Below are 136,957 nucleotides of genomic sequence, written 5' to 3' on the forward strand. Positions count from 1 at the left end.
TATGCCAGGTGGCGTCAGTCTGTTTAGGTCCTGCTTTCATAAGTTTTGGAAAAGACACTGGCTGTGTGTGAAACCACTCCCTGATCACTACATGTGGTCTACATAGAGTCTGTATAGAGCCTCCGCCATGTTGTGGTGCTGTCTGAATTCTTAGTGAGAAATTATAGACCCCCCATAGGGCCCTCAATGTATCCCACAATGCATCATGAGAAGTAGTGTCCATCCGATGGTCACTACTTTCAGTGATATGTCCCATCATGCATTGCACAGACCGGCTAAAAGAACATGAAGTGAAGTCACCTGACATAAATATAGTGATAGTTTAAAGAATGCAGCATGAGCGGCTGTGTTTGCTTATTAATGTTTAATAAAACCTTTATTGGGCTGTAACGGAACAAATTATAACTGCTAACAACAGAGTCTGTTTAGCCGGCAGAGACCGGCTCGATAATTGGCGACAGCAATGACGTCATTAACAAATTTGTAAAGTAAATGCTTGTGATGCTCACGGTTTTTAAATTGTTTGTCTGAAGGCTTCGGTTTGGACACAGGAAGCAGTTGTTCGGAGGGTGCAACCCCCATTAAAATACATGGGATCTGCCCTGAGAGGAATGAAAGGAGCACCTACAGTGGCTGGCAAAAGTATTCATAGCCCTTGAACTTTTCCACATCTTCTCACATTATGACCACAAATATAAATATATTTTATTGGAATGTTATGTGAAAGACCAACACAAAGTGGCGACAGCAATGACGTCATTAACAGCGACACAAAGGGAAGAGTGAAAGGTAAAACGTAAAGTAAAGGCAGGAGCAAGCAGGGAAGCGTCTGCACTCTTTTACTGTATAATACTAATTCCTATACAGGATTTGTGCTGTGCATAATTTAAAAAAATAATGTACAAGCTTTGACCAGCACTTGCGGTTCTCTTTGACATGTAACTAGTTCCACATGCTGTCAGCTACAGAAACCGTTCAAACATCATTCTGTTCAGCTCTTCAAGGGCTGTTAAACTTGTATTCGGATTTGTTTAAATATGTTTAATTTTTAAAATATTAATAAAAATTCAAAAGCCATTTAACATTGAAGTCTATTCTAGTTTTTGCTTTGCCGTGACGTTTTTCCACTATAAGTGTGATTTTTAGTTTTGGACTGTTTAATTTTTGCCCTCCTGAATTTAATTTGCTGAAACATGGTTAAGAATTTAAAAAGATGAAGCTTTTATTTTGAAAAGAAGAAAATGTTGAAAAGAACAGTGAATAGGAGAGAAATAAAAAAGAACAGTGTGAACTCTGGCTCATTGTTGATTGGTGAGTAAACAATTACCTGAACAACAGAAGATTAGAGCTTAGAGTTATGAAGTATCTACCTGCCATATCAACAATGATCCTACTCATATTTACCAGGACTAATCAAAGATTAAACGATCCTTTTAACTGTTCGTTGTTTTTTCTGCTGCTTTCTTCTTATCAGTTTTCAGCCATGTTCTATCTCTTTACAAGAAGTGAGACATTTCCAAGAAACTCAGTACAGTAAACCTGAAAGTGAAAGAAAGACACACCACCACCTTTGTCTTATGTCTCCAGGAATTATCGTCTTTTATGAGCAGAGGGCTGGGCTGTGTAGCCACAGACATCTTGCCCCCTGGAGGTGTGTCTTGTTCACAGAGGATATAACATCTAAACGGCAGCACTCCCTCAGCAGACCGAACACATTCACTCTGTGAGTAAACAAGCTTTTTGTGTCTTTTGCATGCACCTGTTGTGTATCTTTGCTGAGTCCTTCATTTTCTGCTTATTAGCCATGTGAACATGGTTGATCTCACCTAAATATGTCACAGAAGAGAAGCTTTTGTAGTGTGCTGGGACCTGGGAGTGTTCTGTCAGGAGGACTGGCTGACACCTGGTTCACCTGGTTTTGCTTTGATTCACATTCATGCAGGCCAAGCTGCAAAGACCTCTTACTCAGATCTACAGGTCATTAACTAGCTGGATCAGCTTGTTGATAGTTTAACAGTACCAGTATCAGTTCACATGTGATCAGTACTGAACCCTACCCCTGTCTGTGTTTTTACAGAAAAACTGCACATCCACCAAACTGCTGCATTTCTGTCTGCTTTTATATCAAAGACATACTGTTATAAATGTACTTTTAGTGGTTGTTAGGTTTGAACTGTGGCAGATTTTATTGACTGTTTTTGTTATCATGAAATACTGTGTATGATTTAATGACTAACCTTTTATTATTTTTCTGCCTCAGCCCCTCCTCAAACAGGCTAACATACATCTACAGCTTCTACTGGCTTTAATTTGCCTCTCTGTCCAACACCTCTCACACTTCTAACACTGATGCTTCCATCTAGAACAGGGGTGTCCAGAGTCCATTCAGATTTTAGATGGTCTTAAAATGTGTTATTTTTGGCCAACCAGCTAAACAGAATAAATCATATAAAATCAACAGGCAATGCTTATTTATATATGACTCATTGTGTAACATGATGTTCTGAGCAGACCATTGTCAGTCGCTGCCTGCGTCGTCACAGTGCGTCACACCATTGGTTACAGCAACACAGAGGGCTCTGAAGGTGCACAGCACTGGTTCAACACTTAGTCACAACTCACCACTAGACCAAAAGTGCTTATACATACAACCTGCTATCAGAGTGTCCGTGCTGCACAAGTGAAGTTCTCCAAAACAGCTTCAATGTGACAGTGAATGCTGCAGCCTAGACCAGATATTATTAAAAGTGATCTGTGCTTCTTTAACTTTCCAGAAATGCGAACATCTGTTTGGCTCCACTGGTGTGAGCAGACTTTCTGTTATAAGCTCTGATGTTTTTGTCCATCTTTATTGTCATCCTATAGAAACACAGCGGACTCAGGTCTGACATGTGAGTGAGTCTGTGAGCTGAATTAACACACTGTACATATTCTGTATTCTAGAATACAATATGACCTCTGAAGGCAGCAACACGATTGAGGTGGCAGCACTTGGCCGGCCCTTTCGCCTCGGCATGCTGTATGATTGCCGCCAAGAATCACTTGTCCCCGGTGAGTGCACTTTGTCTTTAAATTACTCTGGAAGCCCTGTAAGCTGTGGACTGCCTGCAGTACACTTGTGCATGAATAATGTCAACAAAAAAGAACCCATGTACACAAATTCAACCTCATAGAAGAACTACGGTCAAATCTTTTTCAGGGAACATTTAGCCCACTCTAGGTAGAGATGCTTGTCCTGCTGCAGGCTGAGATTAAACATGTCCTATTATTAGGTAAGAATGGGACACAGCTGTGATTATGGGTGGATTGTGGGTGATAGGAGAGAGTGGGACATCTGTGTTATTAAAGATCTTTGCAGCACCATGAGAATAGATTTAAAAAGGCAGACTTGCTTCTTGTCTTGATTGATGTAAAAACACCTTTTGTGAACAGGAAGCTGAACTTTCTTCTGCTCCTTCTGCAGGTGTGACACTGTGGGACAGTGAAGACCTGATGAAACATCTGATAGAAAGGCCTCAGTCCTCTAATGAGTTTGAAATAGTTGCGTCTGAATCAATTGAGGGCAAATCTTCAGCCCTGAATGTTGAAGCCTCTCTGAAGGCCAGTTTCCTGGGTGGACTGGTTCAGGTTGAGGGTTCAGCCAAATACCTGAATGACAGTAAGACCTCCAGAAACCAGGCCAGGGTAACACTGAAGTACAAGGCGACCACAAAGTTCCAGGAGCTGTCGATGAACCATCTTGGAAGAGGCAACATGAAGCATCAGGATGTGTTTGATAAAGGCTTAGCAACACATGTGGTCACAGGTATTCTTTATGGGGCACAGGCCTTCTTCGTGTTTGACCGTGAGGTGTCTGAGAAGGAAGATCGTCAAGACGTTGAGGGGAACCTGAAGGTGGTCATCAACAAGATCCCTCTTCTTTCTGTAGAGGGTGAAGGCTCCCTGAAAATGAAAGACGAGGACACAGCAAAGGCTGATAAATTCTCCTGCAGATTCTATGGAGACTTTTTACTGGAGAAAACTCCAACAACCTTCCAGGATGCAGTTCAGGTCTACCAAAGCCTGCCGAAACTACTAGGAGCTGACGGAGAAAAGGCCGTACCAGTGAAGGTCTGGCTGCTGCCTCTGACTGCTTTAGATTCTTCTGCTGCTAAACTCGTCCGTGAGATCAGTGTGGGACTAGTTCATGAAGCACAGAGCGTCCTGGAGGACTTCACAGAGCTGGACATGAGGTGCAACGATGCTCTGAGCACCCCCACAGCACAGCAGTTCCCACAGATCACCGACAAGCTTCGACACTTTAAAGAAATGTGCTCTGAGTTCAAGCTGGTGTTCCAACAAACTCTGGCAAAGAAACTTCCGTCAATCCGAGGAGGAGGCGAAGAGGAGGCTGAGCTCGCAGAGGTCCTGAAGAAGAGACGTTCTTCACCTTTCAACAGTAAAAACCTGAACGCCTGGATGGACTGTAAAGAGAGAGAAATCTACACCTTGATGTCTTTCACCAACATGATGAAAAACACCAAAATCCTCCCATCTGAAGTCCTCCTGTACAAGGAAAGTCTGAGTGCAGAGACGGCTGTGTGTTTTGTTTTCACCTCACTGGGACGTGCTGAACCGTTCCTCTCAGCTTTATCAGACTACTTAAGAGGAGGAACCAAACCAGACGACCCCCAACATCGACACAGTCATGATGTGGAGAAGGAGCAGTGGTACCTGTCAAGAGAAACAGCAGAGAAAATGAGGAAGAACGCAAAGCTCTTCAGAGACTTTGCAGAGGCCAACAAAGAAAACCAGAACATCAAGTTCCTGACTGTGGGTCTAACAGATGAGACACGCCAAGGTTCAACCATCTATCTTTATAAAGACGGCTTGTCTGACAGTGAGAACTTTGAGCCTCCTTCAAAGCCTGAAACTGTGGCAGCAGGTGACATAAACCACGACAGTGTGTCGCTGAAGGTTTCTCCTCCCAGATGTGGAGCAGAGAACATCACCTCCTACTCTGTGGAGTTCTGTGTGAGTGGAGAGGATGGATGGCAGCAAAAGACTGAACCAAAAGCTGAAGAGGTCACAGTGAGCGGCCTGAGGCCAAACACAGAGTACCAGTTCAGATGCAGAGCAGTGACCTCAGCTGGTGTTGGGCCGGCAGCTGCTCTCAGTGATCCCATTAAAACGTTACCCTGCAGCCCTCCTGGAGAACCTCATGTTGAACCAACCTCGTGTGACATATCAGTGAGCTGGGAGAAGCCGGCTGAGCTCGGACAGGATGTCCAGATATCAAGCTACGTGGTGGAGTACTCAGAAACAGACCCTGCAAAGAAAGAAGAAGAACTGCAGTGGAAACAAATGATGTCAAGAGGTGAAAGGGGGGTCATTTCAGGGCTTCAGTCAGAGACCAGGTATGCAGTCAGGGTCAGGTGTGATTGTGGAGCAGCTGGCAGGAGCAAAGACAGCATCACTGTCCATGTCTGCACCACAACAGTCACACTCCCAGATCCTGTTAAATTCTCCTTCTTCAAAGGATCAGGTGGCCCCAAGCAGCTGGCTCATACTGTTAAGGCACAAAGCAAACTGCTGCAGAAAGGACCTCCAGATATTTATAAAATTCCACTTCAACAGAAAAAGATCAAAGTGCAGGGCTGCCAACGTTTCAGTTTTGGGAAGGAGACTCACAAACATAACCGCACCACAATGGTTCTGGGAGCCACTGGTGCTGGGAAGTCAACTCTCATTAATGGGATGATCAATTACATTCTAGGTGTTAAATGGGATGATTCATATCGGTTTAAGTTGGTTGATGAGGGTCAGTCCACATCAGCAGCTCACAGCCAGACCTCTGAGGTCACCGTGTACCAGATCAACCACCAAGCCGGGTTCACAGAGCCCTTCTCTCTGACCATCATTGACACTCCAGGCTTTGGAGACACCAGAGGCATAGACAGAGACAGGGAGATCACAGAGCAGCTCAGAAACCTCTTCTCTGATCCATGTGGTGTCAGTGAGGTTGATGCTGTGTGTTTTGTGGTTCAGGCCGCTTTAGCACGACTCACACCAAGACAGAAATACGTGTTTGACTCTGTGCTCTCAATCTTTGGCCAAGATGTGGCAGAGAACATCAGAGTTCTGGTGACGTTTGCAGACGGTCAGCGACCACCAGTCCTAGAGGCCATCACAGAGTCAGGTGTCCCCTGTCCTAAAACAAAAGCTGGACTACCAGTCCACTTCAAATTCAACAATTCAGCACTGTTTGCACACAACAACCCATCTGCAGCTAAGAGCCCAGGTGATGATGATGATGATGGTGGTGGTGATGATGATGATGATGATGGAAGCTTTGATAAGATGTTTTGGGACATGGGGACCAGCAGCATGAAGAAGTTCTTTGCTGCTCTGTCTAAGATTGAAACTAAAAGCTTGACCCTGACAAAGCAGGTCCTCAGAGAGAGACAGCAGCTCGAGGTCTTGGTGGAGAATCTGCAGCTGCAGGTTAAAGTCGGGTTAGCCAAGCTGGAGGAGATAAAAGAGACAAGTGAGAAACTTAAAGAGCACGAAGCAGAGATCAGCAGACATGAGAACTTTGAGTTTACAGTCATAGTCAGAAAACCTTTTCAAGAAGATATCTCTGGTAGTGGAAACTTCATCACCAACTGTCAGCAGTGTCATGTGACCTGTCACTACCCCTGTAGCAGAGCGAAGGATTCAGATAAAAGAAATTGTTCTGCAATGGGATCAAATGGATACTGTACTGAGTGTCCAGGTAAATGCTTCTGGAATTTACATTATAATCAGATGTACAGGTTTTTGTATTTAGACGTGACTGAAAAACGAACAATACAAGACCTGAAAGAAAAGTACGAGAAAGCTAAAGGAGAGAAGATAACTGTTCAGGGAGTGATTGACAGGCTGAAGGCTGAATATGATGATGTACAAGCTGAGGTGGTCAGACTGATGGAGACTTCTGCTGAATGCCTGAACAGACTCAAAGAGATCACACTGAAACCAAACCCTCTCTCCACTCCTGAATATATTGACATGCTGATTGAAGGAGAGAAATCTGAGGCCAGACCAGGCTGGAAGCAGCGAGTCCAGTCTCTAATCAGCATGAGACAAAAAGCAGAGTACATGGCCAGAGTAGAGAGAGGAGAGAAGCTCTTAGATCATCAGGAATCTTTGGATTCTGCTTCTCCTTATTAGGCGATTAGAGTGTCCATGGACTGAAGCTGAGTCCTGTGCTGCTGATTTAACAGAAGAGGTCAAAGGTCATCCTTCTTCATATACTCCAAAGATTGTTTCTATAATGAGCACACAGTTCATCCTTTATATTCTGATTGATCAGGTATGTTTTATTATTGATTACTTCATGCTGTCAGTATCTTTGAATCATTAAAGTTTGTGATCATTGTTTTCATCATGATCTTTCATTCCTGTGTGTTCTCCTGTATTCATGTCATCACAGTGATCATGTGACCTTTGCCTTGAGGCACGTTCTGATTGTAAAATGCACCATATCGATAACATAAAATTTAATTTGACTCTTTGATGTGTTCTTGTAGACGTTAAAAAATAACAAGCAAAATGCAAATTAGTATGTACAGGACTTCAGGTGCATGGGTGAAAAACTGCTGCAGGATGCTGGGTGCCAGCATGAGATGTATTTACTACATGCATGTACAATAAAGCAGAAAGAAGTGATTGGATGTAATATCTGTGGACGCTCTCATTCATCCAGGTCATAGTCATTTCCAAGAGTTTAAATTGAGGCAATTGGACTCAAGGATTGTTGGATGTAATTCTTCTTTGTCTTCACCACTCACCGTGTGTGTGTGTGTGGTCTCCTGTGTAGAGGTCTGGTCTCTGATGGTTGGACCTGCGGTGTCCCTGTGACACATGAAGGTTCTCTGGTCTGTTTTTGTGGCCAACATGGTGGCTGCAGCTTCAACAGATTCAAGACTTCTAGAAACTATAGGAACATGTGAGGACAGCTGTGGGTTCACTAGGATCCAGACCAGGAGGTAAACTGTCCTAAAGCAGCAGTGGAGGCTTGATCATGTATTTCAGAGATGTGTTTAACATTTGAACAGCTCACCACAGAGATCCAGTCACTTCCATCCAGTGTTTCATCATCAACACATGGTGTAGAATGACTGATTCCTGCAGTGACTCTGTAAACAGGACACAATGAGCCTGCTGGATATTTTCTACACATCAAATATTTCATCAGAGGCCAACATGGACCAGGCCAAACATCCAGTCACATGTTGGAGCCTGCAGCTTCTTTACAGTTCAATGTGGGTCTGCTGGTCTCTGCAGGACCATGGAGCCCCTCACAGTCCTGTGCTGCAGCAGTTTAACATGAAAGCTCCTAAAGTAGAACACATGAAGGGATCTGGATCTCATGTCTGTGTTAGACAGCTTCACATCATGTCCTTCATTTATCATGAGAATGTTTTGGAACATAAAGAGTGAGTGAGGCGTCACAAACTTGAACAGTTTGTTAAAGTTGTGTGTGTGTTGTGTGTCAGTGTGTGTCTGTCCTGGACCCGTCATGCTGGAGTCCTCAGACAGAGACAGCAGTACATGTTTACTGCCTGCAGGGTGGCGACATCTGACAGATTTATTTTGTCTGATAGCTGTTTCCTTTTTGAGACAGACGGGGGCAGCAGATGGTAAAGAGTCCAGGCTGGACGGATCTGCTCCCCCTGCAGGACTACTCAGGGCCCTGCAGTCCTCGGTCATCAGGGGTCTGGCCTTCATTGTTGTCTCTGTTGGACTCTATCCCACTTTACAGTCTGGATTCTCTCTGACCCTGTGTTGCCTCCTCTCATTATCTGAGTCTAACTTCCTGTGTATCACTGTCGTGCTGCTTCTTTATTGGACGAAGCATCGTCATGGTTACACTGACTGTCTGCAGAGAACAGGAAACAACCTGCAGGTTAATGAGTCCCTCAGTCTTCTGTGGACTGTTACAGAGGACGGTGCTGATGATTCCTGCAGACACTTCATGTCGTCTTTATGTTCATCATTAATCCAGAGATCCTCTGGGTCTCTGTTCCCTTCAGACCACCAGCTCAGGAGGGGGCGAACTGTGTCATGTGACTCTTTGTGATCCTGTTAGAGAGCAGCTGCTTCTAGTCTCTCTTCAGTCTTTGTTCCTTTAGATTTGGTCCACAGTGATCAGGGTCTCAGTCTGCCTGCTGTGATGTGGATCCAGCGGGGTCCACGCTCAGCACCACAGAGATCTGCTCACAGAGCCCCTCCTCCTCCTGAGGACGCACCGAGTGTTGTGGAAACTTCCAGTCACCTTTCTGCAGAGACCAAAGAAAATATTAAAATATAGTTTGTTCAGGCAGTAAGAGGAGCAGGTGGCAGTACCACTGTTCCACCAGCAGGGTGTGGTAAAACCCTGCCGCTGGACTAACATGGTCACAGTAACAGCACTGACCAGGGAGCCAGGCAGCAGCTCTTTGTGGAAGAACGTCTGGCAGACGTCTGGACGGCAGTGAATGACGGACCAGAACACAGCGAACAGGAGGCCCGCCGTGATGACCACGGTCAGCGTCAACGTGGTCGGCCTCCTCCAGGTGGCAGCATCCGGACCTGAGTCAGGCAGACAGAAATATCTGTGTAAGAAATAAGGTTCAGGAACAACATGACACCGTTTTCATCATGGTGGCACATTTTTATCTTCTAAAGGAAAGACTAAGACTAGAAAGTTGAAATTAACGTGTGTGTGTGTGTGTGTGTGTACCTGTGATTGTCACACAGTGTGAGTCTGTGTGTGTGTACCTGTGATTGTCACACAGTGTGTGTGTGTGTGTACCTGTGATTGTCACACAGTGTGTGTCTGTGTGTGTGTACCTGTGATTGTCACACAGTGTGAGTCTGTGTGTGTGTACCTGTGATTGTCACACAGTGTGTGTGTTAGGGTTGGGCGATATTGGCAAAAAAATGAATCACGATTAATTGTGGCATTTAGCCGATAACGATTAATTTGACGATTAATTGATGACAGTTGCACTTACATGTTTTTGACTCTAAATTGGCACAGTGTTCTAGCATGATACCGACAAATCATCAGTCAAGTTAACTACTTCATTCACAACAGGTTAAGCTGGTGAGTAGTGATCAGGCACCAACCAGCCATGGAAATATGTATTGATAATATTGAGGCACAAACTGCTTCAAAATAATAATGAAGCAAACATTTAAAGTAACTTTGTCCTTCAAATGTTTTTATCTTAAGGTCACAAAGCATGTCAACATTAAAATTAAACAGACAAATAGACAAACAAAGTTCAGAAAAGTCACATCAGTGATTATTTCAAGTTAAAAAATGTGTCTGCGCAAATGAACCTGTGACTGGAATATGTCCCACACTAGTGCATGTTTTCACTCAGACTGTAGAACAGCAGCAGAAAAAACAAACAAACAAACAAACCGGACAATTTCACATTTAAATGTGTGTCTGTGCAAATCAACCTACGTTACGTTCTTCCAGCGCTTCGTTTGGTCGTAAGGAGAACAATGACTAAACGTATCGCGGATTCTCGGCTGAGTGGAATTCTTTCCAATATCTGCTGGAGGAGACTTCGCTGTTGTAATGTTTCCTATGTTGCTGTGGAGTCCGTAAATAAAGATCGGAGTTTATTCATTTGATACGAGCAAAAATTCAGTTACTATAGCAACAACCAACGCTACACGCGTCACCTAATGCATGTCGCGGCACTATATACAGCTGTAGTGTAGTGTTGTGTCCTCGTTGCGCTTTCTTCGTGCTCGGGCTTATGGTGACAGACGTTGAACTTATGTTAGAAACGTGCTGCTCCGCATTATTTAACTGAACACCACTGCCTTTTTATTGTTATTGTGGGCTCACATGTGCGCGGGTGATGGTGAGACTACGCCGCACACAAAAATGCGTCATCATGACGAGGCACTAATCGCCGTAATCGATAAGTGGCAAATATTAATCGATTACAGTTTTTCTGACGATTAATTGCACACGATACGATTTTGCACAAGCCTAGTGTGTGTGTGTACCTGTGATTGTCACACAGTGTGTGTCTGTGTGTGTGTACCTGTGATTGTCACACAGTGTGTGTGTGTGTGTGTGTACCTGTGATTGTCACACAGTGTGTGTCTGTGTGTGTGTGTGTGTACCTGTGATTGTCACACGGTGTGTGTGTGTGTGTGTGTGTGTACCTGTGATTGTCACACAGTGTGTGTCTGTGTGTGTGTGTGTGTGTACCTGTGATTGTCACACAGTGTGTGTCTGTGTGTGTATACCTGTGATTGTCACACAGTGTGTGTGTGTGTGTGTGTACCTGTGATTGTCACACAGTGTGTGTGTGTGTGTGTGTGTGTGTGTACCTGTGATTGTCACACAGTGTGTGTCTGTGTGTGTGTGTGTACCTGTGATTGTCACACAGTGTGTGTCTGTGTGTGTATACCTGTGATTGTCACACAGTGTGTGTGTGTGTGTATACCTGTGATTGTCACACACTGTGTGTCTGTGTTGCTGCTCTTAAGCTGTGCATCCAGAACAGTCTGAGCTCTGACGCAGTACACAGTTCCGGCCTGCAGGGCGGGGACAGTCAGCTGTTTCTGCTCAGCAGGCATGGAGTGGACGACAGCCTGAAAGAAGAAGACAAAGAGCAGAGTGAGGGTCTGATGCTCACAGATGAACAAATGTCAAAAGATTAGAAGGACAGATGCGAGAAAAGGAGGCAAAGAGAGAGGAGGGGACAGATCTGAGCTCCCTCTGGAGGACTGGAGGTCTGCTGGTAGACCAAGTGGACCCTCAAGTGGACTCAGGCACACAAAGAGACAAAAAAGAGGACACAAAGGTGGACAGAGGGAAAAAGAGAAGATTCATGAAGAAGCAGGAGGAGGCAGAGCCAGGACAGACCTGCAGGTCCTCGCCTTTCTTCCACACCCTCACACTGACAGTGGACGTCAGAGGAAGTCTGTCAAAGGACACCTGGAGGACGTCCCCCGCCGTGGTGACCTTCACGTCCGGCGGCGTCACCACAGCTGCACACAGGGTTTAACCTTTTCATCCGTTCAGAACCAGAACTGTGTCGATAAAACCAGCGACTGTCTTACTGTCTCTCCGGTTGAAGGGCCGGCTCAGTCCGCTCCAATCCGACCGCCGCAACCCGCACCGCGCTCTCACCCGGACGTTGTAGTCAGAGTCAGATCCCAGGTCAAAGGTCAGGTCGCAGAGAGCGTAGGGGATCAGCTGACACTCGGCGGCGTCCAGCCAGCGGCCGTCCTGAAGCAACAGCTCGAACTCTCTGCAGGATGGAAACAGACGATGTCTGCCATTTTGATCACACACAGCTAGCTGTTAGCATGCTAACTAGCTCGGACTGTATCCATCCATCATCTGAACCCTCTTTGTCCTGCAGTGCAGGGTCACTTTGATTCACTGTTCACTCAGTTTTTAGCATTAGCTTTGTTAAGTGGAGATCCTCAAAAGAAAGACGCTGCCTGTGACTAAGCTGGAGGCAGAGCTGTTCTCATGGGTTGTTTGGATCCTCTGATTGTGTTGTGTCTCTTCTTTGTTGTGTTGTGTGTCTGTGTGGCTGTTCTGTGTCTCAAACCTTTTGAAGCAGTGCAGCAGCTGCAGGAATGTTCCTTAGAATTTAATTAAAGTTCTGTGATTGCACCAAACACACACACACATACCTGCTGATCATTAGTCACACAACAGGTGTGTTATCAGCTCATATAACCGGCTCAGCAGCAGGTGGAGGCCGCAGCAGGATGTTTATGTTATTATGTCAGACTGCAGCCATCATGAGAGTTCAGTCACTTCTGTTTTTATGTAAATGTTTGTGTTAACAGAAGTATTAAAAAGTGCAGTTCACCCTGCAGCCTCTAGGGGCTGGCTCCAAAAGTGAGTCAATCCCATTGACAGTAAAAACTATGGACAGAGCTTCCATGACGTCACCTGTTGGTTTCTGAAGAGCCGTTCTGAGGCTCGGTGGGAGGCTCTGGGACGTGCTGACCGCCACCCTGTTGGCAGCGTCTCGTCAGCCAAAACTCCAAATATGGACAAAGAGGGGGAGCACGAGCGTTGTTTAGGGGGGCGCGCGATCGTGGAAGCAGGAAACTTGCGCTGTGATACGGCAACCGCCTGTCCCTCAAGCGGCAACGCCCATAATTATGCATAATAAGTCCGAAAATAATTAAAACAAATCTGTTGCAAAAGAAAATATTTCGGCATGGTGACAGCACGAGTTTCCTGCTACTGCGATCACAGCAGGGGGCGTCACACAAGCTTTGTTCATAGTTTTCTACTGTCAGTGGGTGTTATTTACTCACAAAATCCTGAGGAGAGCTCTAAAAATTCTAACCAACACACACCGCAGAGAAGAAATGTTGGTCATGTGACTGCAGCTCACATGTGACTCCATCATGGCTTCCTGCTGGGTGCTGAGGAGGACAGCTGTTTTTACTGAATCTTGTTGAAACTTACCCCTGGTACTGGACTGAGTAGAGGACTGTAGTGTTGCATGATGCCTGCAGGGGGAGCCACCTCAGTGTGTGTTTCATGTTGACAGACTCCATGGAAACGCCGCTGGGAGCCGGCAGCATCCAGACATCTGCAGCCAGGGTACAAACATTACAATCAAAGGTCATCGTGACACCCGCCTGTCAATCAAGGAGGCCACGCCCCTCTACTTGCAGGTGAGTCGTCATCTAAAACAGTGTAAACATGGATGTCTGTGGGACTGACCCACTTTCAGATCCAGCCTCTAGTGGCCACTGCTGGAAACTGCAGATTTTGCTTCATGTTTCAGCAGCAGAAGTTACAAACGCGTGGAAACTTGGTGAGGGGCACGCCTGCATTGGGAAGCTGTTAAAGTGTGTGGAGCTGAGGGTGAACTCACCGCGTGTGACGTCCAGCAGCATCATGGCCGTCAGCAGGCTCACAGAGCACCTCGGTGCTGCGAGCTCAGATCTCCACCGTCCACATGTGAGCTCCATCCAGAAGACGGTGGATAAAGATGAGAGGGGTTATTAGATCCTGGTGCAGCTTCAGGAAACGTCAGACCGTGTTTCAGCATTTGTCTGAGCAGCAGTTTGCCGTGTGAGGCTCGGAGCGACCCATCCTACACTGCAGAGGCGAGCCGGTGTGTCTGCATGCTGAGGGTGGAATCAGGGCTGCAGGACCGGTCTGACCTGTCTTCAGTTCCCTCCAGGCCTCAGGCATCTCCTTTGATTTAAACTGAGAACATACCTGTGAGGATGACGTGCTGAGAGACACAACGATCAACCAAGAGGACCGTCAGGGCTTCTGACTGCAGCTGCAACCTGTCCGGCCTTCATGTGAGTGCACATGAAGGCCGTCCACAGCAGGACTCATGTCAGGACTTTACTTCTGGTTTCAGTTTACTGTTTTATGAGCGAAAACATCTTTACAGCTTCTCCACCATTCTCCTGACAAGACGACGACTTCTGACCTGAATATTTTACACGCACCTACTCACACGACCACAGGAGGGCGCCCCACTGTGAAACACTGTTGGAGCTACTGGCTGCTCTCCTGCTGCTTCAATGGTTGGACTTACATCTGTCTCCTTTTAACTTTGACTTCTTCAAAGAAACACACACTGAATAAATGTTGTCATAAAATCTAATTTACTGCAGCGTGCCAATGAAAACAAATGATTCTATATATATAACCTAAAGTAGGATGGTGTGTTGTCCTGATCCTTTGTTTCAGTCAGACTTTGGACTGTGAGGGCGATCAAACATTAACTGTCACCAACCATAAAACACACACACACACACTGACTGCTCATCATCGTCTGCACACATTAAAACGTTCACACAGAAGCAGCCAAAGGTCACAGCACCATCAGACTTCCTGTTCCTGTTTGTGGCGGCTCTTCACTGCTTCGCTTCTCTCTGAGCTTTACGAAACGTCTGCAAACAAACTGCTGCAGAACAAACAGAGAGAGGGGACACTCAGTTCCCACTTTAACCCCAGTTATTAATTTATTTAAAACTTTTCATTCAATTTAATTCAACACTGACGCACTAAAAACCGCAGTTCCTCCAGTGTCCACTAGAGGCTTCAACAGTGAGTTAATCCTCATAGACCTCCTTGTTAAAATGTCACCTTTACAGAAGAAATAAACCTAAACAGACTGTGTTTGTCTCCACTGTGGACGGATGAGGAAGAGTTGTTATATTCATTAATATGATTTCCTGTTATATTAATATTTCACATCTGTTCACAGGTGAACTTCCTGCTCAACCTCTCTGCCTGTGTTTGGATTGTTTTTCTGGACTGAGACGCTGCTAACATGGCCCTCGAAGCGGCTCTTCAGAGGCCGCCGCAGACCGTTCCTCCATATTTATTTACAGTTTGACGTCATCACCAGAGAAACACCCTGAAACACATCATCATCCAGGTCATTGACAGTCAGGAGCCTGAGACAGCCGGACTGTCGAGTTTCTGGAAGACGTGTTGCTGCGGCTCCAGGGTGGTGAGGATATGAGGCTGATGCTTCCAGGCCTTGGAAATGACCTGTACGTGACCTGCTGTCTGTCATGCTGTCTGTGTCTGGAGGATCATCGTGTCAGCTGATGGTGGCCGATGGGAAAGTTTTGTTAAATGTTATGAACCATTGTTGTTACTCTAAACCCAACCCAGCCTGGAAAGCGATCGGAAGCAACACCTGCGACAGAAACCCAGAGCCGGTTCTGAGGCTGGTGATGGTCCACCGATGTGCAGTTTGTGAGAATGTGTTCACCTGACCCTGATGACGCCGCTCTAACGGGTTATCAGGTCATACAAACGCTGCCTGTGTGACACTCGGCCTTCTATCTCTGACAGCTGTGGATGGTCGCCACGGTTACCTGGGGCGTGGCTGAAGACTCATCGCCGTCGTCAGCTCTCGATGGGAGGTGAGTGGGGCTCTGCAGGGAGTGGCCCTGCAGTTTATGGCCCCTGGCAGAGTGTAAAGTCCTCATGCTGGAGGCACAGACGTCAGACCTGCACTCACACCTGACACCAGACCTCACACCTGACGGGACCGTCTGAGCCGCCTCTGGATTTCTGCTGCTGTTTTTTCCCAGACACACTGCGACCATGTCGATGGCTGTGGAAGCGACCGGCTTCATCATGTGCATCATCAGCTGGCTGATCACAGGAGCCGCGCTGGCCAACGATTACTGGAAGATCTCCACCGTGTCCGGCAGCGTGATCATCTCCCAGCGGCAGTTTGAAAACTTATGGCACGCCTGCGCCGAGAACAGCGCCGGTATCGCCGAGTGTCGGGACTTTGAATCGCTGCTCGCCCTCCCCGGTAAGATGAGTCTGTGGATGTTACAAAACTGTCTGAGGCCAATCAATCACCTTTGATTTGAATCTGTTCTCATTTTAAAAGTGTATCAGAGAAATCAGGCCCTCGCGCCCTGAGGCACCACTTCTGACTGTGGCATCCAAAGGTTGGCGGGTTTTTACAGCCAGACGTTTCCCGCCCAAAACAAAATGAAGATCAGATAATCTGAAAACACCAGCTCCCCTCAGACAGCTCATCCCACAGTACTGATAAGGTGTATTGATTTTATAATGTGTTTTTAATGCTCTAACCTTCATATCACTGGTTAGACGCCATTTTAAACCTCCTAATCCTTTGAACCAACGAGGAGCCGCGCTCTCCTCACTTTAACCTGATGTTCCCTCCTGATGGAGCTGGACTGAACCGTCACTCTGGCTGTGGATCATTCAGCTTCTTTGCAGCTGTTTGTCCAGAGACAGGAAGTCCATGTTTGTTTAATCATCATAATCACTGAAACCAGGCCGCCATCATCATCCTCCACTGAAACCATCTGAGGCTCGTAAAGAGGCGCGGCAGCTTTTTATGGTCCGCTCGTTAATGAATGACTCTCAGCCCAGCTCCAGGCTGGACATATGAAGGTGTGAACATGTAGGCGGCGGTGGATGGCTGATCTATGCTCATCCAAGTCTCAGAGGAAAATGAGAATATTTCAGATTAAAGATTAGATTATTGTAATTAAGGCTAAATTATTCATAAATAATCATTCTGAGCTGTAGATGTGTTCAAATCTTTTATTCTTACTTTGGTGTATCAAACACAGACTGTGAGTAAATATGGACGAACCTTCTGTGGTGAGGCTCCGCCCATCGCTGTGTCTGTCGGGGCCTCTAGTGGAGCTTCTGCTCCAGGCAGTCTCACGGGTTCTGAGAGGTTCAGGATGTGAACCTTGTCCAGGAACTCAGACAAGCTCCGTCTGTGTCCTGTCAGCAGCCCCACACTGAGGGTGTCCTGTGTGCTTCACACTCACCGTGCATCCGTCCACCTCTGAGACCATCCTGGTTAAACCATGTCTCCCTGTCCGCAGCCCACGTGCAGGCGTGTCGCGCCCTCATGATCATCTCTCTGCTGCTCGGCCTCGGCTGCATGATCGTGGCTCTGCTCGGACTCAAGTGCATCAAGATCGGCTCCACCACTGACGAGTCCAAGGCCAAGATCGCCTTCACAGGAGGGATCATGAGCATACTGGCTGGTGCGTCTGCTGGAAAACACACACAACACACAACACACGACACAGCAGACATACAAAACTGATGCATCACAGCCGCCAGGCCCAAGACGCAGTGATGACTGAGTGTGTGTGTGTGAATACTGTGTTAATGCCTGTGTGTGTGTGCAGGTCTGTGCTCCATGATAGCTTGCTCCTGGTACGCCTACAGAGTCGTTCAGGACTTCAACAGCCCGTTCTACGGAGGAGTGAGGTGAGCCGAGCCGCACTGAGGATTACACCCAGAAACACGACCATGGATCCTGTTAGCATGAATGTACCATGTGTCGCCTCTGGGGGGTGTGTTGGATGGTTTCAGTGCTTAGTCATGTTTTAATAATAATAAATAATTTAATAATCTTTCCTTCTGTGGTGAGTAGAGCATGAAGCGATTGAGCTGCTTGTGTGGTTACAGAGCATTTGTTGTGTGTTTGTGTTGTGTGCAGGTTCGAGCTCGGCACTGGTCTCTACATGGGATGGGGCGGAGCCAGTCTGGCCATACTGGGCGGAGCTTTTCTCTGCACCGCCTGTAAGAGAGCATCACCCGGTGGCAAGAAAGGGTAAGCACACATCCTGCCTTGAGCTTCATGTCACTGTTCCACTGTCGTGATCCCGGCTCTGTTGTTTTGGCAGCGGTTACTATGGAAACCCACCACAGAAGGTGTACACAGCCACGGCCAAATCAGACCCGGACTCCCGAGCCTACGTCTGAACACACACACACACACACACTACCTGCGCGCTGTGTGAGGCTCGCTAAGACGAGTGTTTTTTTATTTGTGTGGACGAGCGTCACACACACATTGTGTACACTCTGTTGTTGTTCTGTCCTTGTTCCTATTTGAGGGGTTTTGAGGTGGAATTGTTGGTTTTCAGGATTTGTTGCTGATTTCAGTGATTTATGGCCGTTTGTTATTATCTGAATAAAGTTTGTATTAAATAAAGTTTGACTTCATCAGATTATTAAACACAGTCATAACACAGACTGTAAATCATGCTGAAACACACGGAGCTCTGCTGCTGAGCTGACAGACAGCTCCACTCCTACACTGAGTGCACACCTTTGTATTTATATGCTGTGTGTGTGTGTGTGTGTGTGTGTGTCTGCTGTAATCTCCTGTGTAATAATGATGATTAATGCACTGCAGTAATCCACCTCTGTCTGTTTACCTGCTGACAGGCAGAACAGTGGATTAAAGCCCCACAGCATCACTCTCACTATCTATAGACCTCCACACACAGACACACACACACACAGACACACACACCGTGGACTGGATCAGACCCGCGGCTTCACCTTCAGGTCGTCTCTGGACAATCTCCTGATGTCAAAAGTTCGAACACGTCTTTATTTTAACACGTCTGTTTACACTGAAAAACATCACACTGATTATTATTATTATTATTACAAATACTGAGGTAATTGTGTTTTTAAAGAATTTCCCCTCAGGGATAAATAAAGTAATTTTGATTCTTCCCTGTTAAACCGCAGCATGTTTATTGTTGTCACAGTAAACAGCCTTAGGTATAATAATATATATTCATGAATAATAATAATATTATAATATTAAATCTATTTAAAAACATGACTCAGCTTGAAGAAATGTCGTTCGTCTGTTCATCATATGAAATGTTGTAACGCTGCATCCATCACTTTGTGAAACGTGGACACACAATGTGTGAGGACAGAAAGGACGGAGAGGACAGAGAGGACAGAGGTCACCGTGAGCTGTCACTCGGAGCCTTTACTCTATAGTTTTATAATCTGCACTTTATTTAAAGTCGCTGTGTCTCTGTCTCTGTGCGTCTCTGTGTCTTTCTGTCTCTGTGTGACTTTGTCTGTGCCTCTGTCTCTGTCTCTGTGTCTCTCTGTGTGTCTCTGTGTGACTTTGTCTGTCCCTCTGTCACTGTCTCTGTGTGTCTCTGTGTGACTTTGTGTGTCTCTGTGTGACTTTGTGCATCCCTCTGTCTCTGTGTGTCTCTCTGTGTGTCTCTGTGTGTCTGTCTCTGTGTGTCTCTCTGTGTGTCTCTCTGTGTGTCTTTGTGTGTCTTTGTGTGTGTCTCTGTGTGACTTTGTGCGTCCCTCTGTCTCTGTCTCTGTGTGTCTCTCTGTGTCTCTCTGTGTGTCTCTGTGTGTCTCTTTGTGTGTTTTTGTGTGTGTCTCTGTGTGACTTTGTGCGTCCCTCTGTCTCTGTCTGTCTCTGTCTGTCTCTGTGTGTCTCTGTGTGTGTCTCTGTGTGTCTCTCTGTGTGTGTCTGTGTGACTTTGTGTGACTCTGTGCGTCCCTCTGTCTCTGTCTCTGTGTGTCTCTCTGTTTCTCTCTGTGTGTCTCTCTGTGTGTCTCTATGTGACTTTGTGCGTCCCTCTGTCTTTGTGTGTCTCTGTGTGTCTCTCTGTGTGTCTCTGTGTGGCTTTGTGCGTCCCTCTGTCTTTGTGTGTCTCTGTGTGTCTCTCTGTGTGTCTCTGTGTGGCTTTGTGCGTCCCTCTGTCTTTGTGTGTCTCTGTGTGTCTCTCTGTGTGTCTCTGTGTGACTTTGTGCGTCCCTCTGTCTTGGTGTGTGTCTCTGTCTAATCTGACCCTGTTGTGCTGACTGAGGGGGAACCAGCCTCAATCCTCTCAGCCGGCTCATTCACGTGAAGTCTGTGTCCGTCCATCTGTCTGTCTGTGTGTGTGTCTGTGTGTGTCTGGACGTTGCGTCCGTGGTCACTCAGCAGCGAGCTCTGAGGGTTGGTCAAAGTTCACAGCTGGGTCACCTGATTGGCTGACGGAGGAGCCGTGACGGACAGCAGGTGTTTACATATAGAGCTTCGGCATCTTGATTCAACAACACACACTCCAACCTCGGCTTCAGGTGAGTCACTCACACACACACACACACACACACTCAGCAGATCATGTTCATGTGTTCAGACTAAAACACCTAAACATGAGCAGCACTGTTGGATCTTTATCTGGAGGATGGTTCATACTGTGTCATGTGTGTTTAACTGTTTAAATTTTTGTGACTGTTCATTTCTTCTTTTTGCATCTATTTACAAACAGAAATACTCAGAAACAAGACACCGTTTACTGTGCGATTTAATGTTACTGTAAATAAATAGAAAGCTCTTTACTGTGAGGCTGTGTTGGTTTGTTGTCACTGAGGACAGGTGGAAAGCATCAGAGGTGGTTTTAAAGGGATTAGCAGGCTCAGAGTTAAATCTCCTCAAAGCTGTCAGTCATCTTGATTTAATTTAACTCAGCTACCGAGAAAAACATTTAAAAATAACCAAAGAAGTGATTTTTTTTCTGTTCACTCCTTTAAAGGATAAAATGATTAGTAATCATTGTTTTTGGTTGAACTCCCTTACTGCGATGAATCCTTGCGCCACTAGGGGGAGCAAAGGCAGAGTGTTCTCCTCCGCCTCAGCACATTAGGAGTAAAAGACATTTTCTGAGACTTAAGAGGAAATAAATGGTCTATTTGACTTTTTCTAGCAGCGACAGCTTCCAGGAAAGATGTCCTGCTTAGTCTGGAAATCCACAGAACGCAGACTTCTGTGTTTCCACGGGGACTATTTTCTTTAGCAGAAAGTAGTTCCAGTGCAGAAGGTTAGTGTGGAGTTCGTTAATTATCAGTGCGCGTCACGTTTAGGGGAACATGGCGGAGTGGAGGCGCGGCCGCGGTGGTGTGGGAGGGGCGGAGCCACAGGTGAACACAAAGGATGAAATATGAACAAACACGGTGAAGTTAGCTTAATTTAACTTCAGACAAACAAACAGAACAACTCTAGGCACGACTGCTGCTTGGAGGTTAGCTGCACTGCACTCATGTTTGCTACCGGTAAACTTCTGGTTGTGTTCACGCGACATTCCAGGTGTCTGTAATTAACCTCTAGTAATGACTTCAAAATCATAACATGTAAATAATGTCTTGATTTTTAAATGACAATGTCTCCTTTAATGACCTCGTCTGTAGTCCCATGTAGCCACTTGTTAGCATGTAGCCTTTGTTCAGACAGTAAACAGTCGTCAGTGGGATTCACTGTGTGTTTGTGTGGTAGAATAAAAACCTGCTGAGCTCCTGTTGACCAACAACAACACACACCGAGGGGACAGGAAGAGCTAACATGCTAACATTCAACACAAACACTGAGGGGACAGGAAGAGCTAACATGCTAACATTCAACACAAACACTGAGGGGACAGGAAGAGCTAACATGCTAACATTCAACACAAACACTGAGGGGACAGGTAGAGCTAACATGCTAACATTCAACACAAACACTGAGGGGACAGGAAGAGCTAACATGCTAACATTCAACACAAACACTGAGGGGACAGGAAGAGCTAACATGCTAACATTCAACACAAACACTGAGGGGACAGGAAGAGCTAACATGCTAACATTCAACACAAACACTGAGGGGACAGGTAGAGCTAACATGCTAACATTCAACACAAACACTGAGGGGACAGGAAGAGCTAACATGCTAACATTCAACACAAACACTGAGGGGACAGGAAGAGCTAACATGCTAACATTCAACACACACACTGAGGGGACAGGAAGAGCTAACATGCTAACATTCAACACAAACACTGAGGGGACAGGAAGAGCTAACATGCTAACATTCAACACAAACACTGAGGGGACAGGAAGAGCTAACATGCTAACATTCAACACACACTGAGGGGACAGGAAGAGCTAACATGCTAACATTCAACACACACACTGAGGGGACAGGAATAGCTAACATGCTAACATTCAACACACACACTGAGGGGACAGGAAGAGCTAACATGCTAACATTCAACACAAACACTGAGGGGACAGGAAGAGCTAACATGCTAACATTCAACACAAACACTGAGGGGACAGGAAGTGCTAACATGCTAACATTCAACACAAACACTGAGGGGACAGGAAGTGCTAACATGCTAACATTCAACCAAGCGGCAACCTTCGGGGCTCAAAGTGGAAGCCCATGCGGAAGTGTCAAAACTTGTAATTCACGCTGTAACAGCTGGGGGCTGGCTCCAAAAGCGAGTAATTTCCCATAGACTCCCATGTTAAAATGGCCGATTTCACAGCAGAAAAGAACATGTTTACAGCCTGGTACAAAAAACCACTCTGGTCTCAGATGATAGGTTCTCTTCTAGTGTCAATTGTACGGGGGGTGAATTTTTTTACAATTCACTTCAATTGTATTCGGACTTAAAATTACACCTAATTATGGGCGTTGCCGCTTGAGTGACAGACAGTTGACGTATCACAGCGTGAGTTTCCTGCTTCCACGATCGCCCGCCCCCCTAAACCCCGCTCGTGCTCCCCCTCTTTGTCCATATTCGGAGTTTTAGTCGACGTGACGCTGTCAACATGGCGGCGGTCATCAACGTCCCGGAACCTCCCACTGAGACTCAAAACGGCTCTTCAGAAACAAACGGGTGACGTCACGGAAGCTCTGTCCATAGTTTTTACTGTCAATGCATTCAACACACACTGAGGGGACAGGAAGTGCTAACATGCTAACATTCAACACACACTGAGGGGACAAGAAGAGCTAACATGCTAACATTCAACACACACTGAGGGGACAGGAAGAGCTAACATGCTAACATTCAACACACACTGAGGGGACAAGAAGAGCTAACATGCTAACATTCAACACACACTGAGGGGACAGGAAGAGCTAACATGCTAACATTCAACACAAACACTGAGGGGACAGGAAGTGCTAACATGCTAACATTCAACACACACTGAGGGGACAGGAAGTGCTAACATGCTAACATTCAACACAAACACTGAGGGGACAGGAAGTGCTAACATGTTAACATTCAACACAAACACTGAGGGGACAGGAAGAGCTAACATGCTAACATTCAGAACACACTGAGGGGACAGGAAGAGCTAACATGCTAACATTCAGAACACACTGAGGGGACAGGAAGAGCTAACATGCTAACATTCAACACAAACACTGAGGGGACAGGAAGAGCTAACATGCTAACATTCAGAGCACACACACTGAGGGGACAGGAAGCGCTAACATGCTAACATTCAACACACACTGAGGGGATAGGAAGAGCTAACATGCTAACATTCAGAACACACTGAGGGGACAGGAAGAGCTAACATGCTAACATTCAGAACACACTGAGGGGACAGGAAGAGCTAACATGCTAACATTCAGAACACACACACTGAGGGGACAGGAAGAGCTAACATGCTAACATTCAACACACACTGAGGGGACAGGAAGAGCCAACATGCTAACATTCAACACACACTGAGGGGACAGGAAGAGCTAACATGCTAACATTCAGAACACACTGAGGGGACAGGAAGAGCTAACATGCTAACAGGTTTCTGGGTTTTAGCACTCGTTCCTGCTGCTTTGTATGTTTGTGGAGTTGGTGGGTCAAAGGTCACCTTACATAGAAATGTCTAATATGATAACACAATATGGTGATCATGTGGGCATTTAACAGTCAGCTTCACTGTGATCTCATCACCTCCATTTTGAGACCAAAAGTAAATGGACGCCATCTGCAGTGTGTTTTTATTTGTACAGGTGTAAATCTTAATGCTGCAGTCCCATCATCATCAGCACATTTATTAGATATGATTAAAGAGTATTGACACTCCTGTGTACTTTCATTGGAGATGTGGTAAAATGAACAGAACCATGCATCTTCCCCGTGATGACGGTATATGGAAATAAATAACAGCAGTGTGTGTCTCTGTGTGTCTCTGTGTGTCTCAGGCGTCGCTGGTCAGCCGTCCTCACTCTGAACCAACATGAGTCCAAAAAGTGTCGTTTTCAAGAAGATTTGCAAAGACAAGTCGGTGAGTTTGGGTTGAACATGTCGCACACACAGAAGATCATTACTAAGACATGAAATCATCAGACATTTGCATATTTTAACTGGAGCTCACTGACTTTTATACCTGTGTTTAAAGGTTGTAACGAAGTTTAAAATGATCACGCAGCTGTCACTTTGCACAAACCAGCTTTCTCTGGTGGCTTTTTCATGTTTGACTCATTTTAAACAGATTTTATGTTTAAAGACCAACTGAATAAAAGATGTGGTGACTCTTCTTTGCTTCAGGTCGCTGTCTACATGGGGAAAAGAGACTTTGTCGACCGCGTTGATTCTGTGGAACCAGTCGGTGAGTTTATGGACTGTAAAAACAGAGATAAGTCAGGTGTCCTATGGTCCTTGCAAATATGTACGAACTGCTGAAACACACACACAAACACACACAAAAAAGAGACCAAGACGAACTCACTTGGCCATAACCGTGAAGTGACCGTGTGAGCAGCAGTCACATGACTTTCAGAGAGTCTGTCTGAGCTGCATAAAATGACACTAAATTAGAAATGAAGATAGAAGAAGTCCGTTCCTTGTGTTCACCTAAATGTCTGTGCTGCTGATTGTGTCTTTAACTCGTCACAGGTTGTGTTTCAATCATCACATTTACAAACTGTATTTAAGGAGCCTTTTTCACCCCTAGATGGCGTCATTGTCATTGATTCGGAGGCTCTGCAGGGGAGAAAAGGTCAGTACGTACACACACACACACACGCACACACACACACACACTCAAATACACACTGCTTCTTTAAACCAGGCTTGTACTGCTGTTTTCTTTTCACCCTCCATGTTGGAGACACGGCGATGATTAGTGCGGACCGCTCTGATTGCAGCTGTGATGTCTAATGACTTGGTGTCCTCCGTGTCCTCCGTGTCCTTCCAGTGTTTGTCACCCTCGCCTGCACCTTTCGCTACGGCAGAGACGACATGGACGTGATGGGCGTTGCTTTCCGCAGGGAGCTGTACCTGTCGACCCGGCAGGTGTACCCGCCTCTGCAGGACCGCGAGAAGGGAATCCACACCAAGACGCAGGCCAGGCTGCTGCGCAAGCTGGGAAACAACGCCTATCCATTCTTCTTTGAGGTGAGTAGGAGGTTCTGCAGAGTGATTCTGGGTGTTTATCCAGAGTTCAGACTTCTTAGATGGTTTAAACTTTTTTTTATCTTTTCAGTTTCCAGACAACCTCCCCTGCTCTGTGGCTCTCCAGCCAGCGCCCAATGATGTGGGCAAGGTAAGACTCTGAACGATGAATCGGAGCATCAGTGAGGACGCAAACGCGGCAGGATTTGACGTCTCCTCTGTCTTTGCAGCAATGTGCTGTGGAGTTTGAGATCAAGGCGTTTTCTGCTGACAGCCAGGACGCCAAAGTCCGCAAGCGGTGAGTCTTCTTCCACTTATCCTCCATCTAAAGTGACAAAACTGGTCTCAAGTCTGTGCTACAGTACTTTATCTGAAACTCTAACTCCCAGAATGCACCGGGCTGGTCCATCAGAGTCATGAGAGTGAAGTTAAAGCCAGCCAGAATAAAAAGAAGAGACAGAGCAGACAGGGAGGGCTGGAAAACTCTGTTTCTGACTGCTTGTTTTCCCTTTTTTGACCGGGTGACATCAGCTTGTCAGACGGTGACCCAGTCAGCTGCCATGTGTTCCTTGGACCGTCCTGTCCTTTACCAGCAGCTTCTCCTCCTGACTGGTTGTCATTTCTTCTTCTTTTGTTCCATCACTCAGGAGCACAGTGGCCCTGATGATCAGGAAGGTGCAGTTTGCTCCGGAGGATGAGGGAATGGCGCCCTCTGTGGAAATCACCAAAGACTTTGTGATGTCAGAGAAACCGCTGCACGTGAAGGCCAGCCTGGACAAAGAGGTGTGTGTGATCCTCTCACTGATCTCTGTGCATGTTCCTCCTTCAGTCTCTGACCTCATGTCCTGTTTTCAGATTTACTACCATGGGGAACCAATCAAAGTCCACGTCAACGTCACAAACACCTCCAACAAGAACGTCAAGAACATCATCCTGTCCGGTAAACGCTGTGCAGTGACGTCCACAGAGCAGGAGCTTTGGTGGCGGCAGCACTGATCTGTGTGTGTGTCCTCTTACTGTCAGTTGACCAGGTTTCCACGGTGGTGTTGTACTCCAACGACAGCTACGTCAAATGTGTGGACATCGAGGATTCTGGGTAATGATGAGCACACACTGAGGTCATCGCCTGTGATCAATATTATCAAATTAATCTGATCATGAGCTGCTATTCAAATTACACATGTGACCATGTAACTGTAAAGTAATTCATTCTCACACAGCCTGGTATGAAATGAAGGTTTGAAGTTGGTACTTTCAGCAGGAAGTGCTGGTTAAATGTTACCAGGTGAAAGGTGAAGAACCAGCAGAGGAGGATCTGTGCTGTGGGCAGTGTCTACACAATCTGTCTGCACAGCGTGTGGGGGAAAAGGATCATGTTTGTCCCTCCTGCAAAACAAAATCTTCCATCCGTCCATGTTTTTCCTGCCTACCTGTGGCTGGGTCAGCAAGGGAAACCCAGACCCCCGTGTCCTCAGATACCACCAGCTTATCCAGGGGGAACAGAGGCGAGCTGAGAGATGGAATCACACTTCAACACCCTGAAGAGGAGAGAGTGGGCTGAAAAAGAAAGAAGAAGACAGACACTGCTACGAGGACAGGGACAGCAGCTTTCTGGTAATCCACAGAGGGCTGACTGGTTTCTGGTCTGTGCTGGGCTCTGAGGGCTTTAACTCAGGGACACACCGCTGGGAGGCCGAGGTGAGGAACAACTCAAGGTGGGAGCTGGGTGTGTTTGAAGAGTCTGCTGAGTGAAGAGGAGACGCCCACAGAGAACTGTGTCCTCCACACACCTCTGCAGATCTCCCAGTCCAGAAGAAGCTGTGCAGGGTCAGGACTGGACCTGGACTGGAACAGCAGAAAGCTGTCATTCATACACACATACACACCTTCACACACACTTTGACTGGCATGTATTTAGAATGGAGAGGTCCCTCCTCTGAAGGTTTTACCAGAGAAGGTCCATGTAGCAGGATAAAGACATGAAACAGAGGACCTGTCCAGCTCATGAGCCTTATTAGTAAGAGTTAGTTACTAGTTTCTCTCCTGAACCCAAATCAGTTGACTGGTGTTGTAGAAAGGATGTCATCACGTAGTTTGTCCACCAGAGTGCGCTATGTTAACAGTGTGGTGTGAACAATGACCCAACAGCCTCTGCTCACAGTGACTGTTTGCTGTGTGTGTCTTTGTGTTTAGGCTGTTATGGAGTAAAAGATCAATATGTTGAGCTTGTTTTCTTAGGTTTATTATGTACAACCTGAAGCCCTGCAGCAGGTTTCAGGTGTGCAGGCTGCGTGTTAATCCCTGCCGATTGTTGCTTCCCCCTTGTTTCCTGTTCTGAGTTTGTTTTGTGTCTTCAGAGATTCTGTGTCTGCTGGTGCGACGCTGCAGAAGGACTACACTCTGCTGCCTCTGCTGGCCAACAACAGGGAGCGGAGGGGCATCATTCTGGATGGCAAGCTCAAGCACGAGGACACAAACCTGGCATCATCAAGCATGTGAGCACGCCGCGGTCACAGCGGTCCAGAAGCTTCCAAACGTCAGACCTTACATGTTCTGAATCATCCTGTCTTACAGCATCAAGGAAGGCGTGCTGAAGGAGGTGTTGGGGATCATAGTGTCATACAAAGTCACAGTGAAGCTCATCATCGGAGGGTCAGTCTCATTGTTTCCTGTCTGCAGGCAGAGAGCAGTCAGAGTGTGTGTGCAGAATCATTCAGGTGTTCAGACAGAGATCAGCTGCAGGAAGCTGCAGGTCAGACAGACTCTCTGAGTGTTGGTCACGTGACTCCATCATGGCGTCCTGCTGGCTGCTGAGGAGGACAGAGTGTTTGAGTGTTGTTGGTGTGAACTCTTGAACTGTTTTAGTGGTAAATATGACCTTACACAGTGTGAAGACGTGTGTGTATATATATATATATATTATATATTGATTGAACTGAACACATGATGCATTCACGGACCATCGGAAAGTTCAAAGAGTTTTAAGCAGCGATAGCCGCTTTCTGAAGTTTTCAGGCCGATCTCGCCGCTTTCATTTTTCTCCACAATCAGAGTCGTGCTTGTTCTGATTTTCTCCTTCTGTCTCCGGCACACTGGCAGGATGATGGGATCCAGGTGGGTTCATGTCTACTGGTTTTCATTTACTGTGAGACTCATTTTAAGAATCTGAATGTCACTCTGAGCTTTTGATACAGTCTCAGGACAAACACATTGTGTAAATCTAGAAGACCTTTGTCAGCTTTGTGCGTCTCCTCAGATGATATATTGTGTATTTAGCCTCGTTTTGTGTGCGTGGTTGTGAGTGAAGCTTGTTTTGTGTTGCAGTGAGATCGGTCTGGAAGTTCCCTTCAAGCTGATGCATCCTAAACCCGACGCAGGTAAGCAGACGTGTGTTCACCCTGCAGTGCTGTGCTGGTTCCTGTGGATTAATGTGGTCATGTCCTCTTTGTGTTTCCTTCCTGCTGCCCACAGTGAAGGAGAGGTAAATATTCAGCGTTTGTTTGGTCCGATGTGCGAACAGATGAGAGCGTGAATGTCCTCTGTCTGTCCGAGCCTTTGTTGACTGTGGATCATGTTTCAGATCTGTTATCGCTTCATCAGCCCTTTCTTAAAAAGGCTGTGTCTCCATCAGCAGTATCAGCTTCCCTGTTCTGTTTCTCTTTAAGTTTTATTCCCTGAATAAAGACACATAATAGACCTGTGCTCAGGTTAAAGTCTGGCAGATTGAGCAGAAGGTCATCCAGCTTATTCCCCGATGTGACGTGATTTAACAACAAGCTCGTCCCAGCAGCTCTGTCACACACAGAGCGTCTGTTGAGACTGAGACTGCTCATGTCATCAACCAATGCAGCTGCCTCCATCTGTGTCATTCTTCTTAGAAAGTCCTTTACGTCCCTTTTTTAATGTCAGTCCTTGTTGTGAGAGGTCTGTCAGAGGCCACGTCAGACTCACGAGCACCCTGTGACTGCTGATCTGAGGTCAGAGGTCATAAGAAATGCTAACTGCTCTGATGCTGCCGTCCTCAGTGAGATGGAGGAGGAGATGGTGTTCCAGGAGTTCAAGCGCTCCTACCTGAAGGGGATGGCCGATGATGATGAGGAGGGCAACGTGTCGGGCGGCGACGACATGGCACCCAAAGAGAAGTAGAGGGAGTCAGCGGTGTGACGGCTGCTGGGGGTCGCCTCGGAGGTTATGCTAGAGACAGCTGAGACGTAATTAAAGGACCATTCCTGTGATTTTGTGTGTTTTAACAACATCAGTCTGAGAGGTTTGTTTAAGTACACCTGACTGCTCACATGTTAGCATGTGTCCCTTACCCGCTCGCTCCCATAATCCACAAAGATTATGTAGTTTGTGTTTTTGCAAGGCATGCTGGGAGACTTGATACATTCTCATGAACACTGTTGCCCTGTGCATCACCACATGTATTACACAGCTAATTATGGTTATGAGCATCGTGTCCATAACAAGGCTGTGATTCTCAGCATGAATCAGTATAAGTAATCATGAATCTATAGAGATGTAACATTGTCTAAAAATATCAGGTTGACTCGGAGCGGAGGTCCAAGAATGAAAACAGTAACTTTAATGGTCCAGCTGAGGTGTTAGTGCTTCTGTGTTTTTAGCTGCAGTCAGTGTCTCTAACGTGTTCACACACCCGGTGTGGGCTGGTCTGAGGTGGGCTGTGCTGTTTTCTGCTGAGCTCAGGTTTTTGTAGATGTGTTGTTCTGTGCGACTGTGCAGTGTGTCACAATAAAAGCTGGTCGACCCTGAAGTCACTGGTCTGTCTTTGGTTTCAGCTGCCTAAAGACGGGCGGTCATGGAGTGTACAGGTTCAAGTCGGTTTACATAAGAAATATATAAACCGACTTTAACTGTTGAGTTTGAGTAAATTGCTAAAGCAGCCGCTCAGTTGTTCACTAACCAGGACTATCTTCTTTGGCGGATTCATCCACATTTTGGGCCCTTGAGAGGATGGAGTTACATCCTGTCACTCAAATTGCTCAGTGTTAAACTGTGACTCACTTTTTAACAGTTTCACAGTGGAGCTGTTGGACAGATGAATACACACACACACACACAGAGTACTTGTTTCAGTACATTTGTGTGAGTAATTCTGGACGTTTATAACGGCTCAGAACTGATCCACTAAGACGTTTTATCAGAGATCAAAAAAGAGTGAAATGCAGATTTTAAGAGACTTTGTTTTTAATTTCAGACAAAAACCACAAAGTTCAGATCAACATACTGATGGACAAACACCACGATGGCTGAAGACACATTTTCATCCTGTCTCTGTGGTCCACTCGCATTCTGCTGGTTAAATTTCATTCTGTGTGAGATGATGTCATTACACCAAAAAACCTTAAACACATGGACAGATTTATGAAATAAAAACATACTGTGATGCTTCTCACAGTACAGCTTCAGAAAAGTTTAGTGTCCAAATGCGAACAGGATGGCCAGATCAGGGAGGTTTTTTTTGTACTGCGTCTTCAGCCTCGTCCTCTCCTGCTCCTCTTCTCTTCAGCTAATCTTTGTTTCTGTTTGTTCACATTTCTATGAAAAAATAAAGATCTCTGCTACTACAGGAGCTCTCCGATGAAAGCTTTGAGCATCGTCAGCATTAATAAAGCTTCTATGTCTGACTAAGGCAGGTCTACTGCTGCTGCAATTTCTCATAATTTTGCTTTTTATCTGAATATTAATGTAAAAATGTACGTGTGGCACACAAATCAATGCTGTCGGGTGTAAAACATGGATCACTGTAGCCAGTCAGTCACATGCTAGCTAACAATTACATCTCACATCATATTTTACTGTTGATGTCAGCTAACAAGCAGAGCTAAGTCTGCTAGCTGCAACGTAGCTGCATGGATCTGGTGTTGATAACTTTCTCAAATTATTTAAAACAGTCAATTCAACCTAGGAATGAATTACTTAGCCACTAATATGTTTTGCTAAATTAGGGATTTTTACTAAGTTGCTTTTTGTCATGTTTGAACCACATCAATCGCACCTTTGTTTCTGGTTTGGCCCCTTATTTCAGCTAAACTGCATTTTATCGTATTTGAGTCTTGTCTGAACCGGTTCTCATTGTAGTCCTTCAGATGTGATGTGTTTAAATAGCCTTGCTGTGTATTGGCTGTTAACTCCTCCAGTCTCACATCCTACCAGATTCCACTCTGGGGTTAATAATTCAGTCTGAACAGTGACATCATTGTTTCTTCTTGGTGTGACCTCTGTATTAAGGCCTGGTGTGATTGGTTTATTTTAATACTACATTGCTGCGTTTCTAGAATACCCCTCCTTTAAAACTCAAGCATGTGATTGGGCGTCATTGGATGCTTAATTTCTATCTGTGCGAACTACTGTAGTCTACGGTGATGGGGTGGTGCTCCCGCCCACGGGACCATCCCAGCCAAACCCTCCAGTAGGGAGAGTTCGCATTGACATGTGATGTCGTCCTAGAGGTACATCGCAGGAGTCGGGGTACAGCAGATACCCGGAGAATGTGCTGATACTTTCACCATCTATGAACATACCGTTGGTGTCTATGTTCTTCACCTGCAGCCATACCATATCCCCCATGGAGAGATGGAGGACAACTGTCTGGCTGGCGGTGGCCTGGCTGTTTCCTTCTGTTGTCTTAACGACAGGGAAGAAGTTGCGGAATAGACCTACTTTAAGTGGCTTCTGTGCAACTGCCAGGTGGTAGGAGAACACGTAGGTGCCATTGACGGGGGCCATGTAGACACCCACCACCGGATTAAAATGTTCCTGCTGGTTGTTAATGACATTTGGAAATGAAACGGGCCAATTGTGAACAGGAAACGACTGGTTGAGACTTGCAGCGAACGCTGACTGGATGGCCGGAGAGCAGGGACCAGGGGGACCTAAAAGACCCATGTCACCTTTGCCTCCTTTCAGCCCTATGGGGCCCTGTGTACCCTGTCCACCAGTGTTCCCTGTGTCCCCTTTGTTTCCCTTTGCCCCTGGTGACCCATTAACGCCGTTTGCCCCATCTGTGCAATTACATAACCCCTGCTGTCCTCGATCACCCTTCTGACCGTTCAGACCAGGATCACCAGGTCTACCTAGGTCACCCTTATCACCCATTAAACCTTTTGGTCCCACAGGACCCTCTGCCCCTGGCAGACCCCGAGCTCCAGCTGGTCCAAGTGGGCCTTGTGTACCCGGTGCACCAGGAACACTTTCACAAGAGGCAGGGCATGTGCCGCGTTCTCCCTGAGGACCCTGTGAACCTTGGGGTCCCATTGATCCTTGGTCCCCTTTTTCTCCTGAAAACACATGTTGTCACTCTTTTAGTACACGTTTGGCTTTTTCACTCCAAATACTAAATTTACTACAGTTCTGATCTTCACCCCAAAACTCAATTTGGTACTATTTTCCTGCTGTATGATAAACAATCTTTGAAAAGAGTGATCTCATCAGACCTTTGAGTCCTTGTGCGCCTTTTGTCCCGGTGAAACCGGCTTCTCCAGCATGTCCTTTCTCCCCGATGTCTCCCTTCTGACCTATAACAGACAGAAATGATGAAAACAATGTGTGAAAAGTTTTTTGTTTCCACACTTTGAACTGGTCAAGGCTACCCACACCGCAGCCTGGACCAAAGTATCAAATTATGATTTAGGCTGTGCCGCAAATCAGCAGCTGCATTTTTGGAAGGACACTTTGGTCAGAGGTGTGCCCGCTGTGACCCCACCAACACTTTTAACATGGGACTGTGTAGAAGACTTCCTATTTATCACAACATGCTGTGGAGCAGATAAGCACTGACCCCCCTGTTAGTCTGTTCACCTGCTGCACTACACTGTGACAGTGTTAAATGTAACTGGTAGAAGACTGGGTCGGACAGCTCACCTTTAATTCCTGGTGGTCCGGTGAATCCTGGATACCCTCTGAACCCTGTCATTCCTCTTATTCCAGGACTTCCAGGGTTACCTGGTCAAAGGTCAGTCAGGTCAGTTTTTACCAAACCTTCTGTTGTCATCATAGGTAAATAAAATTTGATCTAAAAGCTAAACTAGGAAAAGTTGTCTACATACCTGGAGGGCCCCGGTCTCCACGGTCTCCTTTGGGCCCCACTCGTCCTTTACAGTGTGAGCAGATACAGAAAAGTGGAATCTGGTCGACAGGTGGTGGTACAGGTGCATTGAACAGCATGTCACAGACCGATATATCAGGCATAGTTGGCATCGTTGGGGAGGTGTCAATGAGCATTCGGAGTCCGTTGGAGGGACCTGTCATATTGCCGACAGGGGGCAATGGATTTCCTGTGGGAGGCATAGGCATTGGGCCACCGCGGATGACAGAAGGCTTGGGGGGCATTTCTTCTGATGTCTCTGATGACTTGGATGTCTCTGATGACTCTGACGTCTCAGATGACGACTCTGGCATCTCTGACGACTCTGACATCTCTGATGACTTTGACGTCTCTGACGACTTTGACGTCTCTGACGACTTGGACGTCTCGGATGACTTTGACCTCTCTGATGACTCTGACGACTTTGATGACTGTGATGTCTCGGATGACTTTGACGACTCTGACGACTTGGACGCCTCTGATGATTCTGACGACTTTGATGTCTCTGATGACTCCAATGACTTTGACGTCTCTGATGACTTTGACGTCTCTGAAGACTCAGATGATGTCCCCTCACCCGAGAGGGGGTGTTTGGCCACAATGGGTTCTGAGGTGGAGCCCTCCTCTTCACTGGAATCTGGTGTGGGGCCGTTTGGGATTTGCATGGCTGAGCAGAGGGAGGACAGGACAAGGAGTCCCAGCAGCCTCAACAACATCTGGAGGACGAAGACAGGAGGTCAGATAAAATACTTTTTATAAAATCATTTTATTATTTTTTTGCTTTTACTTAAAAATCAGTAAATTGTTGTTTTTCAATAAAATTTCAATTTACCATTATGATGAATTAATGATTAAGACTAAGACACTTCTATTTCTTCTAAATCTACAAACAGTCACATCACATTAGAGTCTGTATAAACTGCTCTTCAGGAAAAACTCACCACTCTGTCTGAGTCACGCCGCATCATCTGCAGAAGGTTTATTGATGAGATGAGCTGGATCAAAAAGGCTTTCATGCTTTTATAAGTGTGGCCTTAAACAAAACGTCTTTCAGGTTCTGTCTCGGGGGGAGGAGGGGGAGGCGTGTCCTTTTTGTCCTGCAGAAGAAGAACTGGGCCTTCTGCCCATGGCATGACCTCCTTCACTGTGAAACAGCAGAAAGTGGAGACGCTTCCTCCTTTTATCGCTCCATCACTCTCCGCCCTGATTAAACTCCTCTTGTCCACATATCGTTTTATTATCCCTCAGCTGGTCCACTTCATCATTTGTTCCCACGTTCCTGAACTAAACTTTATATTCTACGTGCTATTTTCCTATAATTCCTCCACCGTGTTAAAATACTTCCTGGCTTCTTTTCTTCGATTAAACGAGTGAAGGATACGCTCTCAGCAATCTCGCTCACTGGAGTCAGTGCTGTTCACTGCACACACACAACAAGCTGACGAATCTGGTGACTGTGTACTGCCCGACAGGAAGTAAAGTAACAGCTCATCATGAGTTTGTTAGCCCCAACACTTCCTACCTTAACGTCTGTTGTATAACCTTCATTGTTCGTCAGTGATGTAATATGTAATATGGCTAACTGTGTAATATCTGATCTGGTAAATGTTCCAGCTGTTTGTAACTGAAAAAGGAAGTAAAATACACAAAGCTAACATAACATAGGTACACATCTGACCCACCCACTGAGGAGACAGGAACTGTTTAACACCATTAGCATCAGTGCTTTATCACCTTAGCACCTAATTTTTGGGCTGTCCACACGTTTTGTCCAAATGTGGTACAAACCTCCACTTGGACTGTCCACACTTTGACGCCATGTCTGTCCCAGTTTACTGAAAACCGTTTTTCAGTCTTTGGTATGTTTTGGGAAAAGATCATGTTTTGTGCAGAAATGCACCGTTTCACAACAGCCCAAAGCTCCATTGTGATGGTGCCAGGGTCAGTCGTCCAACAATGGCCCCACAGAAACCAAGGCTTCTCGGGTTTTCATAGCTTTCATTGTGAAACTATCACCGATGTTGCTATGACACCTTTTTTCTGTGAGACAGTTCAGACAAACAGAATATCAGCATACTGATTTTATTCATTTGATCTTTTTTAGAGAGAAAGTGCAGATAATCAGAATAATGTAGAATATTATGCAAAAATTCAAAAACCACAGAAGAGAGCGAGGCGTGAACAGGGTGCTGGGGCAGCGCTGGCGCTCAGCGGATCTTACCGTCCTGTTTACTCTTCAGGGTTTTGTGGTGCAGTTTGATGTGAACACTGTGTGTTGCATTCTGGCCGAGCTGACTGAGATGAAAGATGTGTTTTTTATTCATCCAACCTGTATGAAAGCTGCAGGTAGCTCTGCTCCGGACACGCTGTCAGCTGATGGACTTTAATGTGTCACTGAAACCTGCACGTCTTATTAGAGACGGTGTGGACTGAACAGAAGCTGGAGCTGGATCTGTCTTATTTAAAGCGAAACATAAACATAGATCCCAGTGGTCCTGTTTGTGCTTCTTTTTTAAATATAATTTAACTCATTACAGTATTTCATTCAGTAACTTACTGGGTGAGAAGTCAGTCCAGTTCTTCATGACAGATTCATGGTGTAAATCAAAAACTTGAAACATCTTAATAAAAAAACTTATTATTAAAAAATATATTATTATAAATCAGCTTCACTTCTTCATCAGGAACATTATTCAGAAATGTTCTCGCTCTGCTTACACATATGTGACAAATATTTCTCTTTCTTACAGCCGTGAAGTCTCATTGAGATTAAAGAGTTCCTCCTCCTCAGCGGCGCTGTGGGAACATCCAACATTCGGTTTATTCTCTATAAAGTTTAAATGTCTTCACAGCGTTTGGCAGATTTATTCTGAGAGTTTACGGCATTGTGTGCATGGCTCATGTTTAAAAGGAGCATTGCTTTATTCAGAATAACATAAGGAAAGAAAACACCAAGAAGAGTGTTCATGGATACCCATGTAGGAAGTGATGCTAAATATACAGAAACAAACTTGATATGTGAGCAAAATGTAACGCTAAATTAGCCACAAATGTAAAAAGATGTATGTTTTTTCCTCAAAACCAAATGACAAAAATAAAATGTTGGAACATTTATTAACATACACCTAAAATATGAAGTTTTTCATGAATTCTAAACATTTCAAAAGACACTTTCAAACAAATCTTCAGCTCGCTGATACAAATAAAGTAATTCTCAGTAAAGCAGGTCTGACTGAAGGTTCATTCTTTAAAACATGTGCATAAGCAAACAGACACGACTCACGAGTGAATTTATTTCCACATTTAAAGGGACTAAAGTTTGCACTAAACCAGTGATACAGACCTTATCACAAGACAGGATGTTTGGGGGGTCACAAGAGAGAATTTATCAGTCAGGACCAAAGACTGGCTTCCTCATCCTGAGCGGCTTGTTGCATTTTTCTTTGGCGACTTGTTGATCTGAAAGCATCTGTCCCAGACGGTTTCCTTGGTTGTACCATAATGTAAGACCACTTTGCACTATGAGATGGCTTTGTGCAGAAACATGTCTGCCTTAAGTCCAACCTGAGAGGCTGAGGAATTATCAGACAGGTTGGGTTTGTTTCACAGACCGGTCCCTGCAGACAGCTGAGATTTTTTAACTTATCCAGCAGATGATCAAACTGGTCAGTGATTGGAGCATTTATACACTGTAGCAGTGTTATGGTGCAAACCTTCTGCCTACATGTTGTATAAATATAAGGATGTTGTTCTTAGAAAAGGCACTACATAGGATTCAGACAGAAACGACAACACACGTTTTTACCTTTAAAACAAGACTTTACAAGCGGTGTCTGTTTGAACCAGATTCGAACAAACAACAAACAACAAACAAAAAATGTGAGGACGGAATGACAGCAGAAGACGGAACATTAAAATCACTTTCTATTAGTCTGACATCACTTTTAGTTGTGGTGATTACATCAGATACAGAATACAAAATGCACATCATGTACAGCACTATGAGTGACTGAAGCCCACTTCCTATGATGGACAATACCCCTCCTTTAAAATGGTTATAAATACAGTGTGATTAGGTGTCTGAGAATGCTTTGTCTCTAAATATATCACTGACTATGGTGAAGGGGTGGTGCCCCCGCCTTTGGGACCATCCCAGCTAAACCCTCCGGTAAGAGGTGTTGGCATAAACATGTAATCTCGACCCAGGGGTACATCGCAGGAGTCGGGATGGAGCAGATACCCAGAGAACGTGCTGCTGCTTTCGCTGTCTGTGAACATACCGTTGGTGGCTGTGTCTTTCACCTGCAGCCACACCCGGTCCCCCATGGAGAGATGGAGGACAACCGTCTGGCTGGCAGTGGCCTGGTTGTTTCCTTCTGTTGTCTTGACGACAGGGAAGAAGTTGCGGAATAGACCTACTTTAAGTGGCTTCTGTGCAACTGCCAGGTGGTAGGAGAATATGTAGGTGCCATTGACGGGGGCCATGTAGACACTCATTGTTGGGTCGAAGTGCCCCTGCTGGTTGGTAAGGATGTTTGGGAAAGAAACAGGCCAATTTTGAACAGGGAATGACTGGTTGAGACTCGCAGAGAATGCTGACTGGATGGCCGGAGAGCAGGGACCAGGGGGACCCAGAAGACCCATGTCACCTCTGTCTCCTTTCAGCCCTATGGGGCCCTGTGTACCCTGTCCACCAGTGTTCCCTGTGTCCCCTTTGTCTCCCTTTGCCCCTGGTGACCCATTAACACCATTTGCCCCATCTGTGCAATTACATAACCCCTGCTGTCCTCGATCACCCTTCTGACCATTCAGACCAGGATCACCAGGTCTACCTAGGTCACCCTTATCACCCTTTAAGCCTTTTGGTCCCACAGGACCCTCCGCCCCTGGCAGACCCCGAGCTCCAGCTGGTCCAGGTGGCCCTTGTGTACCCGGTGCACCAGGAATGCTCTCGCAGGTGGCAGGGCATGTGCCAGTTTCACCCTGAGGGCCCTGTGCACCCTGGGGTCCCATTGATCCTTGGTCCCCTTTCTCCCCTGAAAACACACATTATGAATTAAATTGTTAGAGGTGGCAGTCAGGCAGGTGTCTATGACAAAAGAAGTCCCCCACTCTCAGACCTTTGAATCCTCGCTCGCCCTTCATCCCAGGAGCACCAGGGCCACCAAGCTGACCTTTTTCTCCTGTGTCTCCTTTCTGACCTGTAACAACAAAACAGAAATGTTAAGGGAGGTGGTCACTGCAGAGACTGGAGGTAGTCACAGTACACATGCCCTTAGAGAGGTGGTCTGCTTTGCAGCATCACTGTGAGTTTGGACTGGACAGAAGTACACAGGGGAGGCAGTCGTGCCCAGTAGGGCTTCAGAAGTCCGCTTGAAGGATGAGCTTCTCAGCTCTCAGTTCTCAGCCTTTTTGATCAAATAGCTGAGACTACACTGCCGGAGTGGCCTTAGGTCGTGTTTAGTCTGAAACCTCAGTGGTAATTCAGACACTTCCATCCAATCACACATATCCTGAAGGAATCTGCAGGAGGTAAATGTGTTTACTGACCAGAGGAGCTCTGCTGCTGGCATGAGGCCGATACAGATCACAGCCCCCAAACTGCTCTGTCAGTGTCACATCCACCAAGCTCATCCTTCAGATCAACTGTCCAGGTGTCTGAAGTCTATTTGCTGTATGTACTGCCACATGAACTCACCTTTTGTCCCCTGAGGGCCCATGAATCCAGGATTACCTCTGAATCCCATCATTCCTCTGCTCCCAGGACTCCCAGGCTGACCTGAAAAAAGATCACAGTCAGATCTCAAATGGGAAGTGAACTACCAACCTACAAAGAATCTCACTTCATTTGACTTATCAGTGATATTACAGTCCTCGGCACTTCAGCAGATATAAGAGGTTTTCTGACTTGAAGACATCATTAAGACGACACATTTTCATGTACAGTGTCATATTTTAGCCTCCTGACAGCCAGGTCTGTCTCTCTAATCTGAACTTTAAACTGATAAAGCCGTGTTTGTCCCCACATGTGGTTCAGTGCAGTGTCTGACTGATGTGGTCTCATATGGTCTCATATGGTCTCATAGTGGCCTGTTGGTTATCTGACACTTTGTTCATTTTAGCAGAAAAAATGTCCAAAACTGTCACAGAGAAAGCAGCTATTGGACACAGTAACACTGTCGATTTAAAATGGACCACGTACCTGGAGGACCCCGGTCTCCATGGTCCCCTTTGGGCCCCACTGTTCCTTTACAGTGTGAGCAGATGCAGAAAAGTGGAATCTGGTCGACTGGCGGTGGTACCGGCGCGCTGAACAGCAGGTCACAGATTGTTGTATCAGGCATGGTGGGCGTTGTCGAGCCGGGGTCCCCAATCATACGGAGCATGTCGGGGCCAGTCATGTTGCCGATGGGGGGCCACAAGTTCCCCGGGGGAGGCGCGGACCCAAAGCTGCGACCAATTTGTGCCCAGGAGGGCACTTCCTCCGTCGGCAGCTGTCCTTTGTTTGTTCCAGGCCAGTAGTGGGTGTTAGGGTCCCCCTCTGAGCTGCCCAGCTGTCTGGTGCCATTTGAGAGCAGCATGGCTGAGCAGAGGGAGGACAGGACGAGGAGTCCCAGCAGCCTCGACAACATCTGGGGGAGGAAAGCAGGAGGTCAGACTACAGGTGATCGACCACTCAGAATGGGGACTCACGATGCTCAGCTAACACCGGATTATACAGGAAAACAGTTAGGAGGGTCAGGCTTTTTCTTTTTTACAGTGACTCTGTCCTCTGTAAGCAGCAAAGTGAAAAATCTGCACATCCAGCCTCTACATTCAGAAACTAAACGTAATTTCTTTAAAATCTGCATATTTTTCATGCCCTGTTACTTTGGAATAGAATCAGATCCTCCGAACTCACCGCTCCGTCCCAGTCGCGCTTCATCGTCTGCAGAAGCACTTTCAGGAAGATGAGCTGGATTTAAATGGCTTTGATGAATTTATAGGCCTCGCCCAAAACAAAACTTCTTTCAGCCTCTGCCTCACCTGAGACAAAAGCTGAGGTCGGTGGGGATGGGGGGGAGGCGTGTCCTCTTTGTCCTGCAGAGGTAGAACTGGGCCTCCTGCCTACGATGTGACCTCCTTCAGGAAGAGACGCTTCTCTGGTTATCGCTCCATCGCTCTCCACTCTCTTTTTTCCTCTCAGGTCAGAATATCTTTTCCACATATCTTCATTCGTCACCTCCACTCTGTGATCCCTAGAATACTCAGTCTGCTGCACTGTTAATGTGGATCATTTCTCCCGGCAGTCACACTGTCAGAAGAGAAACCTGCAGATGTCTGTCATCAGCTAATAGACCGTTGATATTTCAGGCCTGGACAGACACTCGTATGGCTGAATGAAATAACAAGGTTATGAAGCAATTACCTAAAACAAAGCAAAGGTGTCACAGAGGACAGGAGTGGACATGAGTCGAGGGTCCATCAGTCCTGCAGTCACATGACGTCAGGCCAAACGCCCAGATCAGATCTGCTGTGTGTGTGTGTGTGTGTGTGTGTGTGTGTGTGTGCGTGCGTGCGTGCGTGTGTGTGTGTGAGGTCTTCAAGGAAAGCAGGTTGGGAAACAGGACTCTGAACAAATAGCTCTGTTGGCTGCTCAACAACAGTAATGTAAGCCTGACCACAGACAGGCTCCACAATGAGCAGCCTACTTCTGTTTGTAGCACATTTTACTGCTGAGGACAATAGGAGGCGTCTGAACACACCAAACACAGGAAAACAACCACTGTTCAGCACTTGTTGGCTAAATGAACCTTTAAATATGTGCTCTGTGTTTGTGCTGACTGCAGTGAGGATGTGAGGCCTTCATCTCTCCCCCTCACGCCATCTTCTCTTCTGTGTCTTCTCTTTGTTGCTTTCAGTGTGGATGAGCCATAAGACGACGATGCTCATCAGTCCAGCTCTGACAAAACCTCTGGCTGTTCAGAAAAACCTCAGGAGGTGACGAGCGGTGAATCCACATGCCACTGAAAACATAAATAGGTAAAAACCTTTCATCACAGTCCCCTCGTTCCTCACAGGCTTCCTCACTGACACTCACAGGTGCTGACAAGCTGAGGGGGTCAGTACTGAGTCAGTTTATTACTCTGTGAAACATATGAATGCAAAATGCATTCACAACAAGATTCTGTAAAAAACAAACTCTGTCCTCCTCAGCAGCCAGCAGGACGCCATGATGGACTCACATGCTCGCAGCAGTCACATGGCCAACACAGAGAGTCTCTGTCTGACCTGCAGCTTTCTGCAGTCTGTATATCCTTTTATATTTTTAGGTTGTTTCCCTGGGTCACGTCACGGGGCAGCAGTCAAAGCAGGGAACGCTGGACCTCCCCCTACCCAGCCACCACCTCCAGGTCTTTGATGGGGGGGTACCGAGACGTTCCCAGGCCAGTTGAGAGGTATAATCTGTCCGTCCTGGGTCTGCCTCCTGTGAGTGAGTTAAAAGTCAAAGTTCTCCTAAGACGGCTGACTACTGTGCAAAGTAATGAATCAGATTAACTAACAATGAACATAATAAGATGCTGATGCTGATTACTGTGTGAAACAGCTTTGCTGTGTCACATCCTTGTTTCTGTTTGTTCAGACTGCAGTTCATACAGATCAGAATGTTTTGGACACTTTGGGTCAGAAGGGAAATGATTCATCAATGAAATCCTCTCTTTCTACCAGAAACCTCAGCTGTACGTCCAAACAGGCACAGCTCTTCAGAGACGAAAGCCAACAGGAAGCAGCAGGCTGCGAGCCAGCTCCCCGAGCTGGCTGAGACGGGCCCACCTGGGAAGGCCGCGCCCTTCATCTCATCAGCACACTTTAAGCCATGGAACCAGAGAGGACTCCTTTATGTCCCCAGGGCAGCTTTTATTCTGAAAAATCAAAAACAGCTGAGGACACACATGTAAGCTGAGCTGTGAGGACAAGGCCCAGGAACAAAGAAGGACAGGGAGATGAATAGTTAACCCTAATAAGTGTCCTGGTTTCCACAGGCGGCGGCGCTCAGCGTCACACCTGTACCTGTTCACCGTGTGGGTGTTCACAGAGGAGGACGACACCTCTGCATTCCTGTGAGGTTTCACTCGACACACACACAATATATACTGCTGCTGTTATCTCACAGTCACACCGTGTAAAGAAGGGGGTCAGGTCATGTGACCACTGCTACACGTGATGTGTCTGGATTCCTTTAAGCTTTGAAATCCACCATGGTGGTTGTAGCTAATAAGTTAGCCTAGCAACGAACATCTGCCTATTAGCAAGCCTAAAGCTAGTCAGCAGGAGTTAGCTGAAGGTTCCACAGACCGTTGGTAAGGATGAAGTTACGCACATGCTTCCTGTGTTTTGTGGTTCACCTGGAGGTCGACACAAAAACCCATGTGTTTATCCACCAACAACCGGCGGCCATGGCTCACATGAGATGAGACTGGACTGAACTCAGGTCTCAGCTGTAGTAAAGGTGAAATAGAGCTGAAAATAAAAAATGGAACTGGATCCAAATTCAACCATCGGTGTGCAGCATCAGCGGCGTGTGATTGTACTGATCAGGTCCCGCTGGGGAGGTGCCCCCTGTCTGTGTCCCTGAGGACTGTGGAGAGGGCATGTTGTGCCTGAATCTCCACGTGTATCCTGATATCTGTCTGATCGCAGATGTTTATGTGGTGTGTGTGTGTGTTATGTAACTAATTTGTTGTCCCTCATGTTTCATGTTCCATGTTTTCACGACAGATGATGTGATCACAGCAAATCTGTGTCCAATAGAACACAGAACAAAGGCACTTATCAGATGTGGAAGCAGAGAACGTTTATTGTTGTTGAGCTGTCGGTGACATGTGTCAGGTTTGTGTTCATGAGCTGCGTCGGCTCTTCATGTCTCACAGAAATGTTTCCGCTCTTCATCATGTGACTGTTTTGCTTTCATAATGATCCAGACTGTCAGAATCTGATTTGTTCATCCTGCAGAAAGACGCTGTCTGAGGAGCAGCACGTTAAAACCTGAACACTGAACCTAAAGCCTGGTCCCTCTGCTGATTGGTCAGACCACAGGACAGCTGCAGTTTGTCCACAGTGTGTCACAGGTGAAACTTGAAAAAGACAGGTGGACCTGAGACACATGAGGCCTGCAGACGTGTCAAAAACTGCAGTTTCTCCGTTGTCCACTGGTAGAGTCAGGAGTTAGTTCAGCCAGACTGTTACTTAAGCCATCTGCTAATGACAGCATGAAAGGATTCTCCATCTTTATCTACAGCATCTCATCTGTGTCAGGTGACCTGAGTGCACCCAGTCATGTGACTCATGAAACATGTTGCCTTTGCTTTGGTCTCGTTTTTGGATTGTGTGTGTGTCTCTGTGTGTCTCTCTGTGTGTTGACAGAGCTGGCAGACGGCGGTCAGCTGCAGACTGTGGACTCTCAGTAAACATTGGTAGTCAGTCATTAACACGACAGAAACAGCGAAGCGTCGTCTCTGTCCGTCACTTCGGTCCTTCACAGGTAAGTACAGAAACTCTCCGCAGACTCTGGCGTCTTGCGTCTTCTCTGAGCTCTTGTCCTGGCGCTGAGACATTGTCAGGATGTGGGTTCTACTCCAGCTCCGGCTCTGCGGCCTCACAGCCGCTGTAGGGTCAAAGGTCACAGATGGAACGTCTCTGTGCTCTCAGTGGAACACGATCAATGCTGATCATCGGATTCTTGTGAACGATGTGATTTGTTGTTTTGTCTCCGCTGCAGCTCCAGAAGGGTTCAGCCGACTCTGATCAGTATGTCACGTATTGATCGTGTATCGATGTGTATCATGAATGTGTGTAAATGTCGACTCTAGGTCATGTCCCGCTCTGCCCTGTGTGTGTGCGTCCTCGCCGCTCTGTGGTCGGCGTCGGTCATCAGCCTGTCAGGTGGGTGTGGTGGGATTGGTCAGACCCTGCACAGTCGGGGCGACCCTCACAGACTCACCCGTCTCACCTGTCTGCTCAGTGTTCTCGGACCCGCCACAGGCTCACATGCTGCTGCGCTCCCGCCGCGCTAACTCCTTCCTGGAGGAGCTGAAGCCGCCCTCCATGGAGCGCGAGTGTGTGGAGGAGAAGTGTGACTTTGAAGAGGCCAGAGAGATTCTCCAGACCAGAGAGGCCACGGTAAGAACGGACAGAATCCCAAAGAGCTGGGACGTTTATTTACTCTGTGACTTACTCTGTGAACTATTAACTCAGTGATGTAGGTTCTATGACTCACCATCACAGATTTACTCTGACTTACCGATTATCAGGACCGCGTACCGGGTCATGATAAGCGGACTGACCACGGTCTGCACACTCCTTCAGTTTGTTGAGTCAAAGTCATCGCTCGTTGTTTTGTGTGTTCACAGCTGGAGTTCTGGACGGTGTACACAGGTGAGACCACCGCCTTCATTATAAACGTGTTCGTGAGCCGCCATGAGTCGCCGCTGTCACCGAGAGCCCTACATGGCATTGTGGGTAAATGTGTGTGTGTGTTTCAGATGGAAACCAGTGTCAGTCCAACATGTGTGTTCATGGGGCCTGTGTGGATCTGTACCAAGCCTACGCCTGCCGCTGTAAGCCTGGGTACGAGGGCAGATACTGCGAGCAGCGTGAGTCTGACTGAAATCAGCTTTTATTTTGAAAGGCCGCCTAAAGACAGAAAGATGAGAATAATGCAGAGGAACTCCTGCTCAGCTCAAACAGCCACGAACTGCTCAGTGGATAATGGCGGCTGTGACCACGACTGCACAGAGAGCAAGGACGGCCTGTCGAGGAGCTGCAGCTGTCTGAGTGGATACAGACTGAGGGACGACTACAGGAAGTGCGTCCCAAAAGGTGAGAGAGACTGAGGCTAATCACTCTTACAATCAGCTGATCAGTAAGTCCATCAATGTCTGATCGTTCAGTGATTAACCGGACCTCTGTGTGCTTCGTCCCTGCAGGGCGGTCGTCCTGTGGTCAGCTGCTGATTGGCCGGTCGTCGTACACGCAGCCGATGGACGGCTTGCTGCCCTGGATGGTGGGAGGGGAGGTGGGCAAGAAGGGGGAGAGTCCCTGGCAGGTAACCGACCCCGCACTGGCTGCAGCATGGTCGCTGTCATGTGTTTACTGACCTCACAGACAGAGGCAGGTACATTCAGAGGCTGATCAGTGTGGCGGCAGATGAGGCGTCATGCTGCACAGCATGGAGCCACGCTGTTCATTTACAGTCTGATCAGACAGAGCTGATTCTGCATCTGGAAAGTTGTGTGCAGGTGCTGTTATTGGATGCCAGGGGGCGCTTTCACTGCGGAGGCGTCCTGATCGATGAGAGCTGGGTCCTGACGGCCGCTCACTGCCTCGAAAACAACCTGAGGTTCAGCGTACGACTCGGTAAGTCTTCACTCCACACACAGTGCAAAACCTGAGGCGACAAAAAGCTGCAAGGTTTTACAGCGACGGTCCAAAGGCGGATTTTAGTTCAGTGCCGCAGAGTCTTGAAGAGGCACATACGCATCCACACTCAAAACTCCGGAAGCAGATGATCCATTTCTTATGTTCAGCTTTGATGAACCCTGCAGAACGTGGCCGACTAAGTCCTGGTCTGTGTCTTCAGGTGACTATGAGCGTTTCAGAAACGAGGGCACTGAGGTCATCCTGAAGGTCATTAAGACTTTCAAGCACCCGAACTACGAGGGCCGGACGGTGGACAATGACATCGCCCTGCTGCGCCTGGAGACCCCCGCGCCTTTCTCAGACTACATCATCCCCGTCTGCCTCCCAGGGCAAGCCATGGCCGAGCGGGTGCTCCACCTCAACGGCACTGTCACCGTGGTGACCGGCTGGGGCAAAGAAGACCTGGACAGCACAAAGTTCAGTTCAGCACTCAACGTCATCAAAGTCCCGCTGGTCAGCCACAGCATCTGCAGCCGCCAGATGTTCCCGCACAACATTTCCAACAACGTCCTCTGCGCCGGGGTTCTCGGGCAGAAGGTTGACGCCTGCGAGGGGGACAGCGGGGGACCCATGGTCACTCTGTACCGGGACACCTGGTTCCTGGTTGGCTTGGTGTCCTGGGGCGATGGCTGCGGAAAGGAGGACAAGCTGGGGATCTACACTAAGGTGTCCAACTACAACGAGTGGATCAACAGAGTGCGCGATGAATGGGACAGAAGCCACCATGCACAGGAACAGCCCAGAGTCTGAAGGTCCCCCTCCAGGCAGCGGGGTCTGAGTCCAGATGATACACGCTTTGGTAAATAAACTGGTTTTACTCTCAACAAGCTTCTCTTTGCTTCTTTTAGTCAAACCCACAGACTGTAAACATGGAGGATTCCGCTGTGACATCACAGTGATAAGTGAATTCTTTTAAATTATATTCTGACAATTACACCCAATTATGGGCGTTATCACTTTGAGTGACAGGTGGTTGCTGTTTCACAGCGTTAGCTTCCGGCTTCCATGTTCCCCGCCTGCCCGCCCCCATTGTCTGTATTTGGAAACAAATGGGTGACGTCACGGAAGCCCTTGTCCAGTTTTGGCTGGTAATGGTTCTGACTAATCAGAGTCCAGTCAGGAAGTGCTGTCAGTTCTGTCCAATCAGAGTCCAGTCAGGAAGTGCTGTCAGTTCTGTCCAATCAGAGTCCAGTCAGGAAGTGCTGTCAGTTCTGTCCAATCAGAGTCCAGTCAGGAAGTGCTGTCAGTTCTGTCCAATCAGAGTCCAGTCAGGAAGTGCTGTCAGTTCTGTCCAATCAGAGTCCAGTCAGGAAGTGCTGTCAGTTCTGTCCAATCAGAGTCCAGTCAGGAAGTGCTGTCAGTTCTGTGTCTGTTGCTTCATGAAGACTTTTCTGCTTTGATCAGTTTGTTTCAGTCAAAGTGTCTTTATGCTCATATTGTCCTCACAGAGACACAACAGTCCTCTACACACATGCTAGCTGCTGCATGCTAGCTGTCAGGGAGCCTCAGCAGCTGGTTGAGTTTCCTCTCTGATAGGTTGAGGTTATCTGGTGACTGACAGCTGGTTCATCCAATCAGCTGTCAGATGTTGTTTCCCTCTGAACCGTCAGTGTAACAGATGACGCAGAGCTGACCACTGATTTCAGGTTTTATTTCAGGTGTGCAGACTTAAAGGGACAGAGACCTTCAGATGACAGTCACACAGAGCAGCTTGAACAACACCTGTGATTACATTATTGCTTTAATATCAGCACCATGAAAGCACAGAGCACACCTGAGACTCACTGCACAACATTAGGTGAAGCAGCAGCAGCTTGAAAACAAACAGCCCGCTCTGTGCTGCTCATAAAATACTAAAGATTCACATTATTGATTTTTCACTGAGTCTGTTTAAGACACTGAGTTAAAACACACCTCTGAACACGGACATTCCCTGAGGGAGTCATCCCAAAGGGATCAATACACTTTAGTCTAACACTGAACATCATTGAAAGGTGATTCATGGTCTGTGGAGACTTAAAGCACGCTGCAGCCCGCTGTTGTGCTTTTATAATCACAGCTGAAAACATAATGTTGACAACAACAAAACATGAAACATCCTGAACCTTCAGCATTAACAATAATCCTGATGTGTTCTGCGGTTTATTTTGTTCCTTCTTCTGACGTCTGCTAACTGACGTCTGCTCTGTGGATTCTTTCTAACATCCTGGAGCATCGAGCGCTGTGATTATATGATATTATATTATATTCCCCATCACCTCTTCCTGCCTGAGTCCTCCTCAAATGAAGAGGAGCCCACTGCGTCCTCATGTGTTCAGCACCATGCTGCCATCTAGAGGTGAGCGGTGGAACCATGATGCGCGACACCTTAGAACAGCCTGTTGATTTACATTTGTTCAAACATTCCCCTTTAAAGCTCTCAGACTCCGACTCTGGGTTTTTTCTGTGTTGTTTTGTTGGTCCAATAAAAAACTGCGTTAAACGATAATAAAATGTGATTAATGGTATCTCCTATGTTTATATTATATATATATATATAATATTATTACATGTTTGTGTTTAGCTTATCCTACAGCTCATAGTCTTAATGACTAATATTTTAGTTCAGTTGCACAGCTTGAATTTGTTTGATGCTTCAGTTGGTCTGAGTTCTGTCGAACAGGTGACTGATCCATCCAGCAGCTTCACCTGTTCCCTGGTGGAGGCTCAGGACCGTCCTCGTCTTCTCTTCAGCTGCTCCTCGTACCTCTGCAGCTGAGACATGAAGCCGGGGTTTGGATCGATCACATGACGAGCCGTCTTCACCTTCTGGAAGAAAAGAAAGGCAGAAAGTTACATTTGTCCGCCCTGTAACAGATGGTGAAGAAGAGGAGGCTCTGTGTGAGGAAGAGGAGGCTCCATGTGAAGAAGAGGAAGCTCAGTGTGAAGAAGAGGAGGCTCTGTGTGAAGAAGAGGAGGCTCAGTGTGAGGAAGAGGAGGCTCTGTGTGAAGAAGAGGAGGCTCAGTGTGAGGAAGAGGAGGCTCAGTGTGAAGAAGAGGAGGCTCAGTGTGAGGAAGAGGAGGCTCAGTGTGAAGAAGAGGACGCTCTGTGTGAGGAAGAGGAGGCTCCGTGTGAAGAAGAGGAGGCTCAGTGTGAAGAAGAGGAGGCTCTGTGTGAAGAAGAGGAGGCTCAGTGTGAGGAAGAGGAGGCTCTGTGTGAAGAAGAGGAGGCTCTGTGTGAGGAAGAGGAGGCTGAGTGTGAGGAAGAGGAGGCTCCGTGTGAAGAAGAGGAGGCACAGAGTGAGGAAGAGGAGGCTCTGTGTGAGGAAGAGGAGGCTCTGTGTGAGGAAGAGGAGGCTCCGTGTGAGGAAGAGGAGGCTCTGTGTGAGGAAGAGGAGGCTGAGTGTGAAGAAGAGGAGGCTCTGTGTGAGGAAGAGGAGGCTCCGTGTGAGGAAGAGGAGGCTCTGTGTGAGGAAGAGGAGGCTGAGTGTGAAGAAGAGGAGGCTCTGTGTGAAGAAGAGGAAGCTCCGTGGTGCAGCAGAGGCTGCACTCCACAGACCAGGTCTCTGCAGACCTGTCCTCTCTGCAGATCTGTCCTCTCTGCAGATCTGTCCTCTCTGCAGACCCATCCTCTCTCTGCAGACCTGTCCCCTCTCTGCTGCAGACCCGTCCTCTCTCTGCAGACCTGTCCTCTCTGCTGCAGACCTGTCCTCTCTCTGCAGACCTGTCCCCTCTCTGCAGACCTGTCCCCTCTCTGCAGACCTGTCCCCTCTCTGCAGACCTGTCCTCTCTCTGCAGACCTGTCCCCTCTCTGCAGACCTGTCCTCTCTCTGCAGACCTGTCCTCTCTCTGCAGACCTGTCCTCCCTCTGCTTTGACTCTTTGGTCACTCTGTCAGACTCTGATTTGTGCAGTTCCAGCACGCTCACTGAGAATCAGCTGATTCTGAGCTGGCTTGCTGCTGGAGGTCACCCTGGAGGATAAAAGCGTCGCTGTCAGCTACAACCAGAATTCTGACCTTGTGGCTGGGTGTTGAGTCTGAACGTCCTGCTCATGGAAGCCGGACCTCAAACAGGAACAGGAAGCTCTTCAAAGTAAAGATTCAATCACACATTCTTTAGGGGAATGAAGCTGATGAAGACAGAAATCTTGATCAGGCAGGGGCTGGTGGACTGACAGCTGGTCATGTGACAAAGCTTCCAGCTCAGAGCTGAAAACAAACTTTGTTGAAACTCAAACTCGCTTATTTGGTTGAAACGTGTCAGAGAACCGTACTGAGCATGTGCAGAGTACAGCGCTGTGCTGATGCGCCTCACCTGTAGAGCCTCCGTCAGCAGCAGCCTGCGGTGCTTCATCAGGTAGGCGATGCAGATGGTGGCCGAGCGGCTGCGTCCGTTCTTGCAGTAGACCACGCTGCGCCCTCCGCGGTTCGCCTCCTTCTGGATGGCGTCGGCACAGCGGTCGAAGTGGCTCAACAGGTCCTCGTTGGGGTCGTCGTAGACGGGGACCTGCAGCTTGGTGATGGCGGCGGAGGGAAACGGCTGCTGCTTGGACACGTTGATGCAGAGCGTCACCGCCTCCTGCCGGAGGAGCTCGTCGCTGCAGGCGGAGCGCGCGTTGCTGATGAACAGAGCGTTGGTAACTTTGCAGAGCTGCAGCATCCTGGTCAGCGCGTGGATGGACTGACCCTCACAGGCTTCCTGACTGCGTCACTGAAGTTACCTGGAGACAAGGTGAGGGTGTAATGTTTAGACCAGTAATCACAGACAGAAATGATAAAGACTAAAGATACGAATAAATCAGAGCTGAGTTTATCTTTGTTCCACGTCAGAGTCAAAAACCCTCCAAAAATAAACAGTTCACATGTAACTAGACACTCAGCAGCAGCCAGCAGGACGCCATGATGGAGTCACATGACCAACACTCAGAGAGTCTCTGTCTGACCTGCAGCTTCCTGCAGCTGATCTCTGTCTGAACACCTGAGTGATTCTGCAGACACTCTGCCTGCAGACAGGACGGAGCTGCTGACCGACACTCTGACTGATCCTGAGATGGAGATGGATGGAGTTCAGACGTTTAACTCAACCGAACAAAAAGACCAGAGCGTTACCAGCAAGTGAACAAAGAGGTGAAGTGCTGAATAACTCGTCTCCATGTCACTGGTTTCACTGTCTGCTGCTGTGAAACTGACGAGTGCTGCCTGTGGCTCAGGGACACAGATTTCAGACTGATTAGACCCCACAGAGGCAGCAGTCAGTGAACGCCTCACACACACACACACACAGACACATTCACCAAGGACAGTGTGACTCACATGCAGCGGCCGGCTGATCTGTAGACTCCTCCAGGTGAGGTCCGTCTGTGGTTCCTGTTCAGGCTGATCCAGTCCGTTCAGGCCTCCTCCTGACCCCCAACTGCCCTAATCAACACACACACCATGCTGCTATATTTACTGCTGCTGACAGCTGCTCGGCTCTGGGTCCTAGTGCAGCTCCGACTCAGGGCCGGCGGCTTTGGAAATGACCCTGCAGGAAGAGTGGGCTGAAATGTTCGGATGCAGGCTGATGTCCCTGATCTGATGGGTTCCTGATCGCCTCTCATCAGCCACAGTCATGTATGCTGCTGACATGTTATCCACAGGCCCAGCATGCTCCTCTCAGGTCAGCACAGGGGGGCGCTGCAGACTCCCTACAGCCAGGTTCATGTCAGCGAATGTGAATGTTCACAGTATCATAGAATATAATGGTATTTAAATGACGCCTTTTCATACTATTTCTATTTGTTTCTACTTTTCACTTTCATTTCTGATGTTTGTGGTTAAGTTCTTTATGGCCGCAGAGATTTTTTCAGAGTTGGGATCTCATTATTTAATAATTTAAATAATTAATTTTAATGTGTACATTTGCATATTTACATACTTCATTTGTTTACTTCTCTATTTGTTGGTTCTATCGTGCATAATGTTCAGTGTATTTAAATATCGTGTTCCTCAGCACGTAACGTTTTTCAGAAACTAAAGACTGTGGAACTAAAGGATCATTAACGCATCCCACCGGAACTGTTACAGTGTGACATCCGCCGGAAGTCAGTAATAATAGGCCGGTTAGCGTTAGCTTCACTGACGAGCAGACGTAGCTGGACGGCGCGCAGATTACTGGGTCAGAATGTCTGCAGTCCAGAGTCTGAGAGACTTCATCAACGAGCGGGTCGCTGCGGCCGTGGAGGAGATCTTCGCGTTCTTCGAACACACTGTGGTCCAGTACGAGCAGGAGCTGGAGCATCACCGCAGGCTGCTGGAGCGCGCCTTCAAACCGGAAGTAGCGCTGCGGAGAATAGGTGCGTAAAACTGCTCTGAATAAGCGAACAGGTGGATGTGACTCGGTCCTTCACGTCTGAACAGCCGCGGACTGGTTCTGGTAGCAGCGAAGGGGGTCCTAAAACCCGGAAACGTTAGCGTTTTAGCACTTCCGGTCCGCGGGTTGTTTGTTTTTGGTAAAGTCAGACACACAGAGACAACAGCACGATGTTTTACTGTCACTAAAATAACTTTAGCTGCCCCTGGCTGAGCATCCACTGCTAGCAGCTACTTTACGTTGCATCTTGCTAACCTAGCATAGATTGATTATACAAATAAACTCCTGTTCCAGGGGTCAGAGGTCAGACATGTGGCCTCGGCTTGTTGGGGTTATCCTGCTGAACAAAGCGTCAGTAATGTTAACGCTGTGTCCGTCTGTCCTGCAGATCTCCCACAGCAACATGTCTGTCAGGAGGAGGAGGAGCCTCTGGCTGACCTGGAGTTCTGTGACCAGGACTTCAGCCTTTATCTGGACCAGGAGGAACCTCCACAAATCGAGAACAAGGAGGAGGCAGCATGGAGCAGTGAGGAGGCAGAGCAGCTGGTACTGAGGCAGGAGACGGACCCCTCTGTGGTGACTCCTCCTGATGAGGACTGTGATCCAGTCAGAGAGCAGCTCCTCACTCACAGCTCTGAGGAACACAGTCAGCAGGTTGACACCAGACCGCAGAGACACCCAGAGGACACCAGACCGCAGAGACACCCAGAGGACACCAGACCGCAGAGACACCCAGAGGTGTTGCCAAACAGGAGCCCCAGTGTCGGTGTAGAGCACTGTGCCGTGTCAGAGAAGCAGCGTGACACTAAGGCGGCTAAAAAAGCTGTAACGTGTGATGTTTGTGGAAAGACCTTTAAATACAAGTCTCGACTGAAGGAACATCAGGTAACACACACAGGGGAAAGGCCGTACTCCTGTGACACCTGTGGAAAAAGATTTCTTGTTAACTTGGCGCTGAAGAAACACACGGCCGTCCACACGGGGGACAAGCCGCACTCCTGCCAGATCTGTGGCAGGCGTTTCAGTCAGACGGGAAACCTGAACGCACACATGAGGACTCACACGGGGGAGAAGCCGTTCGTCTGCAACGCGTGTGGGAAAGCGTTCGGACGGGGGTTCTTACTGAAAACCCACCTGACGGAGCACACGGAGGAGAAACCTCGCCGTGTCACACCTGTGGGAAAGACTTCAGCCTCCTGTCTGCGCTGACCCAACTCCCGGCAGGCTGCAGGATGTGAGATGTGTGGCAACTTGTTTAAAAATGTTCCAAGCTTGCTGCTCGATGAATGTAAAGTATGTGGGGACGCATTATTCAAAGTGTCAAGTTCAAAGTCCACCTGAAGACGCATGTAGGTGAGAATCGTCACACAGAGGCGCCGACCGAACACGCCGAAGATTTAAAGGTCCTGTCGGCTGCTTTGTGATTCTGTGGACCTCTGCAGTGCAGTCAGAGTTGGAGGCTTTATGCTGCCAAACTTTATTGAGAATCAGCACACAGGCTGTTTCCGTGTTGGTTTTTGTGATTGTTTTTTTTTTTAATGTTGAACTCCGATGTTGACGCTGAGAACGGTGCCGTGCAGCCTGCTTTCACTGCGTCAGCTCTGCGACTGCTTCATGTCAATAAACCAGCGTTTCTTTAACACAAAGCTCGAAGCTGTTACACTGTTTTTATTGTAAATCTTCTTCCATTAGTTTGACCTTCTCATAAATCAGTGAAGTTCTTTGTTAACTACTCATTCATGTTTAAAATGTACATGATGTCAGCTGCACAGTCGTCTTCAGGGTTATATGTTCGTCTATAAGTGTGATTAAACACATTAAAGGCACCCTGTGAACAGCTGTCCATGCAGCCTGATGATCTTTTTTAAGAGCAGTTTTTTGTTGAATTACAAAAACACAGACACTCAGAAAATGGACGACACAGATAAAATGATTCGTTCCAGATGTGAACAGCGTTGAAGGTCCGAACAGACAGAGAAACCCGTCAGTGACGACAAACTACAGACACAGCTGGAGGAAGTGATTTTTATTGTCGGGTTGAAAATTGCTCACACATGCAAACAGCGATGTCGAAGCCGTGTATCGTCAATATTTTATTAGCAAACCAGAATTGAACAAAACTGGAAGTGAAGGAACTGAATGTGTTTCTGTACAGTCCAAATATACTACAGTATATACTATGATACAGGATTACAGTCCATCAGCACAGCAGTCACACAGACGTCTGCTACAGCAGCGTGGTCTGATCCCAGCCCTCCCATTGGTCAGACCCTCTCTGACTGACTGATGGTTCAGCTTCGGCTACGCTAACATTCTCTCCTCCTCCTCCATCAAAGTGCTGTTTGTTCGCCTCAGATTGTGATTCACATTTCAGACACAAGCAGGAAACGACACGTTTAAGGTCGGAATAACAGAGTTAAAGTGAAGCAGACAAAAGAACACGGAGCTGAAACGAGCTGTGAGGCCTGGTGAGGACCAGTCCCTGTCGCTTAGACTGCACCATTAACTGAAACCTTCTCAATGCTTCTGTTTGGATTTGTATGAGTTTAGTCTTTTGTAAATCAAAGAGAAAGTTGGTGTTACATGTTTAAAGATGCTTAAAGATCTGCCCCCCCCCCTCGTCCTGTGACTGGTGCTCAGTCTGCCTCCTCTCCTTCAGAGGTGAAGATCAAATCACATGATGCAGCCAGACTGTGACGAGGCTCTGTCTGTGATTTACAGGCTGTCCCTGGTAGCGGCGCCCCCAGTGGTGACTCTGTAAATCTACAGGTGCAGCCTTGTGTTTGGAAGTTTGCTGATGTTGTTGCATAGGACCACAAGCTGGACTGAAAGCTGAGCCAATCAGCTGACGGCCGCCTGTCCCTAAGGGGCTGACCAGAGGAGCCGTGTGACCACAGGTCTGGACATTTATGTCCGGCTCGCTCTGAAGGCACCGCGTGCAGGTGTCAAAGTCACATTTTAGCATCAAGCGTAGCCTTTATCATCAGTGTGCGTGACCTGTGGCCTCGTTAAGGGGAACAGACGCCGCTACAGGCAGCGGCCCACCCTGCGGCGCAGCCTCAGCACAGCGTGGCTCCACCCGAGGCCCCCGCGGCCGCTTCCTGTACGACCCCTCGCAGATGTTGTCATTAAACCTGACGTGGCCTGAAAGGAAAGGTGGCAGAGACGTGGACAGAAGTGTGAGGCGTGTGTGACGCTGCAGACCGCCACAGCCGGCCGTCTCAGACCTGACAAGCCGCACTCAGAGATGAACCCCTTCACGTTAATCTGATTTTCCCATGAGGCTTTGCTGAGGCTCTGTGGCAGAGACTCATGGGAAATGTAGTTGCTAGATGACAATAACACAATAACATAATGAGACTCGTGTCAGTGCGCCACCTGCAGGCAGTGAGTGTCACAGCTGCACTTTCCCCTGTTTGTCTGCTCATGTTTTTACATCTACTGCCTGAAAACAAAAACACTTTTTCCTCTGAAATTTAAAGATTTAAAAATGGGGCTAAATTACAAAATTCTTAAAGGGACAGTTCACACTAACGATCCAATTGTTCCGATTCTGGATTCATTTGTCCAGAAATCAGAATTTACAGACCTGCATCAGTTCAGGTTGATTTTATGCAACTATTTTTTAGTGAGTAAACGTATCACTGCGCCTAGCAGACAGCGTGCATCTACAAAATACACCCTAGCTGAGCCAGGGTAGAGGACTTTCTGGACATGCTGCATCACAGTGCTACCCCGCTCCCTGACCGTGAGGAGGAAGCAGCGTCCCTTTAACAATTCCATGAAGCCCAAACAATAGAAAACTGTCTGTGAGGCCAAATCTGAAAACCTGAAGAATCACAAACTCACAGCTCTGAGTGACCGCCAGCGTTTCTTTGGCATTTCTTCTCACAACATTTGATCTCACACACACACTCAGAAAACACACCTATAAAAAAAGAAGGGGGCGCAAGTCAGCACGAAGCTGGGTTCAGGTGCAGGGAGCTCAGTGGTGTCAGACACAGACGTGAAGCAGACAGGTCCAGAGCTGCAGTGGCGAAGGCGCTGATGATGCGTGGAGAGCCGGGTGCACTCTCTGATGGAAGCATGTTTGCAGGAGCAGCTCCCCCCGGTGGCGGGTTAAGACTCGGGCGACTCTTTTATCTACAGGAATCACACGGGAACCCGTCGGGTTCTTCCTCAGGGTTAAGTGTGTGTTCATAGCAAGATGATCAGAAGTCAGCGGGTGGGGGGGCGACGCGCTGCAGGACAGCCAGAACCATACATCATCAACTGAAGAGGAGAAAAGGCAGAATGAGAGCCCGAGGTCGGCTGAACACACACAGCTGCAGTGTTGATGTGTCGCAGGTAGAACCGCCTCACCGGTGCCACCTGGAGGCAGCGAGGACACCCGGCTGCTCGTCAGTCATGCAGTAAAGACAATGCAACACAAAGAAGCTTCAGGAGCCGCCCTGAGGCGTGGAGGCCCACAGCTGCCGGCCAGGCGGGGTAAGGCGGGCGGTGCTGGGGCGACGGGCCGATCAGGAGTGATCCATGGGTTCGGTGGCGTTGCTCTGCCCGGCGTCCTGGCTCTCCATCTCCTCCGGTTCCTCCACCTTCTCACTGCCGGCCGCCGCCACTGCGCTTGTTGCCGCTGGTTCATGGCCCGGCTGGCCGGCGCCTGTCTTAGTTCCACCTGTCCGCTCCTGGCTGGCCCCACCTCCCTCAGCGGCGGCCCTCTGCTGCTCTCTCAGGTTGCGCTCCATGGAGGCCTGGATGGAGGAGACCATCTCCTGCAGCTTCCTCCGCTGCTGCTCCATCAGGCTCGGGTCCAGACCGCGGCCGTCCTTCATGGTGACGAAGCCCGGAGCCATGCGCACCAGCTCCCTGGTGGTGTCCTCAGGGATGTCTGACAGGTCAGGAGGTCCTCGGGACACGCTGGCGCTCAGGTCCACGCCGCTGCTGTGCTGGCGTGTGATTGGTCGGTGCTCTGGAGGGGAGGAGCCCCCGGCGCTGCCTAGAGAGTGGCCTTTACCCTGAAAGGCGGTGACGTTCTGCAGCTGCTCCTTCTTTCGGACGACGCCACCGCTGCCCAGCCGCAGCACGCCGTGGGACGGGCTGCCCTCTCTGCTGCCTCTGGTGGTTGCCTCTGAGCGCAGCTGCACCAGTGCCTCCTTTACCAGCTCCTCCACGTCAGGGCCGACGGGGAAGTGACCGGCAGCGTCCACGCAGAGCTCCAGGCGCTCCTCTGCCGCGTTATACACAAAGGTTTTACCGGTCAGGTGAGGCAGCGTGCAGTGCTTCCCATCCATCAGACCTGAAAGACATGACTTAGAGATCAGGACCTCCCATCCATGAACCAGCTCTACCTGTGATTCTGAGGGAGCTGAAGAAGACTGATGTAAACACAAATCAAACGTACCCATGTCTTTCTTGACTATGCTGTAGAAGACTCCACCCTGCTGGAATAAGTGCGGCAGCTTCTTCGCGTACGACCAAACGTCCTCACCTGGAGCAAAGAGATCGGACAGGTTACAAAAAAACAGAGACCATGAACGCACCACAGGGTTGACCTGCGTTGGACAGTTTTAACGCTGTGCTCACAGCACATGTGGAGGCTGCGTGTAGTTTGCTCTGTGACCAATGACGCCATCGACCGGTCATGTGACCACACCTGTTACTGCGAGTGGTCACACTTCCTGAATCCAGATTTACAGATGTGAGGGTTTGATGATGTTTGAGCTCTACAATCTTCCTGTTCTTCCTGTTCCTGTCACATGATCAGTCAGTGTGCTCTCATTGGTCAGCTCCATCCTGCAGTCAGACAGCAGTCAGTGTATGTGTGTGTGTGTGCTGACAGAGATCAGCTGCAGGAAGCTGCAGGTCAGACAGAGACTCTGAGTGTTGGTCATGTGACTGCTGCTCACAGTGACTCCATCATGGCGTCCTGCTGGCTGCTGAGGAGGACGGGACTTATAGATTTTACTGAGTCTTGTTAGTTGATGCAGACATGACAGCCTCTATAGCCTCCTCCTGTCTGACCTCTGACCTCTGTCCTCTCATACTTCCTGTTAGATTGAACCCTCATGTCTGGACGGCCTTCCTCCCCTTTGTTGCCTTCATCTTGTGTATTCGTCTCCCAGACTCCACCTGTGAACGTCACCTCTCTCTTTGTTCAGTACATTGCACACTGTCTCTCTCCTCTGTCTAAATGATGTAACCTGTCTCTGGATCAGCTGTGTTCTATGAAACACTGCAGCAAACTGTTCAGTGGGTTTTCTTCCCCTCAGTGCAAACACTTAATGTTCTGGCTTAGATCTAGTTAGATTTAGAGATGTGGTTAGAATAGTCTGGTCAGAGCTGAGGAGTGTCCCCTTTCATGTATGACTGTGCATTTCCTCAGTGATGCTGCGTGGACTCTGAGCTGCAGCTCGGAGACGCCGACTGATGAGCGGCGCTTTGTTTTTCTTTAGCAGGAGGATTATTGACAGGAAGTGCAGCGTCAGGCCCGCGCGGCGTGCAGAGTGCAGACGAAACCTTCCTGAATATCGACAGGCGCTGTGTGTGTCACGCTGCCTGTTGGCCGGCAGACCTGTTTATCTGAGTGCAGCCGCGACCTTTGACCCTATTGGCAGGTGAGGTGGGGCGAGGTGTCTGAGTCAGCACATTCTCTCTCACACACAGACACACACTGTGCTTCTGGTAGTGTTCATGGCAGCTGATCAGAAACCTGTGTGTCAGCTGCTGGGTCCATACCTGCAGGCTGTTTCTCACCTGTCTGCCGCGGCCAATCAGAAGCCACCGTGTGTGTGCTGAACTTTAGTTCAATTTAAATCACTTTTTTTGCTGTGTTCAGATTTGTTTACCTCTTTAAGCATGTTTACTCTGAAAGGATCACATGTATCAATCAATAATGAGACTAATCAATCGTTAGCTGCAGACTGATGAGGTGACACGTCTCAGAACTAAGCTTGTGTTTTTCTTACCCATCAAGGTTGCTAGAAGACAGAGGGAGGACATCTCGAGGTCAATGCTGTCCTGGAGTTCCCGGCCGCTCATCCTGCCGGACGTCACAGCGTCCTCACTCTTCACGGCGTGCAGGGCGGAGTGCGAGCTGGAGGCCCGGGGTATGGAAGCTGCCGGGCTCTTGTCCTCAGGACCCCTCAGTATCTCCACCGTGACCCTGTCGCCATGCTGCAGCCCCACCGGCTCATTCTCCTCGCCGTCCTTCGGGGGCGCCAGCTCTTTGGGCGGGAAGCCGTAGCGGATGCACTGTTGTGCCGGCGGCACGCCAAACTGGTTGGTGATGCTCCTCTGCAGCTCAGAGAAGGTAGTGTGGGCCTGCAGAGTCAGCATGGCCTGCCGGCCATCGCTGGTGGTCACGCGGATCTTCTTCTCCTTATTAGACGAGGACGGGGACGAGGATTTAGTGGGCGTTGGTGGAGCTGAAGAGGAGGATGTCTCTGGAGACCCCCCTGGCGAGGAGGTCCGGCCGTGGCCTTTCTGCTCTTGCTTCAGCTTGTCAGTCCGTCGTTTCTGAGTGACCAGAGCCTGCTCGCTGATGCTCTGCTGGAGGCTGCGCTCGGCTCGGCTCATGGTCAGCTCTTCTTTGTGGAGCGTCTTTGCTTTCTGACCCGTCAGGATGATTTTGGTGGGGGGCTGGGGGTCGGCTGCCTGCGGGGTCTCCGTGGCGTCAGTGAGGCGCTGGACATGAGCCCCATCGATGGACACTGGGTTGTATTCGTCGGGGTTCTTCTTGGCGGTGTGGTGCAGGATGGTGTTCACCACTTTCTGCACCAGGATCTCACTGCCGAACTCGCCGGGGAAGTGTTTGGTGACCAGCTTCATGGCCACGTCGTACACGTTGCTGTTCAACGTCGGATCTGTCTCGTACTGGAACCAGTACACTGTCTCCCGCACCACCCGGCCCCCCCACTCCAGAGTGATGGGGAAGGCCTCGGGGAGGTTGTCATACTCCTTCCCCTCCCAGTAATGCTTGAAGCCACACCCACACTTGCCCCCCTGAGAGCGGGTGTTGGTTCTGTCTCCATCCAGGTACATCACTGACCCATTGCCACGGATGTGGCGCACTGACGTGCCATGACACCAGTTGCAGGTGTTGAGAGAGCTCAGTTTGTAGTCGGGGACCAGGGCGTCTCTGTGCGGGTCATAGGAGCAGACCACGTTGTTGAGGGGGAAGCTGTAGTTCTTGTCTGGGCGGAGCTGTCCATGAGTAGATTTGGCTAAGTTGTAGAGCTTTCCACCAGGAATCAGCCACTCAGGCGGGACATGGAGCTCGGAGAGGGCGCCACAGATCAGGCAGCGGTGCAGCCTGTTGTCCACCACAGACTTCTTGGCGGCCTCCGTCACCTCCTCAGGCTGGATACCGATCACCCCGGTCCGCCTGTACACATACTGGTGCACGTCAGCCACCAGCGACGGGTGGATGCTGTGCTTCTCCATGAACACCTCCTCCATGGCGTTGACCAGCCTCATGAGATATTTATCCTGCAGGCTGCGGTCACCGCCGATCACACAGCTCCCATCTGACTCCAGCTTGATGTACTTCCTGATGAGCTCCTGCGGGATGCCCCAGGCCTTCGGCAGCAGGCGGGCTGGCAGCTTGGGCAGCACTGTGTTCTTGATTCCCACCAGAGGGATGTAGTGGTTCCTGCCGGAGCTGCTCCAGGCGATGCAGATGGGTTTGTTGAGCTTCCCGTCTTTCCCCCTGCACTGCTCCTCGGGCACCAGCCCGGGCAGGAAGGTGGCTGAATAGTCCCCGGAACTCCGCATCCCGCTCAGGGAATCCAGCAGGATGATGGGGCGGTGGAGGACGTTGGCTAAGCCGAATATGTGGATGTTGCGCAGTCCAAGCGGCACGCCTTCAGGTGGGATGAACAGGGGGTCGCACTCATTGATGATGTCCTCCCACTCTGCGGCGTCTATAAAGTCCTGAAAGAGGGCCTTGTAGCGGTCCAGGTTCTGCTTGAAGTTTTGTTTCAGGTTTTCTCTCAGAGCATGCCAGAACAGTTCTCGGCCTACCAGGGCTCTGGACACGGCGTGGACCAGGCAGTGCCCGTCTCCGTCCACGTGGACCGGGATGAGACACTCTCTGTTGCCATTGGCCTTCTTGACCTCCTCCAGAGTGTCGTGGAGGTAGATGAGGCTCCCGGACCGGTCCTTACCGTAGCCCATGGTGGACACATGATCTGGTTCGATCAGAAAGGCTCTGTCCCCCAGCAGCGAGCAGTCAAACATCTCCCCTTGGTTCATGTCCCTCAGCAGCTTGGCTTTGCCGGTTTGTTTGTCCATACCGTACCGGGTTAGGAGTGGGGACAGGAGCTTGCAGTGGTAGTTGGAGAGCCCCATCACCTTCACCAGCTCCGTCCCCTTCTTCGGGGCCCCGGTGACGCCGAGCAGGGCGTTTCTGAGCAGATTGTGAAGCACCACATCTGGATCCGTCACCTCCTCCACGCTCAGCAGGTTCTTCTGTTCGTGGCGCTGACCACATTCCGTGCATTCGATGCTAATGGAGCCGTAAGCAGGGAAGAAAAGCCTCGCCTGACATTTCGGGTCTGGGCAGGTACCCGACAGAATACGCTTGTCTTTTTTCTTTGAGCTCTGCAGCAGCGACATTTCCGGTCAGAACGCTGAAACGGGCCGTTAGCTCTATAAAACCATGACAGTCAGACTCCAGCGAGGCTGCCCGACGAGCTGCGACTCCGCGAACGACACTTATTATCCAGAATAACAGCAGAACAACACGGAAGCGGCTGTTTTTTCTCTTTAGCGACTGACCGCTGCTAAACGTTACTACGTGATGACGTCAGAGCATGGGAGTTGTATTTCTCTTTTTTTCCGGACGTGTAAAACATTTACGCTACACGTTCACAGTAACCGCGTTTATTTGCTTTTTATTATAAACATTTAACCGACAAACGAATTCAGACACAATGATTTCAAATGAATCTGTATTTAAAGGCTCCTGATTCGCTGTTGCTTGAAGATGAACTCTATCTACCAGAATGCAACGCGCTGCAGTGACGTTGTGTTGTGTAAGGAAGTGAAATAGAGAGTCATGGCAGCTTGGGCTGAATCAGAGCGCTCTCCGCTCCTTTGTGTGTTTTCTAGGTCTGGTTGTCGGATGAGATTGTTTGGGGGGTTACAGGTTTGTGTTGCAGTTTGGTTTGTGTCGACCAGAGCACGAAATTAGCCTAAACCGACTCCACCGACACTGACAACACAAGAGTCCACTTGTTAGCTTAGCGATTAGCTTGCTGGATCAATATAAACCAGCGGAGTTCATTTAACGGTAACGGGACCTGGCTGCGGTACCGTTCTTACTGTTCCAGTGAAACATGAAGATGTCGCGGTCCAGTCAGACAGGCGACTCCGAGCCGAACTGACTTGTAATCAACGCGACGTGCTGGATCTGGGTGATCATGTCATGGAGCCTGTGTCAGGAACGGCCTGATGAATCACATGTATGAGGTGTTTTGGTCGGAGTCTGGTCTGTGGTGATATTTACACCAATAACATTATATTGGATCCATCAATATGACGAAATATGATCAATTAAAAACTCGTCCCCCACGAGTTACATCAGAATACTCAGAGATGTGATGGAAGACGTTTCTTCTAATCGATAGTGTTTGTGTTCGATTCAGTCATGGGGGGGTGTGCTGCCACCTGCTGCGAGAAACGATCAGAGTCCACGAAGAAGAAGGTGTGAGCAGACACGTGGTCTGAGAGCGCACATGTGTTTAATGCGGTCTGATTGATATTGATCACTGAATCTGAAAAAACTCTGAGATCGTCTGGTTTTCCTCCACAGAGCGCGGTGAACTCTCTCAGGTCCTCATGTGAGGCTCTGCAGGGAGACACCTGCAGCCGGTGGGTCCAGTGTTCAGCGCAGTGTTCATTTTGGCAGCAATTTCTGATTTAGTTTTTATTTTAGTCTTGTGACTAAAATGTCATTTGATTTTAGTCTCATTTTAGTCATCAACATTTTTTAACTTTTAGTCTAGTTTTAGTCGACTAAAATTCTATGATATATATTTCTTATGAAATAATTAAGGTTTGATTGTGCAATAAAAACAGGCTCAGCTTTAACTTGTGTTATTTGAAACAAACACCTCTTTATTTAATTGCTATGACCTTTTCACAAAGAACCAATGAACAGAGAGCTGCTCTCCCTGAATACACTGTTCAGTCATGACCTTCTTCATGAATACTCCATAACTACAGCAAAACACTTCAGTGACAACTTAGAAACAGGTCGCATGCTGTAAAACCATCAGCAGCGGTGTCTTCATTATAGATTTTGTCACGTGTATCTTTGAACGGAAGTTAAGATGACTCGTCTGCTTCTCGTCGCTCCAGGTTTGTTGTGTTTTTACCGCTGATAGTCGCTCCACACGGTTTGAACCGTCTTGTTTGTCTTGACATCAAACGTGTCCGTGTGTCTGTTCTTCTCCTGTGTTGTGTTACCATGCATGAGTACGCCTTCTTCCAGCATCGCGGGGTAACGTCCTTACACAGAGAGAGCACTTCTGATTGGCTCTCTGCCGCCGTCTCCTGATTCGTCCCTCCCTTCCACAGTCAAAATTTGCTCTGATTGGATCTCGTCTCCATCAATAATTTCATCTCGTTTTTATTCGTTGACGGAAGTGTCAGTACATTTCGTCTAAGTTTTTGGCACCGTGCGTTAGTTTTTATTTAGTTATCGTCTCATTTTTATCAGCAAAAAAAGGTCGTTAACGAAAACTATGACGAAAATGATTCGTCAACAAAATTAACACTGGATCAGCGGCTGTGTCCGTGTGCACATAACAGTATCAACCACCAGGGGGCGACCTTTCAGCGCCTGCAGCAAACAGTTTTCTACACGCTGCTCATACAGTTACAGTCATCATAATGTAATAATAATCATTCTTTCAGACACGTCCCTCTGTCTTCACTGGGATGTTTAGAAGAGATTCATGAGTACTGTTTTGATAAAGTATATTCTATTCTATGAATTAAAAACAAAACAATAAGTACAGTTAAGTTTTATTACTACTCTACTAACTCATTTTTCAATTGTAATAATGACTATTACTAAATATTTTATACATATTTGGTGATATTAAAACACTTTATATTGGATATTTTATTATAAAATACAAAGATTCATAAAGTAAAATAAGATGTTTTTCGCAGACCAGCTGTGTGGCGTTATGGAGCATGTCTTCAATCTGAGCCTCAAGCTGGGGGTGGTACCACAGCTCTGGAAGACCTCCTGTGTGGTACCAGTGCCTAAAACACCGCACCCCAAATACCTCAGCAGCTACAGACCAGTGGCTCTGACATCCCACCTCATGAAGACACTGGAGAGACTGGTCCTGAGACACCTCCGCTCCACAGTGGGCTCCTCCATGGATCCACTGCAGTTTGCCTACAGGCCTAATGTTGGAGTGGAGGATGCTGTCACCTTCCTGCTACACCGAGCTCTTTCTCACCTGGAGAAGCCCGGCAGCACTGTGAGAATCACCTTCTTTGATTTTTCCAGTGCTTTCAACACCATCCAGCCGGCGATCCTGAAGGACAAACTGGAGCAGACAGGGGTGGACCACCTGCTGTCTGAGTGGATCAGGGACTACCTCACAAACCGACCACAGTTTGTGAGAGCCCAGAACTGTGTGTCTGACCTGCTCACCTGTAACACGGGTGCCCCTCAGGGGACCGTCCTGGCCCCCTTTCTCTTCACCCTCTACACGTCGGACTTCAGACACAACACTGACGGCTGTGTGCTGCAGAAGTTCTCTGATGACACTGCGATTGTTGGTCTCATCACTGATGACGATGACGCGGAGTACAGAGGACTGACGCAGAACTTTGTGGACTGGTGTCAGCGAAACCACCTCCTGATCAATGCAGGGAAAACCAAGGAGATGGTGGTGGACTTTCGCAGACGACACTCAGCCCCCCCCTTACCGGTGAACATCCAGGGACTGGACATTGAGCAGGTGGACTCTTACAAATACCTGGGTGTTCACCTCAACAACAAACTGGACTGGACTCACTGTACAGGAAGGGCCAGAGCAGGCTCTACCTGCTGAGGAGACTGCGGTCTTATGGAGTGAAAGGGGCACTCCTGAAGACTTTTTATGACTCTGTGGTGGCATCGGTCATCATGTACGGTGTGGTCTGCTGGAACAGCAGCATCACTGAGAGGGAGAGGAAGAAGCTGGACAGAGTCATCAGGAAGTCCAGCTCTGTCCTGGGCTGCTCTCTGGACTCAGTGCAGGAGGTGGGTGACAGGAGGGTCCTGGCAAAACTGACATCCATGCTGGACAATGAGTCCCACCCCCTGCAGGACACCCTGTCAGCACTGCAGAGCAGCTTCAGTGGCAGACTGCTCCACCCTCGGTGTGTGAAGGAGACATACAGAAGGTCTTTCCTTCCTGCTGCTGTCAGACTCTATAATAAACACTTCTGATAGGAGCAATACTTACACACCACAGTGTGCTTTTATTTTACTGTTATTTATTTAGTTGCACTATGTACAGTTTATAAACCACTTCTACCTCCACTCACCTGTGCAATAACTGTTAAATATGTAAACTGTTTATAATGTATATATCTTTTTCCTAACTTATCCCTTGCTGTCTGTATGCCGTTGCAAAAATGCAATTTCCCCATTGTGGGACTAATAAAGGTTTCTTAATCTTAATCTTAATCTTAATGTGTGACAGATATACACATGATTTTCTGGACTGCAGCTCATATGGCAGGAAATATAAAAACAAAGAAAACTAAGATAATATACATAGATGTACTTATTGGTGTCATGTTACAGCAGCAACAACAATACAATAGAATAAAATGTAATGAGTCAAAATAAAGAAAGTGCAGTTAAAGCCGGCTGGCAGGGCTGAGCAGCATTACATGAAGATCTAACATGATATACTTTGAACATGGCCTGTGTCCTGTGTGTCTCTGCACCGTGTGTGTTGTTTCTACACGTCAGAGGTGAAGCTGCTTGAACACACTGAGCTGCTCAGACACAGGAACACGAAGCGGCTGCAGGTGCACAAACCACACGAGCTCTGACCACAACTGCCTGCTGTCAGTCTGCAGCCTTATCTGTCCACCACAGGGGCTGATGGGAGCTCTGAGGCCCTGTCAGGAGCCACGTGCTCCTGGTCTGATGTCACAGCTCGTCCTTGTCTGTCCTCGGCTGCATCAGAGCTCCACTTCTCCTCGGCTTCAGCAGAGGATACACCACTGCACAGAATGCTGCTCCTCCCAGCTGCTGCTCTGTGCTGCCTCTGCTCAGGTGAGTGCTTCCAGCCAATCAGGAGCCAGCACGCTGCACCTGTAACAAACCTCACCTGTCTGTCTGTGTGTCTGCAGCACTGGTTGCCATGGAAACTGAGCTGGTCCAAGAAACGGTGTCAGTGACGCGGAGAGTGGGGGACCGTGTGCCGCTGAGGTGCACCGGCGCCGACCGGTGTGACACCAGCGTGATGTACTGGTACCAGAACACACACGCCTTCTCTGCGCTTCTGCGTTTCGACTTCGTCAGCAGAAAATCTGCAAACTTCATGCATCCTCTGAAAGACTCGTTCTCAACGGTGTGGCAGGTGCACGGCATGGACCTGATGATCAACAACCTCATCGCCGCTCACTCCGCCGTGTATTACTGCGCCTGCTGGAAAGGTCTCCACAGTGACAGAGAGCTCCCTGCAGGCTGAACAAAAACCAGCAGGCACCACCCACAGCCTGTTCACAGCCTGTTCACAGCCGGGCAGATACACACTGATCCCAGAGGGGGACCCAGCTCAGACTGATGTGATCAGCCAATTACAGGAGTCACAGCGGCTCTCATACCGGCCTGTGAACGGGCTCAGTTCTGCTGTAAAGGTGGACATCCTAACATCTGGTCTGTGAGGACAGACCCCCTGTGTGAGCCTCCCTCTGGTGGACCCTGAGAGCCACTTCCTGCCTCAGCCCTCGTCTGATTGGTCACAGAATATAGTGTACCACAAGAACTGTCCTGTGGACTGCACATAAAGATGGAGGACAGGACAGCTGCCCAAACATCTGGACTGGTCCCGGTGGCTGGAGGGCCACCTCCTCCATCTTAGTGGGTGGGACACGGACGAGGTCATTAAAGGTCATCCAGGTGTTTGTGCTGTAGCAGAGGTCAGAGGTCAGATGGTGTAGTCATGTGACCATGCTGTAGTTAGCTTAGCATTAGCTTTTAGCTTCTGGGGATCATTCAGGCTTCAAACATCATGAAGTGGAGTTCATCAGTGAAGATGGTCCTGCTGAGCTGCACCTGAGGATCAATAACTTTATTGATTTACTGCAATAATTCCAAAGACACTGGAGGACTCCTGCTGAAGCCTTAGAGATGCTAAGCTCCTGTCCTGGACACCAGCCTGATGTTATTGTGTCTATGGTTTGTCAGACTTTATTTTTGAAGGCAGCGTTTCTGCAGCAGCAGACGCCTCTGACATGGAGAAAATAGAAGCTCTCACAGAGCAGAGAGCTGAGGATGTGAGCCGTGGTCCTGGTCTGAGCGCCGCGGCTCTGACGGCTCCAGCTGCAGCAGGTTTTTGTACCGGTCTGATTCACTGTGAGAGGCTCCAACGACACCAGGAGCTTCCTCATCTTTGGCCCTGGAACAAAGCTGTACGTCACAGGTGAGAAGCCCGGCCGCTCGTCTTCATGATAATTACTTTAATATGAGGGTTAAAAGTCTGTCTGCAAAGTTTTTATTTTTTTTTTTTTTTTAAAACCCACTTTTTTATAAATCCTCAGAGTGGAATGACCGAAATGATGTCACTGTAATTATAGATACATGATTTTCATGTTTTCTTCGATCATCAGTAAATAAAGTCAAAAGATCAGTCACCAATAAACACAGTGAAAATATATAGTATCAGAAAAACAACGGTAATTAAAACGTGTGAACATGTGTTCAATTAAAGAATTAATTTAAAATAAAAACATTTAAAAATAATATAATATCATAATAAATACTGTGGAATATGTTAGACTTGGTGGTTCATGTAAATAGTGTCTTTATAAAACATGAGTGTGTAACAGGAAGCACAGCGAGGCCCGGCTGGTGGATCTTCACTAAATGTATTTATTTACTATTATTATTACTATTATTTATGATAACTCAAAAATTGGAAGTCATGTTTTCTCTATTTTATTATTCATATTTCATAAATGGAAACATGTTGTGTTTTAAAAGTAACTAATTTAATAGAATAAAATGTCACAACTGTGCGGCGGTTATATTTTATATTTTATATTTTATATTATATATTTTATTTATATTAATATATTATTATATATTTATATATACAATATTTATATTTTAATGTAAAAATATAATATGAATATTTTATACATTATATATCTTTATTTATTTATTTGTATTTATTTATATATTATTTATGTATCTATATAGTTGATATGATATAGTTGATGATATTTCAAACAGCTAAGTTAAAGTGACCTGGGTTTAAACAGTGTTCAGGAGTGATCATGAAGTCAAACAATAAAACAAGATGAGAGTTTAAATAAAATCATAATGTACCAGCATTATATCATTATATATATATATATATAATGATATAATGATATATATATATCATTATATCATTATATACATGATGACATATATATAATGATGTGATATTGTGTGTGTCCGTCTGTGTGTGTGTGTGTGTCTGTGTGCGTGCACTCTGTGTGTGTGTGTGTGTGCACTGTGTGTGTCTGTGTGTGTCTGTCTGTGTGTGTGTGTGTCTGTCTGTGTGTCTGTGTGTGTGTCTGTCTGTGTGTGTCTGTGTGTGCTCTGTGTGTGTCTGTGTGTGTCTGTGTGTGTGTGTGTCTGTCTGTGTGTGTGTGTGTGTCTCTGTGTGCGCTCTGTGTGTGTGTGTCTGTGTGCGTGCACTCTGTGTGTGTGTGTGTGTGTGCACTGTGTGTGTCTGTGTGTGTCTGTCTGTGTGTGTGTGTGTCTGTCTGTGTGTGTGTGTGTCTCTGTGTGCGCTCTGTGTGTGTGTATGTCTGTGTGCGTGCACTCTGTGTGTGTGTGTGCTCTGTGTCCAGATGAGCAGGTGGTGCAGCCCGTGCTGAGCGTGTACCCAGCAGCATCCAGCCTCCACCCTGAGGGGAGCAGCTCCCTGCTGTGTCTGGCCTCGGCCATGTTTCCTCCTCTGGTCCGGTTCTCCTGGAGAAGACAGAAGGAGAACGGCCTGCTGGAGGAGCTGCCCCCTGCTGAGGGGGAGCAGCTGGAGCTCAGAGAGTCGGGGCTCAGCGCCTCCATCAGGGTGCTGGATCGGGACGCTCTGCGCTCTCATAAATACAGCTGCTACGTGGAGCATGAGGGGGGCCGGGTGGAGGCCCACACACAGCAAGGTGACGGAGGTGCTCAGCGCTCACTCAGCTTCAGGCCTCACAGATCACTGACTTCTCTCCTTCTCTGTCTCAGAGGTTCCTGCTCGTCTTCCTCCTCCTCCTCCTCCTCCTCCTCCTTCTTCCTCCCTGTACCAGGTCAGGCTGCTGCTGCTGCTGTACACGGTGCTGATAGTGAAGAGTCTGCTGTACTGCTGTGGACTCTCTCTGCTGAAGACCCCCACCAGCCAGGACTAGGACCCGATGGGAGGTGGCCTCTGCTGAAAACCAGGTTTTTCTCTACACGTAAACACCACGACAGACTTTCACAGTCAGCTGGATCCTCAAACTGTGCTTTAATAAAATCAGATCAATATTTCACCGAATGTTTGAATCCCGATCAATGATTGTTTTACTGAAGATATTTCTTTCATGATGTTTATGTAAGACTCGGCTTTAATGAAGTAAAAACATGATGAAACATGTCGGATGTTTTGTGTTTCATTTAAAATAGAACTTCAGAATATTTTATTTTATCTAAACTGTAGCTTAAATCAAATCAGTGAATCAAAATCAATCATTGTAAAAATCCTCAGATTTTCTTTTAGTTTGAACTTTTAAAGTTTAAACATTATATCACTGCAGCTGTTACAGCACACACACATACAAACAGATCAATACACAGCTGCTGCGTGTATTGATCTGTTTGTGCAGCAGTTATCAGTGTAAACCTGTGAGGGTCAAAGGTCAGACTGACGAGGGCCCGTCAGCCGAGCCGCCGCCATCTTTGTTCAGCGGGATGATGCTGGAGCACGCTCAGTGTGTGTGAGGTGGCTCCTGTTGTCGGTCACACGGTGTATGAGGCGGCTTCCTGTGTGTGTGTGTGTGTGTGTGTGTTCAGATATGAGCCTGCTGTCGACTTCCTGCAGCAGACGGGCTGTGTGGGTTTGTGCAGCTGTGGCCTCTGTTTAATAACACAATGGCAGTTACAACCACCCACACCCAGACACACACACAATGACACAGACACACACACTGACACACACACACTGTGGTGTGTTGTTGACTTCCTGGTGTGAGTCTGTGATGACAGCAGCAGCTCTGCTGTTCCTTCATGTGTGTAAACAGCAGAGTCATCAGCGTAGAGGTTAGCAGCAAACACTCACATACAAGCTACAGGTTAGCTTAGCCTGCGTTAGCTGCATGCTAATGTCTTCCTGCTAATGACATGAAGAGCTGCCTCCAGCAGCCATCAGCACACTCAGCCATGATGCTGTGATGTGTCCCCGATGGTTTGACCTCCATGAAAACCAGCTTGTTACACAGTCACACAGTGAAGACGACGAGCGGCCGGCTGCAGCCTGCGTCAGTCTGATGTCGACAGGAAGGAAACCAGGCTTTCAAAATAAAACTCATCAGCACAGATACATGTGTGTATGTGTCTTTATATTTGTAGGATCCAACAACAGAAACAGATTCAGTTCAAACCGAGCAGAGCGTCACAGCCAGCAGGAGGCTGATCAAAGTGATCAATGACAGGAAGTGATGGAGAGAAGAGGCAGCAGGAAGCAGTCAGCAGGTGGAGGACGGTCCCTGGAAGGTGTATGTAATGTAACAGGTACCACATGGGACGGTGAGGTGGTACTCGTGTGCAAGTAGTGCAAGTTGGAGTTTAACAGTGCAAATAGTCGTCATTGTGCAGTGACTATACTAAAGTGACCTTCTGAAGACAGTGCAGAGCAGTGCATTAATTACAGTTTAACAGTCCAACAGCAGAGGGGAAGAAGCTGTTCTTGTGGCGGGAGGTTCTGGTCCGAATGGACCGTAACCTCCTGCCTGAGGGGAGTGGCTCAAAGAGTCCATGTCCAGGGTGAGAAGGGTCAGCTGTGATCCGACCTAAATGCCTCAGAGTCCTGGAGACGTACACTTCCTCGATAGATGGCAGGCTGCAGCCGATCACCTTCTCAGCAGAGCGCACAACACGCTGCAGTCTGTGCCTGTCCCTGGCAGTGGCCCCAGCGTACCACACTGTGATGGAGGAGGTGAGGATGGACTCAATGATGGCCGTGTAGAACTGAACCATCATCCTGGCTGGCACCTTGAGTTTCCTCAGCTGCCGCAGGAAGTACATCCTCTGCTGGGCCTTTTTGATGAGGGAGCTGATGGTGAGCTCCCACTTGAGGTCCTGGGTGATGGTGGTACCCAGGAAGCGGAAAGAGTCCACTGTGGAGATGGGGGTGTCTGTCAGGGTGAGGGGGGGTGATGGAGCTGGCACTTTCCGAAAGTCTACCGTCATCTCCACTGTCTTCTGGGCATTCAGCTCCAGGTTGTTGTCAGCACACCAGGACACCAGACGGTCCACCTCCATCCTGTAGGCAGACTCATCCCCGTCTGAGATGAGTCCAATGAGGGTGGTGTCGTCAGCAAACTTAATCAGCTTGACAGACTGGTGGCTGGAGGTGCAGCAGTTGGTGTACAGGGAGGAGAGCAGAGGGGAAAGTACACAGCCTTGGGGGGTACCGGTGCTGATGGTCCTTGTTTCCGAGACATTCGTCCCCAGCCTCACATGCTGTCTCCTGTCTGTCAGGAAGTCAGTGATCCACCGGCAGATGGAGTCTGGAACATGCAGCAGGGACAGCTTGTCTTGGAGGAGAGCTGGGCGGATTGTGTTGAATGCAGAGCTGAAGTCCACAAACAGGATCCTAGCATAGGTTCCCGGGGAGTCCAGATGCTGCAGGATGTAGTGAAGGGCCAGGTTGACAGCATCATCCACAGATCTGTTAGCTCTGTAGGCGAACTGCAGGGGGTCCAGGAGGGGGGCTGTGATGGTCTTGAGGTGGGACAGTACCAGGCGCTCAAAGGACTTCATGAATACAGACGTCAGTGCCACAGGTCTGTAGTCATTAAGACCAGTGATCCTTGGTTTCTTGGGAACTGGAACAATGGTGGAGGATTTGAAGCAGGCTGGCACATGGCATGACTCCAGAGAGGTGTTAAAGATGTCTGTGAGCACTGGAGTCAGCTCATCTGCACAGTGTCTTAGGGAGGAGGGGGACACACCATCAGGTCCAGGAGCCTTGCGGGGGTTCAGTCTCCTGAACAGCCTGTTAACATCCTCCTCCAGGATTGAGAGGGCAGCTGAGGGGGAGGAGGAGGGGGGCAAGGAGGACTCTGATGGGGTATCTTTGATGTGGATGTCCGTGTTGATGGGGTGTGGAGAGGTGTGTGGAGAGGTGTCAGACACCTCCACCTTTGGTTTTCCCGTCGGAGGAGTTGGAATCCCTCCAGCTGCAGCGCGCAGTCCGGTATCTGTTCACAAAGCCAGGTCTCCGTGAAGCACAACACACAAGATGAAGAAAAGTCCCTGTTCCTTCTCATCAACAGTGTCAGCTCGTCCATTTTGTTGCTAAGTGAGCGGACGTTAGAGAGAAAAATCCCAGGTAACGGTGTGCGCGTCCCACGTCTGCGGAGGCGCACCAGCGCACCAGCTCTCTTCCCTCTGCGCCGGCGTCTCACCTTTTTAACTAAAACGTGTAGTAAATCGGCAGCAGATGCTAAAAAAACTGGTGATAAGTCCACAGGTATGGTAAATCTGATGTTCATGAGCTCTTCTCTGGTGTAAGAGCATGCAGACACACAGTTTGTGCACAAAAACAAACAAAACAGAGCGCACCAAAACACCAGGGCGTCCGTACCCGGCGCCATCTTGAACTCAACTCAACTTATACTGCGTCTGCAAAGCTCCGTGTTCCTTGTTATGTGGAAGTAAATGAGAACAAGTCACCTTATGTTCTTTCAAGTGCGCTCTTACATCTGACGGACTCCAGTAACTGTATCGCGCATTTATAGGCGCTTCCAGCCGACTCGATAGCAGCTGGGGCACAAACAGCATTTCAGCTAACTAAGCTAAAAACAAAAGGCCTCACATGTCAGTCAGTTCTTCTAACGTTCGCTTCCTAACCGTGAGCAAGTCTTATTTTAGGAACAGAGAGGAGCTTCCTTCAAGTACACTTACAGACAGCGGCATTAACGTTGGCTCCAGTACCAAACGTTGTCAGGAGTCAAAGCGCTAAGTCCTTAAAACCAGAGCTCAGACTCTGGCGCGCAGCTGTGGTGCTAAGGATCAGATTCAAAAAGTTCTGTGACGTCTCTACCTGCGTCTGTTCCTCCACAGGCTCCGAACCATTCCCTCCGTGCATTTGATTTCTTCGTCTTCTGCGGAAACGTAGTAGTATAAGTGTAGTAACGTATAAGAGCCCCCTGTGGTGTGGAGTTTGAGTTGCAGTATTTGATCTGGGATTAGAGCTTCAGTATATTTAAATAAGCATATTAAACAATTAATAAATGGCAATATATATTGGAAGTATATCATAAATAATATAGTCATAGTCAAACATTTGTGTTTAAGATGATAACTTAACAATGAATAACAATAACTTTGCAGCTGTTGGTGCACCTTTGTAAGCGCCTCCCATTAACACACTCATTAACACTGCAACTATTAAAAGCTTTACACAAGCATGATGCAGCCTGCAGATTCAAATGATTGTTAGTGTTTCCAGAAAGAAATCTATGACCCTATACTGTAAGTATAACACATACAAACACATATTTTAACATCTCATTTTGTACAAATGAAGATGTGTTTTTGAATGGTTTTGTTCTGTAAATTTAAAAGAATAAAAAAAAATCTGTCATTTCTTCTGAATATCACTGCAAATTTTACGCCAATGGCCTCTTTGTGACAGCATAGTGTTTCCCAGTTATTTTTATCAAAATATTGTATTTTTACAGTAAACTTGTGCATTTTCGATATTTATTATCCGTAAAATCAAAGTTATATAATGATTTTTGATTTAGAGTAATTCCATGTGTTTTCAACAGGGATATACAATTTTAAATTTTACTGTCACTGTTTTGACATTTTTTTTACCATATTTTATACATTTTATACATATTTTTTAACAGTGTAAATAAGATAAAATAAGGTCAAGTAAACAAGGTTTTCAAGTTCAAGTTTTTTAATTTTATTTATAAAGCACATTTAAAAAAACAACTTTCGTTGAAGTGCTGCAGACAGGAGTCAGTCATGTATGAATAACATCAAAGTAAAATAATCAAAGTACAGGAAACAAGATAAAACCTGCATAAAAGTGGTAAAAGCCAAAGTGAACAATGTGAACTAACAGTAAGGCTATAAACTGACATGACAGACACACAATGACCAGAACAGAACATGAGTGGGGGCTGTAGCTGCAAACATAGACCCTGATATGAAAGAGTGGAACTGAATGAATGAAGCAAACACATGGAGTGGAGCAGCTCACAGTGAATGAATCAGTATTCCAGAGCAGGAGAACAGTGCTGGGAGCTCACAGTCACATCAGTACAACTAAAGCACAAATTCTGTCAGAAAACAGGGTCAATTCAGAGACTTAGGTCTACTTCAGTGTCTTCTGCCTGTCTTCTTTTTCTTCTTTCCTCCTTTCTGTCTGTTGCCTGTCTCCTTTCCACAACTATCCCTACTCTTCGGGTTGCCCAGGCTGCATTGGTCAGCCTCTACACTCTCCTTGTAGTCTTGGCTGTCCTGGTGGTCTACACTCTTCTTGTAGTCCTGGCTGTCCTGGTGGTCTACACTCTCCTTGTAGTCCCGGCTCTCCTGGTGGTCTAGACTATCCTTGTAGTCCCGGCTGCCCTTGTGGTCTACACTCTCCTTGTAGTCCCGGCTGCCCTGGTAATCCCGGCTGCCCTTGTAGTACCGGCTGCCCTGGTAATCCCGGCTGCCCTGGTACTCCCGGCTGTCCTTGTAGTACCGGCTGCCCTGGTAATCCCGGCTGCCCTGGTAGTCCCGGCTGTCCTGGTGGTCTACACTCTCCTTGTAGTCACGGCTGTCCTGGTGGTCTACTGTTGTGGAAGTAAAATCTTCTGGATCCTTTCGTTCATCTTCCCCGGTTCTTTGATTAAGAAGAAGTGGACAATATCTGGTCTCAAAATTACAATTTATTCTAACAGTAAAGAAGCAAGTTCTGAGTCACACAAACAGAGGCCTCTGTGGTTGCCTGGCCTCACAGCCAGAGAACAATATGCCATTCTTGTAAACACCTTTTATCCTATCTTGAGATCCCATAAAATCATGTCCTTCCCTAACTCTGCACCAATGGGGTCAGCTCAACTGATATTTAGTTTACCTTATTTGGTAATAGTTAAACCTTAGAGTCAGGATAAAACAGAAAGAAATAGCAGGGGGTCCCCTTTTGTCAGTCGTAAACCTAAGTTGAAGTTAAGTTCTCAACAACAATGATCACTGTCCCACACGAGCGACTTTATGATGCCCCATAAAAGCTTACACCTCTTCCCCCATGTAAGTTCACTTTAAGTCCTAACATCTCATAAGCTGTGGGTCAAATCTGAAAGTGACCAGGAAAACAAACTCACAGGAAGGGTGGGTCGTAAAATGGGGTCATAGGGGATGAACACATTACTTCAATCAAGATCTAGATTTACAACCTTAGCTTGATATCAACCAGAGCTGTCTCCAAAGAGCAGACAACAGCTAACAAAGGAAATGAATTACAAAAGTCTATGAGAAGTAGGAAATTACACACTTCTCAATATATTCAGTATACCTGTCTTCCTTTGATCTTCTGTAAAACTTACTTAACACATAAGTACTCATAAAACACATCACAGTATTATGCATACAGAAATGAAAACTTCATGTTAGGGACACACCTCTAGATATGTGGACCCACACCACATAACAACATCATACAAAATAAAATCTTTCACCTAACAGTTCCCCCTTTTGAGCTCATTTAAGAGCTCACAACGGAGCCTCCTCATCCTCATCTCCCTCAGGCACCTCTGCTGCTAACAAAGGCATTTGATATGGCTGATATACACCTATATCCTTCTTCTCAACAGCTGATACAATTAATCTATTACACAGACTACGCATGCAAGGTATGCAACAACATCCACATGTAATCAAAATAGCTATAAAAACTGTAAGAGAAGTCATTACAGAAATGATTAAAGCTTTCCAGGGACCAAACCACTTATTCAGCCAGCCATCTAAAGGGTTATCAACTCCTGAATGCTCATGCATCTCCTGAGACAGGGTTCTGAGGCCTTCTAAAGCTCTTGTCACCTTACCATCTGGGGCAGTGTTGTTAGGAATAATGTACAGCACATTTCACCAAACATAGCACATACCCCTCCTTTTTCTGCTAATAACATATCCAAAGCCATCCTATTCTGTACTGACATCAGAGAGGTGGGGCCAGCTGTTCAGAAAGACCTTCTACAGCATCCCTGGTTAAATTAGCTAACCTAAGAACATTATAATGCACATAATTAATTCTGTCAACATTTTTATTAGGAGTCACTGGAAAAAGAGCAGAGAGAATAGGAATGTTCTCAAACCCTGCTGCAACCTGGTCAGCCAATTTGAATTCATCTGGAACGCCTCTTGGAACCCCTATTGCATCTATGTAGGTGGGACTGCCTAAGGATAAATCAAAGTGGCTTGCGTAACGCTTTGTGATGACATGTCGCCGCCGTCTGCGAGTCAGCGCCGCATTTACTTGTTGTTGGGATGGTACCCTGGTAGCTTTCTCACCTATTATCTGCAATGGAGACATCAATCTGACCATAGAACATAAACCCCTTCCGTCTACTCGTAAAGAAACAAACAAATGAGGCCCCCCACAGTAATAATATAAATCCGCTCTAGCCTTTGATCCTAAAACCGAGGTATTACGTTGCACCACCGTCTCACACCATGATACATCAATATTTCCATAATTAACTGTTCCTGTGCCTGTCATGTTGAAACATGTGTAATTGCCAGTACCCTTCCATGGCCTGAAGGGTCCAGTTTCAGTTTGCTCACTAATTGGTGGGAATAAAGAAGACAACGTGGTACAATTTGATGGAGAGACTTCACGAGTCATGGCCATAATACAACCAAATCCCCATGCATCATCTGGATACAATGGGGCGGGGTTCAGTGTACAAGTGGGGTCGCGCTGATGCACAGGCAACACAATCTGACATATTTTGCTCCCTCACCTGTTTCACCATCCATCTGAGCCAAATATTATCATCCTCATAACCAGTAGACAATGCTAATACATCGAATGGGGTAAACATAGTGTAATCATGAACTACAACATCCTTCTGAGGTGGGGGAGTTGGCGATGGGTTAATCAGTGCTGGTTTATCGAGCAAATTAATCTTAATCAATCCTACAGGATCCCTACCGGACACGTCTACTCCTACGACAATATAAAAATCATCGGATTTGGAGTCCCAACATTGGCCAGGCACTCCAGAAGGTTTAACATAAGGGTTTTGCTCCAAGCCAATAATTGATAGCATAATGGGATTCTGTGTGTGGCTCCAATCCCTTTGTATACGGAAAAACCCACTTAACAAGATCCGCCCATCTGAGGTTGTTTTAGCTGTTCTAGGTGCCCAATTTGTTGCCTGCCATACATGTTCCCATGAGGAACACCATCTCCAGGCCCCTGGCCATCCTAACCCACAAACATAGACATTATACTCTCTCCACGATGCATTATGTCCTCCGCAGTTGATTACTGCACACAGATCAAAAATATAAGAGGACTCTGCACCCTTATAATAGTCTAACTCTATACCCCTTTCTTTTCTCACACATGCATCTCCTCCTGTCCCTGGTGCTCTCCTCACCCTACGTATGCTGGACCCTGAGGAAAAAAACAAATCACTTCTCTTTTCACACACATATAAACTCAGAATTACAACAGTTACAAATAACAAAATAAAACCACCCAACACTCTCCATTTTCCCCACAGTTCCATCTTGTCAGTCGAGGTCTTCTTGATAACAGGAACCAAAACCTCTGCTCCTGAAGCTTCAAACCTTCCCCTTGACAACTGCTCACTCGTGTCGGCTGTAATACACGTCTCGTCCTCTTCAACCAGTAGGGTAGACTACCTACTGGTCACACTCCTGCGTTTAGGGGATTATTCTGCCCCTTGTATTTTCTCCTTGTCCTGCTCCATCTGAATATCGGCCAGCGTCCGCCCTGGCTCCACAGCCGGGGTGCACTGGCTCCAATGATACCAGGTGTCTCCTTTCCCTTTCAGCCGCACCGCATGGGAGGTGCGCTCCACCACCTGGTAAGGACCTGTCCACCTTGGCTCCGACCACTTCTTCTTTATCACCTTCAGGAGGACCCACTCAGTATGTGGCGTGTCCTCATCTGGTCTCTCAGTTTCTCCTTTCACCTGTGATATACATACTCACACCAAAGCTTAAAATTCATTCCAAGAGTCTGTCAGCCTGTAAGAAACTCATATTATGTGAATTATGTGGTGTTATTAACTGAACATCATATACATGTTAATACAATAAAACACTTGGACCCATATCAATTTGGTCTGTGCACAGATTGTAGCCAATTTTTGTTTTAAATTTTGGTTCATCCTTTCCACTTTTCCCTGTGACTGTGGGTGATATACTGCACCATATCTATGTCTTAGGCCCAAAGCCTGCTCCACCTTTTCTAGGTCTGCACTCTTGAAGTGAAACCCATTATCAGATCTAATTCGTTCTGGAAATCCATGCTGTAGAATGTAATGATTAATCAAACACTTTATCACTGTAGCACTGTCCTCCTTCTTTGCAGGCCATGCTTCTGGCCACCCTGTGAATGTATCTACTGCCACCAGGAGATACCGACATCCCTGGTGCCTCTCCACCATGTCTGTGTAATCAATAACTATTTCCTGTCCAGGAACAACTGGGAGTGGAAAACTTCCCATATCCGGCCTCACTGTGTGTTTGGGATTATACTGTGTACATATTTTACACTCTTTTACCCAATTTTTAGTCATCTCTGACATAAATGGATGCCACCAATGTACCAGATTCCTCAGCATCTGTTTATGTCCCACATGTCCATGTGCCTCATTTAAGACACTCTTCTTGAGCCCTGGTGGAAGCACTGGCTTCCCTTCTGGAGAATACATCGCATACATCTTGACTCTCTCTCTTGACTCTGCCCCCTCTACACCCAGACCATCTTTTCCTGGGAGAAGTTAAAGACCTGATGAGCTATTTTCTGCACCATTTTAATCATTCCTGCTGCATGTCTGGTGCAATCTGACTGTTTAACCAAGTTAAAACTCAGATTAAAACCTATCTCTTCTCCCCCTTTTTCTGAAACAGATCACCATGCACATCTCCATCTGTTTCAGAAACATCAAGTAAAATGAACTAAGTGGTCTAGGAGGGCTAAGCCAACAGCACATGCCAGAGACTCCTTCAAGTCAATGAATGACTGCTCTACTACCTGAAATAACAATTTATGAGGATACTAGAAGAGCCAGATCAGTGTGGAAGTTGAGACTCTGAAAGAGACAAGAGTACAGTGACACAACAACTTACATCTAGAAATTATGTGGTAGTGTAGCTAACAGCTCCTGAGCCTTATGATCAGTCATTTGCTATACCGTCTGTTTGTGTTTGTGTTAAAAAACATGGAATCGTCTACTTTGTGAATGGTAATCTAATAAGGTTTGAGGATGAAGAATGCTGAACACCTTTCCGCTATGATAGCTGCCTATCAGAAGTAGCTTTACATTTCTTGACCATGGAGCCTAATTCTATAGCTTAATATTCTGGATGAATGGCTAATGAAACATGTGGCACGCATTTTGAGCCACTTAAAACTATACATCAGCAACTACTCCTTCCTCAGCCACAAACATATCATCTACTATGATGGACCAATTTCGTCCCTCTAATAAGGAAGAGAACCTCTCCTGGTAGAGAGATCCTCATGCCTGTCATAGAAGAGTGTAACATACAGAGGGTCTGTGGCAGCCTATAGGATCGGAGAGACATTATCCAGGGTTTCCACTGCTGGAATAGACTGAGGAGACCACCCCCTTGAGGAAACTCAGGCAGGAGGCAAATCCAGTAGATATCTGCACAAGTCATCTGTATCTTAGTGGTGTCATCAGCCACTATCCAGTTACTCCAACACTCAGGGAGCAGGCAAAGTTCTGTTCATCAGTGAATGTCACTGTTAGTCCATCTGGGGAGCACATAATGGAGGTTCCAGTTTTGATCAACAAGTCTCTGCCCATCACATTCACTGGTGATGAGCTGGAGCAAATGAAACAATGTCTGTGCTGGTCTGCTAATGCAGTTTCACAAGTTCTGTGAATGGCAGATGTTGAAGTTCCCCAAAGAAGCCAACCGATGGAATGATGTCAGATATCAGTGTGATCCTTGGATGCCATTTCCCTGGGTAGGATACCAGGGAGCCCCTTGTGGACAATGTAAGGGTTACACTCTGTAGGGACAGTCTCTTTCCCAGTGGCCAGGTTTTCCACAATAGAAGCAGTCACCCCCACTCATACCGCTGTATCCACCCCTTCCATGCCCCCCTCCCCTACGGCCACCCCTCTTGCTCCAGTTACCTCCTCTATGACTTTGGCACCACCCATCACGATAGTGGGTGCGGGTGACCCAAGGTGGGGTTAAATACATATCAGGTTCTCCCACAACTGGGGACTGTGGCTGAGGTGGGAGAGTGGGCTGAGGCTGAACTACCAGCTGTGATGTATGGGTGTATTTCTTCATTTTCCTCTGATATGCTGCTTCCTTTCTAGCTTGAGCTAACTGCAGCTTTAATAATTGTGTCTGCAGCCCTTTCATCTCCATGGTCTCTTTGTCAGTGTGTAGATTCATATGGTGTACAACATGTCTCTTCCAAGCAACAGAGTCACTTCCTGGTAAATCAGGGTCATTTTTCCAGGCCTGCTGAAGCAACAGGGGAAGCCCCTCCACTGTTGCTGGTCTATACCAGTGCTGCTGGGCACCAGGTTGACTAGAGTTCACTCCTGTCTGTCTGTCTGTTACTCGCCCCCTCCCATCAGGGACAGTCATGATGGGGTACATCCCAGGAGGTGGGGTCTGAGATAGGACAGCGGCTACTGTGGAGGCGGGTGAATAAGGAGGTGGTATCTCCGCCTCCTGAGTTCCCTCGCTCTCTACTTCCTGTTTAATATCAGTGGTACTACCAGACTCCTCACAATCATCATCTATGCAGCACAGATATGCCTGATATAAAATCTTACGTTTCTCCTCATCAGCCTTCTTCAACTCAACTGTCTCTAATACTAAGGATCTAATAATCTCCTCCTTTCTCTCTCTCTCTAATTTAACTTTATTCTCCACTGTTGCAATCACACTTTTTAGCAACTTTTTATCATCTCCTTTCACTCCCTGTTCTGTCACCGCTTCACAAACCACTGCTTGCATTTCAGCAGCTGCCTTCTGCTTGTTGTCCGGACCTGCCTGTCCACGACAACGGCTTAACATCTTACCCATCTGTTCATCAATTGTCTTCCATTTAGACATGATTACCACTTACAAATTCCTTCTATACGTTAAAATTTAACTTCCTATGTACCTTCTTCTGTCCCCCACTGTGACTCTGGCAACAGAGACACACACCTTCACTTAGACACACTCTCACACAACCAACTTCCCACATACACTCTGCACAACCTCACTTCTCTGCCGACGCAGAATCAGTTTTAAACACAATATTTCTCCGACAGTGCGGACTACATAAAACAACCACGACAAAACAATACAAGACAAAACAAATCACCGGTTTATCTTTCTCTCAACAATACAGCACTTTCTCAACAATTTACTTAGGCCTACACACACTCAGTTTTCCGACGGGACGGAGTAAACACCTTTCCTCGACGGCGCAAGGTCAAAACAATTTAACACAATTTTCAATACATAAAACACAACTTAAACAATAAGTTATATATTCTCTTCTCTTTTCTCTTTTCTCGTGATCCTTTTTTTTGTCTTTGTATATTTTGTGATCACAGTGACACTGTTGCTGTGTGACCCTGTTTTTTTATTTTTATAAGGTTTAGGCGGTCATCACAGTCGTTTTAGGGGTCACCACATCCCACAGGCTTTCAACCGAGCTTATCTATGCCCGCGTCCAAACATAGTTGGGGCTGCCAAACCCAGAGACAAATGTATTAACCCTCTTTTTTTTGTCTTTGGCTTTATTTGGTTAATACTCTTACCAGTGTCACTTTTTCTCTCTTTTTCTCATTTAATTTTTTGTTGTGTTTTTTTTTTTTGTGGACTTACAATTTGCCTCTTACAATTTTAACTTAAAAACACCATACCAGTCACAGTGACTACTTAATTTAGAGTGTCCAATATGCAGAATTTGATTAAACAGGTTTCTGCTTACCTCGTTTGTTGTTGGCTAGCCAGTAGTCACTCAGTCAGGCAGGATGTTGTTAGACCCTCACTTCTTCAAACCGGGCGGAAACACCAAATTGTTGTGGAAGTAAAATCTTCTGGATCCTTTCGTTCATCTTCCCCGGTTCTTTGATTAAGAAGAAGTGGACAATATCTGGTCTCAAAATTACAATTTATTCTAACAGTAAAGAAGCAAGTTCTGAGTCACACAAACAGAGGCCTCTGTGGTTGCCTGGCCTCACAGCCAGAGAACAATATGCCATTCTTGTAAACACCTTTTATCCTATCTTGAGATCCCATAAAATCATGTCCTTCCCTAACTCTGCACCAATGGGGTCAGCTCAACTGATATTTAGTTTACCTTATTTGGTAATAGTTAAACCTTAGAGTCAGGATAAAACAGAAAGAAATAGCAGGGGGTCCCCTTTTGTCAGTCGTAAACCTAAGTTGAAGATAAGTTCTCCAGGAGAATGATCACTGTACCATACGAGTGACTTTATGATGCCCCATAAAAGCTTACACCTCTTCCCCCATGTAAGTTCACTTTAAGTCCTAACATCTCATAAGCTGTGGGTCAAATCTGAAAGTGACCAGGAAAACAAACTCACAGGAAGGGTGGGTCGTAAAATGGGGTCATAGGGGATGAACACATTACTTCAATCAAGATCTAGATTTACAACCTTAGCTTGATATCAACCAGAGCTGTCTCCAAAGAGCAGACAACAGCTAACAAAGGAAATGAATTACAAAAGTCTATGAGAAGTAGGAAAATTACACACTTCTCAATACATTCAGTATACCTGTCTTCCTTTGATCTTCTGTAAAACTTACTTAACACATAAGTACTTATAAAACACATTACAGTATTATGCATACAGAAATGAAAACTTCATGTTAGGGACACACCTCTAGATATGTGGACCCACACCACATAACAACATCATACAAAATAAAATCTTTCACCTAACACTACACTTTCCTTGTAGTCCCAGTTGTCCTGGTGGTCTACACTCTCCTTGTAGTCCTGGCTGTCCTGGTATTTTGAACTTTCTCGCTCAGCCTGGCGGACCTGGTAGTACCAGCTTTTCCGGTACTCCTCTTCGTCATGGTAGTACCAGATGTCTGCACTGATTCTTGCAAAGAGGCTGTCCATCTCACTGTCCTCCGTGACTTTGGCCTTGATCTTTTCTGGTATCCCTGCGACACATTCTTCCTTTGGTGGTTCTTGTGATTCCTGTGTATCCTTGGCCTTGATCTTTTCTGGTGTCTCTGCGACACATTCTCTCTTCGGTGGTTCCTGTGATTTTTTCCATGCTGGCTCAGAGATGCTTACCTGCTGTTTGCGGTCCAACGGTCTGTACTTGGACTTGCTCTTGGACAGTTGGTTGCAGGGATCCTTGCTCTCAGCAATCAGGTCGCTGTCATGTTGCTTGAGCTCTTGTTCTTTTGCTTCCTGCTCACATTTCAGCTGATCTTCAAAGGAGGACTTGTCCTCTGATAGTTGGCTGATCTTACTGTCTTTTTCCTGGACGGTCTTGTTGGCCTTCTGTAGGTCACTCCCGTTGGCCTTTTCTGGTCCAGTGATCAAGCCGCCTGATTCCACAATAAACTGCTTTACCGTTTGTCCTTTCTTCTCGCACTTCTCTTGTTCTTTGCACTCTTTCATCTTGTGCCATCCATCCATCTTCCGTTAACCCTCTTGTCCTGCAGTGCAGGGTCACGGGGGGCTGGAGGCAGAGGAGGTGAGAGGCGGGGTATACCCTGTGGGGACACGACACACCCTGGATGGAAACATTGGAAATGCATTAGGAGGGGGACAGAGAGAGCTGATACAGTTGATAAACATTCAGGTTGTCATGGATACAGGCAGGCAGGCAGGGCTGTTACCATGGTGACAGGCTGACACACAAGAAGCATACAAAGCAGCCATGTTTGTAGTCTTTATCAGACTTTAAGCATTGTATCTGTCGATCATCCTTCAGCTGTATACTACTTTTCCACACTCACATCACGCAGCCTGTGCTTCTTATAAGCTTATGTAGCTCTCAGCGTAAGTTCAATCAGGAAGACTCTATTTCCCATCATTCACCATTTATCCCTATCCGCTTCCTAATCTTTCTCCCTCTATCCCTCACTCCTCTGCTCCCCCTCTCTTCCGCTCACTTAGTCAGGTGCTTAATAGAAAGCACCTCCCTCACCAATGAGCTGTCGCTTTCTATCCCTCTCCTGACCAATCACAGCTTAGCACGAAATTTAAAAGTCTTCGTCTCTTCTCCAGCTGTCTTCTGATCGAACCCGGCAACCCTCCTCCACCCCAAGCACCACCAGATCCACGCCAGTAAGGTCTCCTATTTCCTGCCCTCCAGCTCTCCACCACCACCAGGTCTAGACCCCGGGGGGGATCTTATGATCCAGCAGCCTCTCCTCTTGCGTTTTCCCCCCTTTCCGGATGTGGTCTTCACGATGGGGTCTAGGACGCCAATGCACATTCAAACTCTGTACTTAATAAATCTTTCTCATTCAGTTCGCTGAGTCTCTCATGATTGAAATGGCATTATTCCAGCCTCAGACCTTTCATATGGTATATTCACAGGGTATTCTTTAATTGGTTTGATTACTGTTGCTATTCAATTCCTCTGATTCTCCAGCAATTCAGAGCAATCCTTCACATCAGCATTCAAAGCAATGCTTCAGCTGCAGGAATGCATGTTTTTCAGGAAATGCCCTTTTCTAGTTCCAGCCTGTAACCCTTCTCCTTATGTCGATCACAGATATGGCAAACAACAGATCATCAGACAAATAAAACCATCTACTGTAACTTTAAGTAGACAACAGCTTCCTCCCAGCGCTTTCTTTAAGTTGAGTCTAACATCAATGTAACGTCACCAAGAGCTCCACCGTCTCTACAGTCCCTGGGTTTACACTTCTCTGGTCTGTCTATCACACAGAATGGAGTTCACCCTAATACGCACAGACACAGACACACACACACACACGGCATGTGCTTAAATGCGCACGACTCTCTCTCCTCTCTCTTCTTGAATACCTGCGATGAAGTTGCACTACTCGTTCACTACTGTTGGTACTGTCGTGATCTTCCCTGGTCACCCCGGATTGTCAGATTCCGTCTCCTGTATTCAGAACATTGAGTGAAAGAAAATACCCTGGGTTTTGTAGTTTCGCCTTTTGCAAAAGGGAGAACACTCAGTGAACACAGGCCTTTCAGTCTGCTTCACTCCCGTCCATAAGTGTTCTGCCCTTCCCCTGGACACAGGCTTGTTTTATTGAAAGTTGAGGTACATTTGCATAATAGATAAACAGTTCTTCAAGACCCTCGTTGGTATTCCCATATTGGGACATGTTGCCCCTTTATCTCCACCTACTAATTATCATAATTGGTCTAACATATTTATGACTATGAAACCCTTTGTCCCTTCTATGTTGGATGATTTATCTTAGTCCATGCCTCCTAGTGCTTCGGCCTTCACCGCATCAAAGAGTTCCTCCCTAACTCTCGGTAAGAGTTATAGATGTGTTTTTCTCAAAGTGTAAGCTTATATAATCAAATACATACGTGGTCTGTATCATGTCATTGCGTAAATAACCTTGTATACTTCACAATTCCCCCTTTTGGACTCTACTAGAGTCCAACACCCAAAGAAAACCGTGACAAAGGTTATATGTATCAAAAATATAAGTAAAAGCTCATGAACAATCAAACAGTAAACATGTGTTCAAAGCTAATAAAAAATTAGTGAAAAGTTAGTAATCACTCACCATGTCTCGTTTATCTGTCCTAAGCTTGCACCTGTAACAGTAAGGTTAACACAAGAAAAATCTCCAGAGGCCACATTTGTGGAAAACACAGGATGTTTCTCAGATAGCTTGGTGATGGGGAATATAACATCCCATTCCATGCATTTTTTAGGGGGAACCGAGCGAGTCATAACTGGTATAAAACAATCGGTGGTCAGATAAGCTGGCACCACCTATAACAAAGGTCTGGGTCCCAAGCAGACCACACAATCAACTTGGAATGGATTAGCTGACTGTTCAGCTAATAAAAGCCAATTATTCCTGTAGCCAGTGACACCTGTAGCAACCTCAAACCATTGATCAGTATACAATCCTTCTGTTCCTGATACAATAACAACCCCTCCTGAATTAGCATTATTCTTACCTATCACTAAGCTCCCCTGCACTGCTGAACTCTCTGGGATTGTGGAGGTGGTTGTATTAGGCAGACTATGTGTTCGCCAAAATCCCACCTTCCAACAGGGGTCATGACCTACAAACACAGCACAGACAAGGAACCATGTGCCATTCTGTGTTTCGGGAAGTATTAGTGGAGTTAGTGCATGGATCAAATATTACAGTGTGTTGACCTATCTGTAGCAACACATAGACCGTCAGGAGGAATAGAACCACAACCATGATTATAACCAATAGAATAATATAAAAGTAATATAAGTACAAGTAGAACAGTATAAAGATTAATATAAAAATTAATATGTAGTTTTACACCTCTGTCCAGGGAACTAACAGTGTAACCAGTAGATCAAAAGAATTATGAACAACCCTAATATGGTTATCCCAACAAGAAAACAAAAACATGTTATACATCATAGTATGTGGGGGTATTTTAATCGGTCGGTCTTTCACCGTTCCCGCCCCCAGATACTCCTAACAGCTCAAATATAATGAAAATTGTCCTACAGTAAGAATGTTCAAAATTGTGTTTTATCAGTTCATGTATGTGTTCCTGTCCGTGTGCCTCATCGTCCAGCGCCCCGCCTGATTCTCTGGTCCTCTCGTCCTCAGGATGTGTTTTCTGTCTTCGGATCCCTGGGGTTAGACTACCCGGGATCCTGGATTCCTGTCAGGGGATTATTCTGCCCCTTTTGTGACAGGATCCGTATCTGAATCAGCCGATTCAGACTTCTGCGCCCTCAGATGGGCGTCCTTTAGAGATCGTTGAGGCTCCTCTGCAGCTGCGCACTGGCTCCAGTGGAACCAGGTGTCCCCCTTTCCTCTCAGCCGAACTGCGTGTGAGGTGCGTTCCGTCACCTGATAGGGACCTGTCCACCTTGGCTCCGACCACTTCCTTTTGATGACCCTCAGGAGTACCCACTCGGCTACATACTAACACCAAAGCTTTAAATTGATTATGGTTTATATTAATATCATAATACATACTCTTTCAGTCTCAGCCGGCCAGCTGGTCCAGGAAACTATCGACCTGTAAGAAGCTCATAGGGTGTAGATTATATGGCGTTATTACCAGAACATCAATACAATAGATAATACTTGAACCCATATAAATTTGGTCTGTGCACAGATTTTAGCCAATTTTTATTTTAGGTTTGATTCATCCTTTCCACCTTTCCTTGAGACTGTGAATGTTAAACAGTACCAAAAGCATGCTTCAGTCCCAACATAGCCTCCACCTGCTGGAGGTATTTATTTTTGAAATATGTTCCATTGTCAGATCTGATTTTTTCAGGAAAACCATGTCTAGGAATGTAGGTGTTAATCAGAAATTTAATGACAGTTTGTCACTACACCCCACATGGCCTACCCCATGTGCTTCTTCCATGGCAGTTTGTCTCAATCCAGGTGGCAGTATGGGTCGTCCATCCTCCATACTCCTCCTGTGTCAGTTGCCCCCCTCGCTTTCCACAAAGTCTTTTCCTGTGGAGAGGCTTTGTGTTGTAGTTGTGTTAAGTCATTCCAGTCAACAGGGGGAGGTAAGTCCGTTTCTGAACACATCAAAATCATCTGTTCAACATAGCCTGCTGCCTGCTTTGCTGCCTGATCTGCTGCATTATTTCCTCTGGTGATCCTGTCAGCGCCTGTTCCATGACCTTTGCATTTTATTACAGCTACCTTGCTAGGCAACAACAGGACTTCTGCAAGTTCTCTCATTTCTGCCTCATGTTTTATGGGTTTGTTATCTGCAGTCAGAAATCTTACTCTCAGCCACTGGCCCAACTCCACATGTACTGCTCCTGCTGCATATGCTGAATCAGTGAAAACATTGATGTGTTGTCCTTCCCCTATTTTAAGTGCTTCAATCACTGCTCTCACCTCTGCTCTCTGTGTTGACTGCTGTCCCTCCCTCTTTCTGCTTTCAGTGTTCTCATCTCTTCCCGTGTGTCTTCAACAACTGCGTATGCTGCTCTGAGTCCTTCTGTGTCATGTCTGAAACAGCACCCGTCTGTGAACAGATTTCTAGCCTCTGTTAGTGGTGTGGCCTGTAAATCCATTCTGACTTTTTCTTCTCTGGTTACCCTCTCTGTGCATGTGTGTGGCTCTCCAGCTCCTATCTGCTCTGCCATGTTTATACCATCATGTGTGAAGGTAATATTTGGTGCTTCCAAAATCTTGCTCATTCTCCTCTGTCTCAGTGGGGTGAGTGTGAATGTCTCTGAGTTTACATATGCGACTACACTATGTGTTGTGAGTACTTACAGCTGGTGTCCCATGACCATGTGTGCGGTTTTTTGAATTAGCTTAGCTATTCCTGCTGCATGTTGTGTGCACTGAGGGTGTCATTTTTCCATGTTGTCTAAGAGGACACTGATGTACATCAGTATTACTCTCTCTCCCCCTGTTCTCTGGAACAGGATGCCGTTTGCACAGGTATCCGTTCCAGAGACATCTAAATAGAATGGTAATGTGTAGTCTGGTGTGGCTAGTTCTGCTGCTGTAGCCAAAGATTGTTTCAGTTCAATGAAAGAGCGTTCAGCTTCCTGTGTCCGATTTAGGTGGGCTGTTAAATTACACATGCCATATTCTCTGACTAGGTCTCTAAGTGGCTGTATGAGACCAGTGTAGTTTGCAACGTAGTGTAAAAATATCTCTACATTCATGAGCCAGAGGAAGACAAAAGAAAGCGTTAGCCAAATCTAATCCACAAAGGTTCAGATGTGTAAACCCGGAATGTCACAGGCTCACAGTTCACTAAGCCTACATCAGTGGGGCCCTCTGCCCATAAATGTGTCGGTAAGTCATTAATCAAAGCCTGAGCAAGAGGGTGATCTGTTTTTTCTCGTCCATGATATCTGGCAAACTGTTCGTGTACTAATGTAACAGTGTTAGTAGCTGAAACATGTTTTCTATATGCTTTGGCAGATGGAGAGTACATGATTTGTGCTATAGGTGTAGGTTGCCAATCTGTTTGAGCTATGGCACGTTTAACCATGCCACCTAATTCTTTTGCCTGATGTTTTGGATGTACAGCTAATGAGACGTGGGAATGCCCTTCGTCACTGATCATATACCAAGCCTGTTGTTCTAGTGTAAAATCCACACCAGCTGCTACGCCCTCAGATGCCACAAAAATATCTCGGACTAGAATCAACCAGTTTTTCTCCTCTATGGAGCATGTGAAGTTATCATGATACCAATCAGTTTGCCGCCTGTCATAAAACAAAGTCACATGAGGGGGGTCAGGGGGAGAGACATATGGCTCAAGCTGGGCTATCCAGGGCTTCCACTGCAGGTAAGCAGAGAGGATTCCTGGGTCGTGTGGTGGTTCTGCATGTAACAGACCCCAGTAGATGTCCGCACAAGGGTCAGCTACAGGTCTCACAAGATACTGTCCACCTGTGTCAGAGGCATTACAGTGGAACATGGTGCCGTCCGGCAGTGTCACTGTCAGCCCGTCAGGGCTGCATAAAATAGATGCTCCAAGCTTAATCAGCAAGTCTCTCTCCAGTATATCCAGAGGCACTGTGGGTGAATATACAAAACAGTGTAACACAGTCTGATGTCCCAGCTGAGCAGTCATTGGAGTGGTTATAGACAGAGTCTGTTTCTCCCCAGAGAAGCCCATCACTGTGATAGAGTCATTTGACAGTTTCTTAGAAGATGTATGAATCAGAGTAGAACAGGTGGCCCCTGTGTCTACCAGAAAAGGCAGTGTCTCATCTTCTACTCGCATAGACAACATCGGATCTGCCGTAACGATGTCATCAGAGCTGCTCTGTGGGGAGTGTCATTGTCGGGAGGTGTTTTCCCCTCCCTGTTCCCAGCCGGAAACAGGAAACTGCCCCTTCCATGGAGCTCCAGCAGGGCGGAAAGAAGCCCCTTATGGACCAGATGCTGCATGCCCTCGACTGTGCTGTCCCTCTCAGCTGTATTGCCCCATAATGTATGGACAGTCCTTTGTCCAGTGTCCGAGCTCCTCACAGTAGTAGCAGCGGTCACGACTGAAGTCTCCACTCAGCTGTCCCCTAGGCGGTCTACCCCTTCTGCGCCGGCCTCCCCAGCTGCCCCTCCCTGGTCCCTTGCCCCTGTATGACCCTGTGGGCGGCTGATCATAATTAGGATAAAATAGCTGTGGCACCCAAGGTGTGTCAGGTGGTGTAGTAGAGCCCTCAGTGGCCACCGTGACTTTATTAGTTTTGTCTTTCTTTTTGTCATTAGCTTTTTGTCTGGCCTCAGCCAGTTGCATTTTTAATAATTGAGTCTATAATTCCTGTACATCCTTACTTTCTGTGTGTGCTGCATCCTGGGAACGAGTCAAATGATGCACTAAAAAATCCATGTATCATATATTGTCCCCATACTGCGTACTATACTCTGATTTGGATTATAGTGACACTTATACACTCTTATACTCTGTACTTAACTACATTTAATGTAACTTGATTCCTCTGGCACAAGAATTTCCTTCCAGATTAATAAAGTTTTATCTTATCTTAGATGTCTCTCCCACACATTGGAATCACAATCTGCCATGTCTAGTTTACTTTCCATGGCATTTTTCACATTCTCTGGGACCCCGTTTAGGACGGCGGTCCTGTACCACACCCTCTGAATCCATGCGTCTTTGCTTTGATTAATATATTCTCTTGGACTCTGTTTCAGATCCCATTTTAAGGTGGGGCAGGCTGCTCCACTAGGCAAAGGATATAAAGGGCAGAATATTAGATTGTGTGTAGGGGGGAGGGTCGCTACTCTTTTCTGTTTTCCCTTTCTTTGCTTTGGGCTTTCCTATCATGAGGTGATTTACACCCTGACATACCAAAGCCCATCTCGCCCACTGAGTTCTTCGCTCCTCCGCCTTCTCCTGCTCCTTTCTAAATTTTCCTCTCTTAGTCCAACCACACTGCTCTGCACTTTCCTTGGCCCTCTCTCTGTCTGACCTCGCTTCTCCCTCTTTTCTCCAAAACTCCTTCTGCAAACTTCCTCTATCTTTCACACCTCATCCTATCTCTACCAACAACTCATCTACAGCATCCTTCATAAGAATCACTTCTGCCGCTGCAGTCTTAGAGTCATAAGTCTGGTTCAGTATGTCGTCTAAGACCGTCAGCTGTTCTTCTACCGTCTTTAGTGGGCTGTGCGGATCCCACCCATCGTCAGTCATGTCTCTGTGCACACTTAAGTCCATGTCGTCAGTCATTAAAGTCTTAATCTCGTGGTCATGTAGGAATTACAAAACTATAGTTTCAATTCAAATTTACAAAACTGCAGTTACAAGGTTTCTATGTCGTCTACCAAACTGTGTACACATCAGAAAAAAAACAACTAATCCAGTTCGTGAGTGAACCTACTTCAACAGACCACTGCTTTACGTTAACACCGGTTAGGTTTCCAGCAGTGCTGCTGCTTCAGCTCACACGTCCCTGGCACTCATCCACATTTCTCATTCATGCATTACCCGTAATATGAGCGCTCAATATGTGTGTGTGTGTTACAGCTTCACTCTCAGCTGTGTATCTCAGTAAGGGGTGCTTTTGAACTCACAGGACTTTCCTCTGTTCTTGTAGCCAGTCCGACTACTCACAGTTCATCTGTTCTTGCCGTCTCTCTTTTAGAGAGGCTCACAGTCATAAATATCTAGATTCAGGCCGACTGAGAAATATGGCACGCTATGTCCCTAGTACTCAGTCCAGTGGATTTGAGACTAGCCTCTCTTCCACGACACCAGAATCTTATACATCTGTAATTTGGAAGCCTGTTGACTTACTACAACTTCCGCCTAACTAGTGTGGTCGTTGTTTCAGTTTCCAGTCGTTCCAACATCCATACCATGTGTTTGCCTGTTCTTGTTCTATTTTTCTCTCTTTTTTAGTGATTTAGGGTTCCTCAAGCCCCGGGACTCAAACCCAGCTTTTCCGGCCTCTCGTCAGAGCACCGGTGGAGTCGCCACACTCAGGGTTTTGCAACCCCTTTTTCCTTTTTCTTATTCTTTATCTTTACTCTTACAAGAATTCTTTAACCTCTTTTTTCATTTCTCTTATTCTTTATCTTTACTCTTACAAGAATTCTTTAACCTCTTTTTTCATTTCTCTTATTCTTTTGTTTCAGTCAATGTTCGTATAATTTACAGGCAGATTACTACTAAGGCTCGGGACACGTTACACTTTAGAGTAGTCAATGCAGATATAAAAGGTCTGCTCACCTTATTGTTGGCACGCCACATGTCCTCTGTCTGTTCGTAATCAACCCCTGTGTTCAACTGACGGATCTGAGAAAAATATAATTACCTTTTATCCCCGTACGGGCCACCAAAATGTCGTGATCTTCCCTGGTCACCCCGGATTGTCAGATTCCGTCTCCTGTATTCAGAACATTGAGTGAAAGAAAATACCCTGGGTTTTGTAGTTTCGCCTTTTGCAAAAGGGAGAACACTCAGTGAACACAGGCCTTTCAGTCTGCTTCACTCCCCTCCATAAGTGTTCTGCCCCTCCCCTGGACACAGGCTTGTTTTATTGAAAGTTGAGGTACATTTGCATAATAGATAAACAGTTCTTCAAGACCCTCGTAGGTATTCCCATATTGGGACATGTTGCCCCTTTATCTCCACCTACTAATTATCATAATTGGTCTAACATATTTATGACTATGAAACCCTTTGTCCCTTCTATGTTGGATGATTTATCTTAGTCCATGCCTCCTAGTGCTTCGGCCTTCACCGCATCAAAGAGTTCCTCCCTAACTCTCGGTAAGAGTTATAGATGTGTTTTTCTCAAAGTGTAAGCTTATATAATCAAATACATACATGGTCTGTATCATGTCATTGCGTAAATAACCTTGTATACTTCACAGTACTCACCACGAATCTGACTGTAAGAAGAAATCTGTTGTTAAGATGTTAGCCTCCTCTGCAGCTGTGTTTCTCGCTCTGTTTCTCTTCACCTGGCCGTGGTCGTCCTGGTGATAAGGCAGGTGATGGGGGTCTATGTAAGCTCCATCCTGGTCATTGTAGGTGTAATTCGGCTCCCCGTGGTCATCGGTGGGGGCGTGGTCTCTGCCAGCCAGCAGATCGGTCCGTTTCAGAGCGCGGCCTTCTCCAAATGCACGGTACAGATACTCCGCCATGACGAACAGCGCCACCTGCAGAGAGGCAGAAACACTCAGTGTGATGGAGCTAGAGTAACATAAGGTTACCGTCCAGACTCACTGTACGAGACAGCCTCTAGTGGACACTGGAGGAACTGCAGTTTGTGCTGCTTGGTCTCAGTACCTACCTCAGTACCTCATCTACTAACAGATACAGAGCTGCGCTGATCTTCCTTCTTCTTCACCCTCAATAAATATTTATGTCATATAACCACAAACAGGCCACCATGTTGATTCAAAACCATCCAATCAGAAGCAGACAGGAAGTGCTGACACGTCAAAGAGATCTGCTGGTGACTCAGTGAAGACACATACAAACCCTCAGACTGTGACAAAGGCGTGTTTGCCCCCCCTGCTGGCAGTGCAGTGTTACTACCTGCAGTAACAGCAGGGCGACGTCCATGGCGACGATGGTCAGGGAGTTCTCCTGCAGCCAATCACTGAACGTCTGACTGCAGCCCTGAAAACCACAAACCCAGCAGCATCATGGGTAAAACATCACATCACACTAGCAACACGAAACACAGCAGGTTAAGAGCCGCCGGCGCCCCCTCAGGAGCGAGCTTGATGCCGCTCTGCGTGGCGGTCAGCGGTACCTGAGTGAAGGTGCCGTTCCCTGGGCCAATCAGAATGAGGTACAGCAGCTCACAGGAGTACCAGGAAGAGTTGACGCTGCTCTGAAATGAGTGAAAGCAGGAACATGGAAGCACGTGTGGACTCGTCAGGGTCAGACTCTGGATGTAGGTGTTGCTCAGCCAATCAGCAGCACCAGTCCTGCCACAGCAGCCGCCCTGTGAGCCAGTCACAGTGTCGGTGTGTCTGTGTGTGTGTATGTGGGTGTGTGTGTGGGTGGGTGTGTGTGTGTTAGTGTTTGTGTCAGTGTGTGGGTGGTTGTAACTGTTGTGTTATTAAACAGAGGCCACAGCTGCACAAACCCACACAGGAAGTCTGCTCTGATTGGCTCAGCAGTTTGTTCTAATAACCACAGAGAGCAGATCATATCTGCTGCTGCTCACACTCACACAGAGGTGAACTGAGGCCAACAACAATAACACAAGTCAAATGGGACACGGCTCAGTGAGACCACAGACAAACAGAGACAAAGGTTATTTTCAGTTTATTGAGAATTTTGTACTGAATAAATGTGAAAAAGCAAAAACTGATTAAAAAGAAGAAAACAAAAAACAACAAAGAAGCTAAAACTGAACTTTGAATAAAACCTCAACAACAACAAACAGAGGAGTGATGAGACTTTCTGCTAACATGAGGCCGATCAAAGTGATCAATGAGAAGAAGTGACGGGAAGTGATGGAGAGGAGAGGCAGCAGGAAAAAGGCAGCAGGCATGCAGGTGGAGGACGGTCCCTGGAAGGTGGAGGACGGTCCCTGCTAGGTGGAGGACGGTCCCTGGAAGGTGGAGGACGGTCCCTGAAAGGTGAGGGTCATCAGCAGACAGAGTCCACAGCAGTACAGCAGACTCTTCACTATCAGCACCGTGTACAGCAGCAGGAGCAGCCTGACCTGGTACAGGGAGGTAGGAGGAGGAAGAAGAGCAGGAACCTCTGAGACAGAGAAGGAGAGAAGTCAGTGATCTGTGAGGCCTGAAGCCGAGTGAGCGCTGAGCACCTCCGTCACCTTGCTGTGTGTGGGCCTCCACCCGGCCCCCCTCATGCTCCACGTAGCAGCTGTATTTATGAGAGCGCAGAGCGTCCCGATCCAGCACCCTGATGGAGGCGCTGAGCCCCGACTCTCTGAGCTCCAGCTGCTCCCCCTCAGCAGGGGGCAGCTCCTCCAGCAGGCCGTTCTCCTTCTGTCTTCTCCAGGAGAACCGGACCAGAGGAGGAAACATGGCCGAGGCCAGACACAGCAGGGAGCTGCTCCCCTCAGGGTGGAGGCTGGATGCTGCTGGGTACACGCTCAGCACGGGCTGCACCACCCGCTCATCTGAACACAGAGCGAGCAACAGACACTTTATCACAGGCTGAACATAATAAGGAATTATACATTTATATTCATACAAAATAAATATTTGACATGTGACATTCTAACAGACACAGTGTTTTCCACATGAACATGAACATACATGATCATATCTGACACATTCACCTTCAGATTCATGATTAGCTTCAGGAATAAAATATAGATTTACACATCAGTGTCAATCATTCATCAAACATGTTACACTCATAAATATAAATGGTTGTTTTAACACCTCCTCTCTGAGCCAGAGAGAACACGGACTCACTGCTGTTAGGGACGGATTCTGCACAAGGTTTAATCATATCATGATATGATGATATGTCATGTCATATCATATCATATCTTTAGATATCTATACCTCCATTGTAAATTGCACATTTTTGCTGTTTATTTTTTACCATTAGAGGTATATTTGTTATTTTTTGTTTTGCTTGAGTACTTTGCTGCTGTAATAGTGAAATTTCCCAGCTTGGGATGAATAAAGTATTTTCTATTCTACTCTAAATAATTTACTATAATTACATGTTGAAAGAATGATTCCATTTAAATATAGATGATGTAAAATAAGTTCATCAAATGATTTAATAACAGAATAATGAACATTAACATCAAACATGTTCTGTTAATGATCAAACACAGCACCACACGTCGTTTTATACAATACATTCAAAATTCACACAACATTTCAAACATCTGTCAAATTAATTTTTCTTCTCATTAATGTTCAAATAAAAGATCAGTCCAAACATTGATTCTAGATTTGAGCTGCTGCTGATATTTATCATTCATTTCTAACAGAGTTTATATCAGTTCTTTTTAAGAAGTTTTTTCATCATGCAGATATTTGATTTAGAAAAACGACTTTCTGACAGCGAACATTATACTGATTGACTTTATTATTATTTAGTATCTTATTTATTGATTGATCAGTTATTGTCAGGTGATTTAACTTCCTACGAGCATACGTTTATCAAATGATTTAAAAATATTCAAAGATTTGTTAAAGACAATAATCATCATTTTAAATCAGGATTATTAATATAATCTATAAAACTATATTTATTGAACTAACAGCTTTGATACTTCACTATGTTTAATTCTCTGCTGCACACTTTACAAACTGACTCTCAGCTCATGTTAGTGATCACATGTATGTTTCTCCTGCAGTCAGTGAGACGGTGAAACAATATTTGTCAGATGATGAAGAATCAATATATCTGTAGAGATCTGAGTGTTTTCAGACATTTAAACAGCTGAAGAAGGAGCAGAGTTTGTTCTCACCTGTCACGATCAGTGTCGTTCCAGAGCCGAAGACACCATAGTACAATCCTGCACACAGTGAGAAAGACTGGTACAAAAACCTGTGAGCAGCTGGATGCTGTTTGTGAGCGGAGCTGTTAGAATCCACCACAGACACACGGAGCTCAGCTGATAACAGCTCTGCTCTCTCTCAGCTTCATGTGACTTTATTTAAAATACAAGCAGCAGCTCTTCATCAGATATTTTCTATCTTTAATGCAAGTGGCAGCGTGTGGGGCTCAGAAATCAGATGATTGTGGAAGTAGCCTCAACTGCAACAAACGAGGCCTCTGGCTCCATCTGACTCCCATCAAATAATCAATATTATCTTTAGGTGATTAGCTGCATATGTTATGTTCCCCCATTTAGTCCAAGGGATGAGGGGAAGCAACAATAATGTTACCCAGGCCTGAGGAAGAGACAGCAGTCGGAAACAGTGACAATTAAATTTATTTACTTAAAGGAATAACAAAAATAGTAAATCAAACACAAAAGCAAAACTAAAAAGATCAGTGCTAATTATCATGCTCTCGTCCCTCTGGACAGAGCAAAGACGCATGGTGTGAGCATCCACAAGTTGGCCCACACTGGCACGGCCATGTGCACACCTCCAGCTGATATACATCTGCTGATGAGGACCAAGTGGACTCTGGTGTGGATCATCCACTTGGTCCACTGGAAGCATTGGGAACCTGCACAGAAAGCAGAGACACAGACACACACACACCACAAGTACCAGCACGTAACACCCCCTCTCATAAAAGCAAACCCCCGGTTTGCCAACTAGAGGGTTAACACATACAAAGTGATCCCATTATTACACGAAACAGAAAGTCCTGCCCACAGAACCAGTTCTGCCTTTGAATTAATGGAATCACAGGCCACGTGGCCACACACGCTACCACCACAGCCACTACTATGGCCGGCAGCACCACAAATTACGCCCGGTAACACCTCTGCCCACAGCAGAGAAACTCACGAAAGTTTAAGCACATGTGAACACACACCCCTGCTCGCAGCAGAGAACACAACGAAGCGTACGCAAACACACATGAAAACCGAGTGCGCACACACACCTCTGCCTCCAGCAGAGAAACACACGTACTAAAGTGCACACTCGCACACCTCTGCCTACAGCAGAGAAAACACAAAGTACGAAGCGTACGTTAAACACACCTCTGCTCGCAGCAGAGAACACAACGAAGTGCATGCTAATACACAAGCTAAACCATACAGAGTTCCTAAACAGACTGTCCCAGTTCCTGCCCAAACAAACTCACCTAACTGTCTTCTGGAGTGTGCCGGGCTCGAGGCATCTTTAAAGGCTGAACTCCAGTGGCCGAGGCCCTGGAAAGCCTACCCCCGCCAGGGAACTGGATTCCTGCCCAGGATTAGCTCAGAAAATAAGAAAGGCAAAACAACAAGAGTGTCTGATGGAAGGACTGCTAGCAGACCAGCTGGGCACTCACCTATTCTAAACTGGGAAGACAGTCAATGGGGTTAAAGCTCACACTCACCACGAGGCTTCCAGCAGGCTACATGGCTACAACAAAGCTACATAGTCACCGAGACCTTGCTGGAACTCTCCCTCAGTAGGATCCCGTACGAGCCCCCAATTGTTACGTTCCCCCAAAAGGGGAAAGGGGAAGCAACAATAATTACCCAGTAGTTACCCAGGCCTGAGGAAGAGACAGCAGTCGGAAACAGTGACCATTAATTAAATTTATTAACTTAAATTGAAATTATCATGCTCTCGTCCCTCTGAACGGAGCAAAGACACATGGTGTGAGCGTCCACAAGTTGGCCCAGACTGGCCCCGGCCATGTGCACGCCTCCAGCTGATATACATCTGCTGATGAGGACCAAGTGGACTCAGGTGTGGATCATCCACTTGGTCCACTGGAAGCATTGGGAACCTGCACAGAAAGCAGAGACACAGACATACACACAACAAGTACCAGCACGTAACACATGTGTTTTCCTTTCAGTGTCCTCGTGGTCCATCTGAAAATGATGTGACAGGCTACAGCTGTTCCCAAAATGTTCAGGTATGAGCCTGGTCTCCTCCGTCAGATTGTTGTTAGACGGAGGACACAAATGCAGACTTAGCCAGAGGTGAAAGCAAACTGTTTTATTGCAGGCTAGGTTCGGTACACAGAAGTTCAGTCCACAAGGCAGAGGTATCCAAAAGGGCACAGGCAAAAACCAGTGGTCAAAGTCCAAAGCAATGATCGGTACACAGGAGTTCAGTCCGCGAGGCAGAGGTAACACAAAGGGCAAGGCAAAAACAGTAGTCCGATCAAAACAGGTGATACACAGGAAAATCCAAAACTTACTCAAAAACTCACTGGGGAAATCACAAGAGCAGAAGGCTACTTGGACGGCTGTGTCGCATGGATAACTCACAAAACGAACTGGCAACAAGGGGCAGGAAACACACAGGCTTTATACACAGGAGGGCGGGAAGACAATTGGACACAGGTGAAGCACATTAGGGTGGAGCAGGTAATCACAGGAGGGGGAAGGGAGCACACATGAGGAAGGGGAAGTAAACAGAACTGAAACACCAGGGGAAGATCGAGTTTCAAAATAAAACAGGAAGTGACTAGTAAAACTAAAACTAATACAAACAGAAAATGAACTACAAAATAAAAGACCTGGCTGAAACCATGACACTGTCTGCTACACCATCTCTTTCCAAGTATGAGCCTTTATGTTGTGTTCTTTGGATGGACTGGATCTGGACTAATGCACAGACGGAACTTTCTGCACACGTTCTTAGTCGTCAGAGGATGAACCTCTTGACTTGTTAAACTGGTTCAGATGTTCATGGTCCCCTTAGGATGAAGTTCAGTAAAACTGTGGATCCTAATCTTCAGCAATTGTAATGAATATACAGGGATCTACATCAAGCTGCAGCTGACAAATCAAATCGTGTTCTCTCAGCTCCTGTTGTTTGTCAGTGACTTGACCTGTCATGGTTTGGTTATTTGGTTATTTGTGGTTTGGTTCTTCCCTTGTATTTTGAGTTAATTTCCCAGTGTTTCCTGTGTTATGCTGTCTCTGGCTGTCTGTGTGAAGTTACTTTGGTTCTGACATGGTTCCTGTTTTATTTTGAAAGTCCTGTCTTCCTTGTGTTTGTCTGTGTGTTTTACTTGCCCTGTGTTCCCGCCTGTGGTGATTGGTTGCCCCGCCCTAATGTGTCTTACCTGTGTCTTGTTCCCTGTGTCCTGAGACCTGTACTCCGCTTTGTCTGGGATTTCACAGCTCTGGGGAAGAAGCTGTGTCTCAGTCTGTTGGTGTGAGTTCTGATGCTCCTGAGCCTCTGTCCAGAGGAAGAGGTACTGTTAGGTTTCACTCAAAGAGGGAGATCCATGCGCAGGTAAACTCAAGTTCATTAATAATCAATAACAAAAAACAACCTCTAGGGTGAAGAGGAAGGGTCCAGGATACAACAACTAAAGACAACCACAAGGGCAAAAAAACTACGAGTCCAGGTCCAAGGTGAGGAACGACTGGGGGGGCGTGGCAGGTGGCCTAAACAAAAAAGAGAGGGTAAATAAAGGTACAACTAGAGATAGCGAAGTCCAGGCTGGTCGCTTACTACGTTGGAGTATGTGAAGAACTGGCGCCGAGTAGAGGGAAGGAGGCGCTTAAATGCCAGACAGGATGGCAGGAGATTGGACACAGGTGAGTACCCACCAGGACTGCGCCTAGCAGAACCTGCGCACCTGGGGGGAGCAAAAAGAAGATGAGCAAGGCAGGGGAAAACACACAGGAAGATCACAGGAGGAGTGTAGACTCTAACCACATCACAGGTCCAAACAGCTGGTGTCCTGGGTGGGTGGGGTCTGCAGCTATACGACCAGCCCTCCTTTGAATCCGGCTGTCGTATAAGGAGTCCAGCTGTGGAAGAGGACTCCCCACAATCCCCTGTGCTGTATTCACCACCCGGGCCGAGTCCTTCCTGTGCAGTGCAGCTCCTGTACCACACTGCTGCACTCAGATAGAGGAGGCTTTGTATTGTATTGTATTGTAGAAGTTTGTCAGGAGCTGAGGGGACAGTCCAGTCCTCTGAGCTTCCTGAGGAAGAAGAGCCTTGGTTGGGCCTTCTTCACCAGGTGGGACATGTGCAGGGACCAAGACAGGTCAGATGTGATGTGGATGCCCAGGAACTTGATGTCCACCCGCTCCACCTCCTCCCTATGAATGAGGAGAGGGATGTGCTCCATCCTCCTGGATCTCCTAAAGTCCAGACTGACCTCCTTGGTCTTGGTGGTGTTCAGGACCAGGTTGTTCTCTGAACACCGTCCTGTCAGGTGCTGGATCTCCTCTCTGTAGTGAGTCTCATCATTGTCTGATATGATGTGATCCTGTGCTCAGGATCAGCGTGGATGAGGTGGAGTCTCCAATTCTCACCACCCGAGGCCTGTTGGTGAGAAAGTCCTTGATCCAGAAGCACAGAGAGCCGGGCAGCTTGTCTGGGATCACAGTGTTGAACACTGAACTGAAGTCCACAAATAACAGAGTGTGAGCATAATGAAAATGTGTCCAACAGGAATGTTCTGCTGAATCATGTCTGTTAAACAGTGTCAGTGAGCTCAGAGGTGGAGCTGCACCATGTGGCCTGCTCTGTGGTTCTCTGCTCTCTTCCTGTCTGGTTTTTGTTCAGCCTGCTCACAGCTTCTGTCACTGTGGGAAGCAGACTTCAGACAGTTACAGTAATATGTGGCTGAATGATCCACTTTAACTTTCTCTATCTTCAACTCACTGCCGCTCTCAGTAAGAACAGCTGAGAAATCATCTTTCTGAGGATGTTTGGGATATGATATGATTTGACCATCGCTTCTGTAAATACCTAGAACATGTCTGAATGTTTCTTTCTTCTGGTACCAGATAAACCAAGACCTGTCACAGCGATCAGCCCCTCCACAGCTGAAGATGACTGTTTCTCCAGTTCTCCTGGTCAAAGTCAAATCATCCTGGACCGGCCCTGTTTCCATGGCAACCAGTGCTGCAGAGACACAGACAGACAGGTGAGGTTTGTCACAGGTGCATCGTGCTGGCTCCTGATTGGCTGGAAGCACTCACCTGAGCAGAGGCAGCACAGAGCAGCAGCTGGGAGGAGCAGCATTCTGTGCAGTGGTGTATCCTCTGCTGAAGCCGAGGAGAAGTGGAGCTCTGATGCAGCCGAGGACAGACAAGGACGAGCTGTGACGTCAGACCAGGACCACGTGGCTTCTGACAGGGCCTCAGAGCTCCCATCAGCCCCTGCAGCACACAGATAAGACTGCTGCTGCTGCTGAGGCTGCTGTGGTTTCATCGTCTCACTTTGAGTCTGACAGCAGCTGAAAACTGTCTGGGTCACATGATGCAGGAGAAACCTTCATGTGTGAAATGAAGTTTTATTTTTTAATAAAGATCAACTACAAACAACAAAACAGTTTAAACACTCATAACACAAAGTATCTGATAACAGTAGATGAAATCAAACTTCCCAGCAGAGCTCTTTGTTTTTTTCATCCCATGTTTCATTCCTCCTCCACTGTTACTGTGTCAGTGTAATACCCATCGCCGTCAGCAGGTGGCGCACAGCGCTGAGAGGAGGCGCAGGAGGAATAAAAGCTGCACGCAGGCTGACGTGTCTGTGTGAAGGAGGCGGTAATGCACCTCAAGCGGTGTTTGCCATGCGCCATTAGAGAAGAAGAAGAAGAAGAAGAAGGTTCGTGTTCCTCACGCACTCACTCACTCACTCACTCAACATTAGCTATGCTAACAGCGTTATGCTAACCAAGTTATGTTAGCGCGGTCATGCTAACACTCCCGCGCTAATGTTGTCGTGCTAACACGGTCTTGCTAGGTTAAAGGCGGGGTTGCTAGCAGGCAGTGTGTCACACAGAGAACAACAAACACACACAGAGACACACAAAAGGATGTTTGTTGGTTAATTAGTGTGTAGATACATAAAGAGTTAACTCATGTGTGTACAGATGGGTTAATGATGACAGGCTGTGCTACATGTTCACTGTGTGTGTACCTGTGTTAGCATCATGTTAGCTGAGTTTACAGTACATCCAGTCATCATGTGTGAAGCTGTACCTGCAGTGTAGGGTTAATATAAAGGGTTAAAATGTTCATTAGCTGTTTGTGTACATTTGTCACACAGTCTAACTGGTCAGTGTGCACTTCAGGAGCAGCTGGGAAATCTTTGCTCTGTGTGTTTCTTCAGGTTCTGAGCATGTTTCTCAGTGAGATGTAAATCAAATAGATGTAGCGGATGGATGGAGGTCAGACTGCAGGAGGAGCTCGCTCTGTTGCTGCTCACTGTGTGGACGAGCTTCAACCAAAGGTCACATGTCCTGTGCTCAGGCATTATTCCTGCCATGTCATTTTAACAGGCCTCATGTCAGCAGCTTCAGGAATATTCAGAGCAGCACATGGTGCTACATAAGGTCAGATTGTTGTGATGCATTGTGGGAAATGGAGTTCACTGTGTAGAGTTCAGTAATCCTCACTACACGTTAGGTCGGCACTACAACACGGTGAACACATTGTGTTCTGAAGTGACTGTGTGTGTGTGTATGTCTGAAGGGTGATAAGCTTCTGTCTCTGCTGTGTGTCGGTCAGTGCTGAAGATGGTTCACTGAGGAAGAGCAAGGACCTTCAGCCTGGAGACATGGGGTCAGCACCTGATCGGCCTCAGGTATGTCACACTGTGTGTGTGTGTGTGTGTGTGGATTTACAAATTTTCGTTTTTGTGTCTGTTTGAATTTGTGAGTTTCCGGCGTTGAGCAGCGAGGAGGAAACGGAGAACACGTAAGTACCCATGAGCCCACAGTGCTACAGCTAGCTATGTTAGCTATGTTAGCTAGCTGGACGTGCAGTTTGGGTGCATTTGTTGTTTGTGCTCATTATTTCCATTATTACATGATGAGCAGTGTTTTAGTTTGCAGCTGATCATGTGACCTCCAGCATCATGTGACCTCCAGCATCATGTGACGTACCACACAGTAGAGCTGCTCTGTGGAGGATATTTAATGGAACATTTAAACTCAGTGAATTGATTTTTACATTTTCATGGTTTAAATGATGAGTTTCTGATTTCAAATCCACGTTTTTAAACCTCCGTCACTGTGAGGCTGTTTTAATGGATCATCTGCAGTCTGAATGTGCTTTCAGCGGAACAGTCCTTTAACATTCATGAAGACGCTCTGAATTAAAGCACTTAAAGGAGCAGGGTGCAGGATTTAAGTGGATCTCTGAGCAGAAGTGGGAAATAGTTTGTATGAGTGTTTAATCAGCTGTAACATGAAGCACTGTGTTTCTGTTCAGGCAGAAGGAGCCCATATGCTGCCTGTGGCTGAAGAAGCAAAGAGAAACGGTGCCATCCTGTGGTGAGTCACTGGAAGCACACAGAGATCCAGGCGGCTGCTTGGAGATGAACGGGCCTTCAGCTGGAAGGTGGAGCAGAGCAGGAGGCTGCAGAACATGTGATGGAGTCTGTGACTGTTTCCAGGGAAACATGAAGAACAACATGGCCGACTAAACCCATGACATCATCAGGCAGAGGGAGAAGAAGGCTGAGTTCCATCACTGAATGAAGTCAGACCGAAGAGTTGAGTCAGAGTGGAGCAGCTGTGTGCGTTTGTCCTTTGAATCAACACAACAGTGTGTGTTAGTGAACTCACCTCCAGCCTGAGTGTGTGTGGGAACATGAAGGTTTCTCCTGCATCATGTGACTCAGACTGTTTTCAGCTGCTGTCAGACTCAAAGTGAGACGATGAAACCACAGCAGCCTCAGCAGCAGCAGCAGTCTTATCTGTGTGCTGCAGGGGCTGATGGGAGCTCTGAGGCCCTGTCAGAAGCCACGTGGTCCTGGTCTGATGTCACAGCTCGTCCTTGTCTGTCCTCGGCTGCATCAGAGCTCCACTTCTCCTCGGCTTCAGCAGAGGATACACCACTGCACAGAATGCTGCTCCTCCCAGCTGCTGCTCTGTGCTGCCTCTGCTCAGGTGAGTGCTTCCAGCCAATCAGGAGCCAGCACGCTGCACCTGTGACAAACCTCACCTGTCTGTCTGTGTCTCTGCAGCACTGGTCGCCATGGAAACAGGGCCGGTCCAGGATGATTTGACATTGACCAGGAGAGCTGGAGAAAAAGTCTCCTTCAGCTGTGAGGCTAAACAATGTGTTGACAACCCTTGGATATTTTGGGTCCAAAAACAGGAAACATTTAAATTCATTCTTGGTATCAACAGAAACACAAGTGAAATCCAATCAAATCCTGATCATCCTCAGAAAGATGATTTCTCAATAGCTGTTACTCAGAGCGGCAGTGAGTTGAAGATAGAGAAAGTTAACGTGGATCATTCAGCCACATATTACTGTAGCTGTTGGAAGTCTGCTCCCCACAGTGACAGAAGCTGTGAGCAGGCTGAACAAAAACCAGACAGGAAGAGAGCAGAGAACCACAGAGCAGGTCACATGGTGCAGCTCCACCTCTGAGCTCACTGACACTGTTTAACAGACATGATTCAGCAGAACATTCCTGTTGGACACATTTTCATTGACTCCATGTCATCCTCAGGACAAAATATGTACACACCTTAAAAACTGCTGTAAAAGTATGACATCTTAATATTGTTTCCCACTTTAAATGACTCAGTCTTTTAAAGCCTGAAATATACTTATCAAATATTAATTATATTTTCAGGATTTTAACCCTTTAAAGGCCAGTTGTTTACCAAAACTCCTGTTTTTTTTAATCAGAAAAACCACAAAATCAAAGTAATTTTCAGAATCAGAATCAGAAATACTTTATTGATCCCAGGGGAAAATTGCTTTATTTTATTTTGCAGTGCCAGATAAGCATTCAGAGTTCCTTTCACTGGAACTAAAGGACCAAGCTCCTGAAAAAACAACCCCACACCATAACCCCCCTCCACTAAACTTTACATTTTGCACAATGCAGTCAGACAAGGCAACTGGTAACTGGCAAACCTAGACTCATCCATCAGATTGCCAGTTGGAGAAGCATGATTCGTTACTCCAAAGAGCGCGTCTCCACTGCTCTAGAGTCCAGTGGCGCTTCACCGTCTCACTGACTGCAGGAGGAAACATACATGTGATCACTAACATGAGCTGAGAAAAGAACTGATATAAACTCTGTTAGAAATGAATGATAAATATCAGCAGCAGCTCAAATCTAGAATCAATGTTTGGACTGATCTTTTATTTGAACATTAATGAGAAGAAAAATTAATTTGACAGATGTTTGAAATGTTTTGTGAATTTTGAATGTATTGTATAAAACGACGTGTGGTGCTGTGTTTGATCATTAACAGAACATGTTTGATGTTAATGTTCATTATTCTGTTATTAAATCATTTGATGAACTTATTTTACATCATCTATATTTGAATGGAATCATTCTTTCAACATGAAATTATAGTAAATTATTTATATTTATGAGTGTAACATGTTTTATGAATGATTGACACTGATGTGTAAATCTATATTTTATTCCTGAAGCTAATCATGAATCTGAAGGTGAATGTGTCAGATATGATCATGTATGTTCATGTTCATGTGGAAAACACTGTGTCTGTTAGAATGTCACATGTCAAATATTTATTTTGTATGAATATAAATGTATAATTCCTTATTATGTTCAGCCTGTGATAAAGTGTCTGTTGCTCGCTCTGTGTCCAGATGAGCGGGTGGTGCAGCCCGTGCTGAGCGTGTACCCAGCAGCATCCAGCCTCCACCCTGAGGGGAGCAGCTCCCTGCTGTGTCTGGCCTCGGCCATGTTTCCTCCTCTGGTCCGGTTCTCCTGGAGAAGACAGAAGGAGAACGGCCTGCTGGAGGAGCTGCCCCCTGCTGAGGGGGAGCAGCTGGAGCTCAGAGAGTCGGGGCTCAGCGCCTCCATCAGGGTGCTGGATCGGGACGCTCTGCGCTCTCATAAATACAGCTGCTACGTGGAGCACGAGGGGGGCCGGGTGGAGGCCCACACACAGCAAGGTGACGGAGGTGCTCAGGGCTCACTGGCCAGAGCGTACCTGGCCAGAATTGGACTCGGCGGGCAGGATCATTTCAATTCAATTCAGTTTTACTTATACAGCGTATTTTACAATCAGAAATTGTCTCAAAGCGCTTCACAGAATCTCAGAGCGTGAGACCCAGAACCGGAACCCCCCTAAGAGCACTGTGGCAAGGAAAAACTCCCTTTAAGAGGAAGAAACCTTGAATAGGACCCATCAACTTAAGGGAGAACCAGCCCTGCTGCTAATTTTAATTTAGTTTTTATTTTAGTCTTGTGAATAAAATGTCATTTAATTTTAGTCACATTTTAGTCATTAAGATTTTTCAAGTTTTAGTCGACATATATATATATATATATATATATATATATATATATATACACACATATATATATATATATTATATGTGTGTGTGTGTGTGTGTCATGAAATTAAGGTTTTTTTGTGCAAAAAATGTGACCTGCTCTCCCTGAAGAAGATATAGTGTGTGCATGACATTCTTCACTGTCAGTAGCTGGAAATGCAACAATTCCTTTTAAGGATTCAACTACAACTGCAAACCTCCAGATCTACGCTCCTCCACCCCCTTCAGTCAGTTCATTCTGTCATGTGCAGTGCAGAAATCGGACCCATGCAGACAACGGTAAGTTAACAAAAGGTGAGCTTTAATGAAAGCCAAAACACAGTCCAGGGTACGCGAAAAACTAAACTAAACTAAGACTTGAACAACTAAAAGGTACAAGAGAAAAGGAAAATCAAAAACCAACGAACCAAGGAGATCTGATCCAGGGGAGGACGGGAGGATGACAGGACGGAAGGAAACCAGGAAGACGACGAACACAGCACGGGGAGTGACAAACAATGAACTGACAAAGGGGAGCACGAGACTTAAATAGGGGAGAGACAGCACAGGTGAACACAATCAGGGAGGAGGAACAGAAGGGAAGACGAGAGGAGCAGAGAAAGAGGAAGAGGAAAACACACAGGGAGAACGGAGAAGAAATAAACTAAATCTACAACTAAATAACAAAATAAACAATGTGAAAACAAGACAAGGATCAAAACCCAGGATCATGACAGAAACAGACTTGCAATTAAAAGAAGACATTTTGTTATGTTTACCTGTGGATGTCAGGATGACTCGCCTGCAAATGTCGCTTCAAATTTGTTGTATTCTTGCCGGTGATACAATAAAACAGGAACCTCAGCTCGTTCCTATCATCACCAAAGGAAGCTCTGTGTGTGCTCAGCTGTCAGTGTGTCTGTGTGTATTTGTAATAAATGTGTTAAAGTGATGAAGGTTTTTTATGATTTGTGTTTGTTTGTGTGTGCAGATGACTGGAGGCACAGCAACGACTGATGATTGAGTGTCAAACAGAACAACCCTCCCTGCAGCCTCAGCTGCGTGTTCTGTGGTTTTAGAGTCAAAAATCTTTGTCACTATGAAGGCACAATGAACGTTTGTTCAGCAGCTCTTGGCTTAGGCAGAGTTTAGACCATTGACAGTAAAAACTATGGACAGAGCTTCCGTGACGTCACCCGTTTGTTTCTGAAGAGCCGTTTTGAGGCTCGGTGGGAGGTTCCGGGACGTGATGACCGCCGCCATGTTGGCAGCGTAATTTTAAGTCAGAATACCATTGAAACGAGTGAGTTGTAAAAAAATTCACCCCCCCTACAATTGACACTAGAAGAGAACCTATCATCTGAGACCAGAGTGGTTTTTTGTACCAGGCTGTAAACATGTTTTTTTCTGCTGTGAAGTCGGCCATTTTAACATGGGAGTCTATGGGAAATGACTCGCTTTTGGAGCCAACCCCCAGCTGTTGCAGCGTGAATTACAAGTTTTGACACTTCCGCATGGGCTTCAAGTCTGAGCCCCGAAGGTTGCCGCTTGGTTTAGACACATGGAATAAAAGAGAGACATGCTTAAATATACCTACATAAATATAAAGTACAATAACAACAGCAGCTCTGGGGAAGAAGCAGTGTCTCAGTCTGTTGGTGTGAGTTCTGTTGCTCCTGAGCCTCTTTCCAGAGGGAAGAGGTCCAAACAGCTGGTGTCCTGGGTGGGTGGGGTCTGCAGCTCTACAACCAGCCCTCCTTTGAGTCCGGCTGTCGTATAAGGAGTCCAGCTGCGGGAGAGGACTCCCCACAATCCACTGTGCTGTCTTCACCACCCGGGCCGAGTCCTTCCTGTCCTGTGCAGCTCCTGAACCACACTGCTGCACTCAGACAGAGGAGGCTTTGTATTGTGGACCTGTAGAAGTTTGTCAGGAGCTGAGGGGAGAGTCCAGTCCTCTGAGCCTCCTGAGGAAGAAGAGCCTTTGTTGGGCCTTCTTCACCAGGTGGGATGTGTGCAGGGACCAAGACAGGTCAGCTGTGATGTGGATGCTCAGGAACTTGATGTTGTCCACCCGCTCCACCTCCTCCCCATGAATGAGGAGAGGGATGTGCTCCATCCTCCTGGATCTCCTAAAGTCCACAATGACCTCCTTGGTCTTGGTGGTGTTCAGGACCAGGTTGTTCTCTGAACACCGTCCTGTCAGGTGCTGGATCTCCTCTCTGTAGTGAGTCTCATCATTGTCTGATATGATGTGATCCTGTGCTCAGGATCAGCGTGGATGAGGTGGAGTCTCCAATTCTCACCACCCGAGGCCTGTTGGTGAGAAAGTCCTTGATCCAGAAGCACAGAGAGCCGGGCAGCTTGTCTGGGATCACAGTGTTGAACACTGAACTGAAGTCCACAAATAACAGAGTGTGAGCATAATGAAAATGTGTCCAACAGGAATGTTCTGCTGAATCATGTCTGTTAAACAGTGTCAGTGAGCTCAGAGGTGGAGCTGCACCATGTGGCCTGCTCTGTGGTTCTCTGCTCTCTTCCTGTCTGGTTTTTGTTCAGCCTGCTCACAGCTTCTGTCACTGTGGGAAGCAGACTTCAGACAGTTACAGTAATATGTGGCTGAATGATCCACTTTAACTTTCTCTATCTTCAACTCACTGCCGCTCTCAGTAACAGCTATTGAGAAATCATCTTTCTGAGGATGTTCAGGATATGACCTGATTTCACCACTGTTTCTGTTAATATGTAGAACATGTCTGAATGTTTCTTTCTTCTGGTACCAGATAAACCAAGACCTGTCACAGCGATCAGCCCCTCCACAGCTGAAGATGACTGTTTCTCCAGCTCTCCTGGTCAAAGTCAAATCATCCTGGACCGGCCCTGTTTCCATGGCAACCAGTGCTGCAGAGACACAGACAGACAGGTGAGGTTTGTCACAGGTGCAGCGTGCTGGCTCCTGATTGGCTGGAAGCACTCACCTGAGCAGAGGCAGCACAGAGCAGCAGCTGGGAGGAGCAGCATTCTGTGCAGTGGTGTATCCTCTGCTGAAGCCGAGGAGAAGTGGAGCTCTGATGCAGCCGAGGACAGACAAGGACGAGCTGTGACATCAGACCAGGACCACGTGGCTTCTGACAGGGCCTCAGAGCTCCCATCAGCCCCTGCAGCACACAGATAAGACTGCTGCTGCTGCTGAGGCTGCTGTGGTTTCATCGTCTCACTTTGAGTCTGACAGCAGCTGAAAACAGTCTGAGTCACATGATGCAGGAGAAACCTTCATGTGTGAAATGAAGTTTTATTCTTTAATAAAGATCAACTACAAACAACAAAACTTTGTGTTATGAGTTTAAACACTCATAACACAAAGTATCTGATAACAGTAGATGAAATCTGTTGATGAAGATTCTCAGTCATCCAGGTCATCATACGTAGAGAAGATTGAAGCAAGGCGTCTGGACTTGTAGAGTTTTCTAGAAGAACATTGGAGAAACTAAACAACCACTCCACAGAAGAATGGCTCAGCACAGGAGAGCCACCTCCTCAGGACAAGACTCAGCTGTTCACCTCCACCTCAAAGACAAAGGACACTCCTTTGAGGACAACAATGTTCACATTTTAGACAGGGAGGAAAGGTGGTATGAAAGAGGAGTCAAGGAAGCCATCTATGTTAAGCTGGAAAAACCTTCCCTTAACAGAGGTGGTGGCCTCAGACATCATCTTTCTACCACATACAATGCAGTGATTCCATCCATTCCCAGGAAGTTTGCACATACTCACAGTAAGAACAAAGGGCTGTCAACCTGTCCCCCTCAGGCAGTTTCATAGTCATTAGCCAGTCGTTAGACACACCTGGCCCAGTCAGCCAGAACATCACAGGTAAGTATGGAAACATTTAGTGCTATTGTTTTTTCAGTTTTTAAGTTTTTACCCAGACCCACCCACATAGGTCTGTAACCACATATAAACCATGTTTCCCCACAAAACTCTACAAGTCCAGACGCCTTGCTTCAATCTTCTCTAAGTAGATGAAATCAAACTTCCCAGCAGAGCTCTTTGTTTTTTTCATCCCATGTTTCATTCCTCCTCCACTGTTACTGTGTCAGTGTAATACCCAACGCCGTCAGCAGGTGGCGCACAGCGCTGAGAGGAGGCGCAGGAGGAATAAAAGCTGCACGCAGGCTGACGTGTCTGTGTGAAGGAGGCGGTAATGCACCTCAAGCGGTGTTTGTCATGCGCCATTAGAGAAGAAGAAGAAGAAGAAGAAGGTTCGTGTTCCTCACGCACTCACTCACTCACTCAACATTAGCTATGCTAACAGCGTTATGCTAACCAAGTTATGTTAGCGCGGTCATGCTAACACTCCCGCGCTAATGTTGTCGTGCTAACACGGTCTTGCTAGGTTAAAGGCGGGGTTGCTAGCAGGCAGTGTGTCACACAGAGAACAACAAACACACACAGAGACACACAAAAGGATGTTTGTTCATTAATCAGTGTGTAGATACATAAAGAGTTAACTCATGTGTGTACAGATGGGTTAATGATGACAGGCTGTGCTACATGTTCACTGTGTGTGTACCTGTGTTAGCATCATGTTAGCTGAGTTTACAGTACATCCAGTCATCATGTGTGAAGCTGTACCTGCAGTGTAGGGTTAATATAAAGGGTTAAAATGTTCATTAGTGTGGACCAAAGGTCACATGTCCTGTGCTCAGGCATTATTCCTGCCATATCATTTTAACAGGCCTCATGTCAGCAGCTTCATGAATATTCAGAGCAGCACATGGTGCTACATAAGGTCAGATTGTTGTGATGCATTGTGGGAAATGGAGTTCACTGTGTAGAGTTCAGTAATCCTCACTACACATTAGGTCTGCACTACAACACGGTGAACACATTGTGTTCTGAAGTGACTGTGTGTGTCTGCAGGGTGATAAGCTTCTGTCTCTGCTGTGTGTCGGTCAGTGCTGAAGATGGTTCACTGAGGAAGAGCAAGGACCTTCAGCCTGGAGACATGGGGTCAGCACCTGATCGGCCTCAGGTATGTCACACTGTGTGTGTGTGTGTGTGTGCATTTACAAACATTGTTTCGTTTTTGTGTCTGTTTGAATTTGTGAGTTTCCGGCATTGAGCAGTGAGGAGGAAACGGAGAGCACGTAAGTACCTATGAGCCCACAGTGCTACAGCTAGCTATGTTAGCTATGTTAGCTATGTTAGCCAGCTGGACGTGCAGTTTGGCTGCATTTGTCGTTTGTGCTCATTATTTCCATTATTACATGATGAGCAGTGTTTTAGTTTGCAGCTGATCATGTGACCTCCAGCGACATGTGACCTCCAGCATCACGTTGTAACACTCGACCATCATTTACAGTCAACGTTACCACAAAAAAAACAAACTAGGGACGTTACCAATTTCAATTGTTTAATAAAAAGAAAAGACCAACTTGGATAACTTAAATTTCACTGTCAACCACAGTGTCCTGTTAAAGGGCTTGCCCCGCAAAACAATACACTCCCAATAAGGAAACAAAGGTTTTTTTCTATTTAAGTATTTCTCACCCAACAAAAATTCCACCCCTTTCCCGCAAAACTCTCAACACAACAGGCAGTCCAAAAGGAGGCCAAAGGCACATCCTACTAAGAGAGAAGAAAAGAAAAAGAAAAATGTCTGTTTTCTTATCCTGTGGGTGTCAATGTCCATTCCATATGAAAAGGTCCCATAAATCCCAAAGTCTTTCAAAGGGTAACAAAAATAAAGTCCAAAATACCAGTTGTAGCAAAAAACTAATTAGAAGCTTCTCCCTCACTCACCCTGGACACCAGGGGTTTCCATCCAGGCTTTGTGGTGAGGTGATTCTCTTCCCAGTCTTTATTCTCACTTCAGGCTAAGGGTCCCTTCTTGTGTAGTTTCGCTGGGGTCCACTTTTCACAGAAAACCCCCCGTGGGCCCTGAAGAAACACAGACTCCCTTCCTTCCTGGTCCTCAGTCTATCTCTCCCCCTCCCAAACTTTTCTCACTCGCCCTTTTTCAAATCTAAGCCCCACCCAGCTAACCTGCATGACACAGGAAACACTTCTCCCCAAACAGGAAGGAAACATACATATACACATGCACATACATTAGCTGTGTCCCAATTCAGGGTCTGCATCCTTCGGAGGACGCAGCCTACGCGGTCTCAGGAGGCCGCGTCCTCCTGAGGATCCTCCGGAGGATCCTCCACCGTTGGTAAATGGGACAGTCTGGCCTTCAAATCACTTCCTGATTGTGGCGCGACGTCATAAATTTTGCCCCGGGAAAAACAAAAGCAGCGACAGCGACACAACACGGACTACACAACAAGCGGGACAACAGTGTGGATTTAGAAATTTGGAATTTTTTAATATATTTATTTGTTGTTGGAGGAAGAGGAGAGGCGGCTCCAGCGGCAGCAAAACCGGTGACGGCTCATTTTCTTCAGGCTGGGAGAGCGCAGTGGGGAGGTGACGGTAAGCTGCTGTTTAACCATATTATTGATCATAATTAATATACCAGCTACTGAGCAAACGCTAGATATATAACCAGTAGATAGACAAATATGATTAAATGTAATTTATATTTGATTCAATTGTAAGACTTGATACAGGGTCTGTTTGTAATTTTAATACTTTAAATAAATAGCTAAATGTGTAAGAACCCTGCAAATAACCCTGAAACCACTGCTTTAATGTGTCATTAAGCATCAGGTCTGTCACTGCACCAGAGAATTACTGCTGGGTGGAGGAGAGTGGGGCTCCCTGCAGGACCAGCTGTCTGTCCTGGAGGAGGTGTACTGACCATCATCACCTTTGGAGGGTGAGGATACATATTTTATAGCTTTTCATATTTTAAGCTGCGTTGGAAGCCGCTCTGTTGAAGTTATTATTTTTATTTTTGCCCTTTTTAAAAACATCTTTAGTAACATGGCAGCCGCCGATCGTCAGCTCTGCAAACCCTGATGGAGGATGTGGTGGACAGAGGAGACAGACACCCCCCTCCCCCAGATGATGTCCCACTCACAGCCAGAGGACTCCAAGGTCTTCACCGTGGCATCGTCCAGTCCAGCAGCACCAAGGACTCCTGCTCAGCCAAACATTTATATATATGTTCTTTGTGAATAGTATTTTCTGCTGATCTTTATAAATAATAAACTGTACATTTTCATAATGCCCACTGGTAAATAGTTAGAAATGTTCTGTGTCTTTGTAAATATTGTACATAACAGAACAATAAATGATTTACTGTGGTCACTGAGAAGTTGTTCAAAAGTTTACTTCAATTATAAATAGGTAATGAAACACATGATGTAACAAGGTGAGAAGAGTTTAAGAACACAGGGACAAGAACGATTTAATATCATCCTTTAATTTAATAAGTAACATTTAAATAACACAGAACATAAAATCACTGCTGTCCATCATCCTCTGTATGAGCTGAGGTCTGTCCGTTCTTTATCTGCTCTCTCCCTCTCCCTCCCTCTCTCTCTCTCTCTCTCTCTCTCTCTCTCTCTCTCTCTCCAGCCTCATCTCCTCCGTTATCAGTTGTCAGGTTTTCTTCTGTTTCTCTCTGCTCCTCCTTCAACAAAATGCCAACAGGCAGAATGACCGTTTGATATAATAACGATAATATTGCTCCTCACGTGAACTATACTTTATACTATACTACAGTAAACAGTCCAGAAACAACATCCAATCAAAGCGTTTAGTTTACAGCGCCTCGTATCAACAGGACGTCATGTTTGTAAATATAAAACTCATTTTTTTAATGCCGCTGTCACTACTAGCATTTTAAAACTCTCGAACTACTGCTCTTTACTTACATTTAAATGTGAATTCGGCACTCCTGCCGGTGCCACTCGCTTGGTCCGTCATTGTACTATTGGACAAAAAGTAGGCCCGCAAAGCATTGTGGGATATTTAAGGCCACGAAGGATGGTAGCGATGCGTCCTCCAAATTCAGGCAAAAGGAGGACGCATTTGAAGGACCCTTCGACTTTTGGCGAATTGGGACAGCCTTCGCGCAGCTTTGTGACGTAAGCGGCCTTAAAATGCGCACTCCGAAGGATGCAGACCCTGAATTGGGACACAGCTATTTTCTCATTTTTGTGTTGGTGCCACAACGTGACCTCCAGCATCATGTGACCTCCAGCATCATGTGACCTCCAGCATCATGTGACGTACCACACAGTAGAGCTGCTCTGTGGAGGATATTTAATGGAACATTTAAACTCAGTGAATTGATTTTTACATTTTCATGGTTTAAATGATGAGTTTCTGATTTTAAATCCACGTTTTTAAACCTCCGTCACTGTGAGGCTGTTTTAATGGATCATCTGCAGTCTGAATGTGCTTTCAGCGGAACAGTCCTTTAACATTCATGAAGACGCTCTGAATTAAAGCACTTAAAGGAGCAGGGTGCAGGATTTAAGTGGATCTCTGAGCAGAAGTGGGAAATAGTTTGTATGAGTGTTTAATCAGCTGTAACATGAAGCACTGTGTTTCTGTTCAGGCAGAAGGAGCCCATATGCTGCCTGTGGCTGAAGAAGCAAAGAGAAACGGTGCCATCCTGTGGTGAGTCACTGGAAGCACACAGAGATCCAGGCGGCTGCTTGGAGATGAACGGGCCTTCAGCTGGAAGGTGGAGCAGAGCAGGAGGCTGCAGAACATGTGATGGAGTCTGTGACTGTTTCCAGGGAAACATGAAGAACAACATGGCCGACTAAACCCATGACATCATCAGGCAGAGAGAGAAGAAGGCTGAGTTCCATCACTGAATGAAGTCAGACCGAAGAGTTGAGTCAGAGTGGAGCAGCTGTGTGCGTTTGTCCTTTGAATCAACACAACAGTGTGTGTTAGTGAACTCACCTCCAGCCTGAGTGTGTGTGGGAACATGAAGGTTTCTCCTGCATCATGTGACCCAGACAGTTTTCAGCTGCTGTCAGACTCAAAGTGAGACGATGAAACCACAGCAGCCTCAGCAGCAGCAGCAGTCTTATCTGTGTGCTGCAGGGGCTGATGGGAGCTCTGAGGCCCTGTCAGAAGCCATGTGGTCCTGGTCTGATGTCACAGCTCGTCCTTGTCTGTCCTCGGCTGCATCAGAGCTCCACTTCTCCTCGGCTTCAGCAGAGGATACACCACTGCACAGAATGCTGCTCCTCCCAGCTGCTGCTCTGTGCTGCCTCTGCTCAGGTGAGTGCTTCCAGCCAATCAGGAGCCAGCACGCTGCACCTGTGACAAACCTCACCTGTCTGTCTGTGTCTCTGCAGCACTGGTCGCCATGGAAACAGGGCCGGTCCAGGATGATTTGACGTTGACCAGGAGAGCTGGAGGAACAGCCTCCTTCAGCTGTGAGGCTAAACAATGTGTTGACAACCCTTGGATATTTTGGGTCCAAAAACAGGAAACATTTAAATTCATTCTTGGTATCAACAGAAACACAAGTGAAATCCAATCAAATCCTGATCATCCTCAGAAAGATGATTTCTCAGCTGTTCTTACTGAGAGCAGCACTGAGTTACAGATAGAGAAAGTTAAAGTGGATCATTCAGCCACATATTACTGTAGCTGTTGGAAGTCTGCTCCCCACAGTGACAGAAGCTGTGAGCAGGCTGAACAAAAACCAGACAGGAAGAGAGCAGAGAACCACAGAGCAGGTCACATGGTGCAGCTCCACCTCTGAGCTCACTGACACTGTTTAACAGACATGATTCAGCAGAACATTCCTGTTGGACACATTTTCATTGATTCCATGTCATCCTCAGGACAAAATATGTACACACCTTAAAAACTGCTGTAAAAGTATGACATCTTAATATTGTTTCCCACTTTAAATGACTCAGTCTTTTAAAGCTACTTCAGCCTGAAATATACATATCAAATATTAATTATATTTTCAGGATTTTAGTCAAAGTCAAGTCAAAGTCAGCTTTATTGTCAAATCTGCTATATGTGCTGGACATACAGAGAATCGAAATTGCGTTACTCTTCACTCCGCAACATATAACATGTAACTAAAAACTAAAGATAAATATAAAGTGTAAAAAAATTGTACCTACAATGAGGCACACACAAAATACAAGGCACATAATGAAGGCACAATGCAGTAAGAGTGCAAAAGATGTATAGTGCAAGACAGTGCAGTTGGCATAATATAAACAGGAGTGGTTTAACTTATAACAGCTTATTGAGACTGGTATGAGAGTGCAAAAGATGTAATGGTGCAAGTCAGTGCAGTTGGCATAATGTAAACAGTCCAGGAATAGTTTAAGTTATAGCAGCTTATATGAGACTGGTATGACATGACTAAGGTGCAAGAGAATGCACAGGGTAAAGTGGCTGGTGCACAGAGTTCCTTTGGTAATGTGGCTGGTACAAAGAGTTCCTATCTTGGGTGGTGGGGTGGTGGTAGGGGTGGGGGGATGGTGGTAGGGGTAGGGGGGTGGGGTGGGGTGGGGGGTGGTGTCAGGGAAGGGGGAGAAAGTGGGGCGCAGCAGGGAGAGAGTTCAGCTTCCTGACAGCCTGGTGGATGAAGCTGTCCCTCAGTCTGCTGGTCCTGGCCCGGAGGCTTCAGTCTCTTTCCTGATGGCAGCAGATTAAAGAAGCGGTGTGAAGGGTGGGTGGGGTCTCCTGTGATGCGGAGGGCCTTTCGGGTGAGACGGCTGTCGTAGAGGTCTTGGAGGGAGGGGAGAGGGACGCCGGTGATCCTCCCAGCTGATCTCACTATGCAATGAAGCGTCTTCCTGCAGGTGGCGGTGCAGGCTCCGTACCACACAGTGATGCAGCTGGACAGGATGCTCTCAACAGCCCCTCTGTAGAAGGTGCACAGGATGGAGGGAGGGGCTCTGGCTCCTCTGAGCTTGCGGAGGAAGTAGAGGCGCTGCTGTGCCTTCTTGGTCAGGGATGCAGTGTTGTTAGTCCAGAAGAGGTCCTCAGTGATGTGCACACCCAGGGAACTTGGTGCTGCTCACCTGCTCCACAGCAGCACCGTCGATGGTCAGAGGGGTGTGCTGACTGTGTGCTCTCCTGTAGTCCACAACCATCTCCTTTGTCTTCTCCACATTCAGGGAGAGGTTGTGGTCTCTGCACCACCCGGCCAGAAGGTGCACCTCATTCCTGTAGTATGTTTCATCTCCACCGGAGATGAGACCCACCACAGTTGTGTCGTCCGCAAACTTCACAAAGATGTTGGTGTTGTGTGTTGGCGTGCAGTCATGGGTCAGCAGAGTGAAGAGGAGGGGGCTCAGCACACATCCTTGGGAAGCCCCGGTGTTCATTATGATGGTGCTGGATGTGTTTCTGCTGACCCGCACTGTCTGAGGTCTCCCGGTGAGGAAGTCCAGCAGCCAGTTGCACAGCAAGGAGTTCAGCCCCAGCTGGTCCAGTTTGTTGATGAGCTGCTGTGGGATGATGGTGTTGAATGCTGAGCTGAAGTCTATGAACAGCATTCGAACGTATGAGTCTTTATTTTCCAGGTGGGTGAGAGCTGTGTGGAGTGCTGTGGAAACAGCATCACTGGTTGACTGGTTGGGCCGATATGCAAACTGGAAGGGGTCCAGAGAGGGAGGAAGGGCCGTCTTGATGTGATTCATGACTAACCGTTCAAAGCACTTCATGATGATGGGTGTGAGTGCTACTGGACGGTAGTCATTGAAGCAGGCGGGGGTGGACTTCTTCGGCACAGGGATGATCGTGGTGGCTTTGAAGCAGGTGGGGACAACAGCCTGGCTCAGTGAGATGTTGAAGATGTCTGTAAACACCTCAGCGAGCTCCTCAGCACAGTCTCTGAGCACACGGCCAGGTATGTTGTCAGGACCAGGAGCTTTGCGTGCGTTGATCTGGCTGAGAGATGTCTTCACGCTGGCTCGGGACAGGGAAAATACCTGGTCAGTGGGAGAGGATGTGATTTTTTGTGCAGGAGTGCTGTTGAGTGCTTCAAAGCGTCCGAAGAAGTCATTCAGCTGGTTCAGCACAGAGCTGTTGCTGTCACAGGTCTGTGGTGGGGGCTTGTAGTCTGTGATGGTCTGTATCCCCCGCCACAGGCTCCGGGTGTCCCTGCTGTCGCTGAAGTGGTGGGCAACCCTCCTGGAGTACTGCCTCTTCGCCTTCCTGATGCCACGGGACAGGTCGGCTCTGGCTAACCTTAGGCTGGTGTCGTCGCCTCTTCTGAAGGCAGCGTTCCTGGCCCTCAGCAGCCTGTAGACCTCCCCTGTCAGCCATGGTTTCTGACTGGCTCGAATGCTGACAGTCCTGGTTTTAGTTACATCATCAATACATTTGGTGATGTATGCAGTAACAGTCTCTGAGTACTCCTGGAGGTCAGTGCAGTTGTTGTGGGTTGCAGCCTGCTTAAACACATCCCAGTCTGTTGTGCTGAAACAGTCCTGTAAAGCTCCTGTGGCTCCCTCCGGCCACACTCTAACTTCTTTTCGGACCGGTTTGGCAACTTTTACCAGTGGTCTGTATGCTGGCATTAGCATAACAGTGATGTGATCAGAAGCTCCGAGGTGGGGGAGGGGGAGGGCTTTGTAAGCGCCTCTCTGGGTGGTGTAAACATTGTCCAGTGTGTTGTTGCCACGAGTTGGAAAGTCTATGTGTTTGTGAAGTTTTGGAAACACAGTCTTGGGGTCTGCATGGTTGAAATCACCCGCCAGGATGAGAAAAGCATCCGGGTGGGCTGTCTGCTGCTCACTGACCTGCAGGTAGAGCTCATGCAGTGTGTGAGGTTAAAATGTGCCAGCTTAACTGGTGGATGAGAAGGCACAAGTGACATTATGGTTTTGCCAGAGCTAGAGCTACAGACTGTTTGTCTTATTTTTAACACTTTATCTGTGGAAAAAAGTCAATAACCAGGGTCGGCTTCTCAGCAGACTTTTTTTTGCATGACTTTTTAGACAGCAGTTCAGGTGGGACTGATACTCCTGGGTTTGTCAGTCTGTCTATAACAGAGAACAATGTGCATTGTTGCTGTTCCTATTGATGGTCTCTGAAAAATAGGATTGTCTTGCATGTTTCAGTTCCTGGTTGTAGTTATGTAGGCTCTCTTTGTAAATGTTATAATGAACCTGGAGTTTAGTTTTTCTCCATCTGCGTTGTGCCTGTCTGCAGACTCTTTTTTGAGCTTTAACCAGTGTGGCATTTCTCCAAGGTGACTTTTTCCTTCCTGATTGAATCAATGACAGTCATAACTTTGGAACTGAAACTGTTTACAAGGTCATCACCAGGAGCTGTGGGCAGGGTTGGTGATGGTACAAAAGCCTGTGTGAACAGTGCACAGGTGTTATCATTAATGTGACGCTTTCTGATCACCTTTCCTTCTACCTTGTTGGGACTAGCAGGGTAATGATCAGAAAGAGCAACATCGGTCACCACAACCTCAGAGATGTTCAGACCTTTGGAGATAACTAGATCCAGTATATGTCCCTTGTTATGTGTTGAGTCTGTTACATGCTGTGACAGCCCAAAGCTATCCAGGATGTTAAAGAGTTCTTTGGCACTTCCATCATTAGGATTATCAACATGAATGTTAAAGTCACCCGCTAAGACAACACAATCAAAGTCAATGCACATAATAGACAATAGTTTGGCAAAGTCATCAAAGAACTTTGCATTGTATTTGGGGTTTTGTAAATAACTGCAAAGGCTGCTTGACAGGAGGATTTTAGCTGAAGAGCAACATATTCAAAAGAGTCAAACTTTCCATAGGATACCTTTATGCACTGGAGGCAGTCATTAAACAAGATGGCGACTCCTCCTTTCTTGTGCAATCTTGCTTCACTCATGAAACCAAAGTTAGGAGGAGTAGACTCAATAAGAACTGCTGCACTATTGTCTTGCCCCAACCAAGTTTCAGTTAAAAACATAAAATCCAGATGGTGCTTTTGAATAAAATCATTAATTAAGAATGATTTGCCTGCCAAAGACCTAACATTTAAGAGAGCTAAATTTAATGTATTAAAACCCGTCTCCTGTCCTGTCAGGTAATGTGCTTCATCCTCTGGGGACCAAGAATGCTGTTTGTATTTAATGCAACAAAGTCACATGAAGCTGAGAGAGAGCAGAGCTGTTATCAGCGGAGCTCCGTGTGTCTGTGGTGGATTCTAACAGCTCCGCTCACAAACAGCATCCAGCTGCTCACAGGTTTTTGTACCAGTCTTTCTCACTGTGTGCAGGATTGTACTATGGTGTCTTCGGCTCTGGAACGACACTGATCGTGACAGGTGAGAACAAACTCTGCTCCTTCTTCAGCTGTTTAAATGTCTGAAAACACTCAGATCTCTACAGATATATTGATTCTTCATCATCTGACAAATATTGTTTCACCGTCTCACTGACTGCAGGAGAAACATACATGTGATCACTAACATGAGCTGAGAGTCAGTTTGTAAAGTGTGCAGCAGAGAATTAAACATAGTGAAGTATCAAAGCTGTTAGTTCAATAAATATAGTTTTATAGATTATATTAATAATCCTTAATTAAAATGATGATTATTGTCTTTAACAAATCTTTGAATATTTTGAAATCATTTGATAAACGTATGCTCGTAGGAAGTTAAATCACCTGACAATAACTGATCAATCAATAAATAAGATACTAAATAATAATAAAGTCAATCAGTATAATGTTCGCTGTCAAAAAGTCATTTTTCTAAATCAAATATCTGCATGATGAAAAACTTCTTAAAAAGAACTGATATAAACTCTGTTAGAAATGAATGATAAATATCAGCAGCAGCTCAAATCTAGAATCAATGTTTGGACTGATCTTTTATTTGAACATTAATGAGAAGAAAAATTAATTTGACAGATGTTTGAAATGTTGTGTGAATTTTGAATGTATTGTATAAAACGACGTGTGGTGCTGTGTTAACAGAGCATGAACATGTTTGATGTTAATGTTCATTATTCTGTTATTAAATCATTTGATGAACTTATTTTACATCATCTATATTTAAATGGAATCATTCTTTCAACATGTATTTATAGTAAATTATTTAGAATAGAATAGAAAATACTTTATTCATCCCAAGCTGGGAAATTTCACTATTACAGCAGCAAAGTACTCAAGCAAAACAAAAAATAACAAATATGGTAAAAAATAAACAGCAAAAATGTGCAATTTGCAATGGAGGTATAGATATAAGTCTAAAGATGATATGATATGATTAAACCTTGTGCAGAATCCGTCCCTAACAGCAGTGAGTCCGTGTTCTCTCTGACACTGATGTGTAAATCTATATTTTATTCCTGAAGCTAATCATGAATCTGAAGGTGAATGTGTCAGATATGATCATGTACAGTGGGGAAAAAAAGTATTTAGTCAGCCACCAATTGTGCAAGTTCTCCCACTTAAAAAGATGAGAGAGGCCTGTAATTTTCATCATATGTATACCTGAACTATGAGAGACAAAATAAGAAAAGAAAATGTAGAAAATCACATTGTAGGATTTTTAATGGATTAATTGGTAAATTCCTCAGTAAAAGAAGTATTTGGTCACCTACAAACAAGCAAGATTTCTGGCTCTCACAGACCTGTAACTTTTTCTTTAAGAGGCTCCTCTGTCCTCCACTCGTTACCTGTATTAATGGCATCTGTTTGGAGTCGTTATCAGTATAAAAGACACCTGTCCACAACCTCAAACAGTCACACTCCAAACTCCACTATGGCCAAGACCAAAGAGCTGTCAAAGGACACCAGAAACAAAATTGTAGACCTGCACCAGGCTGGGAAGACTGAATCTGCAATAGGTAAGCAGCTTGGTGTGAAGAAATCAACTGTGGGAGCAATTATTAGAAAATGGAAGACATACAAGACCACTGATAATCTCCCTCGATCTGGGGCTCCACGCAAGATCTCACCCCGTGGGGTCAAAATGATCACCAGAACTGTGAGCAAAAATCCCAGAACCACACGGGGGGACCTAGTGAATGACCTCCGGAGAGCTGGGACCAAAGTAACAAAAGCTACCATCAGTAACACACTGTGCCGCCAGGGACTCAAATCCTGCAGTGCCAGACGTGTCCCCCTGCTTAAACCAGTACATATCCAGGCCCGTTTGAAGTTTGCTAGAGAGCATTTGGATGATCCAGAAGAGGATTGGGAGAATGTCATATGGTCAGATGAAACCAAAATAGAACTTTTTGGTAAAAACTCAACTTGTCGTGTTTGGAGGAGAAAGAATGCTGAGTTGCATCCGAAGAACACCATACCTACTGTGAAGCATGGGGGTGGAAACATCATGCTTTGGGGCTGTTTTTCTGCAAAGGGACCTGGACGACTGATCCGTGTAAATGAAAGAATGAATGGGGCCATGTATCGTGAGATTTTGAGTGAAAACCTCCTTCTATCAGCAAGGGCATTGAAGATGAAACGTGGCTGGGTCTTTCAACATGACAATGATCCCAAACACACCGCCCGGGCAACAAAGGAGTGGCTTCGTAAGAAGCATTTCAAGGTCCTGGAGTGGCCTAGCCAGTCTCCAGATCTCAACCCCATAGAAAATCTTTGGAGGGAGTTGAAAGTCCGTGTTACCCAGCGTCAGCCCCAAAACATTACTGCTCTAGAGGAGATCTGCATGGAGGAATGGGCCAAAATACCAGCAAAAGTGTGTGAAAACCTTGTGAAGACTTACAGAAAACGTTTGACCTCTGTCATTGCCAACAAAGGGTATATAACAAAGTATTGAGATGACATTTTGTTATTGACCAAATACTTATTTACCACCATAATTTGCAAATAAATTCTTTAAAAATCCTACAATGTGATTTTCTGGATTTTTGTTTCTCATTTTGTCTCTCATAGTTGAGGTATACCTGTGATGAAAATTACAGGGCTCTCTCATCTTTTTAAATAGGAGAACTTGCACAATTGGTGGCTGACTAAATACTTTTTTTCCCCACTGTATGTTCATGTTCATGTGGAAAACACTGTGTCTGTTAGAATGTCACATGTCAAATATTTATTTTGTATGAATATAAATGTATAATTCCTTATTATGATCAGCCTGTGATAAAGTGTCTGTTGCTCGCTCTGTGTCCAGATGAGCGGGTGGTGCAGCCCGTGCTGAGCGTGTACCCAGCAGCATCCAGCCTCCACCCTGAGGGGAGCAGCTCCCTGCTGTGTCTGGCCTCGGCCATGTTTCCTCCTCTGGTCCGGTTCTCCTGGAGAAGACAGAAGGAGAACGGCCTGCTGGAGGAGCTGCCCCCTGCTGAGGGGGAGCAGCTGGAGCTCAGAGAGTCGGGGCTCAGCGCCTCCATCAGGGTGCTGGATCGGGACGCTCTGCGCTCTCATAAATACAGCTGCTACGTGGAGCACGAGGGGGGCCGGGTGGAGGCCCACACACAGCAAGGTGACGGAGGTGCTCAGCACTCACTTGATGTGGAGACGCTGTCGGAGACAGCAGAGGACGGAGGACATTTGTCAGTGCAGCTCCAAACATGTGACTCCTTCTCTGTTCCAGAGGTTCCAGCTCCAGCAGCCCCCTGTCCTCCAGAGAGAGAGCCACCAGACCTGCCCGCTCTGCAGCAGGCTGCCTGTAAGACCACCTGCTGCTGACCTGATGTTTGACGAGCTCTGAGGGCTCATTCAGGTTGGAGAGGAGCCCTGTCCTCATGGACAGCTGGCTGTCTCCTCTGGAAGAGTCCCACTTACACTGATGACAGTCTGATGATGTTTGACATGTTCACATTTGAAGAGCCTGAACCACTGAAGAATCACCTCTGTCTGTGTCTCTGTCTGTGTCTCTGTCTCTGTCTCTGTCTGTCTGTGTCTGTATCTCTGCGTCTGAGTTTCTGTCTGTGTGTCTCTGTCTGTCTCTGTCTGTGTCTCTGTCTGTCTCTGTCTGTGTCTCTGTCTGTCTGTGTCTGTATGTGTCTCTGTCTTTGTCTGTCTCTGTCTGTGTCTCTGTCTTTGTCTGTGTCTGTGTCTGTGTCAGTGTCCTTCCAGGCTCAGTGCAGGGTCAGGCTGCTCCTGCTGCTGTACACAGTGCTGATCGTGAAGAGTCTGCTGTACTGCTGTGGACTCTGTCTGCTGATGATCTCTGCCTTCCAGGGACCGTCCTCCACCATCCAGGGACTGTCCTCCGCCTAGCAGGGACCGTCCTCCACCTTCCAGGGACTGTCCTCCACCTGCACGCCTGCTGACTGCTTCCTGCTGCCTCTTCTCTGCATCACTTCCTGTCATTGATCACTTTGATCAGCCTCTGGCTGTGACGCTCTGCTCGGTTTGAACTGAATCTGTTTCTGTTGTTGGATCCTACAAATATAAAGACACATACACACATGTATCTGTGCTGATGAGTTTTATTTTGAAAGCCTGGTTTCCTTCCTGTCGACATCAGACTGACGCAGGCTGCAGCCGGCCGCTCGTCGTCTTCACTGTGTGACTGTGTAACAAGCTGGTTTTCATGGAGGTCAAACCATCGGGGACACATCACAGCATCATGGCTGAGTGTGCTGATGGCTGCTGGAGGCAGCTCTTCATGTCATTAGCAGGAAGACATTAGCATACAGCTAACGCAGGCTAAGCTAGCCTGTAGCTTGTATGTGAGTGTTTGCTGCTAACCTCTACGCTGATGACTCTGCTGTTTACACACATGAAGGAACAGCAGAGCTGCTGCTGTCATCACAGACTCACACCAGGAAGTCAACAACACACCACAGTGTGTGTGTGTCAGAGTGTGTCTGCGTGTGTGTGTGTCAGTGTGTGTCTGTGTCAGTGTGTGTGTCATTGTGTGTGTGTCCGTGTCAGTGTATGTGTGTGTGTGGGTTTGTGGTTGTGTCAGTGTGTGGGTGTCAGTGTGTGTCAGTGTGTGTCTGTGTGTGTGTGTCAGTGTGTGTTTCTGTGTGTGGGTGGTTGTGTGGGTGGTTGTAACTGCCATTGTGTTATTAAACAGAGGCCACAGCTGCACAAACCCACACAGGAAGTCTGCTCTGATTGGCTCAGCAGTTCGTTCTAATAACCACAGAGAGCAGATCATATCTGCTGCTGCTCACACTCACACAGAGGTGAACTGAGGCCAACAACAACAACACAAGTCAAATGGGACACGGCTCAGTGAGACCACAGACAAACAGAGACAAAGGTTATTTTCAGTTTATTGAGAATTTTGTACTGAATAAATGTGAAAAAGCAAAAACTGATTAAAAAGAATTTGAATAAAACCTCAACACCAACAAACAGATGAGTGATGAGACTTTCTGCTAACATGAGGCCGATCAAAGTGATCAATGAGAAGAAGTGACGAGAAGTGATGGAGAGGAAAGGCAGCAGGAAACCGGCAGCAGGCGTGCAGGTGGAGGACGGTCCCTGGAAGGTGGAGGACGGTCCCTGGATGGTGGAGGACGGTCCCTGGAAGGTGGAGGACGGTCCCTGGAGGATGGACCCTGCTAGGTGGAGGATGGTCCCTGGAAGGTGGGGATCATCAGCAGACAGAGTCCACAGCAGTACAGCAGACTCTTCACTATCAGCACCGTGTACAGCAGCAGGAGCAGCCTGACCCTGCACTGAGCCTGGAAGGACACTGACAGAGACAGACAGACACAGAGACACGGACAGAGACACATACAGACAGAGACAGAGACAGACAGAGGTGATTCTTCAGTGGTTCAGGCTCTTCAAATGTCAACATGTCAAACATCATCAGACTGTCATCAGTGTAAGTGGGACTCTTCCAGAGGAGACAGCCAGCTGTCCATGAGGACAGGGCTCCTCTCCAACCTGAATGAGCCCTCAGAGCTCGTCAAACATCAGGTCAGCAGCAGGTGGTCTTACAGGCAGCCTGCTGCAGAGCGGGCAGGTCTGGTGGCTCTCTCTCTGGAGGACAGGGGGCTGCTGGAGCTGGAACCTCTGGAACAGAGAAGGAGTCACATGTTTGGAGCTGCACTGACAAATGTCCTCCGTCCTCTGCTGTCTCCGACAGCGTCTCCACATCAAGTGAGCGCTGAGCACCTCCGTCACCTTGCTGTGTGTGGGCCTCCACCCGGCCCCCCTCGTGCTCCACGTAGCAGCTGTATCTATGAGAGCGCAGAGCGTCCCGATCCAGCACCCTGATGGAGGCGCTGAGCCCCGACTCTCTGAGCTCCAGCTGCTCCCCCTCAGCAGGGGGCAGCTCCTCCAGCAGGCCGTTCTCCTTCTGTCTTCTCCAGGAGAACCGGACCAGAGGAGGAAACATGGCCGAGGCCAGACACAGCAGGGAGCTGCTCCCCTCAGGGTGGAGGCTGGATGCTGCTGGGTACACGCTCAGCACGGGCTGCACCACCCGCTCATCTGGACACAGAGCGAGCAACAGACACTTTATCACAGGCTGATCATAATAAGGAATTATACATTTATATTCATACAAAATAAATATTTGACATGTGACATTCTAACAGACACAGTGTTTTCCACATGAACATGAACATACATGATTATATCTGACACATTCACCTTCAGATTCATGATTAGCTTCAGGAATAAAATATAGATTTACACATCAGTGTCAATCATTCATCAAACATGTTACACTCATAAATATAAATGGTTGTTTTAACACCTCCTCTCTGAGCCAGAGAGAACACGGACTCACTGCTGTTAGGGACGGATTCTGCACAAGGTTTAATCATATCATATCATATCATATCATATCATATCATATCATATCATATCATATCATATCATATCATATCATATCTTTAGACTTATATCTATACCTGCATTGCAAATTGCACATTGTTGCTGTTTATTTTTTACCATTAGAGGTATATTTGTTATTTTTTGTTTTGCTTGAGTACTTTGCTGCTGTAATAGTGAAATTTCCCAGCTTGGGATGAATAAAGTATTTTCTATTCTATTCTAAATAATTTACTATAAATACATGTTGAAAGAATGATTCCATTTAAATATAGATGATGTAAAATAAGTTCATCAAATGATTTAATAACAGAATAATGAACATTAACATCAAACATGTTCATGCTCTGTTAACACAGCACCACACGTCGTTTTATACAATACATTCAAAATTCACAAAACATTTCAAACATCTGTCAAATTAATTTTTCTTCTCATTAATGTTCAAATAAAAGATCAGTCCAAACATTGATTCTAGATTTGAGCTGCTGCTGATATTTATCATTCATTTCTAACAGAGTTTATATCAGTTCTTTTTAAGAAGTTTTTCATCATGCAGATATTTGATTTAGAAAAACGACTTTTTGACAGCGAACATTATACTGATTGACTTTATTATTATTTAGTATCTTATTTATTGATTGATCAGTTATTGTCAGGTGATTTAACTTCCTACGAGCATACGTTTATCAAATGATTTCAAAATATTCAAAGATTTGTTAAAGACAATAATCATCATTTTAAATCAGGATTATTAATATAATCTATAAAACTATATTTATTGAACTAACAGCTTTGATACTTCACTATGTTTAATTCTCTGCTGCACACTTTACAAACTGACTCTCAGCTCATGTTAGTGATCACATGTATGTTTCTCCTGCAGTCAGTGAGACGGTGAGACAATATTTGTCAGATGACGAAGAATCAATATATCTGTAGAGATCTGAGTGTTTTCAGACATTTAAACAGCTGAAGAAGGAGCAGAGTTTGTTCTCACCTGTCACGATCAGTGTCGTTCCAGAGCCGAAGACATCATAGTACCATCCTGCACACAGTGAGAAAGACTGGTACAAAAACCTGTGAGCAGCTGGATGCTGTTTGTGAGCGGAGCTGTTAGAATCCACCACAGACACACGGAGCTCAGCTGATAACAGCTCTGCTCTCTCTCAGCTTCATGTGACTTTGTTTAAAATACAAACAGCAGCTCTTCATCAGATATTTTCTATCTTTAATGCAAGTGGCAGCGTTTGGGGCTCAAAAATCAGATGATTGTGGAAGTAGCCTCAACTGCAACAAACGAGGCCTCTGGCTCCATCTGACTCCCATCAAATAATCAATATTATCTTTAGTTATTAGCTGCATGTGTTTTCCTTTCAGTGTCCTCGTGCTCCATCTGAAAATGATGTGACAGGCTACAGCTGTTCCCAAAATGTTCCAGCTTCTACAATCATAAGATTCACCTCACAGCAAGAGTTAGCCTGGAGACCAGCCGCTGGGGGTAGTCAGGTATGAGCCTGGTCTCCTCCGTCAGATCCACTGTCTGTACTTGCTACACCCTCTCTTTCCAGGTATGAGCCTTTATGTTGTGTCCTTTGGATGGACTGGATCTGGACTAATGCACAGATGGAACTTTCTGCACACGTTCTTGGTCGTCAGAGGATGAACCTCTTGACTTGTTGATGGGCATTTAAACTGGTTCAGATGTTCATGGTCCCCTTAGGATGAAGTCCAGTAAAACTGTGGATCCTAATCTTCAGCCATTGTAATGAATATACAGGGATCTACATCAAGCTGCAGCTGACGAATCAAATCGTGTTCTCTCAGCTCCCGTTGTTTGTCAGTGACTTGACCTGTCATGGTTTGGTTATTTGGTTATTTCTGGTTTGGTTCTTCCCTTGTTTTTTGAGTTAATTCTTAGTTTTCGGGTTATTTTAGGTTTCCCAGTGTTCCCTGTGTTGTGCTGTCTCTGGCTGTCTGTGTGAAGTTACTTTGGTTCTGACATGGTTCCTGTTTTATTTTGAAAGTCCTGTCTTCCTTGTGTTTGTCTGTGTGTTTTACTTCCCCTGTGTTCCCGCCTTTGGTGATTGGTTGCCCCACCCTAATGTGTCTCACCTGTGTCTAAGTCCTGTGCTCCCCTTTGTCTGGGCCAGTTCGTCCTCGTCATCATTCTTGTCACCTTCCCTGTTACTCTTCCTTTCTCCTGAGTCATTGTAAGTTTTGGATTTTTCCTTACTCTGGTTTTTCTTGGTTTAGTTTTGTTTTAGTTCTTTTTTTGCAACAAATTCACCTGGTTAGTTAAATCCTGCATCCTGAGTCCTCATTCCACAGTACCTGACAGTACGATCTGGCCAGAATTGGACTCGGTGGGCAGGATAAATTCAGTTCAATTCAGTTTTATTTATACAGCGCATTTTACAATCAGAAATTGTCTCAAAGCGATTCACAGAAACTCAGAGCGTGAGACCCAGAACCTGAACCCCCCTAAGAGCACTGTGGAAAGGAAAAACTCCCTTTATGAGGAAGAAACCTTGAGCAGGACCCATCAACTTAAGGGAGAACCAGCCCTGCTACTAATTTTAATTTAGTTTTTATTTTAGTCTTGTGACTAAAATGTCATTTAATTTTAGTCACATTTTAGTTTTAGTCGACTAAATCTGCTTTGTTCTGCAAAGTGTGTGTGTGTGTGTGTGTGTGTGTGTGTGTTAAGTTTTTTCGTGCAAAAAACACATACACAGCTTTAACTTTTGACACAAAATTTTTATTTAAGTGCCCTTATCTTTTATGAAAAGAATTTTTAAAAATGTGACCTGCTCTCCCTGAATAAGATATACACTGTTCATAACGGAGTGCATGACATTCTTCACTGTCAGTAGCTGGAAATGCAACAATTCCTTTTAAGGATCTTCAACTACAACATAACTGCAAACCTCCAGATCTTGTGGTGCATGGAGATAAAAAAAAAAATCTGTCAACATCAAAACACCTAATAAAAATATAACATTGCTTTCAGAATAATTATGCAAATTGTTGCTATAATTTCAGAAAACAGATTTATTTGGTTCGATTCATCTTAAGAAAAGCACTTCGCGCCAATGTGACCCTTGCTCGGTTGCGCCGACCTCGAGTGAGATCACCTGTGACACTAAATACCCTCTCTGCAAATGCTTGAGAAGCTGGCATAGCCAATATGTCTAATGCAAAAGCCGAGGGAGGACCACCGGCATCGGGACTGGAGACCAGAGGCGAAGGACCACCGGCGTCAGGGACTGGAGACCAGAGGCGGAGGACCACCGGCGTCGGGGCCAACAGGTTCTGAGTGAGGACTCAGAAGAGGAGGCCCACCAGGACCGGAGCAGAGGCTCGGGAGCAGTGGACCACCGGGGTCGGAACGGGAACTCGGGAACGGTGGACCACCGGGGTCGGAACAGGAAGCTGGGGACGGAACCCCACCAGGACCAGAACAAGAGTCAGGAGACGGAAGCCCTCCAGGGCCAAAACTCGAAACAGGAGGCGGAAGGTCCCATACAACCTCCCAGTTTGCAAGAAAAAACTGTCTACGCTCCTCCACCCCCTTCAGGGCAGAAACGTAATCAAGCAAACACAAGATAAACTAAACTAAGACTTGAACAACTAAAAGGTACAAGAGAAAAGGAAAATCAAAAACCAACTAACCAAGGAGATCTGATCCAGGGGAGGACGGGAGGATGACAGGACGGAAGGAAACCAGGAAGACGACGAACACAGCACGGGGAGTGACAAACAATGAACTGACAAAGGGGAGCACGAGACTTAAATAGGGGAGAGACAGCACAGGTGAACACAATCAGGGAGGAGGAACAGAAGGGAAGACGAGAGGAGCAGAGAAAGAGGAAGAGGAAAACACACAGGGAGAACGGAGAAGAAATAAACTAAATCTACAACTAAATAACAAAATAAACAATGTGAAAACAAGACAAGGATCAAAACCCAGGATCATGACAGAAACAGACTTGCAATTAAAAGAAGACATTTTGTTATGTTTACCTGTGGATGTCAGGATGACTCGCCTGCAAATGTCGCTTCAAATTTGTTGTATTCTTGCCGGTGATACAATAAAACAGGAACCTCAGCTCGTTCCTATCATCACCAAAGGAAGCTCTGTGTGTGCTCAGCTGTCAGTGTGTCTGTGTGTATTTGTAATAAATGTGTTAAAGTGATGAAGGTTTTTTATGATTTGTGTTTGTTTGTGTGTGCAGATGACTGGAGGCACAGCAACGACTGATGATTGAGTGTCAAACAGAACAACCCTCCCTGCAGCCTCAGCTGCGTGTTCTGTGGTTTTAGAGTCAAAAATCTTTGTCACTATGAAGGCACAATGAACGTTTGTTCAGCAGCTCTTGGCTTAGCCAGAGTTCAGACACATGGAATAAAAGAGAGACATGCTTAAATATACCTACATATATATAAAGTACAATAACAACAGAAAGAGTAAAACAGTGCAAATTAAATGTTTAAAGTGAACAGTTTGAATATATTGTACCATATGCTGTGTATTAATGGGTTAAAGTGCACAGAGGTTTGTTGCCCAGTCTTTGGGGGGGGGGGGGGGGGGGGGGGGGTTAGGCAGCTCTGGGGAAGAAGCTGTGTCTCAGTCTGTTGGTGTGAGTTCTGATGCCTCTGTCCAGAAGGAGGAGGTCCAAACAGCTGGTGTCCTGGGTGGGTGGGGTCTGCAGCTCTACAACCAGCCCTCCTTTGAGTCCGGCTGTCGTATAAGGAGTCCAGCTGTGGGAGAGGACTCCCCACAATCCACTGTGCTGTCTTCACCGCCCGGGCCGAGTCCTTCCTGTCCTGTGCAGCCTGTCCTGTACCACACTGCTGCACTCAGACAGAGGAGGCTTTGTATTGTGGACCTGTAGAGGTTCATCAGGAGAGTCCAGTCCTCTGACTGGATCTCCTAAAGTCCACAATGACCTCCGTGGTCTTGGTGGTGTTCAGGACCAGGTTGTTGTCTGAACACCGTCCTGTCAGGTGCTGGATCTCCTCTCTGTAGTGAGTCTCATCATTGTCTGATATGATGTGATCCTGTGCTCAGGATCAGCGTGGATGAGGTGGAGTCTCCAATTCTCACCACCCGAGGCCTGTTGGTGAGAGTCCTTGATCCAGAAGCACAGAGAGCCGGGCAGCTTGTCCAGGATCACAGTGTTGAACGCTGAACTGAAGTCCACAAATAACAGAGTGTGAGCATAATGAAAATGTGTCCAACAGGAATGTTCTGCTGAATCATGTCTGTTAAACAGTGTCAGTGAACTCAGAGGTGGAGCTGCACCATGTGACCTGCTCTGTGGTTCTCTGCTCTCTTCCTGTCTGGTTTTTGTTCAGCCTGCTCACAGCTTCTGTCACTGTGGGAAGCAGACTTCAGACAGCTACAGTAATATGTGGCTGAATGATCCACTTTAACTTTCTCTATCTTCAACTCACTGCCGCTCTCAGTAACAGCTATTGAGAAATCATCTTTCTGAGGATGATCAGGATATGATATGATTTGACCATCGTTTCTGTTAATACCTAGAACATGTCTGAATGTTTCTTTCTTCTGGTACCAGAAAAACCAAGACCTGTCACAGCGATCAGCCCCTCCACAGCTGAAGGAGACTTTTTCTCCAGCTCTCCTGGTCAACGTCAAATCATCCTGGACCGGCCCTGTTTCCATGGCAACCAGTGCTGCAGAGACACAGACAGACAGGTGAGGTTTGTCACAGGTGCAGCGTGCTGGCTCCTGATTGGCTGGAAGCACTCACCTGAGCAGAGGCAGCACAGAGCAGCAGCTGGGAGGAGCAGCATTCTGTGCAGTGGTGTATCCTCTGCTGAAGCCGAGGAGAAGTGGAGCTCTGATGCAGCCGAGGACAGACAAGGACGAGCTGTGACATCAGACCAGGACCACGTGGCTTCTGACAGGGCCTCAGAGCTCCCATCAGCCCCTGCAGCACACAGATAAGACTGCTGCTGCTGCTGAGGCTGCTGTGGTTTCATCGTCTCACTTTGAGTCTGACAGCAGCTGAAAACAGTCTGAGTCACATGATGCAGGAGAAACCTTCATGTTCCCACACACACTCAGGCTGGAGGTGAGTTCACTAACACACACTGTTGTGTTGATTCAAAGGACAAACGCACACAGCTGCTCCACTCTGACTCAACTCTTCGGTCTGACTTCATTCAGTGATGGAACTCAGCCTTCTTCTCCCTCTGCCTGATGATGTCATGGGTTTTGTCGGCCATGTTGTTCTTCATGTTTCCCCGGAAACAGTCACAGACTCCATCACATGTTCTGAAATAAGAGGAGGCGGAGCTTCACCCAGGACCGCTTTGTGCTCTGAGCTCAGAGGTGGAGGTGAACCACGGGAACCTGGTCTGTGGTTCACGGCTCACTTCCTGTCATCTGTTCATGTTTCCATGGCAACCAGCAGACACAGACGGTGTTTGTTACAAGAGGCGAGCGCCACACAAGACTGCATTTAAAGAGAAAAACAAGCAGTATAAATCCATAAAGTGACATGTGAAGCTGTTCATCACTTTGTCCTGGTGTGTTTGAGTTAATGTGCAGAATGTTCTCGTTCTTCTTCTGTTCAGCACCTCAGCAGGTTGCATGAAGTTAAATCCCACCACAGGGTGGCGCTCTGTCTGCAGTGATCACACATCAGCAGGAGGTCTGGAGGTTTCTGTTTCCTTGTCATAGATGGTGAACTATGCTGCCCTCTGGTGGCTGCAGCTGCACACTGTGGTGCTTTCACTCCTGCAGCTCTGTTTATTAGGGCCCGAGCACCGAATGGTGCAAGAGCCCTATTGAAACCCTTAGGATTATTATTTTTTTTTTTTTTTTTTTTTTTTTTTTTCCCCTCCGAGATCGCATTTTCGGAGGCCTTAACATGCCCAAAAACTCACCAAACTTGGTAGAAAAATTCATTCGCCCGAAAAATTTTGAAATTTGCTGACTTTTGAAATGCACATATAAAAATGGCTCTATAGCGCCCCCAACGCGTAGCCCCTCTGGCCGGTTTGACACAGGATTATGAAAATTGGCACACATATGTATCACCTCAAGACGCACAAAAAAGTCTCTTGGACCCCCCCTCCAAACCCAACAGGAAGTCCGCCATTTGAAGGTTTGTGGCCATTTTTGGCGATGTGTGACCCTGCTGCCAAACTTTTCATGCCTCGCATACTTCAACGGATTGAGCTGAAATTCGCCGTGTCCACTCAGGACACCATAGGGAATAGACGCATTCCAAAACTCTTACAAAAGTCTGACGGTGTGGCCGGGGCGTGGCCTCAAAGTTTGACCATTTCTGAGGACACAGAAAGTCTCTGTAACTTCTTCGTTTTCTGTCCGATCTGTACGAAATGTCACATGTATGATCACAGTCTGACCCTAAACACATCTATACAACAATATTGAGGCTTTGACAGAGCGCCACCTACTGGCTACACAAAATGTTGTGTTTTCATAGGTTTTTCTGCCTGCCCCCCTGGCCTGTTTTGAGTAGGGTCATGAAAATTGGTACACATGTGTATCACCCCAACATGCACAAAAAAGTCTCTTGGACCCCCCCTCCAAACCCAACAGGAAGTCCGCCATTTTGAAATTTCTGTTAATTTTTGGCGATTTGTGACCCTCCTGCAAAACTTTTCACGCCTCGCATACTTCATCCAAATGAGCTAAAACTCACTGTGTCCACTCAGGACACCATAGGGAATAGACGCATTCAAAAACTCTTACAAAAGTCTGACGGTGTGGCGGGGGCGTGGCCTCAAAGTTGACCATTCGCCATTACAAAGGAACTCACTGTATTTATTGCCCTAATGCGTAGCCCCGCTGGCCAGTTTGACACAGGATCATGAGAATTAGCACACATGTGTATCACCCCAAGACGCACAAAAAACTCTCTTGGACCCCCCCTCCAAACCCAACAGGAAGTCCACCATTTTGACTTTTTTTTGTAATTTTTACCGTTTTCTGAACCTGCTATAAAACTTTTCATGCCTCGCATACTTCATGCAATTCAGCTGAAATTCACTGTGTCCACTCAGGACACCATAGGGAATAGACGCATTCCAAAACTCTTTCAAAAGTATTACCGTGTGGTGGGGGAGTGGCCTCAAAGTTGACCGTTCGCCATTACAAAGGAACTCGCTGTGTTTTATGCAGTACTACCCATATACTTTATGCAACGTGGACAAAATCTTACAGTACTGCCATGGAGCCGAGTCTAAA

The 136,957-nt window shown here is 46.6% G+C and overlaps 13 protein-coding genes and 1 gene segment (V, D, J or C); 8 read left to right on the plus strand and 6 right to left on the minus strand.

The window, feature by feature from the left end:
* The first annotated feature begins 1,498 nt into the window (after positions 1 to 1,498).
* LOC114449573 (uncharacterized) lies at positions 1,499 to 7,587 on the plus strand. Its single transcript, XM_028427337.1, has 4 exons — positions 1,499 to 1,723; positions 2,944 to 3,051; positions 3,464 to 6,569; positions 6,768 to 7,587. The coding sequence occupies exons 2-4, from the start codon at positions 2,952 to 2,954 to the stop codon at positions 7,189 to 7,191; spliced, it is 3,630 nt and encodes a 1,209-aa protein (XP_028283138.1). The 5' UTR covers positions 1,499 to 1,723; positions 2,944 to 2,951; the 3' UTR covers positions 7,192 to 7,587.
* A 705-nt stretch (positions 7,588 to 8,292) lies between these two features.
* Positions 8,293 to 14,209, minus strand: crfb16 (cytokine receptor family member B16). The gene is made up of 7 exons (XM_028427408.1): positions 13,896 to 14,209; positions 13,481 to 13,607; positions 12,103 to 12,293; positions 11,906 to 12,030; positions 11,484 to 11,631; positions 9,440 to 9,594; positions 8,293 to 9,302 (listed from the first exon to the last, which is right to left on the minus strand). Exons 1-7 carry the CDS (start codon positions 13,990 to 13,992, stop codon positions 9,180 to 9,182), a joined length of 966 nt encoding a protein of 321 aa, XP_028283209.1. The 5' UTR covers positions 13,993 to 14,209; the 3' UTR covers positions 8,293 to 9,179.
* Positions 14,210 to 15,603: 1,394 nt separating this feature from the next.
* cldn15la (claudin 15-like a) lies at positions 15,604 to 18,506 on the plus strand. The gene is made up of 5 exons (XM_028427419.1): positions 15,604 to 16,322; positions 17,383 to 17,547; positions 17,695 to 17,776; positions 18,009 to 18,122; positions 18,196 to 18,506. The coding sequence occupies exons 1-5, from the start codon at positions 16,106 to 16,108 to the stop codon at positions 18,272 to 18,274; spliced, it is 657 nt and encodes a 218-aa protein (XP_028283220.1). The 5' UTR covers positions 15,604 to 16,105; the 3' UTR covers positions 18,275 to 18,506.
* A 1,695-nt stretch (positions 18,507 to 20,201) lies between these two features.
* On the plus strand, positions 20,202 to 43,928 carry saga (S-antigen; retina and pineal gland (arrestin) a). 8 transcript variants are annotated; one of them, XM_028427394.1, is made up of 16 exons: positions 20,202 to 20,413; positions 24,312 to 24,394; positions 24,658 to 24,718; positions 25,064 to 25,108; positions 25,307 to 25,506; positions 25,595 to 25,654; positions 25,734 to 25,801; positions 26,151 to 26,286; positions 26,359 to 26,443; positions 26,527 to 26,599; positions 27,861 to 27,998; positions 28,078 to 28,155; positions 28,555 to 28,617; positions 28,828 to 28,880; positions 28,975 to 28,984; positions 29,529 to 30,228. In XM_028427394.1, the coding sequence occupies exons 2-16, from the start codon at positions 24,347 to 24,349 to the stop codon at positions 29,647 to 29,649; spliced, it is 1,239 nt and encodes a 412-aa protein (XP_028283195.1). In that variant the 5' UTR covers positions 20,202 to 20,413; positions 24,312 to 24,346; the 3' UTR covers positions 29,650 to 30,228. The 8 variants fall into 8 exon arrangements, 7 of the variants coding, with proteins under 7 accessions (XP_028283195.1, XP_028283196.1, XP_028283197.1 ...); XM_028427395.1 differs by having other exon boundaries at positions 28,603 to 28,617; positions 29,529 to 30,227; XR_003671999.1 differs by lacking the exons at positions 28,555 to 28,617; positions 28,828 to 28,880; positions 28,975 to 28,984; positions 29,529 to 30,228 and adding exons at positions 41,512 to 41,632; positions 41,923 to 42,048; positions 42,320 to 42,545; positions 42,634 to 43,928 and having other exon boundaries at positions 20,204 to 20,413.
* LOC114449565 (collagen alpha-1(XXVII) chain-like) lies at positions 31,863 to 41,863 on the minus strand. The gene is made up of 10 exons (XM_028427326.1): positions 40,512 to 41,863; positions 39,813 to 40,242; positions 39,309 to 39,389; positions 38,731 to 38,811; positions 37,725 to 38,646; positions 35,832 to 35,905; positions 33,573 to 34,277; positions 33,388 to 33,468; positions 32,961 to 33,041; positions 31,863 to 32,804 (listed from the first exon to the last, which is right to left on the minus strand). Exons 1-10 carry the CDS (start codon positions 40,533 to 40,535, stop codon positions 31,882 to 31,884), a joined length of 3,402 nt encoding a protein of 1,133 aa, XP_028283127.1. The 5' UTR covers positions 40,536 to 41,863; the 3' UTR covers positions 31,863 to 31,881.
* Positions 43,929 to 43,973: 45 nt separating the features above from the next.
* Positions 43,974 to 46,893, plus strand: proca (protein C (inactivator of coagulation factors Va and VIIIa), a). The gene is made up of 9 exons (XM_028427387.1): positions 43,974 to 44,132; positions 44,461 to 44,533; positions 44,613 to 44,770; positions 45,001 to 45,025; positions 45,133 to 45,243; positions 45,329 to 45,469; positions 45,577 to 45,695; positions 45,889 to 46,006; positions 46,230 to 46,893. The coding sequence occupies exons 2-9, from the start codon at positions 44,464 to 44,466 to the stop codon at positions 46,817 to 46,819; spliced, it is 1,332 nt and encodes a 443-aa protein (XP_028283188.1). The 5' UTR covers positions 43,974 to 44,132; positions 44,461 to 44,463; the 3' UTR covers positions 46,820 to 46,893.
* Positions 46,894 to 47,699: 806 nt separating this feature from the next.
* dusp28 (dual specificity phosphatase 28) lies at positions 47,700 to 52,162 on the minus strand. The gene is made up of 3 exons (XM_028427420.1): positions 51,362 to 52,162; positions 50,364 to 50,769; positions 47,700 to 48,877 (listed from the first exon to the last, which is right to left on the minus strand). The coding sequence occupies exons 2-3, from the start codon at positions 50,706 to 50,708 to the stop codon at positions 48,776 to 48,778; spliced, it is 447 nt and encodes a 148-aa protein (XP_028283221.1). The 5' UTR covers positions 50,709 to 50,769; positions 51,362 to 52,162; the 3' UTR covers positions 47,700 to 48,775.
* Positions 52,106 to 53,886, plus strand: LOC114449597 (zinc finger protein 23-like). Its single transcript, XM_028427406.1, has 2 exons — positions 52,106 to 52,383; positions 52,789 to 53,886. Exons 1-2 carry the CDS (start codon positions 52,212 to 52,214, stop codon positions 53,607 to 53,609), a joined length of 993 nt encoding a protein of 330 aa, XP_028283207.1. The 5' UTR covers positions 52,106 to 52,211; the 3' UTR covers positions 53,610 to 53,886.
* A 551-nt stretch (positions 53,887 to 54,437) lies between these two features.
* vcpip1 (valosin containing protein (p97)/p47 complex interacting protein 1) lies at positions 54,438 to 62,187 on the minus strand. Its single transcript, XM_028427338.1, has 3 exons — positions 59,366 to 62,187; positions 57,802 to 57,888; positions 54,438 to 57,696 (listed from the first exon to the last, which is right to left on the minus strand). Exons 1-3 carry the CDS (start codon positions 62,013 to 62,015, stop codon positions 56,921 to 56,923), a joined length of 3,513 nt encoding a protein of 1,170 aa, XP_028283139.1. The 5' UTR covers positions 62,016 to 62,187; the 3' UTR covers positions 54,438 to 56,920.
* A 4,380-nt stretch (positions 62,188 to 66,567) lies between these two features.
* Positions 66,568 to 70,225, plus strand: LOC114449779 (immunoglobulin lambda-1 light chain-like). Its single transcript, XM_028427613.1, has 5 exons — positions 66,568 to 66,699; positions 66,777 to 67,112; positions 68,012 to 68,071; positions 69,492 to 69,800; positions 69,936 to 70,225. Exons 1-5 carry the CDS (start codon positions 66,657 to 66,659, stop codon positions 70,181 to 70,183), a joined length of 996 nt encoding a protein of 331 aa, XP_028283414.1. The 5' UTR covers positions 66,568 to 66,656; the 3' UTR covers positions 70,184 to 70,225.
* A 25,311-nt stretch (positions 70,226 to 95,536) lies between these two features.
* Positions 95,537 to 102,901, minus strand: LOC114449605 (immunoglobulin lambda-1 light chain-like). Its single transcript, XM_028427415.1, has 5 exons — positions 102,804 to 102,901; positions 102,406 to 102,726; positions 97,695 to 97,742; positions 96,069 to 96,377; positions 95,537 to 95,995 (listed from the first exon to the last, which is right to left on the minus strand). Exons 1-5 carry the CDS (start codon positions 102,844 to 102,846, stop codon positions 95,823 to 95,825), a joined length of 894 nt encoding a protein of 297 aa, XP_028283216.1. The 5' UTR covers positions 102,847 to 102,901; the 3' UTR covers positions 95,537 to 95,822.
* A 4,345-nt stretch (positions 102,902 to 107,246) lies between these two features.
* LOC114449780 (Ig lambda-2 chain C region-like) lies at positions 107,247 to 109,109 on the plus strand. The segment is given in 3 exon segments: positions 107,247 to 107,258; positions 107,384 to 107,738; positions 109,084 to 109,109. Coding segments are annotated over 3 exon segments (393 nt in total).
* Positions 109,110 to 116,988: 7,879 nt separating this feature from the next.
* LOC114449781 (uncharacterized) lies at positions 116,989 to 126,259 on the plus strand. Its single transcript, XM_028427614.1, has 6 exons — positions 116,989 to 117,047; positions 117,168 to 117,287; positions 122,151 to 122,314; positions 125,135 to 125,443; positions 125,555 to 125,629; positions 126,029 to 126,259. The coding sequence occupies exons 1-6, from the start codon at positions 116,989 to 116,991 to the stop codon at positions 126,181 to 126,183; spliced, it is 882 nt and encodes a 293-aa protein (XP_028283415.1). The 3' UTR covers positions 126,184 to 126,259.
* Positions 126,260 to 127,287: 1,028 nt separating this feature from the next.
* LOC114449782 (uncharacterized) lies at positions 127,288 to 134,537 on the minus strand. The gene is made up of 8 exons (XM_028427615.1): positions 134,487 to 134,537; positions 134,167 to 134,409; positions 133,817 to 133,897; positions 133,635 to 133,754; positions 129,707 to 129,874; positions 128,053 to 128,361; positions 127,867 to 127,941; positions 127,288 to 127,615 (listed from the first exon to the last, which is right to left on the minus strand). The coding sequence occupies exons 1-8, from the start codon at positions 134,527 to 134,529 to the stop codon at positions 127,482 to 127,484; spliced, it is 1,173 nt and encodes a 390-aa protein (XP_028283416.1). The 5' UTR covers positions 134,530 to 134,537; the 3' UTR covers positions 127,288 to 127,481.
* Positions 134,538 to 136,957: the final 2,420 nt, after the last annotated feature.

The sequence above is a fragment of the Parambassis ranga genome, chromosome 17 (genome assembly GCF_900634625.1).
Source record: "Parambassis ranga chromosome 17, fParRan2.1, whole genome shotgun sequence".
Taxonomy (NCBI): Eukaryota; Metazoa; Chordata; class Actinopteri; family Ambassidae; genus Parambassis; species Parambassis ranga.

What these genes read in the sequence shown, in the direction of transcription:
- LOC114449781 (XM_028427614.1), top strand. Translation starts at nt 116,989, where the DNA reads ATGAAGGTTTCTCCTGCATCATGTGACCCAGACAGTTTTCAGCTGCTG. An exon ending in TCTGTGCTGCCTCTGCTCAG is followed by an intron (nt 117,288 to 122,150) that starts GTGAGTGCTTCC and finishes AAGCTGAGAGAG; the next exon opens with AGCAGAGCTGTTATCAGCGG. An exon ending in CGCTCTGCAGCAGGCTGCCT is followed by an intron (nt 125,630 to 126,028) that starts GTAAGACCACCT and finishes TGTCTGTGTCAG; the next exon opens with TGTCCTTCCAGGCTCAGTGC.
- LOC114449605 (XM_028427415.1), bottom strand. Translation starts at nt 102,846, where the DNA reads ATGCTGCTCCTCCCAGCTGCTGCTCTGTGCTGCCTCTGCTCAG. An exon ending in TCTGAAGTCTGCTTCCCACA is followed by an intron (nt 97,743 to 102,405) that starts GTGACAGAAGCT and finishes CACTGTGTGCAG; the next exon opens with GATTGTACTATGGTGTCTTC. An exon ending in GGAGGCCCACACACAGCAAG is followed by an intron (nt 95,996 to 96,068) that starts GTGACGGAGGTG and finishes TCTCTGTCTCAG; the next exon opens with AGGTTCCTGCTCTTCTTCCT.
- crfb16 (XM_028427408.1), bottom strand. Translation starts at nt 13,992, where the DNA reads ATGGAGCTCACATGTGGACGGTGGAGATCTGAGCTCGCAGCACCGAGG. An exon ending in TACTCAGTCCAGTACCAGGG is followed by an intron (nt 12,294 to 13,480) that starts GTAAGTTTCAAC and finishes TCCATCCTGCAG; the next exon opens with AGAGTTCGAGCTGTTGCTTC. An exon ending in AGAAAGGCGAGGACCTGCAG is followed by an intron (nt 11,632 to 11,905) that starts GTCTGTCCTGGC and finishes TTCTTCTTTCAG; the next exon opens with GCTGTCGTCCACTCCATGCC.
- vcpip1 (XM_028427338.1), bottom strand. Translation starts at nt 62,015, where the DNA reads ATGTCGCTGCTGCAGAGCTCAAAGAAAAAAGACAAGCGTATTCTGTCG. An exon ending in TCTTCTAGCAACCTTGATGG is followed by an intron (nt 57,889 to 59,365) that starts GTAAGAAAAACA and finishes TCTTTGCTCCAG; the next exon opens with GTGAGGACGTTTGGTCGTAC. An exon ending in CATAGTCAAGAAAGACATGG is followed by an intron (nt 57,697 to 57,801) that starts GTACGTTTGATT and finishes CATGTCTTTCAG; the next exon opens with GTCTGATGGATGGGAAGCAC.
- dusp28 (XM_028427420.1), bottom strand. Translation starts at nt 50,708, where the DNA reads ATGCTGCAGCTCTGCAAAGTTACCAACGCTCTGTTCATCAGCAACGCG. An exon ending in TGCTGACGGAGGCTCTACAG is followed by an intron (nt 48,878 to 50,363) that starts GTGAGGCGCATC and finishes CTTTTCTTCCAG; the next exon opens with AAGGTGAAGACGGCTCGTCA.
- LOC114449782 (XM_028427615.1), bottom strand. Translation starts at nt 134,529, where the DNA reads ATGCTGCTCCTCCCAGCTGCTGCTCTGTGCTGCCTCTGCTCAG. An exon ending in TGTGGACTTTAGGAGATCCA is followed by an intron (nt 129,875 to 133,634) that starts GTCAGAGGACTG and finishes CATGAAGCTGAG; the next exon opens with AGAGAGCAGAGCTGTTATCA. An exon ending in AACGACACTGATCGTGACAG is followed by an intron (nt 128,362 to 129,706) that starts GTGAGAACAAAC and finishes CTCTGTGTCCAG; the next exon opens with ATGAGCGGGTGGTGCAGCCC.
- LOC114449597 (XM_028427406.1), top strand. Translation starts at nt 52,212, where the DNA reads ATGTCTGCAGTCCAGAGTCTGAGAGACTTCATCAACGAGCGGGTCGCT. An exon ending in AGTAGCGCTGCGGAGAATAG is followed by an intron (nt 52,384 to 52,788) that starts GTGCGTAAAACT and finishes TCTGTCCTGCAG; the next exon opens with ATCTCCCACAGCAACATGTC.
- LOC114449573 (XM_028427337.1), top strand. Translation starts at nt 2,952, where the DNA reads ATGACCTCTGAAGGCAGCAACACGATTGAGGTGGCAGCACTTGGCCGG. An exon ending in CCAAGAATCACTTGTCCCCG is followed by an intron (nt 3,052 to 3,463) that starts GTGAGTGCACTT and finishes CTCCTTCTGCAG; the next exon opens with GTGTGACACTGTGGGACAGT. An exon ending in GCAGAGATCAGCAGACATGA is followed by an intron (nt 6,570 to 6,767) that starts GAACTTTGAGTT and finishes TAAATGCTTCTG; the next exon opens with GAATTTACATTATAATCAGA.
- saga (XM_028427394.1), top strand. Translation starts at nt 24,347, where the DNA reads ATGAGTCCAAAAAGTGTCGTTTTCAAGAAGATTTGCAAAGACAAGTCG. An exon ending in CCTATCCATTCTTCTTTGAG is followed by an intron (nt 25,507 to 25,594) that starts GTGAGTAGGAGG and finishes TTATCTTTTCAG; the next exon opens with TTTCCAGACAACCTCCCCTG. An exon ending in GACGCCAAAGTCCGCAAGCG is followed by an intron (nt 25,802 to 26,150) that starts GTGAGTCTTCTT and finishes TCCATCACTCAG; the next exon opens with GAGCACAGTGGCCCTGATGA.
- proca (XM_028427387.1), top strand. Translation starts at nt 44,464, where the DNA reads ATGTCCCGCTCTGCCCTGTGTGTGTGCGTCCTCGCCGCTCTGTGGTCG. An exon ending in GGGCAGATACTGCGAGCAGC is followed by an intron (nt 45,244 to 45,328) that starts GTGAGTCTGACT and finishes ACTCCTGCTCAG; the next exon opens with CTCAAACAGCCACGAACTGC. An exon ending in CAGGAAGTGCGTCCCAAAAG is followed by an intron (nt 45,470 to 45,576) that starts GTGAGAGAGACT and finishes TCGTCCCTGCAG; the next exon opens with GGCGGTCGTCCTGTGGTCAG.
- LOC114449779 (XM_028427613.1), top strand. Translation starts at nt 66,657, where the DNA reads ATGCTGCTCCTCCCAGCTGCTGCTCTGTGCTGCCTCTGCTCAG. An exon ending in TCTGTGCTGCCTCTGCTCAG is followed by an intron (nt 66,700 to 66,776) that starts GTGAGTGCTTCC and finishes GTGTGTCTGCAG; the next exon opens with CACTGGTTGCCATGGAAACT. An exon ending in AACAAAGCTGTACGTCACAG is followed by an intron (nt 68,072 to 69,491) that starts GTGAGAAGCCCG and finishes CTCTGTGTCCAG; the next exon opens with ATGAGCAGGTGGTGCAGCCC.
- cldn15la (XM_028427419.1), top strand. Translation starts at nt 16,106, where the DNA reads ATGTCGATGGCTGTGGAAGCGACCGGCTTCATCATGTGCATCATCAGC. An exon ending in ATCGCTGCTCGCCCTCCCCG is followed by an intron (nt 16,323 to 17,382) that starts GTAAGATGAGTC and finishes CCCTGTCCGCAG; the next exon opens with CCCACGTGCAGGCGTGTCGC. An exon ending in CCGTTCTACGGAGGAGTGAG is followed by an intron (nt 17,777 to 18,008) that starts GTGAGCCGAGCC and finishes TGTTGTGTGCAG; the next exon opens with GTTCGAGCTCGGCACTGGTC.
- LOC114449565 (XM_028427326.1), bottom strand. Translation starts at nt 40,535, where the DNA reads ATGAAGCGCGACTGGGACGGAGCG. An exon ending in TGGAGACCGGGGTCCTCCAG is followed by an intron (nt 39,390 to 39,812) that starts GTACGTGGTCCA and finishes ATCTTTTTTCAG; the next exon opens with GTCAGCCTGGGAGTCCTGGG. An exon ending in TGGAGACCGGGGCCCTCCAG is followed by an intron (nt 33,469 to 33,572) that starts GTATGTAGACAA and finishes ACCTTTGACCAG; the next exon opens with GTAACCCTGGAAGTCCTGGA.